Here is a 144,179-nt window from a genome sequence, read left to right as displayed (position 1 = left end):
GGAAGGGTCTGAAAAATTCCCAATGATGCTAGAACTGTCAAATTTGCGCAAATATTTAGTCGTTCCCTCCGCAGGACTCGAATTCGTACCGCTGTGACATATATGGCAACACTGCCTGCACTCTGGGAATTTTTCAGAGCCCCTACATATATATAAAAAGAGGACAAAAATACATTTCGATCACAACTCTCTCTTTCTTTTAAATTTGGTCAGTGTGGAAAAAATACTACACAACATAATGAAACCATCCAATATGTCCAAAAATGTTTGTGTCCCTTGTTTAAAGAAACTAAAGAAACTAATGACACTAATGCATAAATAGAGGACTATTAGCAGTTAACTGACATGATAGGTCTTGACCAGTTTAAACCTACAAAAGGTTAGGACCACCATACGCAATATTAATAGCAATTCTTCCCATGAGGGATTGAGAATCGCGGCACATCATAAAGCATACAATAAGGACATAAATAAGGAAGCTATTTCAAATTCAGAATTGATCTTTCAGAATTAAAAGTTCAGAGTTCAAAATTAAAATTCAAAATTCAGAACTTTAGAAATTAAAGACTTGTGACTTTCCCGCGCTCTCTTTATACTAAATGTGGAATTCTTAACTCGGAACTTGAGAAAACTGGTATTTTCCCCGCGTGTTTCAACGTGAATAAACATTCAACATGGAATCCTGATCCTCAATATATAACTGACACAACAGTTGATCATGTTCATAATAATCAGTCTTGGGTTTTCTATATTTTTATCAAGGGTATTAAGGATAAAATACACATTCAGTAATCAAAATTTCCTTGTTTGCAGAGTGCTAGAGTGCTATTTTGTTTAAAATTTAGCCGAAAGTTTGCTGCAAAATGTTAAATATCACATTGTTAGCAGCTTTTTCTCTTGACAGCTTTCCAACCTGAAAAGAAAGACTAAGATTAATCATTGTTTATTGGTTTGTTTATAGGGGTAAAAGGAAATAAATTATGAACATAGTAAGGAGTGAAGTTGTTAGCCTTCCATTAATTAGTCAAGGGACTAATATCCACGTTTTATAGAATATAGATGATATCGTCTATTTTTTTTTGTACTAAATAAAGTAAGAACAAAAATATATTTGATTCAGAAATTTTATTACACATTTTTTTTAAAATAACCTTGTAGACAAGGAAGGACACTATGTATACATATTTTATATGTAGCATAATGGTTGTACGTATTTGAAATTGATATCAAAGAAACTGGGAAATATTACAATCACTATCAATTTTTGATTCAACATATATACTTTCATATTTACAATTTAGATTTGTATGCAAGGAAGGAAGTATCAAGCTACATGTATATACCTTATACCGAACCAAAGTGACCTATTTGGCTGTCTTGCCAGAATGGGGAATATTTTTATCGAAAACCTTGTTGTAGCGATATCGCGGTTATATATTGATTTCATATGTGGAAATCCGAAACACTGTTACGGACAAATCGAACCAATATTATATTGATACCACTCCTGGAGTAACAAGTATATTGTAACTACTGGAGGCCTTTTAGTAAACAGTTTCGATGTAGGCTTGGTACTGAACTTTGCAGATCCAGCTATGACATGTTGTTTAATATATAGATTATTGTGGAATTTTGAAATCCAATACATGGACGGAGAGGGTGGTACATGAATCAGTATAGGGCTTATTACTGCAATTATTTTTTACGTTTACCTCTAATGTAAAATCCTTGAATGCAATGCATCTTGCAGTGTTGTTTTGCCTAACTGTAGTTTGATTTCATTATTGGTAGCACCACAGATCTTGCCAAGTATCGGTTCTAGAGTCGAATCAAGGTTTTCTTTCTAATATTCATTAATTCGTTTTGTGCTTACCAATGACTGCAGATAAATCAATAGATCTGCACTATTCATTCTCGTGTCAAAACATTTTTTTTTAAATTCGTTAGTGTGGGTATATAGTAGGTATCTTTCATCTTGCTCAGCGCTACATGCCCCTGACCAAAGCCACAAAGCCGAAATTAATTACCCCCATCTGTTGTATTTATAAATCATTTGTATTTTATTCCCTTTTACCGTTTCAAATAACGCTAGTTTTCATGTTTGTATTACTCATATTAATAAAGCTGATGATGTTTATTTAATCAAAATCTACAATTTTTAACTAAAAAAGTAGTGAATAAACATCTTTTGTTTAATATGCATCCTTTTTGTATGTCGTCTCCATCATTATGCTTTTAACCTTGTGAAAAAGTAATATCAATACAAACGACGAAACGAGAAAAGCAATCACGGAAACCAGACTTCTAATATATAAATAATGAACATGTTTATGATGCAGTCGACGAAAAATAATTGATTTTCCAGGAAGCTATATTTCGGAAGAAGACAAGACCTGGCGACAGAATACAGATGCTGACCATTTTGAACCTGTGTTAGCACAATCTATTTCAGAATAATCTAAGTCAAAAATATCGAAGGGTTCCTGTATTCTTGTAATAGTGGTATTACTCTCATTTCATTTCCTATTATTCCAAAAAGCAGTTATCTGCAAAAAAAGGCGTGTAGGTTAGATGTAAGTCGTTTATATAGACCAAATATGACAGTGGTCCCAGATTTGTTCTCTGCGATTCTCTTGATGATATTTGAGCTTGAGAACTGCTACAAACCACTTGTTTTGTCTACAAGGAAGATTCTGATTGGTTGCAGAGTATTGGCTATGACTCCGTTGTGTTCAAGCTTCATTGCAAATCTGTCGTGAAGAACTTACTGAAGTCCAGTAGAATTGCATCAATTTGCTTTTTGTGTAAGGTCATTTTGATAGGTCATTTATTGTGTTAATAGTTTAATTTTTACCAGGGCGAAGCTTCCTGATTCATTTTGTTGAAAAGGAAAAGCTGGGATGTTATTGGCGACAAAGTGAGAGGAGACTTGGCTGTACATAATGGTCACTATACAGTTACATTAAGAAGCACTGTTTCGCACACCAAGTTACCCCCATCAAGTTTTGTAAAACTTAAAAATAAAAGTTTGGTGGAAATATTGTTTAAATGTATTTAAGCATTTATAAATAGACAGATGTAATATATGTAATGGCAAATAGGTGTAACTTAAATGAAAAATAGTATCCGGAACGTTTCAGTTCCCTGCCATATTAGGTTCTCTCCACAGCATCAGTTGGCTGATTTTCAAAATACCTTATTTCGCTTGAACTTTTGGAACATAAAATTGTGAGAGAATGAACCAAAAAGGGTCTTATTATTTTTACACTTTTTCCACCTACTCCATGCATACTTTCATCATGTGGTAGTGTCTTTAGTGCCTGATATTTTATAAAAACATAGTATTTGGCTAGTAGTTTTGGAAAAACACCTCCGATTTGTACTAAAACTCAGAAGCAGTTTTTTTTTTCAGTATGTTACCATGGCTACTTGATTTTATAACTATAATCACTAAATAACTTATAAGTGACTTGAACCTCCACACACAAAGAATTTAAAAACTATGCAGTTTTTTTATGACAAAACACTAGAAAGTTCTGTCAAAACAGATTTATTTCAACTACATGAGACCAAATTTTCAGAAATGACCTAACTGTATTGTGCTACCTAATATGTACCTTGCAGTTTACCTATGCAAGAAACAGAGAGTATGTTGGATTTATTTAATAGCTGGGTCACATATGGTAGCTTCCAGTCATCTTGACCATCCATTGGTCGTTTAATGCCTGGAATATCACCGTTATTATTGGCGAGACCGCTTCTACCATGATATTCAATTATCTGGTTAGGATCCGGTTGGACTTGCGTGCCTGAAAGGGTTAACTAAGCAGTTAAATCGAGTGTTGGGTTGAGCCATTTGGCTTCTCTCTGCTTTCGTTTTCTTGAAGCCCTTATTCATATTATAAGTACATATTCCTGACAATACTTAATATGAAGGAGCTGTGAACGCCATTCTTTAAAAGATGTTTTTTTTAACAAATTTCTTACATGTATATCAGTCAAAAGTCATTTGATCAACACCATTTATAAATCTAACCTAAAATCTATATCAGATACATAATATACCGTTATGAAATATAAGACGTTAGTATTGATTGTAGTTCTCTACGAACTTTTTTTCAAACTTTATTTTAAAAAATAGGATATTTTTCCCTTTTACCACATTTTCCTTAATTATACCAGATAACATGCATTTTATAACGTTTCATAGTTATGAACTCATTTATCTTAAACAAGATGTTGCATAGCATTTGCAAAATCTAGAAATTTCACAACCTTTAAATATGATATGGATGCAAAAACTAAATACTAAGATGCATTTATGACCAATCCCTTTAATGATTTGGGAGAACGAAAGTTGTTAGAATTTGTAAAAAATCAGTTCATTAAACATTGACATTCAATAAAAACAATCATAAAAATCCCCATGCATCGTACTTGTATGCTAAGGATGACATTCAGTGTATAAGAAATGGGATTTTTCAGAAAATCATTGAAATCTACAAGTACATGTTTATTCTCGTAAAAACCAAAATATGCATAGTATCGTAAAACAAGAATCGTTTGAAATTTTAATGAAAGCATAAATACAAAAATTATAATAACTTATTCAATTTATAAAACGTCACGTTATCAGATGGAGATTAATATGTAAAATTAAAAAATACCTGAAACATTAATTTTACTTGTCACAATGCTTTTTTAGAACAAACATGGAAACAACCAACAAGTCATCGTGATATCTCCTGTATACATGTTTTTGGCGGGGTTTAAGTTCGTTACATATTCAAGTCTTCGCGAGTAAACCTTAGAACTCCCGATTGAAAACAAGGTTCATACAGTCTTCTTAAAGACATGTTACACATAGGCAATGTTAGAAACAAACACAAATCAACGTATATATCTACAGGATATCTATGGGAAATTGCATCGCAATTTCAGATAAAAGAAACTAATATTATATCGATGAACAAAAAAAAATGTTTTTTATCAAATTGTTTGTCTTAAATCTGAGTTTCTCATTTAGTTTTGTTCTTTTTTGTACGTATTTTTTCCGGTTATTTTATGTTCATGGTGTTGTGTGTGTTTTTCCATATCTGGTCTTTGTACTCTAAATTTCTGCTAAAATCTTTGTTCCCTTGATTACTTTTTCAACATATACACAAAAGTAAGCTCAAAGTTTTGCATTTTTTTTAAAGTCATCTATGTGTGTTTCCTTGACATTTCCTGAAATCAAAAAAGTTAATATTTGATCAATTGAACATGAACTACTTTATATCAGACCGACGTTTTTTAGGAAGAAGCTTAACAATCGCAACATCCAACTAGAAGAGTTGTTTTCCGACTTCGCCATATTCTGCTCTTATTTCCAAGAACCACCATGCACCTTATATTTGTCGAAGTAAATATCATTTTTAATTTATTTGAATTATCTAAATGAATCTCTGTAGCACAAAACACCCTAATATAGCAAATTTGGCAACTTAAACTAAGTTAGTCATAACTATTAGCATTTACAAAGGATATGAGATCATGCTTGCATTTCACCACTCCCTTGCTTATTTTAAAGCGTGTTTATTAACACACCATGGCACATTTTATTATCAAATATCTTATGCCAGTCAAAGATTCACTATCTCAGTTTGTTGTTGATTAATTACATGGATGCTATGCTGATGTTTTCACATTATTGAAATAATGTGTGTACACCGTCTTAAAATATAAAGGTTTATATTTTGCCAATTACAATTTCTGAAAAGTTGTTTAATGAAAGGACGAGATGCAGTACTTCATACTCATTACAAATGATAATCATTTTGACATATATACATGATTTGCTTGCAAGGATTACAGATTTTCTGAAACTATCGAAAAATAGCAATGATGTTGTACCCTCCTTCTTCGTAACGGTCCCGTTTTGACATCCGTTATCGATCTGTTTAGGAACATTTCTCCCGCTTCACAGGGAAAAGAGGGAGATTGTTATAATTTCATCCTCTTACAAGTTTGTTTAATCAGTCATATAATCAGGTAATGTACTTTGGTTTTAACTTTCATTTAAAATATTAAATCGAATAAAAATCGCTCATGTTTTCCTTTTTCACCATAGCATCTTTATAAAGATATATGAAATACGATTTAACCGTGTCATAGGTTTTTTTATGATAAAAATAGATACGACAGCAAACGTTATCTGACTTGACATGAATCAGATTGTTATTGGCAATTATAAATGCTTGTTATAGCAGGAGAAGGTGAGTTTAATATGTATTATTGTTGCTTGCTTATTTAAATAGTAACATTCTTTTTTCAAGTTCTTTTCCTTTGGAGAAAATCCAAAACAAAAAGATATTTTTCCTTCGTTTTTTTGTAAGCCCTGTCTATTTAAACTTCAAATATTAACATTTAATATTATACCACTTTTTATCCGAATCCTATCAAGCATGTACCGCTGGTCTTAAAACAAAACCTACGGTTGGTTGAAGTGACGATGAAGATCCCGAATTTTTTTCCGTCTGAATCCGGTCGTCTGTCATTTGTCTATACTCTTACAGGCGCAAATGTATAGGGGGCGAACCCGGCGTACACTTCGCCTAAAATTTGCAATTGATTTGCATGAAATTGTGCTGTTTCAGTTTTTTACCCGAAAAGGGGTCTTGCTTTTCCGATCCTTAGTTCTACTTACCTTCTCTAACCATATATCCTACATTCGCCTCTGTTTTATGTTCTCCTTCCCTAACCTTAAATCCTGCATCGTCCCTGTTTTATTATTTGATTTTGCTAAATGCAACTTAGATTGTATATTAAATTGGATATGATTATTGATTGTAAAAGCATACAAACAAAAGTCAATGAATTATAACGGATGGTATAGAAGATTGACAGTGGAGGCTGCGAACCAAGTCCTTATATTTTATCGATATTGTGTAGCAATTCCATACGATTATAGCTAAAGACAATGCTATTAACGATATCGAATAAAACCCATGCTTGCGACAAAATTCACATTTGCTCAGTGCATGTTTTAATCAGTGTATGAAGATAATTTCTCCATATTCTGCCAATAAACTGGCGTTTAATCTACACTATATGGAGTTGTACGGAATTTTTATTATTAACCTGACAGTAGGTTGGGTTGTTTATAAGTCAAGTTTAAGGAATTTACTGGTATCATTCAGATAATCTTTAATGTCACAGAGGACGAAAATTTGTTATCTATTTAGCAGTGATTTGACTATTATAATGTAGGATAACTCGCCCCATTCACAAGTCGGCCGAAAATATTCGGACCGTGTTAAAATAAACACATTTTATTTTTGTTTTATTTTGTTTTTTCTGTTTCTATTACCGAAAGAGTAAGCAAATTTTATAGAAATACCGAGAGAGTAAGCAAATTAAAAAAAGCGTTTTCTATAAGAAAAATTCAGCAGCGATTGAAAAATCATCAAGTAAATGGAAGAATGTTTCATCCACTCTTTTTTTCGACGATCTTCAGACTGAGTCAATTATCTTGAAAATTTTAAAAACAATACTACAAACAATGAATTCAGGCTCATGTCGTGACCTACACTTACAGCACTTAGAGATCGAAGGTAAGGGAAAACTATTGACCAAACTATTCGACAAATACGATAACTTTCCATTCCGTATTGTCAACTTTCCTTCCATCTGTTGCAACTTCCCGTCGTCGCCTGGGTATGGAGGTTTCATATTATAACTCATACGTTATGGCATAACTGGACGTAATTGCGCAGATTCTTTGTATTGCGTTAACGTTCTTACAATAGGCTTCTGTAAGATGATAATGTTGCTACAAGTCATCACATCAGAAATTTTATGGTCGTCATCTTGAATTCGTGGATCGTAACGGTGTATCCCTTTGCACCATGATAACTGATTTGTTCAACGTGTTATAGGTTTACTTTTTTCATTCGTCTATCCTGGAATTGACTTTTTATAGGCAAGTCGGCGGGTGTCTTTAGAAAAGCAGAGGACGCTTCCTCTACCGGTGCACCTGGTCCATGCCCCCAGTTTTTAGTACAGTCCGCGTTTTTCTTCTATATTAGTTACTTTGTATTATTTTGGTTATTCATGTTCCTTTGTTATGTGTGTCAGTTTTCCATATCTGGTTTTGTCCCTGAATTACATTCTTTTGATTTCTGCTAGAATCTTGGTTCCCTTGATTTTTTTTAAATGATTTCCAAGAGTAATCAAGGGAACCAATGTTATAGCGGTAATCGAAGGAATGCTATCCAGTGACAAACACCCGACATGGAAAACAGACACACACTACAAAGAACACAAAGCAGCCAAAATCATACACACAAAGCAACAAAAGCAAATGAGCAACTAAAAACTGGGGACTATAGATATGCTAAGGACAAAACTGTTACTTTGAAAAAACAATATGCCTTTTAGGATCATTTCGAGAACATTTTGTACATTTGCAAAATAAAAAATATGGTTCGAACGAAAATGCTTCCATATCATTTCATTCAATGTCAAAATTTGTGATGAACTTTGGATATCAGTTGCATAGCTTACTCAAAAGAACAAAACTAAAATTATTCATATGTACTCGTTGTCCTAATTATGAAAAAGGACTATCTTTGTTTGTTAAGATATTGGAACAAGATATCAGTTTGCAAAAGACAATCTCAATAATAAAATGAGATGGAATTACAGAAAAAGGCATACGCGACAATATTTGTTTTTGGCCAAAGAGTCGCCTTTTGTCTAAACAAATAACCAATTAATATAACAGCGCATTAATCTACTAGTATTTTAAATGATTTTCCCTTGGTTCTAATCAGTCAAAATCGCTGGTTTTCTAATTAGATATGCAAATCATTTTGTGGACCTTGAACTTTCTCATACTTTTTGTCAATGCTTGTTAAAAAAAACAATATATTGATGTTGGTCAATCTTGCATCAACATCGACTTATCAGACGTTCTCGTTTTTTTTAATTGTACCATTAAGACAGTGGTTTTGTACATGTCTTTTTTTGCAAATATTTTTAGTCTTTGATGGAATGTTATAAATGTACAGAGACGTGTATCATTGTTTTTTTTTTCGATTTAAATTACACCACGTCATATACACAATATTTTTTCTTTAAATTTCTTTTGTATATTGAGCAGTTAATCATAAGGTGCAATCAAGCAATGCAGGAGTTCCGGTGGGATAGCGTCCTCAACTGTCTTGTAGAAACACCCGCCGAGTTGCTCATGAAATGTCACGCCCCCGTTAGACGAAAGAGAAAAGGGGCGGTATGGCACAGTGAACAAATCGGTTCTCATGGAGAGGAATACACCATAACGATCCACAAGCTCATGATGACGATCATATAACATCTGCTGTGCTCACTTTATTTTTGAAGTAACATAACCCTTTTTCGGCAGACTTATTATAGAAAGTCCAGCACAGTTAAAACAGTCTACATCTTTTCGACAAGCTCTGGCGTAATATTATACACAGCTGCTCTAAGGAAATGTTGAAAGGATGAAAGGAAAGTTGACAATACGGAATGAGAAGTCATCGCATTTGTCGTTTAGTTTTGTCATGAGTTTTCCTTTTCCATCGACATATTATTCAAAATCAAGACATGAGACTGACTTAATAGTGCCTGTAGTATCCCGAATCTCATGTTCTTTGATATGATGGAATACCCTTACCATATTTCCACACCATTAACATTGTTTACTGCATGATATTTTTTGAAGCTATATATATATCGTCCAAGTGTGAATTGTATTTGGCGTTATCTCTTCTGTGACTTGTGTCGGAGTGCTACAGGTTCGCATTACATTTTATATACTTTTACCGAATTAAATCACAATATAATCCTGTGAGGGTCTTGGAATTACACAGATACAATTCAAATTCCTTAATTTTTTGTCACAACTTTATTTATTACTTTGTTGTATCAAGTTCAAGATCAACTCTTCCGTCTTCAAATAAATAAGGTGCCACTATTTTTATGTATATTGTATTTAATAAATTTATTTGTGTATTTCGTATATCTTCTGTCATTTCCACATCTAAAACTTTATTTACAGCATGCTGTTTTGTTGAAATAATAGAAATGACCAAAGTGTCAATTGTATTTGGCAGTATCCCTTTTTGCACGTGACTCGTGTCCGCGAGCTATACTAAGGTTGGTAGGCTCAATTATAACAGATGCCTCTGGCAGAGCAGGATATGTGCACCCTAACGTCACTTCTGTTTTTTGTTGTTTTTTTTTTTTGTTTTGCAGTTCATATTGCAAGTGCTTTATTGCTTTTTGTATTATGCCTTGTTGTACTTGTCCTCAGATTTTATGCGTAATCTGTTTTGTTAAGTTCACTACATTGGGTATGTATATCTTCTCTCTTGTTTTCACATTCATGCCATGTTTTTTTTGTTTTTGACATATTTGAATTGTCCAAAATCTCACACCTTGGTAAATTAAAAACAAAACATCAGATGTACAGCAAAAACGGAGATCAAAGGATCTGACAAGAATCTGAACAAGGGAACCAATGCTCTAGAAGTAATCAAAAGAATGTAATACAGGGACAAAGACCAGACATGGAAAAAAGAATACACAACAAAGAACATAAAGTAACTGAAATAATGCATACAAAGTAACAACAGCAAATGGGCAACTCGGACTCCAGTAAAAAAACTGGGTGCAGGGTAGGTTTCTTTTTTTGGGGGATTAGGTCAGCTCTAAAGCCAGTCTTACAGAATTTGCTATAAATATGGAATGTACATGTGTATATTTATGGCAAAATTGGTAAACGTAGAAATCCAAAAGCAGGACAAACAGGTCATAGTGGTATTCATCTTCAAAAGCTCTCATATTACAACATAAACACAAACCTCTGTTAATATATATATATATATATATATATATATATAAACGACCAATTTCCATATTTCCATATTTGAATTTAATTTGCCACTTCGTAAAAACTATGATGGAAATTTAAGTAACTTTCAGACAAAATGAATACTTCAAATTACAATATACACGTAGCTTTCTACTTTATTAGATGCGTGAAAAACCAATGCTGTTGAAATTTATTATTGATACGATTATCTATTAATTCAAATGAGACACTATTTGTCACTTGATGCAGCCATACATGATTTAAACCAAGATCGCGTAAGAAGTCACTCACATTTGAAATTGCAAAACAAAACAAAACAAAACAAAATAAAACAAAAAACAAAAAACAAAAACAAACGTACACACTGAAAGTTAGGTATGTCAATTCCAAATCATGAACTTTTAAATTTTATTGACAGAAATGTTATTTGTTTATAATACACTTCATACAGGAAATACAAATTTCTATATGATAAGTATTATGTGCTATTTTGGTCATTTTCTTTTTTTTTTCTTAGTTTTGACCATTAAAATTCATTGGTTATTACGATAAATCACCCAGATAGATCACCAACATCACGATACATCTCCCACTTGACAAGGCAATGCCTGTCCTTGTCCGTATGCGTATCTTTCTGATTTGCATTTACAATAATAACATAAAACGAAAAGTACAAGAGTTTCGTATGCGCATCCTTCTATTTCAATTTATGATAATAAATTATATCGAATAATGCAAGTGTTCATTTCTGATTTGTTTTGTTTTGTTTTTGTTTTTGTTTTTTGTTTTTTTTTTTTTTTTTCGTTTTGTTTTGTTGTGTTAAATTCCATTCCATTTTGAGATTCACTATATCTCAGGAACTTCAACAATTACACCACACCTAAGCTTAATTTAACGTGAATTTCCCAATTACACCACAGCTTAATTTCACGTACAATGTAAGTTTATGCGCATATACATAAAAGTTAGATGTATTGAGGAGGGTATTCAGTATAATATTACTGTCTGCATCAAATGGTTATACACACAGAAACACACTCAGAATACATATCAGCTTCGACCACGTTTGGTGTGATAAATCTACCTCATGTGTTACATTGGCGTGTCACCCTATACAGCAGACATTGAACATTTGGTAGGCCAATAGTTAATGTATAATTTAACGCTTACTTATTAACTCTATTAGAACAAAGCATGTGGAACTGATAAATGCCGCCTTATAGATTTGTGAAAAGTTCTAATATGGAATAGACAGTTCAATTTTGAAAAGGGTGAAATAATAATGCACTCTTATTTTAACAAATCACATCAGTTTTTCATGGCTGCACATTGTATACCTTTCAAATTATTAATTGGCATACCAATCCTCCTTATTAAAGCCTTTTATTATGTCGTAATTGTAATTATAGATCTAGGTGCCTGAACACCAGAATTAAGGGTATAAATTACACATACAAACCAGAAAAGAATGCAATGCAATAGCTATGATAATTTGCATTTTTATCAATTTAATTCACGTTTATGTCCCATGAGAATATCAGTTATCAATTACAAAGTGCACGGTTTGTTTGATCAACAGTTACATATAAGATAAAATAAGTACATAGGTGTTTTGATGTATTGCGTGTATAAATACTCCGAACACTTAAACTGGTAAAGGACTCAAATACAAGTTATAACATCAAACAAACTATGCTTTTATTATATGTTCATGATGTAAATGTACCTAAAAGCCATAACAATGTTATATATCATAGTCATATCAGTTTTGAACAATTATTTTAAAATTAAACAATAATATGTATGCAAAAAACATAAAAGCAAAATATGGTTGAATTACATTTAGCTCAACAAGGTTTTAAATAGTGTATACATTTTGTTATTAAGAACGATAATGTTGCATGCATTGTGAGATACTGGACATTTGACTTGTCAGATGTCAATCAATTTGAGACTTTGATGCAGTCAATGCCATACCTTTAACGACTATCCTATTACCGAGACACGTTTAGTCTAAAATCACAACTCTTGCTCGATTTATATGGAGCATAAAGGACAATGAAAAAAAATACCGAACCGATTTTACGTTTTCTGAAGTGTACTACTTTTGTTTTGATTTCGATTATCTTAAGAATTAATTTAAATTTATTAATAGTTCAGAAAACATGAATGTCAAAACTATCAGTTTTCTAACTGATTTTAATTGGTTACATTGACATTTTCGTTTTGTATTGTTTGTTACCATTTCAAAATTAGCCCGATAAAGCAGAAGTATGATCTGCCCGAGTGGTTGCTGGTTTACAAAGTATTTTGGATGAGGTAATTTTTTGTCCTTCGGGTTTTACTTGGTTTAACTGACTTGCAAATTAATGGCTGCCACTGTTTGTGAAAACACACTAACATTTCGTAAAGTGGAAGACCGTGTAATATTTTCGTTCCGCAAGTTTCTCTCAAATATAACCCTGGGTCACCAGTGACAGTTATTTCTGTTGATTGGCTGACTGGATATGACGTTATCCTATTTGTTTTATACGTTCAAATATTCAAATTTCTAAAAGCAACGTTTAAATAATTCTTTCAAATTACTTAGATTAACTTTCAATACAAATGCGCAATAAATAAGTTAATTTAAATAATCTCATCTTTGTTTTCATTTTATTTCATAGGTGGCAATTTACTCATATTTTGTGCATATCCGTTGCTGGTGACCTGGGTCTATATTGTGCGATCCTAGGGTTGCTTATGATATTGACCAGGGAACAAGATTATAACCCTTCAGAAACACCAGAGGTCATTCGCAATCCTCTTTGGGAGTTCAATTTGACCATTGTTTTAGTTTTTTCTTAGGTGGCTAGTTTTTCTTATCTTCAGTTGATGTATGTTGTTACAGTGACTTCCCTACAACCATGACACTCTTTTGTTTTCAATCTGCTGAACAATACATGGGACTAACAAGCTACATATTGGGACATTCAAACTGACCAGTTGCTATTGAAAGAGTTGATGACTACTCACCTATGAATCTTTTCATAGTCAGCTCTTGGTTATTAAAATCTGAAGCAGCTACCTGTGTTATGCTATTTTTATTGGTGATGGAAGTTCAAATTTAACGAATTAGATTTTATTTTGTATTTTGTCGACAATATTGAAAACCTTGATTTAGAATTGTATTTTAAAATATTTATTTTTATCTTTACATCACTGAATAGAAGTCGTAAATATCATTATAAAAATGAGACGTCAATTAATGTTTATACTCTCCTTCATAAAACTGGAAGAGTCCTACTATGGTCCCTTTTTAATTAAAACTATGTGAAGGAACAAGCGTTATACAAAATTCAAAGTTTTAGGTTCATGTGAATTACAATTTTTGAAATAGTACTGACTTTATTTAGTGAATTAAGTTCTTTATAAAGCGTGAAATATTTCCACTGGAATTATATTGTTCTGGATTTCCTGCACTGGTATTCATAGCTAAAGATTAAGTGTCATGTTAATAATAATTTTCATTTGTGATATAGTTTGGTATTCAGTGCATTGAGTTTTATTGGAATTATTATTTGAGATTATAAATGCAATGCTTTTCAATGAAATTTTAGATTTGAATAATAAGTGTTATTTACATTGAAACTTCTTTGGATTAAGTGTAATTCATATGTAGTTTGGGATTTACGTGTAGTGCAATATTTTCGATGTATTTTGGATTTAAATGCTTTTTCCCAAAAACTTTTGTGGATAATTAAAAAGAAATGATTTTCATTAACATAATATGTAGTTTTGGTATGAAGTACAATGGTTATTTTTAAATTAAAAATCTTGATCAAGTGCTATTTTCATTGGCATTTGAAAAAAAAACAAAGATTTTCATTGGATTTATATTTATGGATTAAGTCCATTAAATTTCATCAGAACTATGATATATACATGCACAAGTATACTTTGAATAATACAAAAACATGTGCAAGGAATTTATAAGAATCTGAACTAAAGTTTAAGTAGATACGTCGAAGGAGTTTATATCAATGCATATATTTTTAATGAATAAAGGCAATATTAAATGGATTCAGATTTGAGATGGGACAATTAAAAAAAATAGCAGCATAACATTGTAACATACGTACATTGATTTTCTTTAACTTGCTATTTCAAAATTGCTGTCAACTTGGTGGCCTGTGAGTTTAAAGTTTTCTTTTTGGAAAAATGCTCAACCATTAGTTTTCTACATTAATATTTTCCATATGTTAGCATGAGCAAAGAATGTATTTAACAGGCTTTTGTCAACTTCTAAATACGATACCTAAACAACAGAAAAAAACATAAATTAAAAAATCACAAAGTTCCTTCAAAACACATTGTGGGTAATAGTCATAACTGAGAAAATTCCATATGATGTGAAACATAAAGGGTATTGGCTATCTTACACATGTCCAGGTAAATTCATGGGTGAGAGGCTACATACTCATCAACTCTTTCAATAGCAACTGTTCAGTTTAAATGCCCCAATAGCTTTTTCAATCCTTTGTATTGTTCAGCAGATTGGTAACAAAAGAGTGTCATGGTTGTAGAAAATTTACTGTAAAATCTTTCCACGACTCATACCTTTTTGAATTGATTTTTAGGTGTGATTAGATTAATTGTCCAATACTTTCATCCACAGTGGCCAGATTTACAAGAGGGGAATTGTGGTAACACAATAACTTTAACTTTAACTTTAACGCCGTTACAGTTTTTTTTTTTTTTTTTTTTTTCGTGCTACTTTTCCTAGTCAAGAATTTCAGGCCTCTTGTTTCTTTTTGTTCATTATCGGTTTTTTTACGTTGTTTTAGTTTGTAGGAGCAACTATTTCGTTGTATCTATGTATAATGCTGTTTTGGGCCATTGCAGCCTGTCCTTTGGTATTAGGGTTTCCTGGTCGTTCATAAGTTCCAAGGATTGCCTTGAGCTAACATTTTTTATCCTGGTGGGATTGTTGTCTATTTGGCATATTGACTATTCTCGCCCTAAGGTTACAGATTAACAATTGCATCATCGATTTGGATCATACGCAAAACAGTACAAAGTAATCCCTTTAGCATGCCATTATAAAAGATAGTTAAAAATATTTTTACTTGAATGAATTTTTATTTACCCCAGGCTATTTTAAGGGTAGATGAGTTCCGAGTGTCAGTGTCAGTAAAGTACTGAGTATCCTGAAAATGAGTAAATTAACATAGAGAGTAATTGGAATCTGGATTAGTTGTTTGTAGCCTTAATACAAATGAAATCTCCACAATTGCGTTTGACAATACATATATCACAAAGTGTAAAAAAGAAGTACTAGTAGAAAGTTAGCATGTAATATGTTGCAGGAAATGTCTTACCGTGGTCGTAATAAGGAGAAAGATTTCAGAGAAATAAAATTTTAATTGTTTTCCAAAAATACACACATTATTACTTTTTTATTTTGTTTTTTACATTGCTTGTGTGTATTTACTCTATTTTGGCCATGGTTTTTGAAGTTTTTACATTATCTTTTATGCTTCGATATGTTTTTGTAGCTATTTACTCCCGAAAAATTAATTCTTTGTCTTTATTTTAGCTAAACATTTTTATATAAATACATAATTTGAATGTCTCTAAAATTTAAAGACAATTATCACGTCATATGTTAAAATATATATTGCAATGATCTCTCTTAGTTTTTTTTTTACTTTTTTTGTTGATGGCCATCTAACCCTTTTAATCTCTGCTAAGATGTACGTTCATCCCATCGATTTGATACATTGCATCTAACCCCAAAGAACTCGAGATAAAGAATACTACAGACACTGTGAAGTCAGCCTAATATATTGACCTACAATGAGAGATCGATAGTCGAAAGAAAACTTTTGACCGAACTTTATGACATTGATGATTTTTCATTCCTTATTGTCAATTTTCCTTTCATCCCTTCAGTACCTGCGTATGGAGTGTCTGTAGTATCCTTAATCTCAAGTTCTTTAGGATAAATGTGATGTATCAAGTCCTCGAAATTAGGAGAATAATACATACAAAGTAACAAAGTAAATGACCAATTCGAGCTCCATTAAAAACTAACAATATGGACAAGGTGCACCGATAGGGTAAGCGTCCCCTGCTTTTCTAGACACACCCCGGAATCTAGAAAAGCAGAGGACGCTTACCATACCGGTGCACCTGGCCCATGCTCCCAGTTTTTAGTGGAGTACGAGTTGTCAATTTGCTTTTGTTGCTTTGTATGAATGATTTTGGTTACTTCGTTTTTGTTGTGTATGTTTGTTTACCATGTCTGGTCTTTGCCCCTGGACTACATTCTTTTGATTACCGCCATAACTTGGTTCCCTTGATTTTTCTCTCATAAACAGTAAAGTATTGGGTAGACGAAAGAGGAAAGAAAAACTATGACACGTTGAACAAATACGGTTTTATGGTGTAGATGGATACACCGTAACGATCCACGATCCAAACTTCTATAGTGATTACTCTATCTTGTAACAACATGACCAGGTTTCAGAAGCCTAACTGTAAACATACAAAAAGCCTGCGAAAAATCATTTTAACTTAATAACAATTGAAATGCATAATTCCGTAGGAAACCAACATAATTTGAACAGAAAATATCAAGAATTGATAGAAATAGACTTAATTCTTCTTTATTTTGATTAAGATGTAAATACGAAGGGCGATCCAGCGGTAATGCTACATATATTTAAATGTCCTATCACTTGATAAATAAGTTTATATGCATATAGTTCATTCTTTTCACACGTGTCAAGCACCAGTAGCATTAGGGAGTAATCTTTTTTTTTAACTAGGTATTGTGTTATTAATGTAGAATATCACTTGAATATAGTTAACAATTTCCAAAATTTACCATTCGATAGGTATTGAAAAAGTAATCACCTCAAGACAAACGCCACTATGAATCATTTTTAAATCTGACAATTTAATATTCAACGTGATATTACAAAGCAAAAATCATGAAAATTGCAAAGGAAATATAGAAACGTACTCTCTCAAAAGAGAGCACGTGTCCAAATAAAAGATATAACTAATTGTAAATCCTTCTTTTAAGGTCATCGGTTGTTTTGATTAAAACTACACATCGTGAAAATTCTTTTCAACATAAGAAAATGTTTTCGAACGTACAATTGATTTTGTAATATTTAAGATTTAAAATCGATGATTGTTTTACATTAAAGATATGCTGAATATTCAATCTTACAGACAAAAATGGCATTGATCAGGTTATTCTGTCTGATGTATTTTCCTTATTTGGTAAGTATATTGACACTAAGTTCCGTGTCTTACTTATGAAATATGTTATATTTGTTATATGTTTAAGGAATTAAAGTATTGGTTTGAATTATGTAACTATGATAAAATCATTTCAGTTTTGCTAAACAGATATCATTTTGTTATTAACGAACATTGTATATAGTGTACCATTCATAGCAATTTTGTTTTTTTTTCAAAACCTCATAATGTGCAATTTTGGAAACATTTCATAGATAACTTTCCGAACATTTTAACGTAAACACTTATGATTGTTAATGGTGTTGTTCTCCTATAATTCAAAATCAGGTTATAAGTATTCCTTGGTTTGAATGTCCAAGCCTGCCACTCTGGAATTTCCATGCAGGAGTTGTATGCAATAAGACTACTGATTACTGGTGCATGTGGGACACAAATAAAAAAGCCTACAAAGAAAATTGTGGTGGAACCGAGTTTCAAATGAAAGGTATGGTAAAATCAGTTGCGAATATAATTTCATCAATTCCGATTGTATTGTTTTCTATTGATGGTTTCGATGGAAAACTTTGATTCAATTCAAGTTTTTTATGGCTTATTCATATATGAAGAAATATTTATAAAAGAGCGCTCATATAAATGTTTAATTATACTTATTAATATGATATATTACTATACCAACATACAGTAGTTGAAAACAGTACAGAAGATATTATAATTATCCATCATCTACATAATATTTTAGTATGGGATAGATCATTTCTTACAAAAGATTGGATAGCAAGAATACATTGTACAATCAGCGGATGAAATTTGTTTTATGACTTATGACTGAAAGCTGTCCCTTAGACAACGGTTGCCTATTAATAAGTCATAATACTGCCTAATCAGACGATATCAGAATTAAAGTCACCATATAGAGTTTGGCTGCTATATTACAACGCATGAAAAGGGAAATTGTGTAAATCATATTGTCTCGCTTGTCATATATTTTGTGCCTACTGTCATCAATTTCGAGATTAAATCATAGACTCACAAGGACGAAATTGCGTCATGAGTTTCTCTATTTTCTACGGCAGCTGGATAAAAAGATGGGAGCCATCCAATTTACAAATTTATGATGATGAAAAAAGAAATCTCGTCAAAGTATCGATATGTTAAAAGAAAGGGTGCAAATTATTTCACCTTCTTTGCGGTCAAACGATTTTGAAGGTTTATTTATATGAATGAAGGGACGCAATTGATGTCCATTGAAATCTCTATAGTTTGCTAAAAGAAGTCGCATCATAAATGACGAATATGGTGTCCGAAAGAAACATTACCACACGGATATATTTGCTCGCTGTAGTAGATCATGTCTTTATGTTCCGTTGGGGAAAACTAATTAGAGTCGTAACTATAAATAACAAACTTGACAACAGCCATTAGTGCATTTGAATGATATATATATTCAGACGATTTCTTTTACTTTTCCAAGTTATCTTGGGGAAGGTAACATTTAATGTTGAAAACGCGTAATTTCAATTATCGTAAAGATTTTATAGTTTTTAGACTCCATATACGTATGGATATTTATGATTTTTTTATCAAGTACAAGTCTTCAAAATTGTCAAAAAGATCATAAAGTATGAAAATAGGGTATGTGGTATGGTTGCCAACGAGACAGTCACCTATCCAAATTCAAGTGACATACAATTAAACTGTTACAGGTCATCACACTGTCGTCAGTGATGGGCAAAAAGACAATAAGTTCTATCTACCTCAAAGCAGTACTCGCTTTTTCTATAAGCTAGTTCAAACACCAACGGTAATTGATAAGCACACCTCGTCTACGCATACAAAAGTATAAATACAATCATGTCCAACAGGATTAAGTGAAAATATATCACAAAATGTCTAAGTAAAACAATGTCTTCTTACAAATACAGAGATAATAAAAACAATGACATTCAAATGGCACATTAACATCATAATGTTACATGGGAGTCATTAATCTTGAAATTTGAACTATTAAAACCCACCGGCATACTAGAAACACATGGAGTAGAGTATCTTTGTAAAGAATTCATCGACCCCAGAAAGTCAATCTTAGAAACAATAAAAACACAATTTGAATATTTGATACAGATTTGATGGGAATAATCCTTACGTATAAGTTTATTTAATTATTTTTCCAGACTATAAAAATTATGTTCAAACTTTCGAGCTATGCATATTACATTACCATGAAATATCATTTTTGATTAAGGTATGATTAGGTTAATAAGATCTGGAGGTTAGCTCACAAAAAGATAACATTATTTATTTTGCAAATTGTATATCGTTCAACGGATTGTCATATACAATCAATCTCAATCAATGATGTACATTGAATGTATTTACTGTTTTGAGATAAACAGTTCTGCTATCTCTTATAGAACTTATGGTTATGCTTATTCGTTCCACCCTGTTCGGAAATGCTAGATAACAGTATATCCCGTCCTGTTTTGTCTCTTTCCTATGTTATTTTATAATACAAAAGAGGTATGCTTTGTAGGTTACAGAAGAGTTTTTTCTGGAGGTACTACAAGATTCCCGTGTTCACCTGATAAATTCCAACCGTTCATGTACTCAACCAATGGAAACTATGAGTGTGTCTATAAAAAGTCAACCTGCAATGAGATTGGTCAAATTATATATGATGATGGAACGACTACGTCTGATAGGAGATGTCGCTGTAATTACACTGCTGGTTACGTCTTTCTACAGGAACCTGAACACTTATGTTACTGTGAACCTGTTAAAGAGGATTGTTCTTGTGTAAAGAAGACTTGCCCTGTTAACCATATACTTGATCCAGGTAATTATTCGGCATTTTATTTTAGACTTTTCAACTTCCTTCATAACTTTAAAAACAAATTCCTCATGCCTCCTCATTGAAATAAGAAGTGACGGCATTTTGTATATGAATGTCACATCGGACTCCAAGTTCTATTCATTTAGATATATTATTGAGAATTCACAGATAAAATTTCCATTTCAATTTTGATTCCATTAAAGAGTTATGAAATTCACACCTACTTACATCGTTTAACTTAAGTATTAACAATTAACCAAAATTAACAAAATAAACGAGTTATGCAAATTAATTGTGAAACTGTCGATATTCTTTCGCGTTGGCATTTGTTTTAATTCTCGAAAATGTTTTGCGTTAATTATGTCTACTTTATCATGATAAATTAACAATATATTGTCTAATAAGGTGAATGTTGTATGATCTATTCATTTATTTTGTAGAATACAAATGCCGATCTATTTCAAAATTGAAAGTATCTTACAATTGTGAAAGTAGTATTCTTAAGTAAGTGATTATTCGTTTAATGATATTACTTAGTTTCTGGTTTGCTGACAATTATCTGAAAATGTTTTTTTTAATAAATACGAAACAACTAGAAACAGATACTTTCTTTTTGAAAGAGTATTTTTACTTTGTAAAATAGCATTTCAAAACACATAAAAAAGATGTTTTCAAAAGTCTGAAATTTTCGGTTTAAACATATTTTACTTCAAATTTATACACGAATTATAATTAATACAACAGAAATACATCATAAGGATTCGACATCAAGCATAAGCATATGTTGAGCCGTTCCCTATCATATGACAGAAATTATCACATTGAATCAGCATGCTCTAATACGTTAGTTTTATTATAATAATGCAATAGTGAATATACAGAAAAATAGTGTGTGAAAAGAAGGATAGACATGCATGTAAAAGCAGAAGGAATGTGATGAAATGCATTAGAAAAAAAAACGTACAATAGTAGTGTTAATCTACAAATCGCTTAATTTTTAAAATATAAGATTGCATCTTAAAGATAATTCAGTATTTTGTTCTGTTGTACAAGCATTAGATTTGATAGTGTTAAGCCGGATTTCTGAGTACTTTTTGCATTCAAGTAAAAAATGGTTGCTTGTCTTACATGACTTTAGGAACAGTTCGGAATGGCTACCAAATTACGCCTGAACAGATGCTCGTTGAAAGAGCTGTTGTTCATGTGCAGCCTGGCATGTAGGTTCTGCCCAAATGCACACTTGTCATTTTCATTTTGAATTTCTTCGGAAATAAACTCCGATGATGGGAATCCTTTTCTTCACAATGAACACAAATTTAATCTTTTTTACAATCACCAGATAGGTGATCTAATCTCAAGCACCTAAAACAGTTTCCTTTTAGCTGGCGCTTTCTTTCTTCAATACTTTTAAACTTTTAGCATTCATCACTTCAATGTTATTTATATATTTACTCTTTAAATATCTACATTTGTCAAAGTAGTTTGTATTGCGTTCCGGTGAAGCCACTAAAGCTTCATCAGAATTAATTTGTTTATTTGATGTTCCACCTTTACTCGAACTGAATTTTTCATTTCTTTTCTGCCATGATTTGTTAGAATTAAGGGATCCGTTTGCATTACCTCTACGATTTGAACACTCCTTTTCAGGTTAAAATTATCAAATTTCTCTTTTGCTACGATATAAACCCGCGATCTTTCACATGCTTTAAGAACTGTCCATTTTTCTGTAGATCCCTTTTGAATCTCTAATTGAAGTAGAATTTGCTCTGGTAATTTTGACTTCACCATTGACAAAAATACATCATGGTTAACGTTCTGTTTCAGAACTTCCAAACTACGCAAATGCCTGTTTATTTTATCTAAGAAAATTCTAAGCGATGACGTCTTATTTTAAGCCGGTTGTAATTTTATCATTTCGCCCACATTTCGCTATAATGCAGATCTACAAGTTCCTGAATATTCCCAAATCTTTCTTTAAGTATTCCAACAGCAATGTCGTAAGTTCCTCTGATGATGAAAGACCAGAAACAGCATATTTAGCATCTCCAAATAATGTACTCTTCAAATGGTTGAATTTTGCAATTTTGGAAAGTCGTTTGTTCTTGTTGATGGAACTTTCGAAAGAATCCCAAAATTCATTCCACTTAGTTAAATGAAATGATAATCTATTTTAGGCAGTTTCACAGAAGATCCATTTTTTTCTTAAATTTTCTGGTTTTGAATAAAATCATTTTGTTGTTTCAGTTGGGTTGCAACAGTTTCTTTCATTTCACGTTGAAGTTCAGCATTTTGTAAAGAACTGGACAGTTCACTACTTTGACTTCTATTAATAAAGACTAACCTTTTCCTTGTACTGATCCAATTCCAAGTAACAATCTGTAGCATCTGAACAGTCGAATAAAAAGACGCCCTTGTACTGCACATATCTCGAATAAGTTCTGTGACTGTCACGTAAAATGGTTGTAAAGATCTGACCGCGCATTTTGGTACAAGGGTACATTAATATCCTGGGGTATTACCGTTTATAATCTTATTCATCATCACAAGTTTATATTCTTTCCTGCTTTCAAAGAGTTTTACCCACCCGGTTTCTCGATATAAATTTTCTAGTGATATTTATTTCGTTCAATATCCGTTACGATACGATTCAATCTGGATTATTCCATCTTTTTAATTAAAACTGTATATCTTCATACGACTTCCCCGCATTTGTGAATTGGTATAATACACGAAATATACATTTTTTATGTGATATCAGCATCGAATAAGCCATCACGTAGTCATTGGTGGACTATTTTCGATGTCTCTATTCAACGCAAATGGTGCAATATCTAGGGTAAACAACGCGTTGGAATCTGTTAGCCATTGAACCGACACAAGAAGCACCTGGTTATACCATAGTAGTGTAACTTAAACAATAAACCGTCATATCAGACACGATCAAAGGCTTTGGAAATGTCACAGAAGGCCACGAATTTTTTTACTTTTTTTCCGACTGAACAACTTCCGACTTTTTTGACTGAACAAATTTGTAAAATCGATTATTTGTAGTTCATTTATAGATGAATCTCCGTAAATAAATAAAGACAGGTCGGTCTTGAGTAACAATTCAAGTAACTGTTCATGTGTATGTAAACACAACCTTCTTTACTTTTTAAAGTTATACTGAGAAAAGAAATATAGATCTTGACTTTGCGTGCTTTAACGTTTATAAATACGTGCGTCACATTACCTGTTTTCAACATAGAAGAACAAAACGACTTCGAAAGTTATAAATTGAAAACTTACACAACGGACCCTCACTTAGGGATATGCGACTTTCAAGAGTCAAAACGTTAAGATTCGTGGAGTTCGAGTTGCTCATTTACTTTTGTTACTTTGTATGTATTATTATAGTTACTTTGTGTTCTTTGTAGTGCACGTCTGGTCTTTGTTCCTGGATTACATTCTTTTGATTACCGCTAGAATCTTGATTCCCTGGATTACTCTTACATATTCTATTTTGGATTCTGTAATTGCAAGCTGATCGATCTCATTCCTTCTCACGGAAGGACTAGGAAGATGATTATTCCAGTCATCTAATTTGATTTGCAGAACGAAGAAGTCTTGGAATTCGTCTGCTTTGAGAGTTTCCTTTGTGTTTAAGTAACCATTTTAACAACGATGATATACCTACTTGAAGTTGTTTCATTGTTTCATTTTATTGCATATATGCCACCATGATTTCGTCGATGGGTGGTTATCTTTTAATTTACCTATAAAATGATCTTTGTAACTCTTTTTGCACTTATAAATTTACCAAGTTATCGGTCGCCGGCTGCATCAAAGATATCTTTTGAAAATTCCTAAACAATTTTGTCAGTGTTGTCAGACATGACCACTCATTGCCAGTCTGTATCTAGTAATATATGTGCGTATTTATTGTCATCACTTCAGTCAAACATCCTAATCTTACGCTTGGAAGAACTACGGGTAGTTTTTTGAGAAAATGATATTCTAATAAAATGGCAGTGATATCTGATCCAGTCTAGTAAGGGGGAGCTTTGAATTGACAACATACTGCTCTTTAATGGCATAAAATTCCCACCTATACCAAATACCGTACCAAATTCTCCACTCCAAATTGCCCAACATTCTCATTGATAATTCCCCCTTCCCATAGAAAAATTCATATTCCTTCATACAATCCCAACTCGATATTTCAATTCAAATACTACATTATCAGAATGTATGTTTTTAAATTCTTTTAAATTTTAGCTGTAATTTTTTATTAAATTTTATAAATATTTTCATATCAATTAGAACTTATTTCCCAATCCTTCCCATTCAAAATCCCTACCCAACAAATACCATACCCAGCCCCATTTTCGATTTACAATCCCCAATATAAGATAGTATGGAAAGCTTTCCCCCATGCAAGTACTGTATCTACCGTTTAGGGACGTATACAAATGGGATCAATTGTGCTTATCCAAACCAATCATTGCTTATTGTCAATAGATTTTTTCCATTTGATTTTGAAAAAAGCTAATATTTGCCATTGTGATATTTTACAGTATCCATTGTAAATGCGAGTAAATAGGAAAAAATCCTTGAAAGCATCATAAGTGTCAGAACCAACTTGATGACTTCTAAATCTCTTTTCAGGCCTTTTCAAACAGAGCCAGCAATTGTTCTAGTTACGGATACATCAAGAGGTATTTCTGGTCTTCTTTTTTGTTAAATAATTCTCTGTATTTTCGAAAACATTTTTGAATCCTTTTTTGTAGCGTCTATCATACAAGGAAAAAGTGTCATTAAGTTATAGTCAATGGGCTGGGACAGTCCCTCAGTGCAACTCCTAACCCCACTCTTCACCTTCACGGGTACCTTTCCACCTCCCGTTATAGAATCAAACAACGCAAATAAGTATGGTGAATATGTAAAGTAGAAAACAACCCCGCCGGGGTCTGACTACTGGGTTGATGAATACCCTCGGGGACTTTGGGTCCACCAGCAGTGGTATCGACCCAGTGGTTCTTAAATATAAAAAATACTCCAAAACCCTAGGTGTTACGGCAAGTTTGTTGTACTATTTAAAAGCTGAGATGTTTGGCTACCTGACGTTGCCTAAATATGTCTGTTGACTTCGTTTTGGAGAACATAGACGTTCAAAGAATAAACAAAACAACATAAAAAATGGATGTTTGCCTCATCGAAGTATAAAAAGTGGCAAAAATACATGAGTGCTTCTGTTTATTTTTAGGTGACAAAGTAACTAGGCGAGGTATAATGAGAGGTATAATGGTCCTTGCAAATCATAGTTTGGCTGATAAGAGGGGAGGGATGGTTATCTCAACCCCTGTACTAGTATAAGTAACATTTGGTAACAATTTGGAACAAAATGAATAAAAACCACCATATGCTCGTTTTGTATCTCCAATTAGGTAAATTTCGTACAGACATTGAAATCTTAAAATGTCTTCTAAGGTTATGAATTCATGTGCTGAATATACGTGTATATTGGTTATACATTTGTATATGTTGACTATATCAATCAACAATATGTTTTGTGCATAGTTTTATTGTAGTAAGTACAGACCGATAATTTACAGTTAAAAAACTCAAATCTATCTAGCTGGAAGAGTAATCAAGGGAACCAAGGTTATAACGGTAATCGAAAGAATGTAATCCAGGGACAAAGACCAGACTTTGAAAATAGACACACATAACAAAAACATACAATCACCAAAACCATACACACGTAGTGAAAGAAGCAAATGAGCAACTCGGACTACACTAAAAACTGGGAGAATGGACCAGGTGCACCTGTAGGGTAAGCGTCCTCTGTTTTTTTTCTAGAAATACCTACCGAGTTGCTCATAAAAAGTCAAGTCCGGGGTAGACGAAAGGGGGATAGAAAACTATGACACGTTGAACAAATCAGTTTTCATGGCGCAGATGGATACACCGGAGCGATCCACGAGTTCATGATGACGACCATAAAACTTCTGCAGTGATGACTTCAATCTTGTAGCAACATAACCCTGGTCCAGAAACCTATTTGTTAGAGTTCTAGCACGATACAAAAAGTCTGCGTAGTTTCGGCAAGCTCTGGTATAACGTATGACCTGTGATACGAACAATTCATACCCAGGTGCTGACGTTATGTTGGCACAGATGAAAGGAAAGTGAAAAAAAATGGAAAGCTCAGCCGAAAATAAATAGAACAAAATAACTTAGTTTAAAAAAATACATCGTTTCATAATCAAATTTGTTTTTTGAAGGTCCTGAATATTCCATTTCTACCACAGCTGCTGTTATTGTTGTGTTGTTAGGCGTATTACTTTGTTTAGGTAAGTCTAATATGTTATTCACACAACTGAAACAGCAATCAAGGTTATTTTCAAAACCTCTTATTACTGATGACTTTTAAATTAAAATTTGACGCATAGATATCTTCAAAATATGCTTCAATTCGATAATGTTGAGTGGCAATTTTAATTGGCGCTGCGAAAGATTCAAACACATAGTTGTTTTTTTTTTTAATTATACTTTTGGCCAGACATGAAATCTCCCGTCGATCACAGATTTTTTTTGGCAGATCAGGTGTTCATATAATTCTCGCCTGGAGTCCTGAACACCTTTCAAGATAATAGATAACACTTCTTGACGCAGATTTTCATTTCATCTTATGGACGTAAATTCTTTTACCTTGTGAGTATAATTGTGATTGACATATTATTTCGGGATTTCTTTTACTGTAGTAAGCATTGATGTTTTAATTAATGCGTATAGTGTTTTCAGGAAAGATTTTCTTTACAATTCTAAAAGAAATTTAACATAATAATTTCCAAGTCTTTTTCAACAAATGATCGTCACTAAAACAAATTTTGCTCAACTACTTCCTGACCTGTTCCTTCGATCATTTAATGCTGAATTAATAGCAGACCTTTCGTAATAAAAAGACGGAACATCGATCCACCATATCCTTTGATTTTGATCTCAAACTCCGCTATAAAGAAGATGTTTTGTCTGTATGCTATATTTTATACAGAAAAAGAACTTAAGATGAAGGAAAACTACAGACAGTGAGAAGTCTGTCTCATATCTTAACTTACTATTAGAGATCGGTGGAAAGGAAAGTCATGATACTACGTTACGATAAACATGATGACTTCTCATTTTGTATTTTCACCTACCCTTAATCTGCAACATCCTTTCACCACTTGCGTATATTTTGTGTCACAACTGAAATGTTGTGGCAAATCTTGTCACAAAATGGACTCCTTGGTCTAGGCTTTACTATTTGTTTTAATTTTAGAATAGGGTTATGTTGCTACAAGATTGCAATCTTCACAATAAAGGTGTTCTGGTCGTAATCAAAATCTCTTGGATCGTTATGGTCTATATATAAGGATAGAATGAGCTTACTATAAGAATAATGAGATTACAAAATGACATATTGAAGCCTTGTTTTCACTTCATTGTCTAAATTTGAGACAACAATTTTGTTCACACCTTTTCTGAGCAACACAGCGGGTGTTTTAGAAAAGCCGAGGATGTGCTCTTGTAATGCATCTGGTTCCAGCTCCCATTTTAGTGAATTCTGAGTTAATTTACTTTGTTTAATATATTCATTTTCCTTGTCTCGTGTATTGTTTTTTATTAATATTTCTTCCCTTATTTCACCAATAATACATTAGCTTTTTTATTATATTTATTCTTGGTATTATACCGTACATTGTTATATCAATGAAATAATATTCAGATCACATAAATCATCCTATTATACATGTACAATAATTAGAAATAATATGATGTCAAAACATTTTGTTAATAAAGAATTACAAAGCGTGTCTGAGAAATGTGCGAACACTATTATTATAATTCATTATCACTTTTGGATAATTGTAATCACTCAAGAGATAGATTATTCATTTAAAGTCGAAATGTCCCTCTGAAAAGGTTCAACTTATCTTTAGAAAAGTACAAATATTCAATATATATCAATTTTCTCTTTAGAAAACTTAAAAAGAAGGAATACAAATTTTCTGAGAGGAATTATTCAGATATAATCAATAAAATATTTTGCAAAGAGAATACAAAGATTAATAACTTTCATGAAGTTTTGTTTAATAATAGCAAATATTACTTTATCTTATGATAGCTTCAATGTATGGTCAAAAATGTTTGTCCACCGTTTTTCAAAAGTGTCCCAAAAAGTTTTAGTTTTACGAATTCAACGTATTTGTGCTCAACTTTCTACTTTGTTACATTGTTCACATTTATTATCGGCGACATATCCGAACTTCTGCAATAGATTTAAAATTATCGATAGGAATACTAAAATAAAAAAAAACGGACATTCTTTGTTATCAATATTAGCTTTATTCAAAGGCAGTCGTACAAGATAAACATGTTCACTACAAATAAAGAACTCATCGCTGTTTAGAGCAAAAAATGTAATCCAAATATCTAAATGTACTATTAAAAGTTCTCGAAAGACATCTTGTATGTTAGTTTAATGATCAAAATGTAATTTTATAACAAAGACACCACTCCATGAAAAAAATGATACGAAGGTTGATTTCGATTTAAAGCGTTCTGCCACAACCATATGAGAAGTAGGGTATAAAATATGAATTTCATGAATAATTACAGAATATAAATCCAGGTAAAATGACTAAATGTCAGTGATATTGCTCCATGATATGGTTTACCACGAAGATGAAACTGGGATTGATTTTCAAGAATAAGACTTTAACTGTTTAGAAAATAAGGGCTCTAAAAGGTGCATAGAAACAGGTGTTTGCTTGATATTTAGTAGGACAGTATTTGTACAATATGAGTAACTTGGTGCATTGAAAATTGTAAATAAGATGTCATGCTATCATTAGACGGCTTCGATTAACCTGCTTTGGAGACCAGTTAAACGTATTTTGAACGTGTGGCAAAGAAAGGCTTGACTTGATACAAGTCCCTCTTTATTATATATATGACCCAGAAAATCTATGTAACTAACCTTTCCGATACCACCACTACTAATTTCTGTGAAAAATGGGTCTTTTCGACAGTGTGCTACAAGGTGTCCTACACCTCCCCCCACCCCCCCCCCCAAAAAAAAAAATAATAATAAAAATAAAAAAAAGGTTGGGATTGATTTCATGGTTCTGATTGAAACCTTTTAAAAACTAGGGACCAAAATTGGAGAACTATCGCTCCGGCAAATTCTTACCGTGATTCAGGAAAAAAGGAAGGGTTCCGAAAGATAATCAAAAGGATAACGACAAGAAAAGGAAATTGGACAGGTACAACAAAAAGACAAGAAAGAATCACAATAACATGTACGAAACACAACAGTAAATGTGCAATTGGGAATACTGTCTAATTGCAATCAAATGTCAAAATATGTATCAAGCTTGAATGGTGTGTCCATCCTTGTCGCAATCAATTGGATAAGACCTATTCACTGGTATTAAGATGAGAAGTTTGTTTTATATTTTTTATAACTTTATAGTTTCTTTTTTACGGTTTTAATTTTTCAGGACTTGCGATTATATTGTATACTTTAGAAAATATTGGAGGTAAGTAAAATTACCACATTCACAGCTGATCTAATTTCTTAAAAGAAAACAAAATGCATATTTGTTTCGTTTTAATATCATTTATACATTAAGTAAGTGCATTGCATAACACCGTATCTCCCTTTTTTGGAAAAAAAGTATTACATGTATGTTTTATTGTAAGTACATTTTTGTACCGATTTGCAACAGAACAAAAATTTATTTTCTAGAAAAATTCGTTAGCATAATGGATTCATAAAAAAGTACGTGTATTAGAAAACCATGAAACTGAAAACAGAAGACCTGTTTAATATATGAGAGAAATTAAAAAAAAGAAAAGAACAATTTCATTTGTGTTAGTCGTTATAAAAATTTTTATTATCGGTAACTAGGAAATAAATCTTATTTTTTTGTACTTTCGAGCAATGAGTCTTCATTGTTTTATAGGTTTATGTGCGCCAAAATATATCTATATGGGAAGGTCTACTGATGAATTGCCACTCATTATCAGAGGTATGAAAACTAAATTATTGCAGAGGGTTTTTGATTTTGACTGTTCTGTCAGGCTGCATATATATATATCATTCATTTTCTGAGTTTTTTTCTAACTTGTAAAAAGTCTTGGTAATTGTTTTGATCGGGCTGATTTTTACTGAAATATATTGAGTGAGACACTTTTGGGATAGGAATTTAAAAGAAAACATTGATGTTTCGCTTGCTCGCTTTATAGAAACTTTAATTTGGTTGTTATGTGGTAATTTAAATGACGGTCACAGAATTGTTTACGGCGACGTTTTAGTAAGACAGATAAAGTCATACATTCACGATTGTCACTGTGATTCACTTGGATAACAATGCCAAAAGCCTCGGTGGTCGAATGGTAAGGTTGTCGGATCGATCACTGATGTAATCATACCAAAGACTTCATTATTAGATGTCATTGCTTCTTTTCCAAGCATGCAGTATTTAAGAGGATAAACTATTGACTGGTCAGCTTTGAAACGATATAATAATGTGTCCGAGTGGGATGATATGCCTATCCTTAACTATAAGCTGTTGCTTCTGTTACCTAGTAAATGAAAATAAGGCACAGCATGTAAGAATAGTACAAACCATTCCCGAATTCCCGACAGTTTATCAACATTTTTATCAACAGGATCTTTCAATCTTCTTTTCTTAAGTTCGTATTATTGAAAAAATATATCATCCAGCGAACAGTCCTGTCCGAAAGGAAAAATAGAATATATAAATACTTGATACGCAGACTAGGCACTGTAAGATCTTACTGGTGTACTGTTCTATCTGATATCATAGAACAGAAATCCTGACAGAATTTAAGAGAGGTTAGAAGTGATCGAAATTGTAACATTAAAGAAACACTATCAGTTTATTCGTCTCCATGTCGATCAATCTCTTATGAGATTAAAATAATATAAGGTAAATTGAGATTTCGCGGATCGTAATAACTCTGCCACAGACCGGGTCGGTTGCACGGTATTTAGTAGCAAATTCAGTCCACCCCCCCCCACCCCCACCACTAGAAAAAATGTTGAAAAAATGTGCCAGTCATATCATGAAAGAAACACTCACTGTTGGTCCTGTCTATTAATTTATATGCCTCCCCACTTACCTGTAATTCTGGATCCGGCACTGGTATATTGTTTAAATAGGTTAATACTCGTATATATTTTTCTAGTATATTGATGAACGTAACATACATGTACATGTACAATGTATCTGCTCAATTGATTGTTTTCATCTAGTTCTGTGTGTACCCAGGACTCCTGAGCTGTGCTTAGATGCACCGAATTGCGATTCAGATCCTTTTTTAAAATGCTTTTCGGGGCGGAACAGGAGTATTTGAAAAAAGGGGCCCAGAGATTACCATTGAAGGGGTGTACAGTTTGTCCGAAAATTATCATGAAATTAGAAGCGTTAAATGTTTTCAGAAGGGAGGCAATAAATGGATGTAATACAGTCGTAATTAAGTTTGGAAGAAATGATACGAAAGACTCGGCATCGTGATTGGACGCGGAGGTACGATGGTCGTACGCTTAAGTGCGTTTACGATCACGACATGGTTAGACATGATTGCTGACTGCCTATAGCAAAGCAGAAATGCGTTGGTCACTACGAGGAGGTGCGTTTTCTTTAAATGGCTGAAATGTTTTGTCTATCATGTAGATGTTCTCCGTTGATACCGTAAATATACGATTATCTTGAAATTCTACATATATGATATTTTTGTACATGCAATCAGAAAAAAACTGCTTTCAGTTCGTTTACACTATTGATGAAATTATAAAAAAAAACAAAATTAATGATTTTTCTTCATTTTTCCTATACCCATTTGAAAATTGAATACTACTGGCACGAGTACTCTTTAAATGAAACAAAATCTTGACTAACTTAGCTATAGACTGGTTGTGGATAGCTTTAAGACTTCTGTATTAGCGTATTAACTACATGTACTACATAAAAACAATTGATCTATAGTAACTGTAGAATTTGTAAATACAAATAAAATGTAGTATAGGACGGCGCTTTTTTCTGCATGTGTATCATCTTATACACCGCTGCTAAGGTTATCATTATGATTGATGCCACAGAGATATAGATCTGATGGATTAAGGGACTATACGTAATATGAAGAAAAACATGCCAGTCTGGTCCGGGACTTAATTTGGGCTTTCGGTATTCTATTACACTCTTTACTCGTATATTGCAGTTTCTATTTCGCCTTTCCACTATCGAATACACTCCATGATTCGTTTTGAAAGCATGTCTTACTTTTAAAAGATAAAGATCCGTGATATCAAATATATATATATATATATATATATATATATATATATATATATATAAGGGTCTGAAAAATTCCCTACGATGTTAGAACTGTCAAATATGCAATTTATTTTTGTCGTTCCCTCCGCGGGACTCGAACTCGTACCGCTGTGACATCTATGGCAACACCGCCTGCACTAAGTCCAGCACCCTAGACCACTCAGTCAGCTAGGCTATATTAAAATATAGCTTTCGCTGGCCGGGCCATTCCTCCTCGTAGGATTAATCTAGGGCTGTAACTTAGTACACGATGTATGGAATTGTTCAGACCCTTCTATAAGTTTACGTTATCTTCCCTGTATCAATTTGATCCGATGGAGCAGTGTAGTGAATAGAGTCGTCACATTCTGAGACGTTGTATAATATTGATTTGTTATGACATGCAATTTTAATTTGATCCACTATCCCACATAATAACATCTACATGAACTGTCCCGTACTACCATACATTGTGTACTAAGTTACAGCCCTAAATTATTCCTACATGGAGGAATGATCCGGCCAGCGAAAGCTATATTTTAATATAGCCTAGCTGGCCGAGTGGTCTAGGGTGCTGGACTTAATGCAGGCGGTGTTGCCATAGATGTCACAGCGGTATGAGTTTGAGTCCCGCGGAGGGAACGACAAAAAAAATGCAAATTTGACAGTTCTAACATCGTTGGGAATTTTTCAGACCCTCCTATAAGTTTACATTATCTTCCCTGTATCAATTTGATCCGATGGAGCAGTGTAGTGAATAGAGTCGTCACATTCTGAGACGTTGTATAATATTGATTTGTTATGACATGCAATTTTAATTTGATCCACTATCCCACATAATAACATCTACATGAACTGTCCCGTATTACCATACATTGTGTACTAAGTTACAGCCCTAAATTATTCCTACATGGAGGAATGATCCGGCCAGCGAAAGCTATATTTTAATATAGCCTAGCTGGCCGAGTGGTCTAGGGTGCTGGACTTAATGCAGGCGGTGTTGCCATAGATGTCACAGCGGTATGAGTTTGAGTCCCGCGGAGGGAACGACAAAAAAAATGCAAATTTGACAGTTCTAACATCGTTGGGAATTTTTCAGACCCTCCTATAAGTTTACATTATCTTCCCTGTATCAATTTGATCCGATGGAGCAGTGTAGTGAATAGAGTCGTCACATTCTGAGACGTTGTATAATATTGATTTGTTATGACATGCAATTTTAATTTGATCCACTATCCCACATAATAACATCTACATGAACTGTCCCGTATTACCATACATTGTGTACTAAGTTACAGCCCTAAATTATTCCTACGAGGAGGAATGACCCGGCCAGCGAAAGCTATATTTTAATATAGCCTAGCTGGCCGAGTGGTCTAGGGTGCTGGACTTTATGCAGGCGGTGTTGCCATAGATGTCACAGCGGTACGAGTTTGAGTCCCGCGGAGGGAACGACAAAAAAAATTGCAAATTTGACAGTTCTGACATCGTTGGGAATTTTTCAGACCCTCCTATAAGTTTACATTATCTTCCCTGTATCAATTTGATCCGATGGAGCAGTGTAGTAAATAGAGTCGTCACATTCTGAGACGTTGTATATATATATACAATTTTCCGATTTTTCATACGACAACAAAGTTGTCCCGTTCCGCTTTTTTTGTAACCTATAACTACAGTTTATGTTTCTCGTATGACCTCGACTGTCGTAACGTATCTTTTAAGTTTTGATACTGCATAAAGTACGTGTACTTTTAACACTCAAAATTAGTAATGATGTATGCCACGTTTTTTTTTATACAGGCAACAATAAACTAGCTAATAATATGACTTTCCTCTAGTTTGTTTGTTTTCTCTATAACATTGTACGCGCTTACGCACATAAAATTTCGTGGCGACGTTGAATGGGGTATTATACTAACGCACTTCCGCGCATTTGCGTTTGACATCCAACGTACTTCAGCGTTGACCATCGCAGGTCAACGCGACCTCTTCGCCCTTTGGCGTCCCCATCGCACTTCTGAGGCCTTTCAAATATACTAGACGCCTTTTCCTTGGACTTGACTTGATTATGGATCGGATTAGTGTTCGGTAATTTTTTTTGCTACCCTTATATTAAGACCTTTTTGCTAACTCACTACCCTGAAGTCCAAGAGAGTGCCCCACAACACAGTTAAATCTGCAAGAATAATGAAATAATAATTGATTTAGTATTATCTAATGGAAGTTTTACATTTTGAGAGTATATTTTCGTTTGCAAAATGAAACACAACTTCACACTCAGACTTGACTGGGGAAATGTATTTGGGTAATTTGGGTAATTGGTGAATGCCTTCACTCTTTCATTTTTAAGTAGATGAAATATTCGTAAGTAATCTAGAGTTTTATTACTACATTGTACCTCACTTTGTATCTAATCAGGATCTAAGAAAAAAATGATTCACGAAGAAAACAATTTGTTTGATGTTTTTTTTTTTTTTTTTTTTTTCAAAAAAAGGAAGATGTTTCTATATATTTAGTGTCATCGTCAGACTAATTATCAGGATTGTGATTTAATTTAAAGCGAGTTGAAATAATTGTTTATTATACCACCTGTCTCCTATATACGCGAAAGTTTACTATAATTATTAATACAGGTAATGAATCGCGTTTTGAAAAAAAAAAAAACTTCTAAATAACACATTTTCCCTGACATAACTATCCATGACAGAAATGATTATGGATGAGTTTCTCACACATTTTTTTCACATTCTATTGAGACAAGCAGATTTTTTCAGAACTATTTGACATTTTTATTTTGTATTAAGTTAATATTTATGCAAGGAGGTCGATAACAACCACATTAATGTAACCTTATTATCCTTATGATTTTCTTTTATAACTATTCATTTCATATATATTGATATTTATGCCCCTTTCATTTAAAATAATAAACTTCCGGTGTTACGTTTTAAAATGATTTTTTTTCCATCCGCCTACGCTTCTGTTGGCACTTTCAAATTTATCTCAATTGTATTTTTTTTTTCTCATAAATATTCTATATTTATCCCTTAATTAGAATTTTAATTATTTTATTACCAGTAAATAATAATAAGTTTTTCTTCATTAATTAATCAGTGTATTTATTTATTTATTTATTTATTTATTTATTTATTTATTTATTTACTTATCATACTATGATAAAGAAAATAAGAAAAAATAATTATGATTTACCCGTACTTTCGAGACCCGAAATGGGCTGGGATATTTTTGAAAACTAAAATGGATATCATCAATATCCAGAGACTTTCGTTTTATTTTAATCTAGTATGTTTAACAAAGTATTAGAAAAATGCACAAAAATACACGAACTACCACTAAACATTATAAGAGAGAAGATATAAGAATACCAGGTGGTCCGATTACAGAAGACTATGCTATACATTTGAGCAATGAGAACTTACTTCTAACATTAGAAATAGTTCTTAATATGATAATGCAATGGGGGGCTACAACCTTATTATCTTAGGGCGAAGTTAGACGGAAATCATATGGAGCGGTCATACTATCTTCAGGGCAAATTCTACTGTACCCTGGACCACCAAAGAGGATAGTAACCATCAACATGGAATCTTACTCAATACAATGACCAAATAATCGAATGGAATCTTGTTAGTGGAAGAATTATCATGGCAAGATTTATTTTTAAAGATACAGAAAGTAACAGTTATTCAATGCAACGCTCCTACCAACGTAGCAGAGTAAAGAGACAAACGTGAGTTTTACAACCAGCCCCAAGCTACCCAAGATTGAACAACACTCGGGTCATCTTGATTGTAATGGGTGATGTGAATGCCAATGTTTGAATAAGATAACACAGGGAGAGAACTTATCACGGGGAAAAAAGGAATTTGTACCATCAACGAAAAATGGACAACTTTTTGCAGATATTTTGCTCCCAGAAAGATATGGTCATAGGAGGTACGATATTCCCATTCCCTAACAAGGATATACACAAAACAACCTGGGAATTTCCGGAAAATGATGCAATGGTCAAAAATGACATCAAACCTGCGTACAACATCACACGCCAACTGGCAAGTAGAAAGACCAACACATCCAAACTAGGGAAAGACAAAGATGGTAATGATATAACAAACCTAGATCGACCACTTTTAAATGGAGAAAATATATCAGACGCTCCAGGGATCCCGATCTAAAACCCGCAGAAGACCTTGATGCGCATACTGACCCAATCAAAAATCATAAAAGCCCTACAGAGAACCAAGATTTTAAAAGCCACAGGACCGGACGAAATTCCACCTATTGTCTTGAAGATAAACCCAGAAAACTCCTAAAAAATCTTGATTGATTAATTGAGCAGAAATATTTCAGCTATATGCCGGTTACAAACATGAAACAGATGATAAAATGAACATGACATAATGATGAAATGGAAAATTGGATGGGACACAAGGATAATTTTGATTACCACTGGATATTAGGTGAGTTGGGAAGGGTCAGGTAATTTAACCTTCTGTTGCGGATCACAATTGTTCCTACTCCTGTAGCATAACCAAAGATTGGTAATTTAACGTGCAAGGAACATGACATCTTTCCCAACACGTTGCATCACTGTGGTTTGTGGTCAGGTTTTTCGTATTATGGCCTGACAACCCTAGCGTGTGAAATGTTTGGGTTATCCCATTCTACCACCTGGGACATACAACCCAGTTGCTCTGTGAGCAGAGAGACCTAGCCGCCCGCCAGCCTTCTGGGCACTATTTCGTCGCCTTTTACGACAAGATCATCGCTGTTACGGGCATATTCTTGTACAGCATATCGAAATTTACAATATATAAAACTGGCCATATTTATAATCAACACACTTTGACCCACAAGGGGCCCTACAACTTCTGGCATAAACTGTTCGAACACATCTGGGAAACAGTGGAAATTCCTGATGAGTGGAGTTTAGGTTGCATCATTGAGCTTCCAAAGTAGGGTGACCTGAGCAACTGCCAAAAACTGATAAGGAACTCAGCTACTCTCCCTACCAAGTAAAATCCTAGCAAGAGTCATTCTGGAAAGAAACAATAAATACAAACATCTGTGATGAGCAAGCAGAATTCCGATGCGGCCGATCATGTATTTGACCAAATTGCCACATTACGGGTTATCATCGAGAAGTCGATAGAATGGAAATCAACTCTCTACATCAACTTTGTGTAATTCAAGAAAGCCTTCGACAAATTTAACAGAAATACTCTTTGGAAGGAACTAAGACACTATAGAATCCCTGTCAAATCGTAAAGAACACTATAGAATCCCTGTCAAATAGCAAAGATTATTCATGGATTCTACGAAAACACCAAGTCATCTAAAATTCAACACTCTCAACATCCTTCAATGTGCCAAGGTTATCTCCTGTCGCCCATAGTTTTCATTATAAGTGTGCAAGAATTTGTATTAGACATAATATACAATAATCATGAATTACATCATGGATTGCTCTTTGATTATTGATATATTTTGGGGTGCTATACAAGGTGATCACTATAGATTGGCCATGCATAATTGATTGTGACATGGGTTGCTTCCCTGCATAAGTCCCAGACTTTCTCGTGCTATTGCAGATTTGCAGGGAAGCTACCGGTCTGAATGAGTCCCGGATTTTCTTGTGCTATTGCAGGGGAAGCTTCCCATTCTGCATGAGTCCTATATATTCTCATGCTGGGTTATTGTTTAGAAAGAAAAAGCAGAACTTTATTCAATCCCTGGCTACAGGCAAAGCCATGTCTTGTTTAGGCCAAGTAAATTTCATCCAACCCTCACCAAAAATGTGGGATGGTTGGCAAGGATTTGGTTTTGGTTTTTAATCCTGACCTAATATTTCCTAGCCTAATTGTAGCTATTTGACATGTTCTTAATCCATACCCACATCAGTTTTAGAGAGGAAACATTATTTTGGTCACCAAAAAAATGGAAGATTTGTATATTATAGTGCCTAAAAACAAGAAAATAACGGAAAAAAATCTTGATTTTGAAAGTTTCATCCCCTTTGAGATGTTAATCTGCTAATTAATTTTATTTAGTCATAACAAGAATGAAATATCTGATTGATCTTAATATCTATACTCCCTTGATAGTTTTTTTTTTGTTTACCATAAATTTGACTTGCAAAAAAAAAATCTGCAATATTCTTGAAAAAAATATTAATTCTTGTGTTATTGGAAAAAAAAATTAAGAGGAGCAGAAAAATAATATTTAGCAATATTGAAAATCCCAGCCTCCAAGAGTTTTCAGTAGATATTAAATAGGAAATGGCCGATTCAGTAAACAAATTCGGCTACTAGTGATAGCAGTAATAAGACCTACACTGCTATCACACATTCCAAAGAAGGGATAGTGGAAACGAGGACTTTGTGCTCTCCTCTTTTAGTCTCTCTGCCAACCCGTGCAGGTCCGGGTGTCAAAAGAATAGGCCTGCAGCAGCGCTAAGCTTGTTGTAAAAGGCAACTAAATAGTGCTCAGAACCCTAGCCGGTAGCTAGGTTACTGTGCTGACAGAGCAACTGCGGGCGTTAAACCCCAACAAACAAACAAACAAACAAACTTTAGTCTCTCTGCCAGAGATTGTGATCTACCGTCTATATTCTGGATTCCTAAACTCAACAACAATCCTTACAAAGAAGGCTACATAGCTGGATCTGCAAGATGCACAGCTATTAAAGAGGGTTTCCAGTCCTATTACGACACTTGTTACTCCCGTGGTGGGATTAATTCAGTGTGGATCCTGAAAATTCGACAGATTTTCCGCAAACACTCAATTCAAATTATTATTAGAAAACAATAGCATAAAAACCTATGATTTTTCAACTTTTTATATTTCCTTCCCCATACTTATTTTAAATAGCCACTCATAAAACATCATATATCGTTGTTTCTCTGAAAAAAAGACGGTACATCTATATACAAATATGTAGTTCTTGGAAGAGATCCCTCACACTTGTAAAGAACGATTAATCATTTTCCAAATACATCGAAGAAGATACTTTCAAAATGATAATACACATTTGTACAGTGAGGTGGACCCATTTATCTGATCCAAAAAAGTAACATCGTTTAGCTAGATCCATTAATCTGATTGTTCCCTATATAGATGACTAATTATCGTTAAACAATCGTAGTTTCGGGGCTCGCTTCCGTATATCGCATTTACCCCAAAGAACTTGAGATAAAGGATACTAGAGACACTATGAAGTCAGCCGTATATTTTGACTTTCACTAAGACATCGATGGTAAAAGAAAACTATTGACCAAACTATACGACAAACATGATTTCGTTCCGTATTGTCAACATGCATGTAATCTGTGTCAACATCCTTTTATCACCTGTGTATGGAGTTTTCATATCACAACCCATACGTTATGCCAGAGCTTGCCATAACTGCACAGACGTTTTCTACCGCGCTAGGCCTCTTACAATAAGGCTTCTGGAACAGGGTTACAGGATTGAGGACATCACTACAGAAGTGCAAAGTAAGCTCGTGGATTGTTACGATGTATCCAGCTGTACAATGAGATATGATTTGTTCAACGTGTCATAGTTTCTCTTCCCTCTTTCCTTTAGTCTGTATTTTACTTATTATGGGCCGGTGGGTGTTTCTAGAAAACCAGACGACGCTATCCCTATCGGTGCACCTGGTTAATTTTCCCAGATTTTAGTCCGAGTTGCCTATTTATTCTTGTTACTTTGTATGTATTATTTTATGTTCTTTGCTATGTGGGTCTGTTTGGTTTCCGGTAAAATCTTGGTTCCCTTGATTACACGAAGTGTTGTTTAGCATTATCCCTAAGTGAGTTTTTAGAAATAAACAGATATAGTTTGGTAAACAAAACATACAGGGACAATGTCCTCTGCAGCATTTCCCTTAAACAGGTTCATTCCTAAAAGTTTCACTTCTATATTTTTGGTATTGTTTCTTAATTCCTTGTACCAGTAATTATAGTTTCAATATTCATTTGAGTTTAAAAACTAGCTTTCCCAATGTGTGTTGTGAAAACAGACTGTGATATTCCATACTGTCTTAAGTCAGGCAGGATCTAAATTTTTATTACTGATGCTAAAACAAAACTTAACAGAGCCCAGTGTCATAAACAATCTCAAACTGAGATTTTCCTCAAATCTTTCCTCAACTCAAATTGCGACCAATCAGATCACTTGAGATTTGTATTTGAGGAAAAACTCAAAGATTTGAGGACAGAAAGTAATACAAAAACCATGCATATAGTTGTCTGATTCAGAATAATGCTGTGGGTGATTAAGGGGTCAGAAGATGTTTTTATTTTTTAATACATTGTTTAGATTGTTTCAGAGTTCAGAAATTTCACCAAAGGTTTCATAAATTCTGTCTTCTAGTAGTGGAAAATCAAAGTTCTATTGGACCTTTTATTTAAAAAGGGTTTCAAGGATTGAACCTGGGCAATATACTAACGGAGGATAGAGCATTGGTGATGGAGGCCATAGAATGCACCATTATTCTACCTACAAGGAAAATAACTTTAATTTTTTCCAAAACTATTATCATAGAACCAAGGCTGTACAAAATATTTCTAGGTTTTCAGACCACTTTAAAAAAAAAAAAACAAGTTGATGTGGGAGGGTGGCCTTTATTTTGTCAGAAACAAATAGATCTCTTCTGTGAAACATTTCATGATATATACTGCTCAAGCTGATAAATATGTATTATAGAGTTCATAAAACAATGCATGTGGAGGTACAATTGTGTATCATACTCCATGGCATCAAAGCAATTTGGCATGATTTTAATAGGCATGTTTTAATCTGTCAAACTACTGCATCTAAAGCATTTTAAACCTTCCCTTCAAGCATGCAAACAATCCTGATGACAAATTTATCAAATGGAAACAGGAAAAATATCCAGCTTTTTTATTTTTGATTTTTTTTCCAGCAGAATAAAAATCTCTAATGCAGGAGTGATTTAGGGATGAGGTGGTGCATGAGAACCTATACCATTTTTTACAGCCAAATCAGATTATGTTACTTGATATCCACTGAAGCACTAAATTGAAATTTTCCATGAATCTTAAAAAGACAGCTTCTTAAAAATATTGGTATGTTCATGTTTACCTGACCCTTCCTTTAACCAACAGGCCCCAGTGACACAAACCTTGAAAAATATGCCTAAGAATATTCTTAACATCCACAGTAACTCAAATAATCAAAGTCGTCGAAAATGATGTTAAAATTTTGTTTTCAGAATTAAGCATTTTTTTTTAGTTTTGTGATACTGGGGCCAGGTATTTGAGGTTTACCTGTTTTCTCTTTCATACATCTCCCTAGTACTGGTTCTCAGTCTGTCTATTTCTGAGTTGGTTTTAGTTCTGATCTGTTCCAGTTCCTCTTTCAATTTGTTCTCATACTCAGTTTTGTACTGGTCCCTGTGAAATTATAATACACAATTATATCAAATGATATCATTTAAGATTTTTGAAGGCAAAAAATCATGAAGACAATCATCTCAGGATGTCTCATACAATTGTCATTCATTTATGTTAGTTTAGTTATTTCAAAATACGGATTTTTTACTTTAAATCACAATCAGAGCGGTATTGAAAAGCAAAATTTTGATAATGGCAATTTTTTTTTGTTTTTTGTTTTTTTGTTTGTTTGTTTGTTTGTTTGTTTTTTTTTTTTTTTTGTTTTTTTTTTTTTTTTGCATTAATCTTTCGACGGGGAACATATTCTTGGAATTGATTTTTGTAAATGAAAATTAAGATTTATAAATTATGTCGCTTTATTTGCCAAGCGTACTTACTTTGTGTAATCTGTAACTCAAAAGTTGAAAAAAATATATATATATAAGCACAGTGTGTATATGCACACTGAACATGTGCAGCTACATATTTATCAATTAGAAATAAAGGAATTTTTATGGTGCTTCATTTGGTCCTTTGTTCCTTGTTGATATGATAAATGGCATTTACTGAAATTATCCTTACTGGTATATTACTCATGCTATGTTAAAATTATATGCTCGCCAAAGTTTGTGTTCATTAGCTTGAACAAAACTACCATGTTAAACTATATTTTTTTACCAACAAGAAGCACAACATGCTCCTCAATCGAATAAGTATATTACAAGTTAAATAATTTTAATGGTGCTAGATATCAGGTATTATAATCATGTTAACATTGTAAAAGAAATTGATATTATAAATGGCACTTTTAAGGTTTTTGCATGGATGTTGAATATGCTTGTTTTCTTCTCCAGGGTTACAGCAAAAAGAAGTTGACAATTGGAAACACGCTTTAAAAACGTTTGTACCGACCAGAGCATCAGCTGCTGTAAAGGAATCTATTAGGACAAATCAGTGTGTTGTTATAACAGGACCTCCTGGTTGTGGTAAAACTGTAACTGCTAACTATGTTATCCTCTATATGACTGAGTCAGAGGGATATGATTTGATGCTTGTGTGTGACATAAATGACACAATAAGATATTCAAAGCCAAAAGGAAAACAATTGCTTTTCATCGATGATATTTTTGGAAAACATTTTATTGAAGAGCATAACAGAGATTGGTGGGGAAAACAAAACCAGCGAGTTCAAATCTTATTGTCTAGAAATAAGGATTTAAAACTTATAGCCACATGTAGATCATATGTATATAATCTAATTGATGATAGGTGTCTATTGCCTTTTATTGAAATATGTTTTCTGTCTGAAGGTATTTGTCTTAACATAAGTGAAAGGCGAAGTATTGGACATTCTTATATCGGTGATGAAATTAATGGGCTAGGTGATAAGGTACTTATGGAATTCGATTTTTTTCCACAACTATGTTATTATTGTAGTGTAAAAACAGCAGGTGGATTTGAAGAGGTTGTAAATCCTCGCATGTATATAAAGTATGAAATAGACCAATTGTTCAAACACTTAGATATCAATTTCATAATATTTTCATTGATAGTTATTTTAGGCAATTCAATCAAAATTGACCTACTCACAAACGAAAATCATAAGGATAATGATAAGCTAAATTTTTTGTTTCGTGAAGTTGGTCTTAAATCAGCTCCTAGTAAACAATTACTTTTAAAGTACTTGGTGTCATTGAAAGGTTCTTTTGTAGTTGAAAAAAACACAATGTATAAATTCAAAAGTGAAAAACTATTCAATGGTATAACATTTTGTATTAGTAAATATATTATGAAATCATTACTTAAGTATGGGAAATGGTCAGTTTTAAAGGACAGATTTACACTTGATCAATTTAGTAAATATAGAGCAACAAATCAATGTGTATCAATTCCACCACGTTTAGATCAACTCTACTTCGATCGTTTGTTAATGGATATAAAGTCAGGATTATTTTGGGATGTATTCTTGGACACCAACAATAATCTCCCAGAATTTAGAAACCTATTTCTAGACTATCTACGTGACAATTTTACTTGTAAAGATTTTAAAGAGGACACAAACAAGTCCACTGTATTACATGCTGTGGCTGATCAAGGATATGACGATTATGTTAAGTTTTTTGCTGATTTGGACCGGTCGAGGGTAAACATGAAGGATAATAATGAAAATACCCCTCTTCATCTTGCAGCAATTAAAGGACACAAAGCTGTGGTTGAAGTATTGTTAAAAAGGAAGGGATTTTTTGATGCAACGAATAAAAAAGGAAATACACCGTTACATCTTGCATGTGCAGGAGGTTATGTTGAAACAGTTGTATCTCTCTTGTCAAAGAAAGCCGCAATCAAACAAAACCCTTTTACTTTAGATACAGCGCTGCATTTGGTTTGTAATAATGGACACATAAATTTAGCTTTAATATTATTGCAAAAAAATGCGAAAGTAAATGTTTCTGATCAGAAAGGTCTAAAACCATTACATTTAGCATGTCGGAAAGGACATATTGAAATATGTAAGTTACTTCTGTCCCATGATGCAAATATCGATTGTGTAGATAACAAAAGAAGAACTGCATTACATCATGCATGTGAATTGAACAAATTAGATGTTGTTAAACTTCTTCTCGAACAAAAAGCAAATCTTAATATAGATACATTAGATGGAAAAAAAAATCCTATTCACATTGTATGTGAAAAGGGTTATTTAGAAATCACAACGGAACTGTTAAAAGAAAATGTTCAGGTTGACAAAGGTGATGAGAAAGGCAATACTCCGTTATATCTTGCAGCAATGAACGGACATTCAGAAATAGTGAACCTTTTGCTTTTGAAACATGCTGATATTAACTTTTGTAATAATGGGATGAATTCACCTCTTCATGCTGCAACTAGTCATGGACATACTGGTGTCGTAGAGTGTTTGCTTGAATACAACGCAGACAAAAACTGTGTAAACAAGGAAACACATACCCCGCTTCATATTGCATGTCAAAAAAGACATACAGATATTGTTGAACTTTTGTTAAAATGCAAAGATGTAGAAGGGGAAACTGTAAGTACCTCACAAAAAGTTACTGCTTTGAATATGAAAGATAAATACGGTAGAACACCGCTACATATTGCATGTGAGAACGGACGCATTCCTATACTGAAGTTACTTTTAGATCAAGGTGTAAACACGGAGTGCCTTGACAGTGGTGGTTTGAATGCAATTTACATTGCATGTCGGGAAGGGTTCTCCGACATATTACGGCTGTTATTAAAACATACCACTAATGTGAACACTACAGACAGGGATTTATGGACTCCACTATACGTTGCATGCTATGAGAACAGAACCGACATTGCGAAAATACTAATAGAGAATAATGCTGATGTAAAGAAGGCCAATAAAGATGGCGATACACCACTCCATCAAATTGCCACTTCTGGGAATGATTCACTTACCAAATTATTGGTTACTTATGGTGCCAATATTAATCAGAAGAATAATTTAGGAGAAACACCTCTGTGGAAAAGTGCCATAAATGGACATAAATCCGTAACACAATATTTAGTTCAACATGGTGCTGAAACTGACATCAGTGATAGTTTTGGAAACAGCCTAGAAACTGTGGTTAGAAGAATTAATAACGACGACCACGTTGAAATAGTTGATATATTGTTAGGGGAAAATGAAACTGCTCTTTGATATATGGGCGCTATGCTCTTTTGTATTGAAAGGACGTGTTAGTCAACTGCCACTATTTTTAGGGGATTCCACCATGAGAGCTCCTAAGCTAAAGTTTCTTGAGAGCAATTTATACCTGCACTTAGAGATCGGCGGTAAAGGAAAAATATTGACCAAACATTAAGACAAACGTGATGACTTTTCAGTTAGAATTCTCAACTTTCCTTTAACCTGTGGCAACATCGCTACAGCACCTGCGTATGGAGTTTTCATATCACAACTCATACGTTATGCCAGAGCTTACTGTAACTATGCAGGCTTTTTGTATCGCGCTAGACTTCATACAACTAGGCTTCTGGATCAGGGTTATGTTGCTACAAAGTTGAAGTCATCCCTACAGAAGTTTTATGGCCGTCATCATAAACTCGTGGATCGTGGCGACGCATCCATCTGCACCTTGATTTATTGAACGTGTCAAAGTTTTCGTTTCCTCTTTCGTATACCCCGGACTTTTTGTGAGCAACTCGATGAGTGTTTCTAGAAAAGCTGAGGACGCTTACCCTGCCGGTCCACCTGTTCCATGTTCCTAGTTTTTAATGGAGTTCTAGTTGCTTATTTACTTCTGTTACTTCATTATGTCAGTTACTTCATGTTCTTTGTTGTGTTTGTCTGTTGTCCATGTCTGTCTTTGTCCCTGGATTACATTCGTTTGATTTCCGCTAGAATTTTGGTTACATTGATTGTAAACTCTTCCATTTATAACTTAACTTCATTGTATCTTACCTTTAAAATACCCCAAAAAATCGAGATAAATTTGAAAACCCATTAAAAGGATTTATAGAATTGTTATGCCTACGTAATCTTTAAAAAAAAACACGAGCATTTTGAAAAGTTGGCATGTATCAAAACAGACGTGCATTTATTACAATTTTAAACTAGAAGCACTTTGAAGCAAGTGTAAACATTTTTTTTTTTTTTTTTTTTTTGGGGGGGGGGGATCTATCGGTTTATGCCTGGAACTTCCCTACTGATTTTGAACACTACACAAAAATATAGTCCAAATGAAATTACTTTTATATAACTCAGTACATCTTTAATGACCTTATAATATGTTTCTGACAATTTTTCAGCTTAATAATATTCTATTATTTCTGGGAAAAAATGAAGACCTAGTTTTTAAATAAACTGAAAATTTGAGGGACTCCTTTTTGGATGTTAGTAATAAATTAGCAAATTTTTTACTCCTAAAGGTATTCATATAAATATGAAAAAAAAGTGTTTACTTCCTTTGATGATATTTTTAAAAATAATAAGGAATAATTCAGAAGGCAAGTAAAACAAAGCTATATGTAGCATTGATAGAAGAACAGAAGAAATTGACCAAATACTCAACTCCGACCGTTTGATGTTATGGTAGTCCCAAAATACACTGTTATATAAGTGTTGTGTAATGACAATGTACAATGTAATGATGTGCAACCTCTTTTGTTCAAAATGTTATAAGATTGTTTTGTAAGAGTAATCAAGGGAACCAAGGTTATAGCGGTAGTCAAAAGAATGCTATCCAGGGACAAAGACCTGACATGGAAAACAGACATGCAGACGTACTCTTTGCTCTATTGTGAATGGAGAACTTGGCAAGTATCCTATTGATGTGCTAATCAAATATAGCATTATTGGTTTTTGGTGTAAGAATTATTTTGTTCGAGTCAAGATACAGTTTTTTTGTTTGATATATTGTATAATGTGCTATAATTTTTTCATCATTTATAGAGGATTCTCAATCTTGAAACTATTTTAAATGAATGTGGGTTATATGAATGTTACTTATAATTTGGCCGTGTTTAATTCAGTGAATAAAGATCGTGTGATCAGTAAAGACATAATAATCTGTTGATCCATGTTGTAGTAATTACCCTTTTGGTGTTTTTGATGTTATCACTTTCAAAAATCGTCTCCTCAGAAACTTCTGTGCTGTAATCAATTAAAGAAAGTTGGTATGTCCACCATCAGATGGATTAATGTCGACATTTTCAAAATGATTAGAAACATATTTTTATATCGTTTTTCACCTGTACAACTTTGAAGATCTTCTCTGAAATCATGGGACAAAATTTAAAGAAAGTATGACAGTTTGCATAATTGTTTTAAGGGTATTTCGCACTAATGATCATTTGAATTTTATATTTTTCATTGGTTAAACAAAAAAAAAAAACATGGCCGCCGTTACTAGAAATAGAATATAGAGGGTCAAAATTTACTTTTTTGCAATAATTCAAAAACTTGAATATAGCAAAATTCTGATAGAGAGTAACATTGTTCACCACCAAAAGAAGGACTTGTGCCGAAATTTTCAAAGTGATTCGTCGTCCGATGTAAGGATAATGACCTCTGAAATATATTTTTTCTATCGTTTTTCACCCTTTCAAATTTAAAAATCTTTTCTGAAACCGTGGAACAAAATTTATTAAAAGTTGGCATAATTGTTTTCTAGGATTTTCAGCACAAACTGATTATATAATTCTTTTTTCATCGGCCAAAATTCATGACTGTTGTTACTAAAAATAGAACATTGGGATCAAAATGCTTTTTTTTTGCTTTTTTTCCCTCAGCTTAAAAATTATATAAACAGGACATTTTGAGTTGTCTGCCAGTTTTGATTTTTTTTAGGCCATTTACGGACCATTTTCGCCAGTTGATCGAATTTCAGTGATTCTTGGATTCTTCAAGTAAAATTGTGATTTCAATTGGATGGTTACGACGATAGTTTGTTCTGGATGGTCATTTTCTCGATATCTTTTGTTCTTGCTTTGATTTCAATGATACTTGGTTAAGTTAGTAAACATTGTCTCCTGAATTGAAAGATGGTGACGGAAATGTTGTAAAGCCAAGGTTTAACTTTATTTTATGTTCCTTCTAAGCAAATGTATAGTGTGCAAATGACCTCTCAGACCCAGTGGAATAAAACGGCATAGCGGTAGTCCTGCCCAATTTTTTTCAGAGGTTCTTAAATACTTAAAAGGCAGTTCCAACATTTTTCAGTGCCTAGGTACTCGTTTTAACTGACAGCATTCATTAACATACCTACTAAGATAATAGGAAATGGTTTGCCAGGTGAGCAATTCAGGCCTTTTGAGAGCCTTTTGTTTACTGTAACTTGTTTTGAAACAGGGACATTTTAGTCTTTATCTGGATGATGTTGCAACTAATCCAAATACATTGAAATTTCGTCAATGTGAATGTGTAACCGTGGAAAATATGAATTTGACTATTTGCACCATCGGATTTGAGGTAAAAGACAAGATTTTCAATATCACTTTGGTAAATTGAGTTATAATTTCATTAAAATTCACTGATATTGAACTTTTCAAGAGAAAATAACTGCCGAAATCTTCATTTGTCTTGCATTCTTTTTTAGTATATTAGAGCAAATTTTAGTATCAAATAATTGTCTTTTCAAGTAGAGAAGGTATCCATGAAATAAATTGTATTGTCATATCGGTGGTTTTTTTTTTTACACGCATGTTTCCGATGTTTCCCTTTTTGCTTGATTTGTACAAAAACTTGCGTTTAAAGTTGCAAGGTTTGGTAAAAAGTAGTTTTTCAATCGTCCCAGGACTGTCTTTGTTCATACGCCATTATTTCTTGCCAAGCTGATTTCAATGACTCACAATATTGTCTATTTATTTTTTCTTGTGTATACATTATATTATTGCTTATGTTCACATACTTTTCCCTTAAGAAATAAAACTTCGAAGTGCAAGACTTTTTTCTTGATCTTAATTCAGCAAACAAACTTAAAAAAATAAGCTAGAATGTGGAAAACGAACTGCCGAAATAAACTTATCAACTAAGACAACATCCGAAAAATGGCAATATTAATATCACAGGTCATTATTGAATTTGAAAGAAAAAATATCAGTATGCAAAATTCAATTTTCAGCCTTTTGTTATCCTAATACCGGTAATGCATATTTGAAAATTAAAAATACGGATCGCCAACGAATTCCAGAAGATAAATCACTTTCAAAGACAACATTTATGTAAATAATTAGATTGTTCAGTAGCTTTACATTACATATGAATAACACTCCCTTCATCTAATTATCTAATTACCTTTTTTCCACCTACTCCATGCATGTTTTCATCCTGTGGTAGTGTCTAAGTGCCTGATATTTTATAAAACATAGCATTTGGCTGTTAGTTTTGGAAAGGCACCCATGATTTGTACTAAAACTCAGTAATATTTTTTCAGTATGTTACCATGCCTACTGGATTTTATAAGAATAATCACTAAATTACTTATAAATGACTTGAACCTCCACACACCAGGGATTTAAAAAAATATGTACTTTTTTCTGACAAAACACTAGAAATTTCTGTGTGGACTGCCTCAAAACAGCTTTATTTCAACAAAATGAGACCAAATTTTCAGAAATGACCTAATTACATTGTACTACCTTATTCGTAGATTAGTAATTGCCAAGGTCTTGTACGGTTACTTACGAATAAGTGCGTGCTAGCACGGTTACATTACGATTTTGCTAAGGATAGAGCACGATGTTCTACGATTGGGTAACGGAAAGGTACTACCCCATTACGTTGAATTTCTGATTGATAAGGATCAGACAAGTTTCCCAAGAATTTTTACGGTTTACTACTTGTGTAGAACGATAAATTCCGATAAAATACGGATTATAACGGTCCAGTGTAAGCTCGATGGAGCACTGTCATAAGAATATGACAACACTTGCAGGCATCAAACTGTCACCAAAATGACATCAAAATGACACCAGAATTTTGTATAAATATCCTGCACATGTAGTGCCAAAGGTATTTATTTGTCTGGTCGTAGATGCATTAGGTCATCAGTCCTACATAAACGATTAACAACTCATATTTGCAGTTAGTTGGCTTGGTCTTGATATTGATAAGACTCGAAATGCAAGAACAGTGATTGAGCTTCTTGATGACACATGTAGGGAGGGACGGAGGCAGAGGAGATGGTGGACTAGAGACTGGCCTCTCGGAAGACCTATCAATGAGCAGTATGAGACCCTAATGGCTGAAATTATATCAGAAAATCCAGGGCATTTAAGAACTTTGTGCAGATAGACCCACACATATTTCAGGAACTTCTTCAGGTTATTGGTCCTAGGATTACTAAGAATAACACCTGCAATAGGCAGTCCATCGATCCTGGATTTAGACTAGCGGTCACATTGAGATATTTGGCTACAAGGAACAGTTACCGAACATTGATGTATGGTTTTTTAATTGATCACAACACAATAAGTGGTATTGTTCGAGATATTTGCGAGGCAATTGATTCAATGGATTCCGAGGAGTATAACCAGACCCCTACTGAGCCTGAACAATGGCTGCCTATAGCTGAGCAGTTTCAAGCGAGATGGCAGTTTCCCCATATACTTGGTACTCTGAATGGCAAACATGTAGCCATGTGGTGTCTTCCGAAGTGAGGTTCCCTTTACTACAATTACAAAGGATATCATTCAGTAGTAGTTCTGATGGCCCTCGTCGACGCCGATTACAAATTTCGATAGGTGAATATTGGTGCATAAGGTGGGTGCTCTGACGCTCATATTTAGAATCAATGTGATTTGAAGAAAGTTATTGAGAAGGGATTAATTGGCATGCCAGCTGCATCACCTCTGCCGTGTTTTCCGTACTTAATCGTATCAGAACGTGGTTTTCCGTAGTGGCCCTTACCTATATCGTAACAAAAAATTGTGTCACCCTAGCGAATACGTCCTGGCACCTATCCATCCGTATTTAACCGTGTTATGACCCTATTGTACCGTGTCAGTCCGTATCAATTATAGCCATTTTCCCGGAATGTCGTTGATGAGTCCGTCCAAATCCGTAGTCCCACCGTCCTTCAATCGTATTGGATCCGTTTCGAATGACGCAGCACTATGGAACATCACGAGGCACTACGACAAACCCGAGAAATATGTAGCAATCATCAGCAATGCACATCAAAGCATGAAAAGTTTCCAGTCATGACATGAGTATGTCTCCGTATGTCTAATACTATTGACATCTCTACTTTCGATTGTTGCATTATTAACTTCAACTTGATAAATTCATTTTTATTCTTAATTTAATCTATATCAAAACGATTTGCCACACATAAGAGAACTTCATATAAAACCAGTTCGACATTTTTTTTCATATAAATCTTTTATTAATTGTATCTGTTGAAGAACTACCTCGGTTACAGGCGGGTCGTTAAGGTTATGGAATTGACTGCATCAAAGTGTCAAAACCATCGACATCCTACTAAGTTCAGTAATCAGTATTTCACAATGTGGGTGACCTTAACGTTCTTATAAAGATAAACTCTACAAATGTCTACAAAACCTAATTTAGCTAAAATTATTAAATTATATATATATATTTTTTTCATACAGATTACTGGTTCATTTAATTCATTTTTTTAAACTATATTATGATGTATTTCATTGTTATGGCTTTTATTTATATTTACGACATGTTCATGAAATGTAGGCATAATTTATTTTATTTTATAACTTTGAGTCAGATACAAGTTTAAGTGATTATTTATACGCACATCATATCAACTTATTTATTACTAATTTTATCCTATATGCAACTGTTGATCAAACTAATCATGCACTTTGTAATTAATAATTGATATTCACATGGGAAATAAACGTGATTTATAATGATAAAAAATATATGCAAAATTTCATATTTTTTTTCCAATGTGTAATTCATTCACATCTAATATTCAGGCGTCTCAATGTAGAATTGAAAATACGACATCATAAAAGGCTTTAAATGTAACTAGAAGTTCTTCATTGGATTTGTATGGCAATATATAAAGTAAAGGTATTCAATGTGCAGCAATGGCAAGGTGCTGTGATTTGTTCAAATTAGAGTGCATTATTACTTCATCCTTTGCAAAGTTGTACTGTCTATTCAATATTATAACTTTTCATAAATCTAATAGGCGGCATTTATCAGGCTTACAAATTTTATTTTAACAAAGTTATTAAGCATACGTTAAGTCATACATTAACTATTGACCTGTCAAATGTCTAGTGACAAAGATTATACACATATTGCCTGCACTAGAGGATAATACGCCAGAGAAGTGTTCACATGAGGTAGATATATATTCCGAGTAAATTTCTTTGTGTAAAACTCCCTGCCGCAGGCAATATGTGTTATATTATACTGAAAACCCTTCTTAAAACATTCTTCAAACTTTTATGTGCATATGTTAATGGAATTATGTGAAATTAAACCCTGGTGTAAATGTTGAAAATTCTCAGATATGATGAATGTCAAAAAACATTTTAATAAATTATTTTAAACCAGGCCTTTCTTTCCTTCTCCATTAGGTTACTTTTTGTTTTGATGAATTCAAAGTACCATTGTAGTTTAATGTAATGCCCAGGTAGCAGTAAAATTTTACTGTTTCTAGCATATTTTTATCAATACTGAAGTGGTTGAGAAAACTTTTACCATTTGAATTGAATATTATCATTTTTGATTTTTTTGTGTTTACTTCGAGTTTCCATTATATGCAAAAATCATTAAGAATGTTAAGTGCATTTTGCAGGCCTTTTTCTGTTTCTGACAGCAGAATTATATCATCTGCATACATCAGTGATGTAATTTTTAAATTACCAATTAATATTGGTTCAGTGTTCCCAATTTAAGCTGATCAAAGATACCATTTATAAACAGATTAGAAAAGGTCGGACGTAGGACATCACATTGTTTAACTCCACAACTGGAGAGAAAAGATGGACTTAAACCGTTTGGTAATTTAATTCCGCATTTTGTGTTTTGATACATAGAATAAATTATATTAAAATTTTATTCGAAACTTTTTGTTTGATAATATATAGAAAAGGACCTCTCGCCAAACCGTATCAAACGCCTTTTTAAAGTCTATAAAGGTGACACTTTCTTTTTCTTTCTTTTGTAGTTATCTATTATTGATTTTAAGGTAAAAATGTGATTAGTAGTTCTTGATTTTGATTTGAATCCAATTTGATTTTTTATCAACTGTTTATTGGATTCAATAAATTGAAACAATCTTCCATGAATAATTTTATTAAAAAGTTTACCCAGATTAGAGGTAATTGATATCCCTCTTCAGTTTGATGGGCCTGATTTATCTCCTTTTTAGCTCGCCTGGCCAAAGGCCATGTGAGCTATTACAATCACCTGGCGTCCGTCGTTGTCGTCAACAATTATACAAAACTCTTCTCCGCTGAAACTACTCGACTAATTAAAACCAAACTTGGTAAGAATGTACCTTGGGGTATCCTGTATAGAACTGATGTGGGGATTTTTTATGATTGCCCTTGAAAGGGGAAAAATGACCTTTTTTAAATAGTTTTCAGTCAATATCTTGAAAACTATGATAGATTAAAAGAAACTTTCAATTGTTGGAAAGATCTTTTAATAGTCCTACCAAAGACTTCTTGAGTCAAAATTGTTGGACAATTTCTTGTTTAATTTATTGCCTTTGAAAAGTAAAATTCAAGAAGGTGAGCGATGCAGGCTCCTGGGAGCCTCTTGTTTAAATATTAAAGAAATGTAACTCTCGTTCCATATTTTAGGGAATGATCCTGTATTGAATATTAGGTTAAAGAGTTTACATAGTGGTTTCAGTAAGACATTTGTACCACAATTGATCATTTCATTTGAAATTAAATCATCTCCTGCTGATTTGCCATATTTTAGTGTCTTTATTGCCTTTTAATATTTCATTTGAGTCTATTCTGTTGTTGAGAGTGTGTTCATTATTGAGGTTATTTTCTGCATGATTATTCTTAAGGTTTGAAATTAACATTTTATGAAAATTGTTATTTTTTTAATGACCAGAATTCATGTCTTTAAACAAATTTATAAATTCTTCATAATTTTTTTTCATCTTTACTGCTTTCTGATAACCTGTTTAGTTTATTCATAAGGTTCCAAAAAGATTTAAAATCCTGATTGAAGTTGTTTGATATCTTATTGTATATTTGTGCTTTGTATTTTTCTCTTCTTCTTTACACCGCCTTCTATATTTAGAACGGAGAGAGTAAAAGGTTTTCCTGTACTCACCATTATTAAGATTTTTATTTACAAGCTAACAATATTTGTGTACAGTTACACAAAGGTCATGGCAAGATTCTGTGCACCATGGTTTGGGGGAATTCCTTTTATTTTTATTTTTTGGGAAGCTTTTAATAAGTTGAGTAGAGTTTTAAGGCTGTATCATATAAAATTGTATTTATGTTCTCAATGGCTGTTTCACAGTCAGTGTGTAAATTTGTCATGAAATCGTTTAACTGTTGTTTTACATGAGGGCTTTGAATATTATTTAAGTATTTAACCAGTGTTTATTCATTCCATATGAACTTGCCCGGAAGGGGTTCAAGATTACCTTTTTGTGATTTTTTTAAGTTATTAAAGCAAATGAACAGTGAGTAACTAGTTGCTCAATGATCAGAAATAGTTACATTAAAAGTTCCAATATTATTGAAGAGGTCATGAGATGTTATTGAATAATCAATAACACTACACCCCTTATATATTTTACAAGTGTAATTACCAAGTAAATCACCTGGTTTTCTTCGATTAAGTATTCATATACCTCCTTCTCTACATAAATCTAACAAGAGTTTACCACTTCTATTTGTTTTTTTTTTATTGAGATAGTTTTATAAAGCTTAGAATGAATCACAAACATATTTTGGATCATTCATTTTTGGGAATTGTGTATCATCAGTTAAAACAAAATCATAAATATTACTGGTGTATGCATTTAATTGTCCCCTTGGATAAGAATATCTCCTAGTTGGCTATAATATTCAATATTTCTAAGTAAATGAGAATATCTTTCATTCAAGTCATCTATTTTATTAAGAGAGGTTTCTGGAGAAAAATAGGCTATTCCAAGATATATGTCTTTCTTCAAATTAAAGAACGTTTTGTCTACCTTGGCCCATACAATATCTTTATATTTTTCTGCAGTGCTGTTATGCCTTTACATAGATTATGATCAACATATATGGAAATACCACCAGAGTTTGGTCTGGCCTTTTTATGTTTATGTCTATTGCTATTACAAATACACACAAATCCAGTGATATCTTTTAGTGGGTTACCACTGTCACACTATGTTTCATGACCATGACCACTCTTTTGATCTCTCTACCAAACACGATGATTGTGATTTACTGTCTATGTACTGGATTCCTAAACTCCACAAAAATCCATACAAACAATGTTTCATAGCCGGATGTGCAAAATGTACCACCAAACCTCTTTCAAAACTTTTAACTTCTATACTCACAACTGTCAAAGAGGGTATACACTCCTACCACAATATCCCTTACTCCCGTAGTGGTATTAATTCAATGTGGATCCAGAAAAATTCGAATGATCTTTTTGAGACAATCAGTTCAAGACTATTATCTGAATATAATAGCATTAAAACCTATGATTTTTCAACACTGTATACTTCTATTCCCCATACTCAGTTAAAATCCCAACTTCAAAACATTATACATCGTTGTTTTTCCAAAAAGGATGGTAGACCTAGATACAAATATATAGTTCTTGATAGAGATTCCTCATACTTTGTAAGAAATAATTCCAAATCATCTTCCAAATATACAGAGGAAGATGTTTACAAAATGCTGGGATTTTTAATCGACAACATATTTGTCCAGTGTGGTGGACGTGTTTTTCAACAAACGGTTGGCATTCCAATGGGAACAAATTGTGCTCCTTGACTTGCTGACCTATTCCTTCACTCTTATGAGGCTGACTTTATAGCTGATCTGATCAGAAAGATAGAATAGATCCTTCAATTTCAGTTTCCGCTATATAGATGACGTATTATCTTTAAACAATCCTAATTTCGGGGATTTGATACATCGCATCTCCCCAAAAGAACTTGCGATAAAGGATACTACAGACACTGTGAAGTCAGCCTCATGACTTGACCTACACTTAGAAATCGATGGTAAAGGAAAACTATTGACCAACCTTTACGACAAACGTGATGACTTTTCATTCAGAAAAGTTCAACTTTCCTTTCATCTGTGGCAACATCCCTTCAGCACCTGCGTATGGAGTGTTCATATCACAACTCATACGTTATGCCAGAGCTTGCCGAAACTACGCAGGCTTTTTGTATCACGCTAGAACTCTAACAAATAGGCTTCTTGAACAGGGTTATGTTGGCTACAAGATTGAAGTTATCACTACAGCAGTTTTATGGTCGTCATCATGAACTCATGGATGGTTATGGTGTATCCATCTGCACCATGAAAACTGATTTATTCAACAGGTCATATTTTTCCTTTCCTCGTTTGTCCACCCTGGACTTGACTTTTTATGAGCAACTCGGCAGGTGTTTCCAGAAAAGCAGAGGATGCCTACCCTACCGGTGCACCTGGTCCATGCTCCCAGTTTTTAGTGGAGTGTGAGTTGCTTTTTTGCTTTTGTTGCTTTGTATGTATGATTTTAGTTACTTTATGTTCTTTGTTGTGTATGTCTGTTTTCCATATCTAGTATTTGTCCATGGATTACATTCTTTTGATTATCGCTGTGGCCTTGGTTCCCTTGATTACTCTTTCAAATAAACTATTTGAATTTTAGAAACAAAATTTACAAATACTTGATCTTGACTGCTTATCTTTCCATTTGATAAGCCTTGTATGTTCCACATTCCAATGTTTAGGTTAGAATTACATGTTCATTTTTCCAAATTATAGTTAAAAGGATTATATGTATACATTTGTATATCGTTTCTAATGACATTGAAACACAATAGCAAAGGTTATTTTATATTGAAATTTGAAAGTATTTTGTTTTCCATTATGACAATTGTAAATTGTAATTCAATAATTAAAGAGTCAACAAATAAAAAAAATATCCGAGATTACATAAACAGACTTTACATGTAAAGAGAGATAACTCTATCACATTTGGATAGTGAAGATAACTCCGTACAAAATATCATATTATTGTCAGATTTTGTTCTATTTTTATTGATTTCAGGTAAAATATGTTACGTTTGCGGAACTTTCCTTCTTAATGACTATCATACCTATCCTGACCATGATATGTAACACACTTAATTATATTGGGGATATTAAAGTTTTTGGGTAATTTTTAATTTAAAAAAAAAATCATATTTCCTTGCCCTTCAATCATTTTGAATTGTTTTTAATAGTTTTCATTGTTTACATTTGCCAACTATTTATAAACATTTTTTGTCTTTGTTAAAATAATCTTTTAACCACAAAAAGAAGAATATTTATTCTCGATTGCTACCCTTTATTTATCAGATGCAGTATAATTAGGAAATTTAAACTGCTTATTTTAAGGTTTCCCCACCTTAGATTTTGGTAGACTTTTTTCTGTGTTTATTTGGGTTATAATGCTGTACATTAGAATTTAAATACTTTCTGTTGCAATTTGTTTAGATTAAGGGTAAAATTTTACTAGATTGCCTGGACTTTTTTAGCTCACCTGGCCAAAAGAGAGCTATAACCTATTATTTGGCATCCGTCATTGTCATCGTTAACAATTAATCAAAACTCTTCTCCTCTTATCTGTGGTCAAATTTCGTTTTTATCTGTTAAGCCATGTTGGAGTTATTGTCCTTTTTTGATATTTATGGAACCATTAATTTGGCTTAGGGTATTCTGCACTGTTCTATGGTGGGAATTTTTTATCTGTCAAAAGAAAAAAAAACACGACAGCAGTTACTAAAAATAGAACAGAGGGTTAAGAAGTTTTTTTTCATACTTCTCCAAAACTGCCAGGTTTAGCCGATTTTTTTTCAAAATTATCCTTATTATAAGACCTACGATAATCTGCAAAGGATCAAAGTTGTTGGATGGCCCATTGTTTAAGTTATTGCACTTGAAAGGCAAAAAATGATGATTTTTACAGTTTTCAGCCAATATCTTGGAAACTTTAATAGATAGAAAGAAACTTTCAATTGTTGAAATGATCCTTATAATAAGTCATACTGAATAAAGTCTCCATTTGAGTCAAAATTGTCTGGCAACTCCTTGTTAGAGCTATTGCCTTCCAAAGGCAAACATTTAACCAGGTATGCCTCTTGTTGAAATTACAACATGTTGAAAAAGAAATTTGTGTAACTATTGGCAAGGGTTTCTAGAAAAGCAGAGGACGCGTGCCCTAACGGTGCAATTGTCCATGCTCCCAGTTTTTAATGGTGTCTGGGTTGTTCATTTACTTTTGTTACTTTGTATTTAAGTTATTTGTTTTTCTTTGTTGTATGTGTATGTTTTCCATGTGTCTGTTTTCCATGTCTGATCTCTGTCCCTGAGTTACTTTTTATTTTTTCAGCTATAATCTTGGTTCCCTTGATTACCCTTTCTAAGGGGTTTAGTCATGTCTGCAAGCTTATGGGTAAGGTTAGTTGGAAAAAAAGGGAAGAAATGTAACTAACTCCTTTAGTCATGACTGCACGACTAATCCCCTAAGTTGTGGTTAGTTTTTTTTTCAAATTCAAGATATGTAATAATACTATGCCATAATTTGTGAAAAAGACCAACATTTAAAAGTTGAAGGTAGCCAGCTCACCACGAAAAGATAAATAACTCTTAATAGGTGATAGAAAGAGAATGTCTTTATGCAGCTTTCTGTAATGCAAAAATGTTATTATTTACTGTAAAATAAAGCTCAGGTTTGATTTTGATGGAATTTGCTTTTGCTGTTCAAAAGTTATTTTCTCTTGATTGTTAAAAAATAACACCATCCATTGTTAGTTCACATATATAAAAAAAAATCTCATAATGGCAATGAGTTCAATGGCTGAAAGGGGACTCTGTATTGTATCAGCATTACTGTCAGAATGCTTGTTTTTTAAATAAATTTGTATTACTTAGTAATAAAAAATATCGTTTCTATTTTGAGGTTTTCATTTCCTAGGAGTAGCAGTTATCCTGTACATATTTGCAAAAGGTGATTTTGGAGGTGAGTAAAACTATTCCATTCACCAACTTTATTTGTTAAAACAGAACATTGCAATTGACGACTTTCACATTTGCCATTTACGTGAAATCTGGGGAAAACTGGTTTACAGATTTATACCAGACAATGAAAGGATATCTGATTTGAAGGCTGCCCGAACATGAATACATTGATTATGTAGAAAAAGGTCTCTGACCGTTCAAATATTGGAAATGCTTCTATTATAAATGTATCTTTTAAAAATTTCTGACAGTAATCAAATCAAGTTTTGTTCCATTGGCTCCCATTGCAATGTCACTCGATGGCATGCCTGCTTACCATTTTAGATCTCGAGAACTTTTCTGGAATGGAAGTGAAAGTGAAAGTCATCTCTTTCATTTTAACGTGATTAATATCAGTATCTAGCATGAACCGAACAAACACTGAAAATGTATTGCATGTATGTGTGTTTCATTATAAATATCAATTTCAAACAGAACAATAAAATCTTTAACTAAAATAATTGTATAGAATGATGTATTCATAAGAAAAGCATGTGTAATAAAAAAAAAATATGAAACTTGATACCAGTGGCATGTTTGACATAAGAAAAAACCTCTCAAAAATTAATTTGATTAATGTCAGTCTTTACAACACTTTTAAAAATTTGGCAAGTAGGAAATAAATCTTAAGGTCATTTCATGCAATAACAGTCTACGTATATTCTTTTTTAGATTTAAGTGAACCAACATATATCTACTTGGATTCTCCTTGTGACGAAATCCCAGTTAATATCAAAGGTAAGGACACTCTATTAATGTAGATGGTGTAACGGTTTTGACAGTTCAGTTTGTGTCTGTTATTTCATGCACATTATTGATGCCTATATTGATACAGCTTCGTTTACTTTGGGCCCTTTGCGGGTCCGGGTGTCAAAAGAATTGGCCCGCAACAGTGCTAAGCTTGTTTTAAAAGGCAACTTAATAGTACTGAGAACCCTGGCCAGGGGTTAGGGCACTCTGGCTTCAGAGCAACTGGGTTGTGTACCCCTGTTGATGGAATGGGATCGCCAGGCCATAATACGGAAAACTTTACCACAAACCATAGTGGTGCAATTCGTCTAGAAATATGCCATGTTCCTCACACACATGAACCTTAAAGAACCTGCTTGGTAATAGGTACCTTTGCCCTCCGCCACAGGAGGTTAAATTGACCTACCCTACCCCACCTCTCCCCATTTCCAGTGGCAATCAAAATTTGTAAAACATATTGTCCTTGTGTCCTATCCAATTTTCATTTCATCATCATAGAAATGGTCTTCATTGCTTCTCAACAAAGCATGCATTATTTAAATGGATAGAGTATGGACTGATTAGCTTTGAGTCAGAATAATGTGACCAAGTGGAGTTGCATGACTATCTTTGGGCTGTTACTTCTGAAAGGTAGCTAATAAAAAATCTTGCTCAACATTTCACTCTTGTAAGGCAGGTTATGTTGAATTAGTCAATTTTTCTTGTCATGAAATGCATAAAATAAATCTCCATTGGACATATCTAGAAATAGCTCAAGCCAAGGCCTTCGGGATGCAGTAAAAATTTTCTGGAAAAAAATTACCCACAGCATATAGGGTTACCATAGAAACCATGCAAAAAGATGCGAAAATTTGCAAACAAATTCATAAAATCAGGTTTAAAAATATCAAATTTCCTGCAAAATATCTGAAATTTTTATTTCAATCCCTAAAACTGTTCAAACTTTTTCCTTCTAAAACACCTTCTTCATATGGGCATAGCCGGTTAGATTTTGAGCTATTCACTTTGTAATCCACTTATTAAATTTAGCATGGTAAAAAATTGACTTACTTTCACTTTCACAATGAAGTCAAATTGTCATTCAAAAAAAGCCCCTTCAACATTGAATATATATAAAACATTATAACAATTTTGAAAACAAGAAACACAATCTGTCCTAAAATCTAGTAAGTATATTAGAGGTGAAAGAATTTTAATGGTGCCAGATTTATGGGCATTAGACATGTTAGAGTCATGTTACCATTGTAATAGTCATTATGAATGACATTTTTGGATCCTAAATGTTGAATGTGCTTTTTTACATTTCCAGTGTTACAGCAACATGAAGTTGACAAATGGAAACAGGTTTTGCAAAAGTTTGTACCAACCAGAGCATCGGCTGCTGTAAAGAAATCTATAATGACGAATCAATGTGTTGTTATAACAGGACCTCCTGGGTGTGGTAAAACTGTAACTGCTAACTATGTTATCCTCTATATGACTGAGTCAGAGGGATATGATTTGATGCTTGTGTGCGACATAAATGACACAATAAAATATTCAAAGCCAAAAGGAAAACAATTGATTTTCATCGATGATATATTTGGAAAACATTTTATTGAAGAGCATAACAGAGATTGGTGGGGAAAACAAAACCAGCGAGTTCAAATCTTATTGTCTAGAAATAAGGATTTAAAACTTATAGCCACATGTAGGTCATATGTATATAATCTAATTGATGATAGGTGTCTATTGCCTTTTACTAAAATATGTTTTCTGTCTGAAGATATTTGTCTTAACTTAAGTGAAAGGCGAAGTATTGGACATTCTGATATCGGTGATGAAATTAATGGGCTAGGTGATAAGGTACTTATGGAATTCGATTTTTTTTCCAGAATTATGTTATTATTGTAGTGTAAATAGAGCAGATGGTTCTGAAAACGTTCTGAATTCTTGTAGTGTGATAAATGAACATTGGTTAGAGGAGCCACTAAATCCTCGCATGTACATAAAGTATGAAATAGACAATTTGTTCAAACACTTGGATATCAAGTTCATACTTTTTTCATTGATGGTGATTTCGGGCAATTCTATCAAAACTGACCTGCTCACTAATGAAAACCATACGGATAATAATAAACTAAATTTTTTGTATGGTGAAGTTGGTCTTAAACCAGCCCCTAGTAAGCAATCACTTTTAAAGTACTTGTTGTCATTGAGAGGTTCTTTTGTAGTTGAAGAAAACACAATTTTTGAATTTCAAAAGTGAAAAAATGTTCTGTGTTGTTACTTTGTGTATCAGTAAATATATCATAAAATCATTGCTTAAGTATGGAAAATGGTCAGGTTTAAAGGACAGATTTACACTTGAGCAGTTTAGTATGTATAGAGCAACACAACAGTGTGTATTAATTCCAATGGGTTATGAACACCTCTACTTCGACCGTCTGTTAATAGACATTAAGTCAGGATTATTTTGGGAAGTATTCTTGGACACTAACAACAGTCTTCTAGACTTTAGAAATATGTTCCTTGACTATCTACGTAATCATTTTACTTGTAAAGATTTTAAAGACGATACAAACAGGTCCACTGTATTACATGCTGTGGCTGATCAAGGATATGATGATTATGTTAAGTTCTTTGCTGATTTGGATAGGTCAAGAGTAAACATAAAGGATAAATTTGAAAATACCCCTCTTCATCTTGCAGCAAATAAAGGACACAAAGCTGTTGTTGAGGCATTGATAAAGAGGAAAGCATTTTTTGATGCAACCAATGAGAAAGGAAATACACCATTGCATATTGCATGTGAAGGAGGTCATGTTGAAACTGTTGGAAAACTCTTGTTGATGAAAGCTGCAATCAAACAAAACCCCTTAACTTTAAATACAGCATTACACTTGGTTTGTAAAAATGGACACAAATAATAAGCTTCGTTACTACTAGAAAAAAATGCTAAGGTAAATGTTTCTGATCAGAAAGGTTTTACACCATTACATTTTACATGTAGAAAGGGACATATCGAAGTATGCAAGTTACTTCTGTCTTATGATGCAAATATCAATTCTGTTGATGGCAAAATAAGATCTCCATTGTATCATGCATGTGAAATGAATAGATTAGATATTGTCGAGCTACTTCTTAAACATAATGCCACTGTTAATATAGAGACAAAAGATAAAAAAAGTCTTATTCACATTGCATGTGAGAAAGGACATATAAAGATCACAAAACAACTGTTAGAACTAGATTTGAAAGTTGATGATAAAGATTTGAATGGCAATACACCGTTGTATCTTGCTTCTATGAATGGACACGAAGAAATAGTGGGGTCACTGCTAATAAAACATGCTAATATTAACATTTGTAATAATGGAAAGAATTTACCTATTCATGCAGCATCCAATCGTGGACACACTAAAGTTGTTGAATGTTTACTTGACTATAATACAGAAATAAACTGTGTGAACAAAGAAAAACTAACACCACTTCATAATGCATGCATTTCTGGACATACTGATATTGTTAAACATTTGTTAAAGAAACAAAAGAATCTAGAGTCTACTGGAACAATACCAATAAGCAGTGCTTTGAATATGAAAGACAAGTATGGAAGAACACCACTACATATTGCATGTGAGAATGGACACATAAATACAGTGGAATTACTATTAGACCAGGGAGCAGATACTGAGTGTCTTGAAACAGATGGTTTCACTATAATTCACATTGCATGCCGGGAAGGGTTCTTTGAAATACTACGGTTGTTATTAGAACATAACACTAACGTGAACAGTACAGACCATGATTTATGGACTCCATTATACGCTGCATGTTATGAAAACAAGTACGACATTGCTAAAATACTAATAGAGAGACATGCTAATGTAAATCAGGCCAATAAAGATGGCGATACACCACTCCATCAAACTGCGGCGTGTGGGAATGATTCATTTACAAAATTACTGGTGATTTCTGGTGCTAATATAAATCAGAAAAATAAATTGGGAGAAACACCTCTTTGGAAAAGTGCCATAAATGGACATGTATCTGTAACGCGGTATTTAGTTCAACATGGTGCTGAAATTGACATCAGTGATCGTTTTGGAAACAGCCTGGAAACTTTGGTTAGAAGAAATAATGACCATGTTGAAATAGTTGATATATTGTCAGGGGAAAATGAAACTGCTCTTTGATATATTTGAGCTATTGTCTTTTGTAATGAAAGCACATGTCAGTCAACAACCATTATTTTTTGAGGATTTCCATCATGAGAATCCTAAGGTAATGTTTCCTAAGAGCAGTTTTGTTTTCCAGTTATAACTTTACTTTATTATATTTGATTTTGCATTGTAAAAATGCAAAAAACAAATTGGGATGAATTTGAAGGCCCATTAAAAGGTATTATTAATATGATGATGCCTAACTAATGTTTAAAAAAAACATGAGTATTTTGACTTTTTAACATGTATCAAAACAGAATTGTATTTCAGTTATAAACAAGAAAACTGTGAAACAAGTGTCAATATATATATTTTTTTAGATATGTAAAAAGTACCACCATTGCTAATGCTATAGACCTGAAGTTAATGCGTCATAACTTTTAAAAAAATATATATACTTGAAATGCATACCTTATCTCCGAAAGGTAATTTCATCAGCATTTGAAAAAAAGAACTCTTGCTTTGATGTTATTTTTAAAAACAATAGGGATAAATTCATCAGGCAAGCAAGAAAAGCTATATTTAGCATTGATAGAAAACAAATAAATATACTCAACTCCGACCGTTTGATGTTAAGTTAGTCCAAAAATATACTGTTGTATAGTTTTGAAGTGTTGGATATTGACAGTAATGATGTGCAACCTTTTTTCAAAATGTTGAAAAAAAATTAACAAGTACTGTTTGCTGTATTGTGAACGGAGAACTTAGCCTGTTGATATGCTAATCAAATATAGCATTATTATGTATAGCACTTTTGGTTTATGTACTGTGCATTACTTTTTTTCAACACTTATAGCGGATTGTTAATGAAGAAATTATATGCACGTGGGTCGTATATGAATTTTGGAGTTTACAGAATGTTACTTAGAATTTGGCCGTGTCTAATTCAGTATGATCAGTAAACGTTTGCTTGACTGTTAAATGTCTTTTGTTACACCTAAATAATATACTACAAAACTTTCAAAAATCTTCCAGAAAGTACTGCACTCTTTTATGGTCATAGAAAATCTCATTGTAACTGAAGATATCTAAATCATATAATTTCACTTTCAGGGTATAGATAGAGATGATACAATGTTAAATATTTGTAACTTGTCTGTAATTAGTGATGAGTTTTGCATTTTTTGCTGTAACTTTTTGAAATAGGGAAACTTGAGTCTTTAGCTGAGTGATGTTAAAACTTATCCAAATACATTGAGATTTTGTCAATAAGTAACTGTAAAAACTATAATGTGTTACTTAAGTGTCAGTCTCCCTAAGAATCAGATATTTGAGAAAAAAACACAGAATTTTAATATCAATTAAGTTATTATTTCATTGAAATGCACTGAAATTGAACATTTCAAGGGCAGATAACTCTGTCCAGATCTTCATTTTCTAGCATTTCATCGATATTTTTTTAGCAAATCCATTAATGCAGAGATCAGATAATGGTCTTTTCATATAGAGAAGGCATCCATGAGAGAAATTATATTATCAGTTTGGTTTTTTTTTTTTTTTTTTTTTTTTTTTTTTGACATGCATGTTTCTGATTTCCCCTTTTTGCTTGATTCTTAGACAAATTTGCACTTAAGATTGCAAGGTTGTGTAAAAGTATTTGTTCAATCATACCAGTAGTGTTTTCTTATATACACTATTATTTCTTGCCAGGCTGATGCATTGTACATTTCTGTCTTACTATATGTTTTGTATATATGTTTACATTATTTGTTTGCTTATGATCACATTCCCTAGAATATCGTTTGCCTAGATTCTTTAATCTCAGTTCGGCTATATAGATGACGTATTATCTTTAAACAATCCTAATTTCGGGGATTTGATAAATCGCATTTACCCCTAAGAACTTGGGATAAAGGATACTTCAGACACTGTGATGTCAGCCTCATTTCTTGACCTACACTTAGAAATCGATGGTAAAGGAAAACTATTGACCAACCTTTACGACAAACGTGATGACTTTTCATTCAAATTTGTCAACTTTCCTTTCAATTGTGGCAACATCCCTTCAGCACCTGCGTATGGAGTGTTCATATCACAACTCAAACGTTATGCCAGAGCTAGCCATAGCTACGCAGACTTTTTGTATCGCGCTAGAACTCTTACAAATAGGCTTCTGGAACAGGGTTATCTTGCCACAAGATTGAAGTCATCACTACAGAAGTTTTATGGTCGTCATCTCGAACTCGTGTATCGCTTTGGTGTATCCATCTGCACCATGAAAACTGATTTATTCAACGGGTCATTGTTTTCCTTTCCTCGTTTGTTTACCCCGGACTTGACTTTTTATAAGCAACTCGGCGGGTGTTTCTAGAAAAGCAGAGGACGCTTACCCTACCGGTGCACCTGGTCCATGCTCCCAGTTTTTAGTGGAGTCCGAGTTGCTCATTTGCATTTGTTATTTTGTATGTATGGTTTTAGTTACTTTATGTTCTTTGTTGTGTATGTCTGTTTTCCATGTCTGATCTTTGTCCCTGGATTGCATTCTTTTGATTCCCGCTATAACCTTGGTTCCCTTGGTTACTCCTTGACTCGAGAAATAAAACTTCAGACTATTTTCTTGTTGTTTATTCAGTAACAAATTTTAAAAAATTAACAAAAAATTGAGGATAATATTGAAAACCAAACTTTTCAACTAAGACACCATCCCGAAAACGAGATGACCATAATTAATGCAAGAAATGGCAGCGAATGCTCCAATTCTACTCTGACGATGGTTTTACTGAGAGAAGCTTATTTGAAGTCGGAAATAAAACCGTAGTGTGTCTATAATGTCCGTCTTATTATCATCACCATTTTACTGTGCCTGTGAAGCAATTTATATTGGAATTGGCGATAAATTGTCTCTTCATACTGGTAAAGCATATGTAAATAATAAAGAACGTGGATCACAAACAAAATTCCAGGTGATGGTAATTAAAAGTAAACAACATATTTTTATTAGCTTTACTCTCATATTAAAAATCACTATCAAAGACTAACCCGATTAATCCAGTCCCCGTCAGTTTACACTGTAACGAGAGGCAGGCGACTAACGCATTGTCATAAAAATGGCGAACAGAGCATAGTGATACATACAAAATAAAAGTACATGTAACTTATATAAACATGAGTCGACCTGTGGCAGGTGACCTCGATGATTACATATGTATGTACATGTGGATATTATTAACTTTGTGACATACATGTACATATATTGGATTATAACCTTATAAATGAAGTACTATCTTTATTATATTAAGTATATTAAGTATATTCAAAGATACTTAACGAGTTTTTTTACGTAATTGGCCTTATTGTTCAGTAGCTTGTACTTGCATATAGCAATCTATTTACTTAATCATCTCTTTGATTTGATCGATAATAATTTGTTTTACATTTGCTTCTAGGTTGTACAAAGTTCATAATAGTACACACACTACCACAAGTGGAATCTGATCTTTTAAACAGAATAGAATATCTTTGCTTGAATTGTAAAGCACTTGAGTATTTCCCTTAGAAAGTTGTCAAGCTTACAGCCGGAAGATTTGCGCGTTAAATTTGTTTGGTGATTATTCTGCTGAACTCAGTTTACATTTTGAATTTAAAAAAACATTAATTGAAATGTATCTTTATGAAAATTTAAAATACAATCGCTACAGTTTTACACTATCAGAAATTACTGACTAGTTCTTTCAAGCAAAAACACCTTTTCATTTATATATATTTGCATTTTTTCCCATCGTTGCTACTGTTCAATTTATAGCAAAATTAAGTAAAGTTTTTATTCATTGAAAGTCATTAATAATAACATAGGAAAGGGTGACATCAATTTTATCAACTAGTAAAGTACACGTGAATATTTTCGGTTGTAAAGTTTTGTCCGATGAGATAGTAATGTATTTCTGTTTTGTCACCTCCTTGGAGGACAAAATATATCGTTTCCATTTAAAATATTATACCCCTCTCAACGAGTGGGTGGTATATTGAAATCATTTGGCCCATCCGTCATTCCGCCAATCCGTCCGTCCACAATTTCGTTGCAATTATCCCGGCTCCCAATGAATGGATTGATTTTGAAATTTGTGTGTTTTTATATGGGAGGGCATATGTTGTTAGCAATTTTGGTTGCTCTACAATAACAACTTCCTCTACGAGTGTGGTATGCATAGCACGACGACGGGTGCATCGTGTAGACTTAGCGAGGTAAGACTTACGACACATAAAGGAATAAAATGACAAGAAGAGACATAAAACAAGCATTACCCTCATCTCTAAACTATTTTCACAATAAGTACGTAAATATCTTTGAAAATGTGCCAAAATAAGTCGTATCCATACTTGTCCCAACCATAAGTATTTGACTTTTACTGTGCTATTGTATCCAGGCTGCGCCCTGCGAAACATTTTATCCTAGATGTAATACGCAAATGTGCCAAACCATTGTTTAGAATGTATCAAATCATTCCACCGTTACTGGAGTTTAGAAATAAAACTTTAACGTTTGTGTTATTCTTATTTTTTTACACAAGAAAAAAGGGAAAAAATTTAGTAAAGAAGTATCAGTGCAAAATAGAAAAAGTATATAATAATACGATGAAAATTTTTCCCCAAAAAAGTGAATATGTATAACCACAAAGTGAAAAAGTATAACCACAAAGCTAAAGAGTAGAACTACAAAGTGCAAAATGACTAGACATATCACATAAAAAAAAGGTCAACATTAGACCGCTTTGTCGTTTCATATCAGCGATCATCATCGTAATAAGTGTTAAGATGTTAAATATGGGTAGTATATTTCCGAAATGTCAGATTTTGGACAATTCAAATATGTCAAAATCCTAAAACAGAAAGAAAACGAATAATATACACAATGAAGCGAACTGAACAAAACAGATTGCACATACAAATAAATGTTAAGGAAAACGATAAATCACAAATAAAACTGAAGTACCTGCAATATGTTGTGGTTAAAGGGCAGGCCATTGAAAAAATCGGGAGAGACATCAGATGCTCCGGGGGGGTAAACATGTCTTGCTTCGCCAACTGAATCCGTCATGATTTTATACACGATGTACCATGTATTGACTAGGTCAATATTTAACAACCGTTATTGACCATGCTTAGTGCATGTTCAATTTGCAAACGTATAAGAAAATCCACTAGAATTAGTACAAAGAAAAAAGTGTAGTACGAATAAGGAAGTTTAAAAAGTGGAACAGCAAATGTAGGCGAATTTGCTTTTAAATATTACTCATTAGAACAGATGGACTTACATCCATTGTAAGCAATATTACTAATACAACTTTACAAGAGGAAAGACTTTGAAGTCAACAATTTTCTGACTGACCGCTTTATCGACACTGTTAGGCCATTTGTCAAGTAGCAAAAGAAACGATTCATTGGGCACACGAGGCAATGTGGCGAGCGCTTGTTTAATACAAAATCTTGTGAGCTGTATGCAAGTTATTGCAGGTCTTAAGGAAAATTCAATCGGAACAGCGCGCAACCAAATGCATTAAACAGTTCAAAGAGGTCATCTTAAGTATATATTGGCGAACAAAAAAAAAACACACACACACACGTATTCACGGTAACCTGGTAATTGTCTGTCTAGGTCAAAGCGAGATATTCAAAAACCGTTTCAGTTAAAATTTAGAAAGAGACTAATTGTAATTGTAATTGTCTGCAATGGAGTTATAAAAATCAACTCGATTATCTGATGAGCAAAACCAAACTGATGTGTCTTTTTAATGGGTCAAGTGATAATGATGTGTACTGAATGCACACTTGTTATACTACAGTAATTGTATTTTTGGTGTTAAATTTGTAGAACACTTTGTGTAAAAGTGAAAAACTATACTATCGTTCTGTTGATTTCCTTAAAACATTCGACATTGTGAATCGTATATTTTTGGAAAAATGTTGGAGACAAAGTAAGCGAAGTACTGAATGTTAATTCCATTCAACGTTTTTATCTGACTATATTTTGACAATCTCAGTGTTATGCAAGGTGATGTACTTTCACTTATTTTGTTTTATTTTAATGTGCATGACCTTGAACAAAACGTCTTGTTGAGTTTGAAGTTATTTTTATAGGTTCTAGCGGAAATCAAACTAATATTATTCGGGGACATAGACCAGTTATGGAAAACAGACAAACACAACAAAGAACATAAAATACCTAAAATAGTAACTATGAAACGTTGAACACAGTTTTCATGGTGAAGATGGATACACCATAACGATCCACGAGTTCATGATGACGACCATAACACATCTGTAGTGATGACTTCTAACTTGTAGCAATATAGCCCTGTTCCAGAAGCCTAATTGTGTAAAAAGTCTTGCGCGATACAAAGAGTCCGCGTAGCTACGGCTAGTTCTGGCATAAAGTATGAGTTGTGATATGGAAACTCCATACGCAGGTGCTGAAGTGATGTTGCCACAGATGAAAGGAAAGTTGACAATGTCGAATGAAAAGTCGTCACGTTTGTCGTAAAGTTTTGTCAATAGTTTGCTTTTACCATCGATCTGTAAGTGTAGGTCAAGATGTGAGACTTCACAGTACCTATAGTATCCTTTATCTCAAGTTCTTTGGAATGGATGCGATGTACATGTATCAAATCATCGAAACTAGGATTGTTTAACTTTGTCATCTTATACAAGTAATTGGTGTTTGTCAGTTTATTTGATGGTTTTCTATTTGCGATTTGACTTACGTTCGGTTGTAATTTCCTTTGAACAGAAAAATGTGAATTTTGAAGATATTCACTGGTCTATTCGTGCAAATTTAAAATAATAAACAATTTTAATTTTGTGCACTAATTATTCGGTTTAAAACAAAATATGTACTAATTTGTATACAAGTATTTTACATAATCTTCTAGATTTTAACTTAAATATAATATGGAACAACCAGTTGACACTTGGTATTAGAAATCTCAATCTATGTTTTATATCGTATTGTTTGTACGAATAGGGAAAACAATATCTCCATTTAATACTAAAAATATCGCCTGATTGTTGTTTATATTTGAGTTATGGCAGTACCAAACGTATCAAAACAAAACCAAAACCTCTATAGTTGCATAATCTCCATATTGAAAGTGTCCACTACCATGGTATTGGTCGAAACCACAGACTCACGGACACTGCAGCATTGGATTAAGTGCAATTTGAATGCTAATATAAAGCTTACTTTACTTTTGAAAACATCACGGTTTATTTGAAAGATTATCTGAATTCGAATTTTTACGAAGTATGATGAATCTCTACCAAGAATTACATATCTGTAACTAGGTTTTCGGTCTTTTCTGGAGTAACAACGATGTATGATGTTTTTGAGTCGGTTTTGTAACTGATTATTGGGACTAGAAATATAAAAAGTTGAAAAACATAGGTTTAAATGATATTATATTCTGTTAATAACATTGTATTGCGGGTTTCAATAAGAAATGTTTAATTTTGCAGGATCCAAATTGAATTCATACCAGTACGGGAGAAACACGTGTCGTGGCAGGACACCTGGTGGAGAACCTCTTAGACAGCTTTGAGTGTAGATGTTAAAAGTTCTAAAAGCGGTTTGGTGTTACACTTTACAGATCATGCTTTGTAGCGTTGTGTGTATGGCTTGTTGTGGAGTTAAGGAATCCAATACATAAATGGAAGATCACATTCATAATGTTAAGTAGAAAGACCACGAGAGGTTTAGACGGAGTTATGGTTTTCAACTATCTCTTCCTCTTGGAGAGTGTGGTAGCAGTATGGGTCGTATTACTGCTGTTATTTTCTATGTCTTCCTCTTATCATGAACATAGGATGTAATACGTTTTGCAGACAAAAAAAATATAGTTTTGTGTTATGTCTCCTGGGACGATTTGATTGAGCATGAGCAACTGTTTTAGGCATGTACAACTACTGTCTGTGAAAAAGTGCATGTACACTGATTTGTCATTTAGGCAATTATCCCTTCTATGCTTATATATTTAATGTTTTGTTTGGTGTTGCTGTTGTAGTTTTTGTTCGTTGGTATTTTGCTGTTGTTTTTTTTTTTTTTTTTTTTTTTTTGGGGGGGGGGGTTGGTTTGTTTTGTGTTGTTGTTGTTGTTTTTGTGTTGTATTTTCTGTTTGTTTTAATTTGTTTTGTTTTGTTTGTTTGTTTATTTCTTTGCTTTTTTTTCTGGTTTTGTTTTGTTTTTTTTTAGTTAGTACACAGCTCAACATTATTATGAATACTTTGGTTCTATTTGTCCTGTTAAGCCAATATTGGTGTAACGTTGATTGATAGTAAAGTAAAATGGAAATAGTAATAACCTCAACAAATCTTACTCCCGTAGTGGTATTAATTCAATGTGGATCCTTTAGAGACAATCAGTTCAAGATTACAATCATAATATAATAGCACTAAAACATATGATGTGTCAACACTGTATACTTCTATTCCCCGTACTGAGTTAAAATCCTGACTTAAAAGCATTATACATCGTTGTTTTTTTTTTCAAACAAAGATGGTACACCTAGACACAAACATATAGTTCCTGGTAAAAATTTCTCATACTTTGTAACAAATAATTTAAAATAATCTTCCAAATATACAGAGGAAGATGTTTACAAAATGCTGGAATGTTTAATAGACAACATATTTGTCCAGTGTGGTGGACGCGTTTTCCAACAAACAGTCGGCATTCCAATTGCAAATAATTATGCGCCTTTACTTGCTGACCTATTCCTTCACTCTTATGAAGCTGACTTTATAGCTGATCTAATCCGAAAGAAAGAATATCGTTTAGCTAGCTTTAATCTCTGTTTCCGCTATATAGATGACGTATTACTTTAAACAATCCTAATTTAAGGGATTTGATACATCGCATCTAACCCAAAGAACTTGAGATAAAGGAAACTACAGACTCTTATCCTGACCTACACTTAGAAATCGATGGTAAATGAAAACTATTGATCAAACTTTACGACAAACGTGATGATTTTTCATTCAGAATTGTTAACTTTCCTTTCATCCCTTCAGCACGTGCGTATGGAGTGTTCATATCACAACTCATACGTTATGCCAGAGCTTTCCGAAACTACACAGACTTTTTGTATCGCGCTAGAATTCTAACAGGTAGACTTTTAGAACAGGGTTATGTTGCTTAAGTATTAAATTCATCATTACAGAAGTCTTAAGGTCGTCACGGTGTATCCATTTGCGCCATAAAAACTGGTTTGTTCAACGTGACATAGTTTTCCTTTCCTCTTTCGTCTACCCCGGACTTTACTTGTAATGAGCAGCTTGGTGGGTGTTTCTGGAAAAGAAGAGGATTCTTACCCCACCGGTGCACCTTGTGCATTTTTTTCTGATGGAGGCTCATTTACTCATTTGTTTTTGTTACTTTGTATGTATTAGTATAGTTACTTTATGTTCATTGTCGTGTTTGTCTGTTTTCCATGTCTAGTCTTTGTCCCTGGATTATATTCTTTTGATTTCTGCTAGAATCTTGGTTCCCTTGATTGCTCTTTTATTGATTAATTTATATATTATTCATACATTCTTTATTTTTTGACAAATTTCAATCTAATTTCAATGTTGTCCGTCATTTTTAATTCTATTAAAATTTCACTGCATTTTAAGATACGTAATTTTAATTGACATATTGAAAATATTCTATTCATTTTAAAATATTTTACTTTATATATTTTTGGACTTAAGTATTGATTTTATTGTGTTGTTCTTTGATTATTTTTAATGTGTATCCGCTTAATAGTTTTATCTATGTAATTGTGTTTCAAATTGTTAAATATGCTATTCTTTTTTTTATATTTTGATATATTGTGAATGTATTTTATATGTTTTTGTATAATTAGATAATGCGCTATACAAATACTGTGTAATAAATAATAAAATAAATAAATAATAGATATAAGGTATTTCTATATTACGAATTCTATAAGAATACTAACCACACAAAGGTTTAAAAAAATACTAGCAGGACATGTATCGATTACATTTGAATCGGAACATGAACCAACTAATCGCGTATCCGTTTTGGGCTTAGTGCAAAAGGGTAAAGAATTGGGTCAACAAAGATTGATTTTTCGTTTATCTTATGCAGAAAACCTCTCCGTAAACCGTAAACTGATTCTACTAAATGTTCAGTTGTTTAGACTAGTATCAACTACAAACAATGGTCATTAATGTATCAACTAAGCTGTCTATGAAATTAACGAATTTAATCGATATAATGATTTACATTTTACATAATTCAAAATGCAAAAACTTAATTTTTCATTCTTGCAATTTCATAAAACATTTGAACTAATTGCTACTGTAATAGTAGTCATTTCCAAGTCCGTTCGTTCGGCAATGTAATGGAAATCTCTCGTATATGGGAGCAACGCCGCCGATAACTTTCCAAAATTCCTGGTAGTCACCAAACTTATGAACATTGACATATCTATTCGAGCGACTTCTCTACCTAATAACTTCGTTATACTACATGTAAAACACCTCTCACCTTATTTCCTGTTTGATATCTGAGAAAAAACTAGTAATTCATTTATCATTAATGTTAAAGTCTCTTTATCATTGTTCGGGTATGATGATTTCATAGTACATCATGAGCCATTTCGCTGGCTGAAGATTTAAAATGTTTTTCCTATAGAGGATGCATTCTCACTGGATATGTAATTTAATTTTGATTCTCGTTTGTAACAGATGCTAGTCCCTCTTTTTTGTTTCAAAACCAGTGTTAAGTACTTTAAAATTTATGGTTTGGTTTCGAAAAAATCCACCGAAGAAACAATGAACTGTTGGTTCAACTAACTTATCTTTCTACAAACAATGGTCATTACTGTATGCAGATATATATTTTGTAGAAAACCGTACATTCATTTCCAAAGAGTGCATATTTCATACACAGTTTACATAATATGTTAACCGATTTACAAACAAATAATGATTCAGTAGTCTGAAACTGTCTGAATTAGAAACATAGTCACTTTGGTTGGGTTTTGACATACCATCCATGAAACATAGATCGAAGAATTCATATCATTTAAAGGGTGACAAAATAGGATTGATCTTCCTCTGCATTATTGTAGTGTTAATCTGTACTCTAGTGATGAACTAAAATCCCATTTTGTTACTTACACGTATCACATATCATATAAATATTTGGTTTCATAACGTAAACACTGAAATGTAATCTAAATAGGATAAGTCAATTTAGGAAACGTAAAAGTTACATTATGAAAAATAAATCATTTTTGTTGAGCATACACACAGTTCATTTCGAGCAATATACATCGAAACAATTTTGAAACCTCTAGGTTGCATGTAGCACATACAACTCTAAAAGCTTGCTCTTGCTGATTTGAAAGATTAAAATGTTCTCTAACCAATCTAAGGTTTCTGTTTTGTCATACTTTAAGGCTTACAAACGCGATAACAATTTTCCTGTTTTAATAATTTGACAACACAAAAGACAGGTGATACTGATTATGGCACGATTTTCTGTACATAAACATCAAATCGATGAATGTTAATAACGACATACCCTTGATAATAATACAAAAGCGACCACTTTATTTAAAGTATTGCATAATCATTTTGATTTATGAACAACATGGAAATGGTTGTTTATATTTTTTCTAATTTAAAAAGAAAACAGAAAAAAAACTGGCCATTTCATTCATTAGTCAAAGTATTAAGCACAGCAATTGGCTAGTATGTAAGAATAAATATTTTTAGTATTCATTATTGTTAGCCGGAAGATTTGGATGATCATAATGATGGATATCTACAGTCGTTTTCATAATTGGTTGATACTGGTGTAGATACTCTGATGTCATACCGGTGTCGTTATCCAATTTTCTCTGAAAACTCATTGTTGCATATGGTTGGATATCAGACTTTAAGTCGTCATTTGCTGGTATGGGATCTAAATATCCACCATTAATTACCTTTGTTGATTTCACTGGTTTGCCTCCAGGTACTTGTATGTTACATGTAGCACACACAACTCTAAAAGCTTGCTTTCGATTATTTGAAAGATTATAATGTTCTTTAACCAATCGAATGATTCTGTTTTGTCCTACTTCATAGCATACAAAGGCGATTACAATGGTCGTTAAGACACCAACCCCACCTACTACAACTACGGGAAATACGTTGATATCCACTACTGATTTTCCTTAAAAATAACACTAACATATACTTATATATTAGAATAAAATGACAAGGTTTTTGAACTAAACACTTAAAAATATGAGCTTAAAATTGAAATTTGAAAACAAAACTCAATGTTCTATTTTCTGTTATTCTGTTACTCTTTTTTATATCACGAAAATTCTTTTGAACCGTTGTTCAAAACATTTTAAGTATTATATTGTCTTACTTGTTGTAGATTGATGTGGTGGAACATCTGACATTTCAATTGAAGTACATCCTGTGACGGGATGGCAACTATGAAAAAAACAAACATTAAAAATATAATTTTCTGTATTAACATGCATATGTAGGTAATAATTCGATATCATTCATGGTAATTATAGTTACGGATGATATGATATGATATGATATGATATGATATGATATGATATAAAAATGTGTTGAATAATGCTTAAGGCTGATAATCTTTATAAGACAATTGAGTTTTCAAGAGCAAAAATACGAAAAGTTAATTTGTGTGGAATGATATTTACCATTAACCCTAGTTTAGAGCCAATATACATTAGTAATTACAATGTAAAACATAGTGAAAGTATTCTACATTTATGTGTAATTATATTTTAATAGAATATCTTGTTAATTTAATATGTATTGATATTTAAAAAAAATGTTGTACCTCCGTTTTATTTATTTATTCATTTATTTACATTTTTGTTAATACATTCCTATCATTTGGTTCTAATGCTGCTGAGAGGTTACTATTTGAAACATGTGTATAGCATACCGGAATTTGAATAAAAACATCGTTTAAATTCATTTAAAGTTTTATGTAAATTACGTGCAGTGTTCAAACGTGCGACACAAATAATGAAATAACTGAAAAAAATACAGTGACAATTGTTTGGATAATTTTGAACATTCTAGACTCTCAAAATTACAAACAATTATCTACGTTTACATTTTTAAATCAAAATACAAAGTATGTTCAACACAAACTAAGAGCGATTTCATCTTTGTTGAATAAGAAAAACGGAGAACTATTTTTTATATAAACTTGATGTTTTTTGACAAATGAAAAAATTGTCGAAATTATTACCTTTCATTAAACAAACATCTGCAGGTGAAAACACAATCGTCACCATATTTACCAGGTCCGCAAATGAGACAGTCTGAAAATTCAGGAACGAATCGACTACCAATAGAACAACCTGAAATTGCCACTTAAAAGGTTTTAAAATTGACAACAGTTTGCGCTTTGGTCAGCTCGACAAATAGTTTATAAACTTCATTGTAGTCCATTTTCTTTTCCTTTACCCACATTATCGTAAATAATGACATGACGATATGTCAAATTATCACCCAAAATGTGACTGAAAGGGGTGTTGACACAGATAAAACTAAAGAAAAGTTCAAGATACGAAATGAGAGGTTTTCGTGTTTGTCGTATATTTATGTGAAGAGTTTTGCCTTCCTATCAACAATTAAGATTATGTCACGATACGGGACTAACTTATTGTGTTTGTAGTGTCCTCTATCTCAATTGCATTTGAGGTAGATGCGATGCATGGAAATCACGAATCCAAGTTTGTTTGAAAACAAAACATCATCGCATACAAATACAAAAGAAAAACAAGTGTCGTGGTAAGATTTGAAACCTTTTTTTCATTTTTTTTGATACGGCTTAAAGTATCGAAATTAAAAGTTTCGAAATAGGCTTTGTATTACACTTTAACCACCCGACTCTGAAACATTATTTGTATTGATTCTTAAATGGAGTAATTTGGTCTAATACACAAACAAAAAATCACTTAAGCGACTTTTGTAGAAATACCGAAAGAAGAGGAGTATTATTGGAGAATAAGTCCTGTAACTTCTATTTTCTGCATGAATACATACCATGTATAACAGACGATCGTTTTGTTACAACATGCTTTTTGAACATTGTTGCATTTATACTTATTCTACTTAAAACTCTTATAAGGCCTTATTGCATTAACCCGCTCTAACATGAATGAAGGATTTTTTTCTTCTTGTTTTATTCATTTGCTGACGAAGTCCTACACTTCGTCAATAAGAAATTAATAGTTGTTAAACTTTCAGTAGATGTAGCGTGAAAACTAAACAAGTACTTTACTGATAGGTTCTTTTTTTACGATTTTGTAAATCAACCGTATTGACATTACCAGAAGGACAATATTTGAATAAATAACTTGAGCGATATCAGTAAGATAGTCTAGCTTGAAGTTCTCAATTTTAAAGTCCTGAAATACCTACTGCAGTTGAAAATTGTAAATGCAATTGGTAAGGTATAGGATATGAAAAAAATGGTGTGGATTTGATTTTGAAATACGGCCTATTTTTAGTAACGGTTTTATGATGGAGTTAAATATTAAGTAATGGTATTTAAAACAATTTTGGTAAATGGTAGTAGAAGAAATAAACGCTTCTCTCCGAGTTTTTAACAAAGAGTGGGTAATGGTACGTATTTGTTTACAAATAATAAGAAAAAAGGTCAATAGGCTGTTCAATAATACTGAAATAAGCTTAGAAATTAGAGTGATAAGACTTGCTTTGTAAAGACAGAGCAATGAACTGATAGGTGAGGGGTAAATAGTAAAGTTTCGTGCGAATGTGATGAAGAGCAAGAGGTTTTGTATGAGAGGAAAAAGACTATCTACGAAAAACACCATACATATAAGTTGATGTATATAGTCTCAATGACCATGATTCCTTACCCATATTGGATTTTTTCTCGAACAAAAAATCGTCATTTATGTATTTTTATATAGATTAACGATTTCCTATACATATATATATATATGTACTCTGAAATTGACTTTGCATCCATAAAACACTGCATTGCTAGTCTGGGTATCCAGTATTGCCCTCTTTTCTTGTTGCATTTTTCACTTAAGATACGACTATTTGCTTGGTATTGTGTAATAATATGAACTTTCATAGAGAGGATTGAATGCTGTTATGGATTATGAGGTCGATAAACTGCTGGGTATTGTTTTTATTTAACTTTCGAATGATAACACTATGTTGTTGGTTTTTTTTAAACTTGATTGTGTTTTACTGACATAGACCACACGGGGTACGTTGCATTTTTATCAATTTGTATCATGCCTTGCTTGTTGTGTGATAAGTATTGTTGGTAAGGGCAGTAAAAAAGTGTCGATGATCAGAATATTGCATATTTTGTAATTGTTACGTCTCTTTTGTGATCATCGTTGTAGTCAAGTATATCATTTAAAGAGGTAGAACATGGCCTGGTGTGTTAAACGTTGTCTGAATGTTTTACTTGAAATAAATGGTCACCAGACTTAGTCTGTCCTGTCGGGAAACTATCCATACGAGATGCAAGCTTGACTTGATTCTCATATGGAACACTGTAGACTTTAAGGACAACAGTGCGTACGATTAGTTTTCAGATTTAGACCTTTTGAGACTGGATGACATCACAGAAAGTTTTCCTTTATGAGTACTACAAATATAACTGGTCTGATCCTTTTGGGAATACAACCAACCCACAGAACTATCTGCTTAATTGTATGAAAGGGAAATCAGGAAACCTAGCTAAGAGATTCGAACGTTTATCGTATAAGATTATGTTCAAAGGATATCGACAATACAGGGAATATAGACAGCAAAAACAATGAATATGGCATATACTAACTAACATGCTCATAGAAACAATGAACAATCAAACTTAAAATGTATGTCGTACTTTTGATACTTAAATACAAAAAACAATTCATTTTATATATTGTTAATGTCGATACGCTGTACACGTGTTTCAAGGAGTAACCTCTCATCACAGCATTAAAATCAAATACGTAAGAAGAACATACATAAACAAAATATTAGTTGTATACAAGAAGTACTCAAAACCAAGACTGTCGAAAGAGGAAGCCAAATCCATCACCAAAAGGTACTACCATATTAAATGCAATGAATGAAGACTCAGTGTTTCAAAAAATGTTATGATATTTACAGACTATACTTAAGTTTTAATCTTTAATGTTCATTTTCATTTAAGCGATGTCTCGTTTTTATAGCTAAGTGACATTTCGTGATTATTTGTTTCTATTTTGTCTGTTCACACAGGTGTCACCTTCTCATATGTATTAATTTCAATATTTCCGTTAAACTCGATAATTTACTTACTACATCATCTACAATAATTCCCACGCTTTTGTATAATTTATCATTTTGTTGATTCCTGTATTTTACTGAAATTCCCAGACTTTTAATTTCATATCATATATCGACAGAACAATACTGAAGCGAAAGGACGATATAGGGACATTAAAATCCAAGTGTTTTACATACATGCAAACAGAAAACAAAGACATTCCACATAGGCAATGTAGCATACAGGATAAGATAAAAAAAAGTATAAAAAACTGAATAATCAGGACAACCCACAAAATCATAAGCATTAACAATTTAAACTTCTACCATAACTTGGAGTATCATCAAGTGCTATTGAAAAGCAAGCATATCTTGCTTTGCCAGCGGCACCCGTCACAATACAAGTTGGGAGAAACTTAAACAGAGAAATGCGATTGACATGTAAAGCTGGACGAAAACATTTCATTGAACAGTTTTAAATGATAATATCAATGACCCTCAATATAAAAGCACCCCTCCCACCCTATAAAATTAAATGTAGACGATTTAAATCTTCAGCTTAGGACAAACAAACTCTTGATCGTATGATACTAATCAATAAAGTATGGAAAATTAGCTCACCCAATGTTGGTCGTAATTGATAATATATATTAATAATAATCATAAAATCTCGACTCTTATTTTATAACTATCAATATATTTTGATGTCACAAATAATGCATATTTCAATGATACCTCTCGAATAGACCAGTCAAAAGAAATTTTAGTCAGTTACACACGACACCAATATTTTACTGCATATGCACTAAGGCGTAATAATTTCTGGTGTGACTATGGAAACGCATATACCTGTTTCTTAATCTAGTATGATTGAATATCCAATCTTACCACATTTCCCATTTTTGTCTGTAAATGGCCGACAGCAATGATAGATAGTTGTTTCTGTTCCATCATGTAATCTGTAAAATATGATGCTACACGCTTGTTCGTGCTGAAAATACCCAACCCAATCATTTTTGTCTAAATTGTAAAGGACAGAGACACCTTAAAGGTTATAATAAATAAAAAAAAATCAATATACCAAATATCTAAGTATTCCCTCGACAGAAGCAAAGTAATTGTTACATATAAAAAAAATTAACAAACGGAAGGGGACAAAGTGATTGTAATGTAGGCCCGCGTCTTATGAGTAGCGGTATAATTCATGTGTCAATTATTAAAAATGAACAGTTCTTATACAGTCAGAATAATGAGTTGTGCAAAAAGGTAAATACATGCATGGACTGAATTAGGGTTTAAATTCACTAAGCTCGTCATAAGAAGCGGCCTTTGTTAGAATCATGTAAATTCCGTAATATGGGATACACCCTGATAAAGCTATAATTTTTTATATTTGTTTTCGAGTGGTTTATATTATGAAATGTTTGATTATTTATCTCAATCTATCTGGACTAAGAAGATATTTTAAAGTTACTATTGTATTTTATTGTCTTCTAAGACCAATGGTTTTATGGAAGGCCGCATGTTAATTTCTTATAACCAAAATATGTTAGACAGTATATCAAATCGTGTATCCATTTTTGCAGCTGAAGTGCTATTTTATACCATTTACAATTATTTATTATCACATGATATCGTGTCGATGTGTAGTAATAAAATTATTTTTGTAGAAGGTAAATAAAAAAAACATGGAAATTGATGAAGGAGTCGACATTATCTAAAAAGTTGCTTGACTCCTTATGACCGACAAAACTGTAACTTAAAATACAATTCCTGAAAAATGTAAGCATTTAACCGGGAGGAAATAAGATTTCTATAAAAACAAAAGCAAGCCAGATTGAAGCAAAATATTGACAAAAAATCGTTAACTTTAAATTCAATAGATTAGTAATAATGTCTTGACATCCGATAAAAGACAAAAACTAAAACAAAACAAAAACAAAAAACAAAACAAAACAAAACAAACAAAACAAAACAAAACAAAACAATATTTCTAAATATAAGTATATATAATGCCCATTATAGTCTAGTTGATATCTATAACATGCCGGCATTAACATCATTAAATAAAATTATTCATTGACACTTCAAGTCATAAATTACTTTTTAAGTATACCTTTTCTTTTTGTAACAGATTCTTTGATTCCCACTTGCTAAAGGCAAATTGAAAAGAAGTATGTAAACACATAATAATAACGTGACCATCTTCATGAACTAATTGGTACCACGAAAACGAGGAAATAATGAGTAATGTGTAATTAAATGAAAATAGGATGACCTATAATAGAGTCCGGAAATGAATTGACAACGTTAGGAACTATAACTTTATATAGATTTGAACTTCCCCATTCGTGTACATGTTAGTATTTTAAAGATTTAGAAGCATATCATTTGAAGGAGCATACTATTGGTTTTTCCTATTGAAATAACATAATAATGGTACTACTTCAAAAATATAATTATCAATAATTACCAAAAGTAATAAAACGACACTAACGATAGTCATATATGTATATATATATACAACGTCTCAGAATGTGTTATACTGCTCCATCGGATCAAATTGATACAGGGAAGATAACGTAAACTTATAGAAGGGTCTGAAAAATTCCCAACGATGCTAAAACTGTCAAATTTGCGCAAATTTTTGGTCGTTCCCTCCGCAGGACTCGAACTCGTACCGCTGTGACATATATGGCAACACTGCCTGCACTCTGGGAATTTTTCAGACCCCCCTTACATATATATAAAAAGAGGACAAAAATACATTTCGATCACAACTCTCTCTTTCTTTTAAATTTGGTCAATGTGGAAAAAATACTACACAACGCAATGAAACCATCCAAAAATATGTCCAAAAATAATTGTGTCCCTTCTTCAAAGAAACTAAAGAAACTAATGACACTAATGCATAAATAGAGGACTATTAGCAGTTAACTGACATGATAGGTCTTGACCAGTTTAAACCTACAAAAGGTTAGGACCACCATACGCAATATTAATAGCAATTCTTCTCATGCGGGATTGAGAATCGCGGCACATCATAAAGCATACAATAAGGACATAAATAAGGAAGCTATTTAAAATTCAGAATTGATCTTTCAGAATTCAAAGTTCAGAGTTCAAAATTAAAATTCAAAATTCAGAACTTTAGAAATTAAAGACTTGTGACTTTCCCGTGCTCTCTTTATACTAAATTTGGAATTCTTAACTCGGAACTTGAGAAAACTGGTATTTTCCCCGCGTGTTTCAACATGAATAAACATTCAACATGGAATCCTGATACACAATTTATAACTGACACAACAGTTGATCATGTTCATAATAATCAGTCTTGGGTTTTCTATATTTTTATCAAGGGTATTAAGAACATTCAGTAATCAAAATTTCCTTATTTGCAGAGTGCTAGAGTGCTATTTTGTTTAAAATTTAGCCGAAAGTTTGCTGCAAAATGTTAAATATCACATTGTTAGCAGCTTTTTCTCTTGACAGCTTTCCAACCTGAAAAGAAAGACTAAGATTAATCATTGTTTATTGGTTTGTTTATAGGGGTAAAAGGAAATAAATTATGAACATAGTAAGGAGTGAAGTTGTTAGCCTTCCATTAATAAGTCAAGGGACTAATATCCACGTTTTATAGAATATAGATGATATCGTCTAGTTTTTTGTACTAAATAAAGTAAGAACAAAAATATATTTGATTCAGAAATTTTATTACACATTTTTTTTTAAAATAACCTTGTAGACAAGGAAGGACACTATGTATACATATTTTATATGTAGCATAATGGTTGTACGTATTTGAAATTGATATCAAAGAAACTGGGAAATATTACAATCACTATCAATTTTTGATTCAACATATATACTTTCATATTTACAATTTAGATTTGTATGCGAGGAAGGAAGTATCAAGCTACATGTATATACCTTATACCGAACCAAAGTGACCTATTTGGCTGTCATGCCAGAATGGGGAATATTTTTATCGAAAACCTTGTTGTAGCGATATCGCGGTTATATATTGATTTCATATGTGGAAATCCGAAACACTGTTACGGACAAATCGAACCAATATCATATTGATACCACTCCTGGAGTAACAAGTATATTGTAACTAATGGAGGCCTTTTTGTAAACAGTTTTGATGTAGGCTTGGTACTGAACTTTGCAGATCCAGCTATGACACGTTGTTTAATATATAGATTATTGTGGAATTTTGAAATCCAATACATGGACGGAGAGGGTGGTACATGAAGCAGTATAGGGCTTATTACTGCAATTATTTTTCACGTCTACCTCTAATGTAAAATCCTTGAATGCAATGCATCTTGCAGTGTTGTTTTGCCTAACTGTAGTTTGATTTCATTATTGGTAGCACCACAGATCTTGCCAAGTATCGGTTCTAGAGTCGAATCAAGGTTTTCTTTCTAATATTCATTAATTCGTTTTGTGCTTACTAATGACTGCAGATAAATCAATAGATCTGCACTATTCATTCTCGTGTCAAAACATTTTTTTTTAAATTCGTTAGTGTGGGTATATAGTAGGTATCTTTCATCTTGCTCAGCGCTACATGCCCCTGACCAAAGCCACAAAGCCGAAATTAATTACCCCATCTGTTGTATTTATAAATCATTTGTATTTTATTTCCTTTTACCGTTTCAAATAACGCTAGTTTTCATGTTTGTATTACTCATATTAATAAAGCTGATGATGTTTATTTAATCAAAATCTACAATTTTTAACTAAAAAAGTAGTGAATAAACATCTTCTGTTTAATATGCATCCGTTTTGTATGTCGTCTCCATCATTATGCTTTTAACCTTGTGAAAAAGTAATATCAATACAAACGACGAAACGAGAAAAGCAATCATGGAAACCAGACTTCTAATATATAAATAATGAACATGTATATGATGCAGTGGACGAAAAATAATTGATTTTCCAGGAAGCTATATTTCGGAAGAAGACAAGACCTGACAACAGAGTACAGATGCTGACCATTTTGAACCTGTGTTAGCACAATCTATTTCAGAATAATCTAAGTAAAAAATATCGAAGGGTTCCAGTATTCCTGTGATAGTGGTATTTTTCTCATTTCATTTCCTATTATTCCAAAAAGCAGTTATCTGCAAAAAAGGCGTGTAGGTTAGATGTAAGTCGTTTATATAGACCAAATATGACAGTGGTCCCAGAATTGTTCTCTGCGATTCTCTTAATGATATTTGAGCTTGAGAACTGCTACAAACCACTTGTTTTGTCTACAAGGAAGATTCTGATTGGTTGCTGAGTATTGGCTATGACTCCGTTGTGTTCAAGCTTCATTGCAAATCTGTCGTGAAGAACTTACTGAAGTCCAGTAGAATTGCTTCAATTTGCTTTTTGTGTAAGGTCATTTTGATAGGTCATTTATTGTGTTAATAGTTTAATTTTTACCAGGGCGAAGCTTCCTGATTCATTTTGTTGAAAAGCTGGGATGTTATTGGCGACAAAGTGAGAGGAGACTTGGCTGTACATAATGGTCACTATACAGTTACATTAAGAAGCACTGTTTCGCACACCAAGTTACCCCCATCAAGTTTTGTAAAACTTAAAAATAAAAGTTTGGTGGATATATTGTTTAAATGTAGTTAAGCATTTATAAATAGACAGATGTAATATATGTAATGGCAAATAGGTGTTACTTAAATGAAAAATAGTATCCGGAACGTTTCAGTTCCCTGCCATATTAGGTTCTCTCCACAGCATCAGTTGGCTGATTTTCAAAATACCTTATTTCGCTTGAACTTTTGGAACATAAAATTGTGAGAGAATGAACCAAAAAGGGTCTTATTATTTTTACACTTTTTCCACCTACTCCATGCATACTTTCATCATGTGGTAGTGTCTTTAGTGCCTGATATTTTATAAAAAACATAGTATTTGGCTAGTCGTTTTGGAAAAACACCTCCGATTTGTACTAAAACTCAGAAGCAGTTTTTTTTTTCAGTATTTTACCATGGCTACTTGATTTTATAACTATAATCACTAAATAACTTATAAGTGACTTGAACCTCCACACACAAAGAATTTAAAAACTATGCAGTTTTTTTATGACAAAACACTAGAAAGTTCTGTCAAAACAGATTTATTTCAACAACATGAGACCAAATTTTCAGAAATGACCTAACTGTATTGTGCTACCTAATATGTACCTTGCAGTTTACCTATGCAAGAAACAGAGAGTATGTTGGATTTATGTAATAGCTGAGTCACATATGGTAGCTTCCAGTCATCTTGACCATCCATTGGTCGTTTAATGCCTGGAATATCACCGTTATTATTGGCGAGACCGCTTCTACCATGATATTCAATTATCTGGTTAGGATCCGGTTGGACTTGCGTGCCTGAAAGGGTTAACTAAGCAGTTAAATCAAGTGTTGGGTTGAGCCATTTGGCTTCTCTCTGCTTTCGTTTTCTTGAAGCCCTTATTCATATTATAAGTACATATTCCTGACAATACTTAATATGAAGGAGCTGTGAACGCCATTCTTTAAAAGATGTTTTTTTTAAACAAATTTCTTACATGTATATCAGTCAAAAGTCATTTGATCAACACCATTTATAAATCTAACCTAAAATCTATATCAGATACATAATATACCGTTATGAAATATAAGACGTAAGTATTGATTGTAGTTCTCTACGAACTTTTTTTCAAACTTTATTTTAAAAAATAGGATATTGTTCCCTTTTACCACATTTTCCTTAATTATACCAGATAACATGCATTTTATAACGTTTCATAGTTATGAACTCAATTATCTTAAACAAGATGTTGCATAGCATTTGCAAAATCTAGAAATTTCACAACCTTTAAATATGATATGGGTGCAAAAACTAAATACTAAGATGCATTTATGACCAATCCCTTTAATGATTTGGGAGAACGAAAGTTGTTAGAATTTGTAAAAAATCAGTTCATTAAACATTGACATTCAATAAAAACAATCATAAAAATCCCCATGCAGCGTACTTGTATGCTAAGGATGACATTCAGTGTATAAGAAATGGGATTTTTCAGAAAATCATTGAAATCTACAAGTACATGTTTATTCTCGTAAAAACCAAAATATACATAGTATCGTAAAACAAGAATCGTTTGAAATTTTAATGAAAGCATAAATACAAAAATTATAATAACTTATTCAATTTATAAAACGTCACGTTATCAGATGGAGATTAATATGTAAAATTAAAAAATACCTGAAACATTAATTTTACTTGTCACAATGCTTTTTTAGAACAAACATGGAAACAACCAACAAGTCATCGTGATATCTCCTGAATACATGTTTTTGGCGGGGTTAAAGTTCGTTACATATTCAAGTCTTTGTGAGTAAACCTTAGAACTCCCTATTGAAAACAAGGTTCATACAGTCTTCTTAAAGACATGTTACACATAGGCAATGTTAGAAACAAACACAAATCAACGTATATATCTACAGGATATCTATAGGAAATTGCATCGCAATTTCAGATAAAAGAAACTAATATCATATTGATGAACAAAAAAAAATGTTTTTTATCAAATTGTTTGTCTTAAATCTGAGTTTCTCATTTAGTTTTGTTCTTTTTTCTACGTATTTTTCCGGTTATTTTATGTTCATGGTGTTGTGTGTGTTTTTCCATATCTGGTCTTTGTACTCAAATTTCTGCTAAAATCTTTGTTCCCTTGATTACTTTTTCAACATATACACAAAAGTAAGCTCAAAGTTTTGCATTTTTTTAAAAGTCATCTACGTGTGTTTCCTTGACATTTCCTGAAATCAAAAAAGTTAATATTTGATCAATTGAACATGAACTACTTTATATCAGACCGACGTTTTTTAGGAAGAAGCTTATCAATCGCAACATCCAACTAGAAGAGTTGTTTTCTGATTTCGCCATATTCTGCTCTTATTTCCAAGAACCACCATGCACCTTATATTTGTCGAAGTAAATATCATTTTTAATTTATTTGAATTATCTAAATGAATCTCTGTAGCACAAAACACCCTAATATAGCAAATTTGGCAACTTAAACTAAGTTAGTCATAACTATTAGCATTTACAAAGGATATGAGATCATGCTTGCATTTCACCACGCCCTTGCTTATTTTAAAGCATGTTTATTAACACACTATGGCACATTTTATTTTCAAACATCTTATGCCAGTCAAAGATTCACTATCTCAGTTTGTTGTTGATTAATTACATGGATGCTATGCTGATGTTTTCACATTATTGACATAATGTGTGTACACTGTCTTAAAATATAAAGGTTTATATTTTGCCATTTACAATTTCTGAAAAGTTGTTTAATGAAAGGACGAGATGCAGTACTTCATACTCATTACAAATGATAATCATTTTGACATATATATATATATCTTTGATTTGCTTGCAAGGATTACAGATTTTCTGAAACTATCGAAAAATAGCAATGATGTTGTACCCTCCTTCGTAACGGTCCCGTTTTGACATCCGTTATCGATCTGTTTAGGAACATTTCTCCCGCTTCACAGGAAAAAGAGGTATATTGTTATAATTTCATCCTCTTACAAGTTTGTTTAATCAGTCATATAATCAGGTAATGTACTTTGGTTTTAACTTTCATTTCAAATATTAAATCGAATAAAAATCGCTCATGTTTTCCTTTTTCACCATAGCATCTTTATAAAGATATATGAAATACGATTTAACCGTGTCATAGGTTTTTTTATGATAACAATAGATACGACAGCAAACGTTATCTGACTTGACATGAATCAGATTGTTATTGGCAATTATAAATGCTTGTTACAGCAGGAGAAGGTGAGTTTAATATGTATTATTGTTGCTTGCTTATTTAAATAGTAACATTCTTTTTTCAAGTTCTTTTCCTTTGGAGAAAATCCAAAACAAAAAGATATTTTTCCTTCGTTTTTTTTTTTTGTAAGCCCTGTCTATTTAAACTTCAAATATTAACATTTAATATTATACCACTTTTTATCCGAATCCTATCAAGCATGTACCGCTGGTCTTAAAACAAAACGTACGGTTGGTTGAAGTGACGATGAAGATCCCGAATTTTTTTCCGTCTGAATCCGGTCGTCTGTCATTTGTCTATACTCTTACAGGCGCAAATGTATAGGGGGCGAACCGGGCGTACACTTCGCCTAAAATTTGCAATTGATTTGCATGAAATCGTGCTGTTTCAGTTTTTACCCGAAAAGGGGTCTTGCTTTTCCGATCCTTAGTTCTACTTACCTTCTCTAACCATATATCCTACATTCGCCTCTGTTTTATGTTCTCCTTCCCTAACCTTAAATCCTGCATCGTCCCTGTTTTATTATTTGATTTTGCTAAATGCAACTTAGATTGTATATTAAATTGGATATGATTATTGATTGTAAAAGCATACAAACAAAAGTCAATGAATTATAACGGATGGTATAGAAGATTGACAGTGGAGGCTGCGAACCAAGTCCTTATATTTTATCGATATTGTGTAGCAATTCTATACGATTATAGTTAAAGACAATGCTATTAACGATATCGAATAAAACCCATGCTTGCGACAAAATTCACATTTGCTCAGTGCATGTTTTAATCAGTGTATGAAGATAATTTCTCCATATTCTGCGAATAAACTGGCGTTTAATCTACACTATATGGAGTTGTACGGACAGTAGGTTGGGTTGTTTATAAGTCAAGTTTAAGGAATTTACTGGTATCACTCAGATAATCTTTAATGTCACAGAGGACGTTTGTTATCTATTTAGCACTGATTTGACTATTATAATGTAGGATAACTCGCCCCATTCACAAGTCGGCCGAAAATATTCGGACCGTGTTAAAATAAACACATTTTATTTTTGTTTTATTTTGTTTTTTTTCTGTTTCTATTACCGAAAGTGTAAGCAAATTTAATAGAAATACCGAGAGAGTAAGCAAATTAAAAAAAAGCGTTTTCTATAAGAAAAATTCAGAAGTAAATGGAAGAATGTTTCATCCACTCATTTTTTTCGACGATCTTCAGACTGGGTCAATTATCTTGAAAATTTTAAAAACAATACTACAAACAATGAATTCAGCCTCATGTCGTGACCTACACTTAGAGCACTTAGAGATCGAAGGTAAGGGAAAACTATTGAACAAATTATTCGACAAATACGATAACTTTTCATTCCGTATTGTCAACTTTCCTTTCATCTGTTGCAACTTCCCGTCGTCGCCTTGGTATGGAGGTTTCATATTATAACTCATACGTTATGGCATAACTGGACGTAATTGCGCAGATTTTGTGTATTGCGTTAACGTTCTTACAATAGGCTTCTGTAAGAGGATAATGTTGCTACAAGTCATCACAGCAGAAATTTTATGGTCGTCATCTTGAATTCGTGGATCGTAACGGTGTATCCCTTTGCACCATGATAACTGATTTGTTCAACGTGTTATAGGTTTACTTTTTTCATTCGTCTATCCTGGAATTGACTTTTTATAGGCAATTTGGCGGGTGTCTTTAGAAAAGCAGAGGACGCTTCCTCTACCGGTGCACCTGGTCCATGCCCCCAGTTTTTAGTAAAGTCCGCGTTTTTCTTCTATATTAGTTACTTTGTATTATTTTGGTTATTCGTGTTCCTTTGTTATGTGTGTCAGTTTTCCATATCTGGTTTTGTCCCTGAATTACATTCTTTTGATTTCTGCTAGAATCTTGGTTCCCTTGATTTTTTTAAATGATTTCCAAAGAGTAATCAAGGGAACCAATGTTATAGCGGTAATCGAAGGAATGCTATCCAGTGACAAACACCAGACATGGAAAACAGACACACACTACAAAGAACACAAAGCAGCCAAAATCAAACACACAAAGCAACAAAAGCAAATGAGCAACTAAAAACTGGGGACTATAGATATGCTTAGGAAAAAACTGCTATTTTGTGAAAAAAATATGCCTTTTAGGATCATTTCGAGAACATTTTGTACATTTGCAAAATAAAAAATATGGTTCGAACGAAAATGCTTCCATATCATTTCATTCAATGTCAAAATTTGTGATGAACTTTGGATATCAGTTGCATAGCTTACTCAAAAGAACAACACTAAAATTATTCATATGTACTCGTTGTCCTAACTATGAAAAAGGACTATCTTTGTTTGTTAAGATATTGGAACCAGATATCAGTTTGCAAAAGACAATCTCAATAATAAAATGAGATGAAATTACAGAAAAAGGCATACGCGACAATATTTGTTTTTTTTGCCAAAGAGTCGCCTTTCGTCTAAAGAAATAACCAATTAATATAACAGCGCATTATTCTACTAGTATTTTAAATGATTTTCCCTTGGTTCTAATCAGTCAAAATCGCTGGTTTTCTAATTAGATATGCAAATCATTTTGTGGACCTTGAACTTTCTTATACTTTTTGTCAATGCTTGTAAAAAAAAACAATATATTGATGTTGGTCAATCCTGCATCAACATCGACTTATCAGACGCTCTCGTTTTTTTAATTGTACCATTAAGACAGTGGTTTTGTACATGTCTTTTTTTGCAAATATTTTTAGTTTTTGATGGAATGTTATAAATGTACAGAGACGTGTATCATTGTTTTTTTTTTTCGATTTAAATTACACCATGCCATATACACAATATTTTTTCTTTAAATTTGTTTTGTATATTGAGCAGTTAATCATAAGGTGCAATCAAGCAATGCAGGAGTTCCGGTGGGATAGCGTCCTCTACTGTCTTAAGAAACACCCGCCGAGTTGCTCATGAAATGTCACGCCCCCGTTAGACGAAAGAGAAAAGGGGCAGTATGGCACAGTGAACAAATCGGTTCTCATGGAGAGGAATACACCATAACGATCCACAAGATCATGATGATGATCATATAACATCTGCTGTGCTCACTTTATTTTTGAAGTAACATAACCCTTTTTCGGCAGACTTATTATAGAAAATCCAGCACAGTTAAAAAAAGTCTACATCTTTGCGACAAGCTCTGGCATAATATTATACACTGCTGCTCTAAGGAAATGTTGAAAGGACGAAAGGAAAGTTGACAATACGGAATGAGAAGTCATCGCATTTGTCGTTTAGTTTTGTCATGAGTTTTCCTTTTCCATCGACATATTATTCAAAGTCAAGACATGAGACTGACTTAATAGTGCCTGTAGTATCCCGAATCTTATGTTTTTTTATATGATGGAATACCCTTACCATATTTCCACACCATTAACATTATTTACTGCATGATATTTTTTGAAGCTATATATATATCATCCAAGTGTGAATTGTATTTGGCGTTATATCTTCTGTGACTTGTGTCGGAGTGCTACAGGTTTGCATTACATTTGATATACTTTTACCGAATTAAATCACAATATAATCCTGTGAGGGTCTTGGAATTACACAGATACAATTCAAATTCCTTAATTTTTTGTCACAACTTTATTTATTACTTTGTAGTATCAAGTTCAAGATCAACTCTTCCGTCTTCAAATAAATAAGGTGCAACTATTTTTTATGTATATTGTATTTAATAAATTTATTTGTGTATTTCGTATATCTTCTGTCATTTCCACATCTAAAACTTTCTTTACAGCATGCTGTTTTGTTGAAATAATAGAAATGACCCAAGTGTCAATTGTATTTGGCGGTATCCCTTTTTGCACGTGACTCGTGTCCGCGAGCTATACTAAGGTTGGTAGGCTCTATTATGACAGATGCCTCTGGCAGAGCAGGATATGTGCACCCTAACGTCACTTTTGTTTTTTGTTTTTTTTTTGTTGTTTTTTTGGGTTTTTTTGGCAGTTCATATTGCAAATGCTTTATTGCTTTTTGTATTATGCTTTGTTGTACTTGTCTTCAGATTTCATGCGTAATCTGTTTTGTTTAGTTCACTACATTGGGTATGTATATCTTCTCTCTTGTTTTCACATTCATGCCATGTTTTTTGTTTTTGACATATTTGAATTGTCCAAAATCTCACACCTTGGTAAATTAAAAACAAAACATCAGATGTACAGCGAAAACTGAGATCAAAGGATATGGCAAGAATCTGAACAAGGGAACCAATGCTCTAGAGGTAATCAAAAGAATGTAATACAGGGACAAAGACCAGACATGGAAAAAAGAATACACAACAAAGAACATAAAGTAACTGAACTAATGCATACAAAGTAACAACAGCAAATGGGCAACTCGGACTCAAGTAAAAAAACTGGGTGCAGGGTAGGTTTCTTTTTTGGGGGGGGATTAGGTCAGCTCTAAAGCCAGTCTTACAGAATTCGCTATAAATATTGAATGTACATGTGTATATTTATGGCAAAAATTGGTAAACGTAGAAATCCAAAAGCAGGACAAACAGGTCATAGTGGTATTCATCTTCGAAAGCTCTCATATTACAACATAAACACAAACTACTACCTCTATTAATATATATATATAAACGACCAATTTCCATATTTGAGTTTAACTTGCCACTTCGTAAAAACTATAATGGAAATTTAAGTAACTTTCAGACAAAATGAATACTTCAAATTACAATATACACGTAGCTTTCTACTTTATTAGATGCGTGAAAAACCAATGCTGTTGAAATTTATTATTAATACGATTATCTATTAATTCAAATGAGACACTATTTGTCACTTGAAGCAGCCATACATGATTTAAACCAAGATCGCGTAAGAAGTCACTCACATTTGAAATTGCGAAACAAAACAAAACAAAATAAAACAAAAAACAAAAAACAAAAACAAACGTACACACTGAAAGTTAGGTATGTCAATTCCAAATCATGAACTTTTAAATTTTATTGACCAAAATGTTATTTGTTTATAATACACTTCATACAGGAAATACAAATTTCTATATGATAAGTATTATGTGCTATTTTGGTCATTTTCTTTTTTTTTCTTAGTTTTGACCATTAAAATTCATTGGTTATTACGATAAATCACTCAGACAGATCACCAACATCACGACACATCTATGTTAGATGTATTGAGGAGGGTATTCAGTATAATATAACTGCCTGCATCAAATGGTTATACACAAAGAAACACACTCAGAATACATATCAGCTTCGACTACGTTTGGTGTGATAAATCTACCTCATGTGTTACATTGGCGTGTCACCCTATACAGCAGACATTGAACATTTGGTAGGCCAATAGTTAATGTATAATTTAACGCTTGCTTATTAACTCTATTAGAATAAAGCATGTGGAACTGATAAATGCCGCCTTATAGATTTGTGAACAGTTCTAATATGGAATAGACAGTTAAATTTTGAAAAGGGTGAAATAATAATGCACTCTTATTTTAACAAATCACATCAGCTTTTCATGGCTGCACATTGTATACCTTTCAAATTATTAATTGGCATACCAATCCTCCTTATTAAAGCCTTTTATTATGTCGTAATTGTAATTATAGATCTAGGTGCCTGAACACCAGAATTAAGGGTATAAATTACACATACAAACCAGAAAAGAATGCAATGCAATAGCTATGATAATTTGCATTTTTATCAATTTAATTCACGTTTATGTCCCATGAGAATATCAGTTATACATTACAAAGTGCACGGTTTGTTTGATCAACAGTTACATATAAGATAAAATAAGTACATAGGTGTTTTGATGTATTGCGTGTATAAATACTCCGAACACTTAAACTGGTAAAGGACTCAAATACAAGTTATAACATCAAACAAACTATGCTTTTATTATATGTTCATGATGTAAATGTACCTAAAAGCCATAACAATGTTATATATCATAGTCATATCAGTTTTGAACAATTATTTTAAAATTAAACAATAATATTTATGCAAAAAACATAAAAGCAAAATATGGTTGAATTACATTTAGCTCAACAAGGTTTTAAATATTGTATACATTTTGTTATTAAGAACGATAATGTTGCATGCATTGTGAGATACTGGACATTTGACTTGTCAGGTGTCAATCAATTTGAGACTTTGATGCAGTCAATGCCATACCTTTAACGACTATCCTATTACCGAGACACGTTTAGTCTAAAATCACAACTCTTGCTCGATTTATATGGAGCATAAAGGACAATGAAAAAAAATACCGAACCGATTTTACGTTTTCTGAAGTGTACTACTTTTGTTTTGATTTAGATTATCTTAAGAATTAATTTAAATTTATTAATAGTTCAGAAAACATGAATGTCAAAACTATCAGTTTTCTAACTGATTTTAATTGGTTACATTGACATTTTCGTTTTGTATTGTTTGTTACCATTTCAAAATTAGCCCGATAAAGCAGAAGTATGATCTGCCCGAGTGGTTGCTGGTTTACAAAGTATTTTGGATGAGGTAATTTTTTGTCCTTCGGGTTTTACTTGGTTTAACTGACTTGCAAATTAATGGCTGCCGCTGTTTGTGAAAACACACTAACATTTCGTAAAGTGGAAGACCGGGTAATATTTTCGTTCCGCAAGTTTCTCTCAAATATAACCCTGGGTCACCAGTGACAGTTATTTCTGTTGATTGGCTGACTGGATATGACGTTATCCTATTTGTTTTATACGTTCAAATATTCAAATTTCTAAAAGCAACGTTTAAATAATTCTTTCAAATTACTTAGATTAACTTTCAATACAAATGCGCAATAAATAAGTTAATTTAGATAATCTCATCTTTGTTTTCATTTTATTTCATAGGTGGCAATTTACTCATATTTTGTGCATATCCGTTGCTGGTGACCTGGGTCTATATTGTGCGATCCTAGGGTTGCTTATGATATTGACCAGGGAACAAGATTATAACCCTTCAGAAACACCAGAGGTCATTCGCAATCCTCTTTGGGAGTTCAATTTGACCATTGTTTTAGTTTTTTCTTAGGTGGCTAGTTTTTCTTATCTTCAGTTGATGTATGTTGTTACAGTGACTTCCCTACAACCATGACACTCTTTTGTTTTCAATCTGCTGAACAATACATGGGACTAACAAGCTACATATTGGGACATTCAAACTGACCAGTTGCTATTGAAAGAGTTGATGACTACTCACCTATGAATCTTTTCATAGTCAGCTCTTGGTTATTAAAATCTGAAGCAGCTACCTGTGTTATGCTATTTTTATTGGTGATGGAAGTTCAAATTTAACGAATTAGATTTTATTTTGTATTTTGTCGACAATATTAAAAACCTTGATTTAGAATTGTATTTTAAAATATTTATTTTTATCTTTACATCACTGAATAGAAGTCGTAAATATCATTATAAAAATGAGACGTCAATTAATGTTTATACTCTCCTTCATAAAACTGGAAGAGTCCTACTATGGTCCCTTTTTAATTAAAACTATGTGAAGGAACAAGCGTTATACAAAATTCAAAGTTTTAGGTTCATGTGAATTACAATTTTTGAAATAGTACTGACTTTATTTAGTGAATTAAGTTCTTTATAAAGCGTGAAATATTTCCACTGGAATTATATTGTTCTGGATTTACTGCACTGGTATTCATAGCTAAAGATTAAGTGTCATGTTAATAATAATTTTCATTTGTGATATAGTTTGGTATTCAGTGCATTGAGTTTTATTGAAATTATTATTTGAGATTATAAATGCAATGCTTTTCAATGAAGTTTTAGATTTGAATAATAAGTGTTATTTACATTGAAATTTCTTTGGATTAAGTGTAATTCATATGTAGTTTGGGATTTACGTGTAGTGCAATATTTTCGATGTATTTTGGATTTAAATGCTTTTTCCCAAAAACTTTTGTGGATAATTAAAAAGAAATGATTTTCATTAACATAATATGTAGTTTTGGTATGAAGTACAATGGTTATTTTTAAATTAAAAATCTTGATCAAGTGCTATTTTCATTGGCATTTGAAAAAAAAACTAAGATTTTCATTGGATTTATATTTATGGATTAAGTCCATTAAATTTCATCAGAACTATGATATATACATGCACAAGTATATTTTGAATAATACAAAAACATGTGCAAGGAATTTATAAGAATCTGAACTAAAGTTTAAGTAGATACGTCGAAGGAGTATATATCAATGCATATATTTTTAATGAATAAAGGCAATATTAAATGGATTCAGATTTGAGATGGGACAATTAAAAAAAATAGCAGCATAACATTGTAACATACGTACATTGATTTTCTTTAACTTGCTATTTCATAATTGCTGTCAACTTGGTGGCCTGTGAGTTTAAAGTTTTCTTTTTGGAAAAATGCTCAACCATTAGTTTTCTACATTAATATTTTCCATATGTTAGCATGAGCAAAGGATGTATTTAACAGGCTTTTGTCAACTTCTAAATACGATACCTAAACAACAGAAAAAAACATGAATTAAAAAATCACAAAGTTCCTTCAAAACACATTGTGGGTAATAGTCATAACTGAGAAAATTCCATATGATGTGAAACATAAAGGGTATTGGCTATCTTACACATGTCCAGGTAAATTCATGGGTGAGTGGCTACATACTCATCAACTCTTTCAATAGCAACTGTTCAGTTTAAATGCCCCAATAGCTTTTTCAATCCTTTGTATTGTTCAGCAGATTGGTAACAAAAGAGTGTCATGGTTGTAGAAAATTTACTGTAAAATCTTTCCACGACTCATACCTTTTTGAATTGATTTTTAGGTGTGATTAGATTAATTGTCCAATACTTTCATCCACAGTGGCCAGATTTACAAGAGGGGAATTGTGGTAACACAATAACTTTAACTTTAACTTTAACGCCGTTGCATTTTTTTTTTTTTTTTTTTTTTTTTTTTCGTGCTACTTTTCCTAGTCATGAATTTCAGGCCTCTTGTTTCTTTTTGTTCATTATCGGTTTTTTTACGTTGCTTTAGTTTGTAGGAGCAACTATTTCGTTGTATCTATGTATAATGCTGTTTTGGGCCATTTGCAGCCTGTCCTTTGGTATTAGGGTTTCCTGGTCGTTCATAAGTTCCAAGGATTGCCTTGAGCTAACATTTTTTATCCTGGTGGGATTGTTGTCTATTTGGCATATTGACTATTCTCGCCCTAAGGTTACAGATTAACAATTGCATCATCGATTTGGATCATACGCAAAACAGTACAAAGTAATCCCTTTAGCATGCCATTATAAAAGATAGTTAAAAATATTTTTAATTGAATGAATTTTTATTTACCCCAGGCTATTTTAAGGGTAGATGAGTTCCGAGTGTCAGTGTCAGTAAACTACTGAGTATCCTGAAAATGAGTAAATTAACATAGAGAGTAATTGGAATCTGGATTAGTTGTTTGTAGCCTTAATACAAATGAAATCTCCACAATGCGTTTGACAATACATATATCACAAAGTGTAAAAAAGAACTACTAGTAGAAAGTTAGCATGTAATATGTTGCAGGAAATGTCTTACCGTGGTCGTAATAAGGAGAAAGATTTCAGAGAAATAACAATTTAATTGTTTTCCAAAAATACACACATTATTACTTTTTTATTTTGTTTTTTACATTGCTTGTGTGTATTTACTCTATTTTGAAGTTTTTGAAGTTTTTGCATTATCTTTTATGCTTCGATATGTTTTTGTAGCTATTTACTGCCGAAAAATTAATTCTTTGTCTTTATTTTAGCTAAACATTTTTATATAAATACATAATTTGAATGTCTCTAAAATTTAAAGACAATTATCACCTCATATGTTAAAATATATATTGCAATGATCTCTCTTAGTTTTTTTTTACTTTTTTTGTTGATGGCCATCTAACCCTTTTAATCTCTGCTAAGATGTACGTTCATCCCATCGATTTGATACATTGCATCTAAACCCAAAGAACTCGAGATAAAGAATACTACAGACACTGTGAAGTCAGCCTAATATAATGACCTACAATTAGAGATCGATAGTCGAAAGAAAACTTTTGACCGAACTTTATGACATTGATGATTTTTCATTCCTTATTGTCAATTTTCCTTTCATCCCTTCAGTACCTGCGTATGGAGTGTCTGTAGTATCCTTAATCTCAAGTTCTTTAGAATAAATGTGATGTATCAAGTCCTCGAAATTAGGAGAATAATACATACAAAGTAACAAAGTAAATGACCAATTCGAGCTCCATTAAAAACTAACAATATGGACAAGGTGCACCGATAGGGTAAGCGTCCCCTACTTTTCTAGACACACCCCGGAATCTAGAAAAGCAGAGGACGCTTACCATACCGGTGCACCTGGCCCATGCTCCCAGTTTTTAGTGGAGTACGAGTTGTCAATTTGCTTTTGTTGCTTTGTATGAATGATTTTGGTTACTTCGTTTTTGTTGTGTATGTTTGTTTACCATGTCTGGTCTTTGCCCCTGGACTACATTCTTTTGATTACCGCCATAACTTGGTTCCCTTGATTTTTCTCTCATAAACAGTAAAGTATTGGGTAGACGAAAGAGGAAAGAAAAACTATGACACGTTGAACAAATACGGTTTTATGGTGTAGATGGATACACCGTAACGATCCACGATCCAAACTTCTATAGTGATTACTCTATCTTGTAACAACATGACCAGGTTTCAGAAGCCTAACTGTAAACATACAAAAAGCCTGCGAAAAATCATTTTAACTTAATAACAATTGAAATGCATAATTCCGTAGGAAACCAACATAATTTGAACAGAAAATATCAAGAATTGATAGAAATAGACTTAATTCTTCTTTACTTTGATTAAGATGTAAATACGAAGGGCGATCCAGCGGTAATGCTACATATATTTAAATGTCCTATCACTTGATAAATAAGTTTATATGCATATAGTTCATTCTTTTCACACGTGTCAAGCACCAGTAGCATTAGGGAGTAATCTTTTTTTTAACTAGGTATTGTGTTATTAGAATATCACTTGAATATAGTTAACAATTTCCAAAATTTACCATTCGATAGGTATTGAAAAAGTAATCACCTCAAGACAAACGCCACTATGAATCATTTTTAAATCTGACAATTTAATATTCAACGTGATATTACAAAGCAAAAAATCATGAAAATTGCAAAGGAAATATAGAAACGTACTCTCTCAAAAGAGAGTACGTGTCCAAATAAAAGATATAACTAATTGTAAATCCTTCTTTTAAGGTCATCGGTTGTTTTGATTAAAACTACACATCGTGAAAATTCTTTTCAACATAAGAAAATGTTTTCGAACGTAAAATTGATTTTGTAATATTTAAGATTTAAAATCGATGATTGTTTTACATTTAAGATATGCTGAATATTCAATCTTACAGACAAAAATGGCATTGATCATGGTTATTCTGTCTGATGTATTTTCCTTATTTGGTAAGTATATTGACACTAAGTTCCGTGTCTTATTTATGAAATATGTTATATTTGTTATATGTTTAAGGAATTAAAGTATTGGTTTGAATTATGTAACTATGATAAAATCATTTCAGTTTTGCTAAACAGATATCATTTTGTTATTAACGAACATTGTATATAGTGTACCATTCATAGCAATTTTGTTTTTTTTTTCAAAACCTCATAATGTGCAATTTTGGAAACATTTCATAGATAACTTTCCGAACATTTTAACGTAAACACTTATGATTGTTAATGGTGTTGGTCTCCTATAATTCAAAATCAGGTTATTAGTATTTCTTGGTTTGAATGTCCAAGCCTGCCACTCTGGAATTTCCATGCAGGAGTTGTATTCAATAAGACTACTAATTACTGGTGCATGTGGGACACAAATAAAAAAGCCTACAAAGAAAATTGTGGTGGAACCGAGTTTCAAATGAAAGGTATGGTAAAATCAGTTGCGAATATAATTTCATCAATTCCGATTGTATTGTTTTCTATTGATGCTTTCGATGGAAAACTTTGATGCAATTCAAGTTTTTTATGGCTTATTCATATATGAAGAAATATTTATAAAAGAGCGCTCATATAAATGTTTAATTATACTTATTAATATGATATATTACTATACCAATATACAGTAGTTGAAAACAGTACAGAAGATATTATAATTATCCATCATCTACATAATATTTTAGTATGGGATAGATCATTTCTTACAAAAGATTGGATAGCAAGAATACATTGTACAATCAGCGGATGAAATTTGTTTTATGACTTATGACTGAAAGCTGTCCCTTAGACAACGGTTGCCTATTAATAAGTCATAATACTGCCTAATCAGACGATATCAGAATTAAAGTCACCATATAGAGTTTGGCTGCTATATTACAACGCATGAAAAGGGAAATTGTTTAAATCATATTGTCTCACTTGTCATATATTTTGTGCCTACTGTCATCAATTTCGAGATTAAATCATAGACTCACAAGGACGAAATTGTGTCATGAGTTTCTCTATTTTCTACGGCAGCTGGATAAAAAGATGGGAGCCATCCATTTTACAAATTTATGATGATGAAAAAAGAAATCTCGTCAAAGTATCGATATGTTAAAAGAAAGGGTGCAAATTATTTCACCTTCTTTGCGGTCAAACGATTTTGAAGGTTTATTTATATGAATGAAGGGACGCAATTGATGACCATTGAAATCTCTATAGTTTGCTAAAAGAAGTCGCATCATAAATGACGAATATGGTGTCCGAAAGAAACATTACCACACGAATATATTTGCTCGCTGTAGTAGATCATGTCTTTATGTTCCGTTGGGGAAAACTAATTAGAGTCGTAACTATAAATAACAAACTTGACAACAGCCATTAGTGCATTTGAATGATATATATATATATATATATTCAGACGATTTCTTTTACTTTTCCAAGTTATCTTGGGGAAGGTAACATTTAATGTTGAAAACGCGTAATTTCAATTATCGTAAAGATTTTATAGTTTTTAGACTCCATATACGTATGGATATTTATGATTTTTTTATCAAGTACAAGTCTTCAAAATTGTCAAAAAGATCATAAAGTATAAAAATAGGGTATGTGGTATGGTTGCCAACGAGACAGTCACCTATCCAAATTCCAGCGACATACAATTAAACTGTTACAGGTCATCACACTGTCGTCAGTGATGGGCAAAAAGACAATAAGTTCTATCTACCTCAAAGCAGTACTCGCTTTTTCTATAAGCTAGTTCAAACACCAACGGTAATTGATAAGCACACCTCGTCTACGCATACAAAAGTATAAATACAATCATGTCCAACAGGATTAAGTGAAAATATATCACAAAATGTCTAAGTAAAACAATGTCTTCTTACAAATACAGAGATAATAAAAACAATGACATTCAAATGGCACATTAACATCATAATGTTACATGGGAGTCATTAATCTTGAAATTTGAACTATTAAAACCCACCGGCATACTAGAAACACATGGAGTAGAGTATCTTTGTAAAGAATTCATCGACCCCAGAAAGTCAATCTTAGAAACAATAAAAACACAATTTGAATATTTGATACAGATTTGATGGGAATAATCCTTACGTATAAGTTTATTTAATTATTTTTCCAGACTATAAAAATTATGTTCAAACTTTCGAGCTATGCATATTACATTACCATGAAATATCATTTTTGATTAAGGTATGATTAGGTTAATAAGATCTGGAGGTTAGCTCACAAAAAGATAACATTATTTATTTTGCAAATTGTATATCGTTCAACGGATTGTCATATACAATCAATCTCATTCAATGATGTACATTGAATGTATTTACTGTTTTGAGATAAACAGTTCTGCTATCTCTTATCGAACTTATGGTTATGCTTATTCGTTCCACCCTGTTCGGAAATGCTAGATAACAGTATATCCCGTCCCGTTTTGTCTCTTTCCTATGTTATTTTATAATACAAAAGAGGTATGCTTTGTAGGTTACAGAAGAGTCTTTTCTGGAGGTACTACAAGATCCCCGTGTTCACCTGATAAATTCCAACCGTTCATGTACTCAACCAATGGAAACTATGAGTGTGTCTATAAAAAGTCAACCTGCAATGAGATTGGTCAAATTATATATGATGATGGAACGACTACGTCTGATAGGAGATGTCGCTGTAATTACACTGCTGGTTACGTCTTTCTACAGGAACCTGAACACTTATGTTACTGTGAACCTGTTAAAGAGGATTGTTCTTGTGTAAAGAAGACTTGCCCTGTTAACCATATACTTGATCCAGGTAATTATTCGGCATTTTATTTTAGACTTTTCAACTTCCTTCATAACTTTAAAAACAAATTCCTCATGCCTCCTCATTGAAATAAGAAGTGACGGCATTTTGTATATGAATGTCACATCGGACTCCAAGTTCTATTCATTTAGATATATTATTGAGAATTCACAGATAAAATTTCCATTTCAATTTTGATTCCATTAAAGAGTTATGAAATTCACACCTACTTACATCGTTCAACTTAAGTATTAACAATTAACCAAAATTAACAAAATAAACGAGTTATGCAAATTAATTGTGAAACTGTCGATATTCTTTCGCGTTGTCATTTGTTTTAATTCTCGAAAATGTTTTGCGTTAATTATGTCTACTTTATCATGATAAATTAACAATATATTGTCTAATAAGGTGAATGTTGTATGATCTATTCATTTATTTTGTAGAATACAAATGCCGATCTATTTCAAAATTGAAAGTATCTTACAATTGTGAAAGTAGTATTCTTAAGTAAGTGATTATTCGTTTAATGATATTACTTAGTTTCTGGTTTGCTGACAATTATCTGAAAATGTTTTTTTTTAATAGATACGAAACATCTAGAAACAGATACTTTCTTTTTGAAAGAGTATTTTTACTTTGTAAAATAGCATTTCAAAACACATAAAAAAAGATGTTTTCAAAAGTCTGAAATTTTCAGTTTAAACATATTTTACTTCAAATTTATACACGAATTATAATTAATACAACAGAAATACATCATAAGGATTCGACATCAAGCATAAGCATATGTTGAGCCGTTCCCTATCATATGACGGAAATTATCACGTTGAATCAGCATGCTTTATACGTTAGTTTTATTATAATAATGCAATAGTGAATATACAGAAAAATAGTGTGTGAAAAGAAAGATAGACATGCATGTAAAAGCAGAAGGAATGTGATGAAATGCATTAGAAAAAAAAACGTACAATAGTATTGTTAATCTACAAATCGCTTAATTTTTAAAATATAAGATTGCATCTTAAAGATAATTCAGTATTTTGTTCTGTTGTACAAGCATTAGATTTGATAGTGTTAAGCCGGATTTCTGAGTACTTTTTGCATTCAAGTAAAAAATGGTTGCTTGTCTTACATGACTTTAGGAACAGTTCGGAATGGCTACCAAATTACGCCTGAACAGATGCTCGTTGAGAGAGCTGTTGTTCATGTGCAGCCTGGCATGTAGGTTCTGCCCAAATGCACACTTGTCATTTTCATTTTGAATTTCTTCGGAAATAAACTCCGTTGATGGGAATCCTTTTCTTCACAATGAATACAAATTTAATCTTTTTTACAATCACCAGATAGGTGATCTAATCTCAAGCACCTAAAACAGTTTCCTTTTAGCTGGCGCTTTCTTTCTTCAACACTTTTAAACTTTTAGCATTCATCACTTCAATGTTATTTATATATTTACTCTTTAAATATCTACATTTGTCAAAGTAGTTTATATTGCGTTCCGGTGAAGCCACTAAAGCTTCTGCAGAATTAAATTGTTTATTTGATGTTCCACCTTTACTCGAACTGAATTTTTCATTTCTTTTCTGCCATGGTTTGTTAGAATTAAGGGATCCGTTTGCATTACCTCTACGATTTGAACACTCCTTTTCAGGTTAAAATTATCAAATTTCTCTTTTGCTACGATATAAACCCGCGATCTTTCACATGCTTTAAGAACTGTCCATTTTTCTGTAGATCCCTTTTGAATCTCTAATTGAAGTAGAATTTGCTCTGGTAATTTTGACTTCACCATTGACAAAAATACATCATGGTTAACGTTCTGTTTCAGAACTTCCAAACTACGCAAATGCCTGTTTATTTTATCTAAGAAAATTCTAAGCGATGACGTCTTATTTTAAGCCGGTTGTAATTGTATCATTTCGCCCACATTTCGCTATAATGCAGATCTACAAGTTCCTGAATATTCCCAAATCTTTCTTTAAGTATTCCAACAGCAATGTCGTAAGTTCCTCTGATGATGAAAGACCAGAAACAGCATATTTAGCATCTCCAAATAATGTACTCTTCAAATGGTTGAATTTTGCAATTTTGGAGTCGTTTGTTCTTGTTGATGGAACTTTCGAAAGAATCCCAAAATTCATTCCACTTAGTTTTATCTCCATTAAATGAAATGATAATCTATTTTAGGCAGTTTCACAGAAGATCCATTTTTTTCTTAAATTTTCTGGTTTTGAATAAAATCATTTTGTTGTTTCAGTTGGGTTGCAACAGTTTCTTTCATTTCACGTTGAATTTCAACATTTTGTAAAGAACTGGACAGTTCACTACTTTGACTTCTATTAATAAAGACTAACCTTTTCCTTGTACTGTTCCAATTCCAAGTAACAATCTGTAGCATCTGAACAGTCGAATAAAAAGACGCCCTTGTACTGCACATATCTCGGATAAGTTCTGTGACTGTCACGTAAAATGGTTGTAAAGGTCTGACCGCGCATTTTGGTACAAGGGTACATTAATATCCTGGGGTATTACCGTTTATAATCTTATTCATCATCACAAGTTTATATTCTTTCCTGCTTTCAAAGAGTTGTACCCACCCGGTTTCTCGATATAAATTTTCTAGTGATATTTATTTCGTTAAATATCCGTTACGATACGATTCAATCTGGATTATTCCATCTTTTTAATTAAAACTTTATATCTTCATACGACTTCCCCGCATTTGTGAATTGGTATAATACACGAAATATACATTTTTTATGTGATATCAGCATCGAATAAGCCATCACGTAGTCATTGGTGGACTATTTTCGATGTCTCTATTCAACGCAAATGGTGCGATATCTAGGGTAAACAACGCGTTGGAATCTGTTAGCCATTGAACCGACACAAGAAGAACCTGGTTATACCATAGTAGTGTAACTTAAACAATAAACCGTCATATCAGACACGATCAAAGGCTTTGGAAATGTCACAGAAGGCCACGCAATTTTTTTACTTTTTTTCCGACTGAACAACTTCCGACTTTTTTGACTGAACAAATTTGTAAAATCGATTATTTGTAGTTCATTTATAGATGAATCTCCGTAAATAAATACAGACAGGTCGGTCTTGAGTAACAATTCAAGTAACTGTTCATGTGTATGTAAACACAACCTTCTTTACTTTTTAAAATTATACTGAGAAAAGAAATATAGATCTTGACTTTGCGTGCTTTAACGTTTATAAATACATGCGTCACATCACCTGTTTTCAACATAGAAGAACAAAACGACTTCGAAAGTTATAAATTGAAAACTTACACAACGGACCCTCACTTAGGGATATGCGACTTTCAAGAGTCAAAACGTTAAGATTCGTGGAGTTCGAGTTGCTCATTTACTTTTGTTACTTTGTATGTATTATTATAGTTACTTTGTGTTCTTTGTAGTGCACGTCTGGTCTTTGTTCCTGGATTACATTCTTTTGATTACCGCTAGAATCTTGATTCCCTGGATTACTCTTACATATTCTATTTTGGATTCTGTAATTGCAAGCTGATCGATCTCATTCCTTCTCACGGAAGGACTAGGAAGATGATTATTCCAGTCATCTAATTTGATTTGCAGAACGAAGAAGTCTTGGAATTCGTCTGCTTTGAGAGTTTCCTTTGTGTTTAAGTTACCATTTTAACAACGATGATATACCTACTTGAAGTTGTTTCATTGTTTCATTTTATTGCATATATACCACCATGATTTCGTCGATGGGTGGTTATCTTTTAATTTACGTATAAAATGATCTTTGTAACTCTTTTTGCACTTATAAATTTACCAAGTTATCGGTCGCCGGCTGCATCAAAGATATCTTTTGAAAATTCCTAAACGATTTTGTCAATGTTGTCAGACATGACCACTCATTGCCAGTCTGTATCTAGTAATATATGTGCGTATTTATTGTCACCACTTCAGTCAAACATCCTAATCTTACGCTTGGAAGAACTACGGGTAGTTTTTTGAGACAATGATATTCTAATAAAATGGCAGTGATATCTGATCCAGTCTAGTAAGGGGGGAGCTTTGAATTGACAACATACTGCTCTTTAATGGCATAAAATTCCCACCTATACCAAATACCGTACCAAATTCTCCACTCCAAATTGCCCAACATTCTCATTGATAATTCCCCCTTCCCATAGAAAAATTCATATTCCTTCATACAATCCCAACTCGATATTTCAATTCAAATACTACATTATCAGAATGTATGTTTTTAAATTCTTTTAAATTTTAGCTGTAATTTTTTATTAAATTTTATAAATATTTTCATATCAATTAGAACTTATTTCCCCAATCCTTCCCATTCAAAATCCCTACCCCACAAATACCATACCCAGCCCCATTTTCGATTTACAATCCCCAATATAAGATAGTATGGAAAGCTTTCCCCCATGCAAGTACTGTATCTTCCGTTTAGTGACGTATACAAATGGGATCAATTGTGCTTATCCAAACAAATCATTGCTTATTGTCAATAGATTTTTTCCATTTGATTTTGAAAAAAGCTAATATTTGCCATTGTGATGTTTTACAGTATCCATTGTAAATGCGAGTAAATAGGAAAAAATCCTTGAAAGCATCATAAGTGTCAGAACCAACTTGATGACTTCTAAATCTCTTTTCAGGCCTTTTCAAACAGAGTCAGCAATTGTTCTAGTTACGGATACATCAAGAGGTATTTCTGGTCTTCTTTTTTGTTAAATAATTCTCTGTATTTTTGAAAACATTTTTGAATCCTTTTTTGTAGCGTCTATCATACAAGGAAAAAGTGTCATTAAGTTATAGTCAATGGGCTGGGACAGTCCCTCAGTGCAACTCCTAACCCCACTCTTCATCTTCACGGGTACCTTTCCACCTCCCGTTATAGAATCAAACAACGCAAATAAGTATGGTGAATATGTAAAGTAGAAAACAACCCCGCCGGGGTCTGACTACTGGGTTGATGAATACCCTCGGGGACTTTGGGTCCACCAGCAGTGGTATCGACCCAGTGGTTCTTAAATATAAAAAATACTCCAAAACCCTAGGTGTTACGGCAAGTTTGTTGTACTATTTAAAAGCTGAGATGTTTGGCTACCTGACGTTGCCTACATATGTCTGTTGACTTCGTTTTGGAGAACATAGACGTTCAAAGAATAAACAAAACAACATAAAAAATGGATGTTTGCCTCATCGAAGTATAAAAAGTGGCAAAAATACATGAGTGCTTCTGTTTATTTTTAGGTGACAAAGTAACTAGGCGAGGTATAATGAGAGGTATAATGGTCCTTGCAAATCATAGTTTGGCTGATAAGAGGGGAGGGGTGGTTATCTCAACCCTTGTACTAGTATAAGTAACATTTGGTAACAATTTGGAACAAAATGAATAAAAACCACCATATGCTCGTTTTGTATCTCCAATTAGGTAAATTTCGTACAGACATTGAAATCTTAAAATGTCTTCTAAGGTTATGAATTCATGTGCTGAATATACGTGTATATTGGTTATACATTTGTATATGTTGACTTTATCAGTCAACAATATGTTTTGTGCATAGCTTTGTTGTAGTAAGTACAGACAGATAATTTACAGTTAAAAAACTCAAATCTATCTAGCTGGAAGAGTAATCAAGGGAACCAAGATTATAGCGGTAATGGAAAGAATGTAATCCAGGGACAAAGACCAGACTTTGAAAATAGACACACATAACAAAAACATACAGTCACCAAAACCATACACACGTAGTGAAAGAAGCAAATGAGCAACTCGGACTACACTAAAAACTGGGAGCATGGACCAGGTGCACCTGTAGGGTAAGCGTCCTCTGTTTTTTTCTAGAATTACCTACCGAGTTGCTCATAAAAAGTCAAGTCCGGGGTAGACGAAAGGGGGATAGAAAACTATGACACGTTGAACAAATCAGTTTTCATGGCGCAGATGGATATTCCGGAGCGATCCACGAGTTCATGATGACGACCATAAAACTTCTGCAGTGATGACTTCAATCTTGTAGCAACATAACCCTGGTCCAGAAACCTATTTGTTAGAGTTCTAGCGCGATACAAAAAGTCTGCGTAGTTTCGGCAAGCTCTGGTATAACGTATGACCTGTGATATGAACAATTCATACCCAGGTGCTGACGTTATGTTGCCACAGATGAAAGGAAAGTGAAAAAAAAATGGAAAGATCAGCCGAAAATAAATAGAACAAAATAACTTACTTTAAAACAATACATCGTTCCATAATCAAATTTGTTTTTTGAAGGTCCTGAATATTCCATTTCTACCACAGCTGCTGTTATTGTTGTGTTGTTAGGCGTATTACTTTGTTTAGGTAAGTCTAATATGTTATTCACACGACTGAAACAGCAATCAAGGTTATTTTCAAAACCTCTTATTACTGATGACTTTTAAATCAAAATTTGACGCATAGATATCTTCAAAATATGCTTCAATTCGATAATGTTGAGTGGCAATTTTAATTGGCGCTGCGAAAGATGCAAACACATAGTTGTTTTTTTTTTTAATTATACTTTTGGCCAGATATGAAATCTCCCGTCGATCACAGATTTTGTTTTGGCAGATCAGGTGTTCATATATAATTCTCGCCTGGAGTCCTGAACACCTTTCAAGATAATAGATAACACTTCTTGACGCAGATTTTCATTTCATCTTATGGACGTAAATTCTTTTACCTTGTGAGTATAAATGTGATTGACATATTATTTCGGGATTTCTTTTACTGTAGTAAGCATTGATGTTTTAATTAATGCGTATAGTGTTTTCAGGAAAGATTTTCTTTACAATTCTAAAAGAAATTTAACATAATAATTCCCAAGTCTTTTTCAACAAATGATCGTCACTAAAACAAATTTTGCTCAACTACTTCCTGACCTGTTCCTTCGATCATTTAATGCTGAATTAATAGCAGACCTTTCGTAATAAAAAGACGGAACATCGATCCACCATATCCTTTGATTTTGATCTCAAACTCCGTTATAAAGAAGATGTTTTGTCTTTATGCTATATTTTATACAGAAAAAGAACTTAAGATGAAGGAAAACTACAGACAGTGAGAAGTCTGTCTCATATCTTAACTTACTATTAGAGATCGGTGGAAAGGAAAGTCATGACACTACGTTACGATAAACATGATGACTTCTCATTTCGTATTTTCACCTACCCTTAATCTGCAACATCCTTTCACCACTTGCGTATATTTTGTGTCACAACTGAAACGTTATGGCAAATCTTGTCACAAAATGGATTCCTTGGTCTAGGCTTTACTATTTGTTTTAATTTTAGAATAGGGTTATGTTGCTACAAGATTGCAATCTTCACAATAAAGGTGTTCTGGTCGTAATCAAAATCTCTTGGATCGTTATGGTCTATATATAAGGATAGAATGAGCTTACTATAAGAATAATGAGATTACAAAATGACATATTGAAGCCTTGTTTTCACTTCATGGTCTAAATTTGAGACAACAATTTTGTTCACACCTTTTCTGAGCAACACAGCGGGTGTTTTAGAAAAGCCGAGGATGTGCTCTTGTAATGCATCTGGTTCCAGCTCCCATTTTAGTAAATTCTGAGTTAATTTACTTTGTTTAATATATTCATTTTCCTTGTCTCGTGTATTGTTTTTTATCAATATTTCTCCCCTTATTTCACCAATAATACATTAGCTTTTTTATTATATTTATTCTTTGTATTATACCGTACATTGTTATATCAATGAAATAATATTCAGATCACATAAATCATCCTATTATACATGTACAATAATTAGAAATAATATGATGTCAAAACATTTTGTTAATAAAGAATTACAAAGCGTGTCTGAGAAATGTACGAACACTATTATTATAATTCATTATCACTTTTGGATAATTGTAATCACTCAAGAGATAGATTATTCATTTAAAGTCCAAATGTCCCTCTGAAAAGGTTCAACTTCTCTTTAGAAAAGTACAAATATTCAATATATATATCAATTTTCTCTTTAGAAAACTTAAAAAGAAGGAATACAAATTTTCTGAGAGGAATTATTCAGATATAATCAATAAAATATTTTGCAAAGAGAATACATAGATTAATAACTTTCATGAAGTTTTGTTTAATAATAGCAAATATTACTTTATCTTATGATAGCTTCAATGTATGGTCAAAAATGTTTGTCCACCGTTTTTCAAAAGTGTCCCAAAAAGTTTTAGTTTTATGAATTCAACGTATTTGTGCTCAACTTTCTACTTGTTACATTGTTCACACTTATTATCGGCGACATATCCGAACTTCTGCAATAGATTTAAAATTATCGATAGGAATACTAAAATAAAAAAGAAGGATATTCTTTGTTATCAATATTAGCTTTATTCAAAGGCAGTCGTACAAGATAAACATGTTCACTACAAATATAGAACTCATCGCTGTTTAGAGCAAAAAAATGTAATCCAAATATCTAAATGTACTATTAAAAGTTCTCGAAAGACATCTTGTATGTTAGTTTAATGATCAAAATGTAATTTTATAACAGACACCACTCCATGAAAAAAATGATACGAAGGTTGATTTCGATTTAAAGCGTTCTGCCACAACCATGTCAGAATTAGGGTATAAAATATGAATTTCATGAATAATTACAGAATATAAATCCAGGTAAAATGACTAAATGTCAGTGATATTGCTCCATGATATGGTTTACCACGAAGATGAAACTGGGATTGATTTTCAAGAATAATACTTTAACTGTTTAGAAAATAAGGGCTCTAAAAGGTGCATAGAAACAGGTGTTTGCTTGATACTTAGTAGGATAGTATTTGTACACTATGAGTAACTTGGTGCATTGGAAATTGTAAATAAGATGTCATACTACCATTAGACGGCTTCGATTAACCTGCTTTGGAGATCAGTTAAACGTATTATGAACGTGTGGCAAAGAAAGGCTTGACTTGATACAAGTACCTCGTTATTATATATATGACCCAGAAAATCTATGTAACTAACCTTTCTGATAACACCAATACTAATTTCTGTGAAAAATGGGTCTTTTCGGCAGTGTGCTACAAGGTGTGCTACACCTTCCCCCCCCCAAAAAAAAAATAATAAAAATAAAAAAAAGGTTGGGATTGATTTCATGGTTCTGATTGAAACCTTTTAAAAACTAGGGACCACAATTGGAGATTGCAAATTCTTACCATGATTCAGGAAAAACGGAACGGGTTTCGAAAGGATAACTACTAGAAAAGGAAATTGGACAGGTACAACAAAAAGACAAGAAAGAATCACAATAACATGTACGAAACACAACAGTAAATGTGCAATTGGGAATACTGTCTAATTGCAATCAAATGTCAAAACATGTACCAAGCTTGAATGGTGTGTCCATTCTTGTCGCAATCAATTGGATAAGACCTATTCACTCGTATTAAGTTGAAAAGTTTGTTTTATATTTTTTTATAACTTTATAGCTTCTTTTTTACGGTTTTCATTTTTCAGGACTTACGATTAGATTGTATACTTGTATAGAAAATATTGAAGATAAGTGAAACTACCACATTCACAGCTGATCTAATTTCTTAAAAGAAAACAAAATGCATATTTGTTTCGTTTTAATATCATTCATACATTAAGTAAGTGCATTGCATAACACCGTATCTCCCTTTTTTGGAAAAAAAGTATTACATGTATGTTTTATTGTAAGTACATTTTTGTACCGATTTGCAACAGAACAAAAATTAATTTTCTAAAAAAATTCGTTAGCATAATGGATTCATAAAAAAGTATGTGTATTAGAAAACCATGAAAATGAAAACAGAAGACCTGTTTAATATATGAGAGAAATTAAAAAAAAAAGAACAATTTCATTTGTGTTAGTCGTTATAAAAATTTTTATTATCGGTAACTAGGAAATAAATCTTCTTTTTTTGTACTTTCGAGCAATGAGTCTTCATTCTTTTATAGGTTTATATGCGCTAAAATATATCTATATGGGAAGGTCTACTGATGAATTGCCACTCAATATCAGAGGTATGAAAGCTAAATTATTGCAGAGGGTTTTTTATTTTGACTGTTCTGTCAGGCTGCAAATATATATATATATATATATATCATTCATTTTCTGAGTTTTTTTTCTAACTTGTAAAAAGTCTTGGTAATTGATTTGATCGGGCTGATTTTTACTGAAATATATTGAGTGAGACACTTTTGGGATAGGAATTTAAAAGAAAACATTGATGTTTCGCTTGCTGGCTTTATAGAAACTTTAATTTGGTTGTTATGTGGTAATTTAAATGACGGTCACAGAATTGTTTATGGCGACTTTTTAGTAAGACAGATAAAGTCATACATTCATGATTGTCACTTTGATTTACTTGGATAACAATGCCAAAAGCCTCGGTGGTCGAATGGTAAGGTTGTCGGATCGATCACTGATGTAATCATACCAAAGACTTCATTATTAGATGTCATTGCTTCTTTTCCAAGCATGCAGTATTTAAGAGGATAGACTATTGACTGGTCACGTTTGAAACGATATAATAATGTGTCCGAGCGGGATGATATGACTATCCTTAACTGTAAGCTGTTGCTTCTGTTACCTAGTAAATGAAAATAAAGCACAGCATGTAAGAATAGTACAAACCATTCCCGAATTCCCGACAGTTTATCAACATTTTTATCAACAGGATCTTTCAATCTTCTTTTCTTAAGTTCGTATTATTGAAAAAATATATCATCCAGCGAACAGTCCTGTCCGAAAGGAAAAATAGAATATATAAATACTTGATACGCAGACTAGGCACTGTAAGATCCTACTGGTGTACTGTTCTATCTGATATCATAGAACAGAAATCCTGACAGAATTTAAGAGAGGTTAGAAGTGATCGAAACTGTAACATTAAAGAAACACTATCAGTTTATACGTCACCATGTCGATTAACTCTTATGAGATTAAAATAATATAAGATAAATTGAGATTTCGCGGATCGTAATAACTCTGCCACAGACCGGGTCGGTTGCACGGTATTCAGTAGCAAATTCAGTGGGGATGGGGGCGGACCCGTCAACCCCCCCCCCCACCCCCACCCCTAGAAAAAATGTTGAAAAATTGTGCCAGTCATATCATGAAAGAAACACTCACTGTTGGTCCTGTCTATTATTTTATGTGCCTCCCCACTTACCTGTAATTCTGGATCCGGCACTGGTATATCGTTTAAATAGGTTAATACTCGTATATATTTTTCTAGTATATTGATGAACGTAACAGACAGGTACAATGTATCTGCTCAATTGATTGTTTTCATCTAGTTCTGTGTGTACCCAGGACTCCTGAGCTGTGCTTAGATGCACCGAATTGCGATTCAGATCCTTTTTAAAATGCTTTTCGGGGCGGAACAGGAGTATTTGAAAAAAGGGGCCCATTGAAGGGTGTACAGTTTGTCCGAAAATTATCATGAAATTAGAAGCGTTAAATGTTTTCAGAAGGGAGGCAATAATGGATGTAGTACAGTCGTAATTAAGTTTGGAAGAAATGATACGAAAGACTCGGCATCGCGATTGGACGCGGAGGTACGATCGTCGTACGCTTTAGTGCGTTTACGATCACGACATGGTTAGACATGATTGCTGACTGCCTATAGCAAAGCAGAAATGCGTTGGTCACTACGAGGAGGTGCGTTTTCTTTAAATGGCTGAAATGTTTTGTCTATCATGTAGATGTTCTCCGTTGATACCGTAAATATACGATTATCTTGAAATTCTACATATATGGTATTTGTGTACATGTAATCAGAAAAAAAACTGCTTTCAGTTCGTTTATACTATTGATGAAATTATAAAAAAAAAACAAAATTAATGATTTTTCTACATATTTCCTATACCCATTTGAAAATTGAACAAAACTGGCAGTCTCTTAAAAGGACGAGTACTCTTTAAATGAAACAAAATCTTGACTAACTTAGCTATAGACTGGTTGTGGATAGCTTTAAGACTTCTGTATTAGCGTATTAACTACATGTACTACATAAAAACAATTGATCTATAGTAACTGTAGAATTTGTAAATACAAATAAAATGTAGTATAGGACGGCGCTTTTCTCTGCATGTGTATCATCTTATACACCGCTGCTAAGGTTATCATTATGATTGATGCCACAGAGATCTAGATTTGATGGATTAAGGGACTATACGTAATATGAAGAAAAACATGCCAGTCTGGTCCGGGACTAAATTTGGGCTTTCGGTATTCTATTACTACACTCTTTACTCGTATATTGCAGTTTCTATTTCGCCTTTCCACTATCGAATACACTCCATGATTCGTTTTGAAAGCATGTCTTACTTTTAAAAGATAAAGATCCGTGATATCAAATATATATATATATATATATATATATATATATATATATATATATATATATATTATATATAAGGGTCTGAAAAATTCCCATCGATGTTAGAACTGTCAAATTTCCAATTTATTTTTGTCGTTCCCTCCGCGGGACTCGAACTCGTACCGCTGTGACATCTATGGCAACACCGCCTGCACTAAGTCCAGCACCCTAGACACCTCGGCCAGCTAGGCTATATTAAAATATGGCTTTCGCTGACCGGGTCATTCCTCCTCGTAGGATTAATCTAGGGCTGTAACTTAGTACACGATGTATGGAATTTTTCAGACCCTTCTATAAGTTTACGTTATCTTCCCTGTATCAATTTGATCCGATGGAGCAGTGTAGTGAATAGAGTCGTCACATTCTGAGACGTTGTATAATATTGATTTGTTGTGACATGCATCATTAATTTGATCCACTATCCTACATAATAACATGTACATGAACTGTCCCGTACTACCATACATTGTGTACTAAGTTACAGCCCTAAATTATTCCTACGAGGAGGAATGATCCGGCCAGCGAAAGCTATATTTTAATATAGCCTAGCTGGCCGAGTGGACTTGGGCGCTGGACTTTGTGCAGGCGGTGTTGCCATAGATGTCACAGCGGTACGAGTTCGAGTCCCGCGGAGGGAACGACAAAAAAAAATGCAAATTTGACAGTTCTAACATCGTTGGGAATTTTTCAGACCCTTCTATAAATTTACATTATCTTCCCTGTATCAATTTGATCCGATGGAGCAGTGTAGTGAATAGAGTCGTCACATTCTGAGACGTTATATATATATATATATACATATATATAACAATTTTCCGATTTTTCATACGACAACAAAGTTGTCCCGTTCCGCTTTTTTTTTACCTCGAGTGTCTTAACGTATATTTTAAGTTTTGATACTGCATTACGTACGTGTACTTTTAACACTCAAAATTAGTAATGATGTATGCTACGTTTTTTATACAGGCAACAATAAACTAGCTAATAATATGACTTTCCTCTAGTTTGTTTGTTTTCTCTATAACATTGTACGCGCTTACGCACATAAAATTTCATGGCGACGTTGAATGGGGTATTATACTAACGCACTTCCGCGCATTTGCATTTGACATCCAACGTACTTCAGCGTTGACCATCGCCGGTCAACGCGACCTCTTCGCCCTTTGGCGTCCCCATCGCACTTCCAAGGCCTTTCAAATGTACTAGACGCCTTTTCCTTGGATTTGACTTGATTATGGATCGGATTAGTTTTCGGTAATTCTTTTTGCTACCCTTATATTAAGACCTTTTTGCTAACTCACTACCCTGAAGTCCAAGAGAGTGCCCCACAACATAGTTAAATCTCCGAGAATATTGAAATAATAATTGATTTAGTTTTATCTAATGGAAGTTTTACATTTTGAGAGTATATTTTCGTTTGCAAAATGAAACACAACTTCACACTCAGACTTGACTGGGGAAATGTATTTGGGTAATTTGGGTAAATGATGAATGCCTTCACTCCTTCATTTTGAAGTAGATGAAACATTCGTAAGTAATCCAGAGTTTTATTACTACATTGTACATGACTTTGTATCTAATCAGGATCTAAGAAAAACTGATCCACGAAGAAAACAATATGTTTGATGTTTTTGTTTTTTTTTTTTTTTTTCTTTTTCATTTAAAAAAGGAAGATGTTTCTATATATTTAGTGTCATCGTCAGACTAATTATCAGGGTTGTGATTTAATTTAAAGCGAGTTGAAATAATTGTTTATTATACCACCTGTCTCCTATATACGCGAAAGTTTCCCAGGGCGTGTTCACTATAATTATTAATACAGGTAATGAATCGCGTTTTGGAAAAAAAGAACTTCTAAATAACACATTTTCCCTGACATAACTATCTATGACAAAAATGATTGTCTAATTATGGATGAGTTTCTCACACATTTTTTTCTCATTTTATTGAGACAAGCAGATTTTTTTCAGAACTATTTGACATTTTTTTTATTTTGTATTAAGTTAATATTTATGCAAGGAGGTCGATAACAACCACATTAATGTAACCTTATTTTCCTTATAATTTTCTTTTATAATAATTCATTTCATATATATTGATAAATGCCCCTTTCATTTAAAATAATAAACTTCCGGTGTTACGTTTTAAAATGATTTTTTTTCCATCCGCCTACGCTTTTGTTGGCATTTTCAAATTTATCTTAATTGTTTTTTTTTCTCATAAATATTCTATATGTATCCCTTAATTAGAATTTTAATTATTTTATTACCAGTAAATAATAATAAGTTTTTCTTCATTAATTAATCAGTGTATTTATTTATTTATTTATTTATTTATTTACTTATCATACTATGATAAAGAAAATAAGAGAAAATAATTATGATGTACCCGTACTTTCGAGACCCGAAATGGGTAGTCAAGGACATTAAAAAAGTCTTAGTAAGGCACCGCCCATTTTTATATTGGGGGGGGGGGGCTGGGATATTTGAAAACTAAAATGGATATCATCAATATCCAGAGACTTTCGTTTTATTTTAATCTAGTATGTTTAACAAAGTATTAGAAAAATGCACAAAAATACACGAACTACCACTAAACATTATAAGAGAGAAGATATAAGAATACCAGGTGGTCCGATTACAGAAGACTATGCTATACATTTGAGTAATGAGAACTTACTTCTAACATTAGAAATAGTTCTTAATATGATAATGCAATGGGGTGCTACAACCTTGTTATCTTAGGGTGAAGTTACACGGAAATCATGTGGAGCGGTCATACTATCTTCAGGGCAAACTCTACTGTACCCTGAACCACCAAAGAGGATAGTAACCATTAACATGGAATCTTACTCAATACAATGACCAAATAATCGAATGGAATCTTGTTAGTGGAAGAATTATCATGGCAAGATTTATTTTTAAAGATACAGAAAGTAACAGTTATTCAATGCAACGCTCCTACGTATCAGAGTAAAAAGACAAACGTAAGTTTTACAACCAGCCCCAAGCTACCCAAGATTGAACAACACTCGGGTCATCTTGATTGTAATGGGTGATGTGAATGCCAATGTTTGAATAAGATAACACAGGGAGAGGACTTGTCACGGGGAAAAAAGGAATTTGTACCATCAACGAAAAATGGACAACTTTTTGCAGATATTTTGCTCCCAGAAAGATATGGTCATAGGAGGTACGATATTCCCATTCCCTAACAAGGATATACACAAAACAACCAGGGAATCTCCAGAAAAGAGAACAAGAAACCTGATTTTATCAATTTACAGTCACTGGGAGATGGAGAAAGAGCGTTACAGCTTATGGAGGTGCTGATATAGCATCCGATCATCAACTTGTGGTGTCTAAATTTAAGATCAAGATAGCTAGGGCAACTAGACAAGATCAGATTAGAAGCAGAAAGTATAACATAAGAAAGAGGTCCAGTGGAAAAGCAATTGAGAGAGTAAAATCCACAAAGAACACCACATGCGTAGAAGAGTTTGGATTCTCAAAGGAATACAAGCCACGTTTATCTGATGATACAATCGAGACAACTGAGAAATGTCTGTTAAGATATAACCTGACCAGATCAAGACAAGATTGTTGTTGTTGACGAGGTATTTCATAAGCATCAGGAAAGGAGTAAAGAAAAACATCAACAAGCTCACTTCAAAAGCAAATAATGCAATGGTCAAAAATGACATCAAACCTGCGTACAACATCACACGCCAACAGGCAAGTAGAAAGACCAACACATCCAAACTAGGGAAAGACAAAGATGGTAGTGATATAACAAACCTAGATCGACCACTTTTAAATGGAGAAAATATATCAGACGCTCCGGGGATCCCGATCTAAAACCCGAAAAAGACCTTGATGCGCATACTGACCCAATCAAAAATCATAAAAGCCCTACAGAGAACAAAGATTTTAAAAGCCCCAGGACCGGACGAAATTCCACCTATGGTCTTGAAGATAAACCCAGAAAACACCTAAAAAATATTGATTGATTAATTGATTTTTGGGGTTTTACGCCCGAGCAGAAATATTCCAGCTATATGCCGGCTACAAACATGAAACAGATGATAAAATGAAGACGGCATAATGATGAAATGGAAAATTGGATGGGACACAAGGATAATTTTGATTACCACTGGATATTAGGAGAGTTGGGAAGGGTCAGGTAATTTACCCTTCTGTTGCGGATCATAATGGTTCCTACTCCTGTAGCATAACCACAGATCGGTAATTTAACGTGCAAGGAACAAGACATCTTTCCCAACACGTTGCATCACTGTTGTTTTGTGGTCAGGTTTTTCGTATTATGGCCTGACAACCCTAGCGTGTGAAATGTTTGGGTTATCTCACTCTACCACCTGGGACACACAACCCAGTTGCTCTGTAGGCAGAGAGACTTAGCCGCCCGCCAGCGTTCTGGGCACTATTTCGTCGCCTTTTACGACAAGATTATCGCTGTTACGGGCATGTTCTTGTACAGCATATCGAAATTTACAATATATAAAACTGGTCATATTTATAATCACACTTTGACCCACAAGGGGCCCTACAACTTCTGGCATAAGCTGTTCGAACACATCTGGGAAACAGTGATAATCCCTGATGAATGGAGTTTAGGTTGCATCATTGAGCCTCCAAAGTAGGGTGACCTGAGCAACTGCCAAAAACTGATAAGGAACTCAGCTACTCTCCCTACCAAGTAAAATCCTAGCAAGAGTCATTCTGGAAAGAAACAATATATACAAACATCTGTGATGAGCAAGCAGAATTCCGATGCGGCCGATCATGTATTTGACCAAATTGCCACATTACGGGTTATCATCGAGAAGTCGATAGAATGGAAATCAACTCTCTACATCAACTTTGTGTAATTCAAGAAAGCCTTCGAACAATTTGACAGAAATACTCTTTGGAAGGAACTAAGACACTATAGAATCCCTGTCAAATCGTAAAGAACACTATAGAATCCCTGTCAAATAGCAAAGATTATTCATGGATTCTACGAAAACACCAAATGCCAAGTCATCTAAAATTCAACACTCTCAACATCCTTCAATGTGCCAAGGTTATCTCCTGTCGCCCATAATTTTCATTATAAGTGTGCAAGAATTTTTATTAGACATAATGTACAATAATCATGAATTACATCATGGATTGCTCTTTGTCTAATTGATATATTTTGGGGTACTATACAATGTGATCACTATAGATTGGACATGCATAATTGATTGTGACATGGGTTGCTTCCCTGCATAAGTCCCAGACTTTCTCGTGCTATTGCAGATTTGCAGGGAAGCTACCGGTCTCAATGAGTCCCAGACTTTCTTGTGCTATTGCAGGGAAAGCTTTCCATTCTGCATAAGTCCTATATATTCTCATGCTGGGTTATAGTTTAGAAAGAAAAAGCAGAACTTTATCCAATCCCTGGCTACAGGCAAAGCCATGTCTTGTTTAGGCGAAGTAAATTTCATCCAACCCTCACCAAAAATGTGGGATGGTTGGCAAGGATTTGGTTTTGGTTTTTACTCCTGAACTAATATTTGCTAGCCTAATTGTAACTGTTTGACATGTTCTTAATCCATACCCACATCAGTTTTAGAGAGGAAACATTATTTTGGTCACCAAAAAATGGAAGATTTGTATATTATAGTGCCTAAATACAAGAAAATGACGGAAAAAAATCTTTATTTTGAAATTTTCATCCCCTTTGAGATGTTAATCTACTAATTAATTTTATTTAGTCATAACAAGAATGAAATATCTGATTGATCTTAATATCTATACTCCCTTGATAGTTATATAATATTTCCATTTTTTTTTTTGTTTATCATAAATTTGACTTGCAAAAAAAAATCTGCAATATTCTTGAAAAAAAATTAATTCTTCTGTTATTGGAAAAAAAATAATTTTAAGAGGAGCAGAAAAATAATATTTAGCAACATTGAAAATCCCAGCCTCCAAGAGTTTTCAGTAGATGTTAAATAGGAAATGGCCGATTCAGTAAACGCATTCGGCTACTAGTGATAGCAGTAATAAGACCTACACTGCTATCACACTCTCCAATGAAGGGATAGTGGAAACGAAGACTTTCTGCTCTCCTCTTTTAGTCTCTCTGCCAACCCGTGCAGGTCCGGGTGTCAAAAGAATAGGCCTGCAGCAGCGCTAAGCTTGTCGTAAAAGGCGACTAAATAGTGCTCAGAACCCTAGCCGGTAGCTAGGTTACTCTGCTGACAGAGCAACTGCGTTGTGTGCCCCAAATGGGGAATGGAGTACCCCTGGCGTGTTACATGCTGGGGTTGTCAGGCTATAATACGGAAAACCTGACCGCAAACTATAGTGGTGCACCGTGTTGGGAAATATGTCCCGTTCCTTGCACGTTAAAAAACATACTATGGTATTCTCCCGGAGTAGGAACCATAGGGCTCCCCCACAGGAGGCTAAATTGCCCGACCCTACCCACCTCCCTATTTCCAGTTGCAATCAAAATTTCTCGACCCCATTATCCTTGTGTCCCATCCCATTTTTCATTTCATCATCATTTCATGTTCATTTTATCATCCACCTCATGTTCACCTCCTGAATATAGCTGAAATATTGCTGCTCGGGCGTTAAACCCCAACAAACAAACAAACAAACAAACTTTAGTCTCTCTGCCAAAGATTGTGATCTACCGTCTATATTCTGGATCCCTAAACTCAACAACAATCCTTACAAAGAAGGCTACATAGCTGGATCTGCAAGATGCACAGCTATTAAAGAGGGTTTCCAGTCCTATTACGACACTTGTTACTCCCGTAGTGAGATTTATTCAGTGTGGATCCTGAAAATTCGACAGATTTTCCGAAAACACTCAATTCAAATTATTATTAGAAAACAATAGCATAAAAACCTATGATTTTTCAACTTTTTATATTTCCTTCCCCATACTTATTTTAAATAGCCACTCATAAAACATCATATATCGTTGTTTCTCTGAAAAAAAGACGGTACACCTATATACAAATATGTAGTTCTTGGAAGAGATCCCTCACACTTGTAAAGAACGATTCCAAATCATTTTCCAAATACATCGAAGAAGATACTTTCAAAATGATAATACACATTTGTACAGTGAGGTGGACCCATTTATCTGATCCAAAAAAGTAACATCGTTTAGCTAGATCCATTAATCTGATTGTTCCCTATATAGATGACTAATTATCGTTAAACAATCGTAGTTTCGGGGCTCGCTTCCGTATATCGCATTTACCCCAAAGAACTTGAGATAAAGGATACTAGAGACACTATGAAGTCAGCCGTATATTTTGACTTTCACTAAGACATCGATGGTAAAAGAAAACTATTGACCAAACTATACGACAAACATGATTTCGTTCCGCATTGTCAACATGCATGTAATCTGTGTCAACATCCTTTTATCACCTGTGTATGGAGTTTTCATATCACAACTCATACGTTATGCCAGAGCTTGCCATAACTGCACAGACGTTTTGTACCGCGCTAGGCCTCTTACAATAAGGCTTCTGGAACAGGGTTACAGGATTGAGGACATCACTACAGAAGTGCAAAGTAAGCTCGTGGATTGTTACGATGTATCCAGCTGTACAATGAGATATGATTTGTTCAACGTGTCATAGTTTCTCTTCCCTCTTTCCTTTAGTCTGTACTTTACTTATTATGGGCCGGTGGGTGTTTCTAGAAAACCAGACGACGCTATCCCTATCGGTGCACCTGGTTAATTTTCCCAGATTTTAGTCCGAGTTGCCCATTTATTCTTGTTACTTTGTATGTATTATTTTATGTTCTTTGCTATGTGGGTCTGTTTGGTTTCCGGTAAAATCTTGGTTCCCTTGATTACACGAAGTGTTGTTTAGCATTATCCCTAAGTGAGTTTTTAGAAATAAACAGATATAGTTTGGTAAACAAAACATACAGGGACAATGTCCTCTGCAGCATTTCCCTTAAACAGGTTCATTCCTAAAAGTTTCACTTCTATATTTTTGGTATTGTTTTTTAATTCCTTGTACCAGTAATTATAGTTTCAATATTCATTTGAGTTTAAAAACTAGCTTTCCCAATGTGTGTTGTGAAAACAGACTGTGATATTCCATACTGTCTTTAGTCAGGCAGGATCTAAATTTTTATTACTGATGCTAAAACAAAACTTAACAGAGCCCAGTGTCATAAACAATCTCAAACTGAGATTTTCCTCAAATCTTTCCTCAACTCAAATTGCGACCAATCAGATCACTTGAGATTTGTATTTAAGGAAAAACTCAAAGATTTGAGGACAGAAAGTAATACAAAAACCATGCATATAGTTGTCTGACTCAGAATAATGCTGTGGGTGATTAAGGGGTCAGAAGATGTTTTTATTTTTTAATACATTGTTTAGATTGTTTCAGAGTTCAGAAATTTCACCAAAGGTTTCATAAATTCTGTCTTCTAGTAGTGGAAAATCAAAGTTCTATTGGACCTTTTATTTAAAAAGGGTTTCAAGGATTGAACCTGGGCAATATACTAACGGAGGATAGAGCATTGGTGATGGAGGCCATAGAATGCACCATTATTCTACCTACAAGGAAAATAACTTTAATTTTTCCAAAACTATTATCATAGAACCAAGGCTGTACAAAATATTTCTAGGTTTTCAGACCACTTTAAAAAAAAAACAAGTTGATGTGGGAGGGTGGCCTTTATTTTGTCAGAAACAAATAGATCTCTTCTGTGAAACATTTCATGATATATACTGCTCAAGCTGATAAATATGTATTATAGAGTTCATAAAACAATGCATGTGGAGGTAAAATTGTGTATCATACTCCATGGCATCAAAGCAATTTGGCATGATTTTAATCTGTCAAACTACTGCATCTAAAGCATTTTAAACCTTTCCTTCAAGCATGCAAACAATCCTGATGACAAATTTATCAAATGGAAACAGGAAAAATATCCAGCTTTTTTTATTTTTGATTTTTTTTCCAGCAGAATAAAAATCTCTAATGCAGGAGTGATTTAGGGATGAGGTGGTGCATGAGAACCTATACCATTTTTTACAGCCAAATCAGATTATGTTACTTGATATCCACTGAAGCACTAAATTGAAATTTTCCATGAATCTTAAAAAGACAGCTTCTTAAAAATATTGGTATGTTCATGTTTACCTGACCCTTCTTTTAACCAACAGGCCCCAGTGACACAAAACTTGAAAAATATGCCTAAGAATATTCTTAACATCAACAGTAACTCAAATAATCAAAGTCGTCGAAAATGATGTTAAAATTTTTTTTTCAGAATTAAGCATTTTTTTTTAGTTTTGTGATACTGGGGCCAGGTATTTGAGGTTTACCTGTTTTCTCTTTCATACATCTCCCTAGTACTGGTTCTCAGTCTGTCTATTTCTGAGTTGGTTTTAGTTCTGATCTGTTCCAGTTCCTCTTTCAGTTTGTTCTCATACTCAGTTTTGTACTGGTCCCTGTGAAATTATAATACACAATTATATCAAATGATATCATTTAAGATTTTTGAAGGCAAAAAATCATAAAGACAATCATCTCAGGATGTCTCATACAATTGTCATTCATTTATGTTAGTTTAGTTATTTCAAAATACGGATTTTTTACTTTAAATCACAATCAGAGTGGTATTGAAAAGCATAATTTTGATAATGGCAATTTTTTTTTGTTTTTTGTTTTTTTTTTTTTTTTGGTTTTTTTTTTTGTTTGTTTTTTTTTTGCATAAATCTTTCGACGGGGAACATATTCTTGGAATTGATTTTTGTAAATGAAATTTAAGATTTATAAATTATGTCGCTTTATTTGCCAAGCGTACTTACTTTGTGTAATCTGTAACTCAAGAGTTAATATATATATATATATATATATATATATATATATATATATATATATATATATATATATATATATATATATATATATATATAAGCACAGTGTGTATATGCACACTGAACATGTGCAGCTACATATTTATCAATTAGAAATAAAGGAATTTTTATGGTGCTTCATTTGGGCCTTTGTTCCTTGTTGATATGATAAATGGCATGTACTGAAATTATCCTTACTGGTATATTACTCATGCTATGTTAAAATTATATGCTCGCCAAAGTTTGTGTTCATTAGCTTAAACAAAACTACCATGTTGAACTATATTTTTTTACCAACAAGAAGCACAACATGCTCCTCAATCGAATAAGTATATTACAAGTTAAATAATTTTAATGGTGCTAGATATCGGGTATTAGAATCATGTTAACATTGTAAAAGAAATTGATATTATAAATGGCACTTTTAAGGTTTTTGCATGGATGTTGAATATGCTTGTTTTCTTCTCCAGAGTTACAGCAACATGAAGTTGACAATTGGAAACACGCTTTAAAAACGTTTGTACCGACCAGAGCATCAGCTGCTGTAAAGGAATCTATTAGGACAAATCAGTGTGTTGTTATAACAGGACCTCCTGGTTGTGGTAAAACTGTAACTGCTATCCATGTTATCCTCTATATGACTGAGTCAGAGGGATATGATTTGATGCTTGTGTGTGACATAAATGACACAATAAGATATTCAAAACCAAAAGGAAAAAAATTGCTTTTCATCGATGATATTTTTGGAAAACATTTTATTGAAGAGCATAACAGAGATTGGTGGGGAAAACAAAACCAGCGAGTTCAAATCTTATTGTCTAGAAATAAGGATTTAAAACTTATAGCCACATGTAGGTCATATGTATATAATCTAATTGATGATAGGTGTCTATTGCCTTTTATTGAAATATGTTTTCTGTCTGAAGGTATTTGTCTTAACATAAGTGAAAGGCGAAGTATTGGACATTCTTATATCGGTGATGAAATTAATGGGCTAGGTGATAAGGTACTTATGGAATTCGATTTTTTTCCAGAACTATGTTATTATTGTAGTGTAAAAACAGCAGGTGGATTTGAAGAGGTTGTAAATCCTCGCATGTATATAAAGTATGAAATAGACCAATTGTTCAAACACTTGGATATCAATTTCATAATATTTTCAATGATAGTTATTTTAGGCAATTCAATCAAAATTGACCTACTCACAAACGAAAATCATAAGGATAATGATAAGCTAAATTTTTTGTTTCGTGAAGTTGGTCTTAAATCAGCTCCTAGTAAACAATTACTTTTAAAGTACTTGGTGTCATTGAAAGGTTCCTTTGTAGTTGAAAAAAACACAATGTATAAATTCAAAAGTGAAAAATTATTCAATGGTATAACATTTTGTATTAGTAAATATATTATGAAATCATTACTTAAGTATGGGAAATGGTCAGTTTTAAAGGACAGATTTACACTTGATCAATTTAGTAAATATAGAGCAACAAATCAATGTGTATCAATTCCACCACGTTTTGATCAACTCTACTTCGATCGTTTGTTAATGGATATAAAGTCAGGATTATTTTGGGATGTATTCTTGGACACCAACAATAATCTCCCAGAATTTAGAAACCTATTTCTAGACTATCTACGTGACAATTTTACTTGTAAAGATTTTAAAGAGGACACAAACAAGTCCACTGTATTACATGCTGTGGCTGATCAAGGATATGACGATTATGTTAAGTTTTTTGCTGATTTGGACCGGTCGAGGGTAAACATGAAGGATAATAATGAAAATACCCCTCTTCATCTTGCAGCAATTAAAGGACACAAAGCTGTGGTTGAAGTATTGTTAAAAAGGAATGGATTTTTTGATGCAACGAATAAAAAAGGAAATACACCGTTACATCTTGCATGTGCAGGAGGTTATGTTGAAACAGTTGTATCTCTCTTGTCAAAGAAAGCCGCAATTAAACAAAACCCTTTTACTTTAGATACAGCGCTGCACTTGGTTTGTAATAATGGACACATAAATTTAGCTTTAATATTATTGCAAAAAAATGCGAAAGTAAATGTTTCTGATCAGAAAGGTCTAAAACCATTACATTTAGCATGTCGGAAAGGACATATTGAAATATGTAAGTTACTTCTGTCCCATGATGCAAATATCGATTGTGTAGATAACAAAAGAAGAACTGCATTATATCATGCATGTGAATTGAACAAATTAGATGTTGTTAAACTTCTTCTCGAACAAAAAGCAAATCCTAATATAGATACATTAGATGGGAAAAAAAATCCTATTCACATTGTATGTGAAAAGGGTTATTTAGAAATCACAACGGAACTGTTGAAAAAAAATGTTATGGTTGACAAAGGTGATGAGAAAGGCAATACTCCGTTATATCTTGCAGCAATGAACGGACATTCAGAAATAGTGAACCTTTTGCTTTTGAAACATGCTGATATTAACTTTTGTAATAATGGGATGAATTCACCTCTTCATGCTGCAACTAGTCGTGGACACACTGATGTCGTAAAATGTTTGCTTGAATACAACGCAGACAAAAACTGTGTAAACAAGGAAACACATACCCCGCTTCATATTGCATGTCAAAAAAGACATACAGATATTGTTGAACTTTTGTTAAAACGCAAAGATGTAGAAGGGGAAAATGTAAATACCTCACAAAAAGTTACTGCTTTGAATATGAAAGATAAATACGGAAGAACACCGCTACATATTGCATGTGAGAACGGACACATTCCTATACTGAAGTTACTTTTAGATCAAGGTGTAAACACGGAGTGCCTTGACAGTGATGGTTTGAATGCAATTTACATTGCATGTCGGGAAGGATTCTCCGACATATTACGGCTGTTATTAAAACATACCACTAATGTGAACACTACAGACAGGGATTTATGGACTCCACTATACGTTGCATGCTATGAGAACAGAACCGACATTGTTAAAATACTAATAGAGAATAATGCTGATGTAAAGAAGGCCAATAAAGATGGCGAGACACCACTCCATCAAATTGCCACTTCTGGGAATGATTCACTTACCAAATTATTGGTTACTTGTGGTGCCAATATTAATCAGAAGAATAATTTAGTAGAAACACCTCTGTGGAAAAGTGCCATAAATTGACATAAATCCGTAACGCAATATTTAGTTCAACATGGTGCTGAAACTGACGTCAGTGATTGTTTTGGAAACAGCCTTGAAACTGTGGTTAGAAGAATTAATAACGACGACCATGTTGAAATAGTTGATATATTGTTAGGGGAAAATGAAAGTGCTCTTTGATATATGTGCGCTATGCTTTTTTGTATTGAAAGGACGTGTTAGTCAACTGCCACTATTTTTAGGGGATTCCACCATGAGAGCTTCTAAGGTAACGTTTCTTGAGAGCAATTTCTACCTGCACTTAGAGATCGGCGGTAAAGGAAAAATATTGACCAAACATTAAGACAAACGTGATGACTTTTCATTTAGAATTCTCCACTTTCCTTTAACCTGTGGCAACATCGCTACAGCACCTGCGTATGGAGTTTTCATATCACAACTCATACGTTATGCCAGAGCTTACCGTAACTATGCAGGCTTTTTGTATCGCGCTAGACTTCATACAACTAGGCTTCTGGAACAGGGTTATGTTGCTACAAGATTGAAGTCATCACTACAGAAGTTTTATGGCCGTCATCATAAACTCGTGGATCGTGGCGACGCATCCATCTGCACCTTGAAGACTGATTTATTGAACGGGTCTTAGTTTTCGTTTCCTCTTTCGTATACCCCAGACTTTTTGTGAGCAACTCGGTGAGTGTTTCTAGAAAAGCTGAGGACGATTACCCTGCCGGTAAACCTGTTCCATGTTCCTAGTTTTTAATGGAGTCCTAGTTGCTCATTTACTTCTGTTACTTCATTATTTCAGTTACTTCATGTTCTTTGTTGTGTTTGTCTGTTGTCCATGTCTGTCTTTGTCCCTGGATTACATTCGTTTGATTTCCGCTAGAATTTTGGTTCCATTGATTGTAAACTCTTCCATTTATAACTTAACTTCATTGTATCTTACCTTTAAAATACCAAAAAAATCGAGATAAATTTGAAAACCCATTAAAAGGCTTTATAGAATTGTTATGCCTAAGTAATCTTTAAAAAAACCTCGAGCATTTTAAAATGTTGGCATGTATCAAAACAGACTTGCATTTATTACAATTTTAAACTAGAAAACTTTGAAGCAAGTGTAAACATATTTTTTTTTTTTTTTTTTTTTTGGGGGGGGGGGGGATCTATCGGTTTATGCCTGGAACTTCTCTACTGCTTTTGAACACTACACAAAAATATAGTCCAAATGAAATTACTTTTATATAACTCAGTACGTCTTTAATGACCTTTTTAATATGTTTCTGACAATTATTCAGCTTGATAATATTCTATTACTTCTGGGGAAAAAATGAAGACCTGGTCTTTAAATAAACTGAAAATTTGAGGGACTCCTTTTTCGATGTTTAGTAATAAATTAGCATTAAGGGAATGAAATTCCTGTAGTAATGTGTCGGAAGTATTAAATGTGCTAAGCATTTTCCACTGCATACAATATCAGTAAAAAAAAACGCTTATCAAGGAGTTATCAAGGTTATCAAAGTTTTGTAACTCCTTGATCTTATCTTTTATGTTTAATAAACAGAAAGTTAAAAAAGCAGTAAAATTTGCGGGAAAATTCAAATTGCTGAAAGTGTCTATTTTTGAAAGTCTTATATTGATGAAGAAAATTATATTTTAAAGCTGAACTATATGTAAGTTCTGTTTGAGTGTAATTACACTGTAGGATAATACTGTTTTGTAGAACGTCTGAATTTGATTGTAAATAAATTGTTGGACAGTTTTTTTAAGAATTGGGAAAAAGGTGATACAAAACAAAATTTGCAAATGTTTGTGAAGTTCGACACTGTTTAAATGTCGATTACAGTTTATACTTGGAACATCAGAAATAAATTTTATTGATTGACATTCAGTTTAGACATGTTATAATATATCATAATAATATGGGAAATGCCCATGTATGATTATATTATATTATATTATATTATATTATATTATATTATAGTTTTATTTTACGTCATGTAATCTTTGAATTTTGTTCATGCTACAATTTGCACAAGAATCCAAAAGCCCCACTGCTAACAGCACTTTGATTTTGAATACGTGAAAAGTACCGCCATTGTTATAAACTTGAAATTAATGCAAAATAGCTTTGTAGAGAAAAATTAAAAATGAAATGCATATTTTTACTCCTAAAGGTAATCATATAAATACAATAAAAGTTTTTACTTCCTTTGATGATATTTTAAAAAATAATAAGGAATAATTCAGAAGGCAAGTAAAACAGCTATATGTAGCATTGATAGAAGAACAGAAGAAATTGATCAAATACTCAACTCCGACCGTTTGATGTTAAGGTAGTCCCAAAATACACTGTTATATAAGTGTTGTGTAATGACAATGTACAATGTAATGATGTGCAACCTCTTTTGTTCAATATGTTATAAGATTGTTTTGCAAGAGTAATCAAGGGAACCAAGGTTATAGCGGTAGTCAAAAGAATGCTATCCAGGGACAAAGACCAGACATGGAAAACAGACATGCAGACGTACTCTTTGCTCTATTGTTAATGGAGAACTTGGCAAGTATCCTATTGATATGCTGTTGATCCATGTTGTAGTAATTACCCTTTTGGTGTTTTTGATGTTATCACTTTCAAAAATCGTCTCCTCAGAATCTTCTGTGCTGTAATCAATTAACGAAAGTTGGTATGTTCACCATCAGATGGATTAATGTCGACATTTTCAAAATAATAAGAAACAGATTTTTATATGGTTTTTCACCTGTACAACTTTGAAAGTCTTCTCTGAAATCATGAGACAAAATTTAAAGAAAGTATGACAGTTTGCATAATTTTTTAAGGGTATTTTGCACAAACTGATCATTTGAATTTTATATTTTTCATTGGTTAAACAAAAAAAACATGGCCGCCGTTACTAGAAATAGAATATAGAGGGTCAATATATATTTTTTTGCAATAATTCAAAAACTGTTAAATATAGCAAAATTCTGATGGAGAGTAGCATTGTTCACCACCAAAAGAAGGACTTGTGCCGAAATTTTCAAAGTGATTCGTCGTCCGATGTAAGGATAATGACCTCTGAAATAGATTTTTTCTATCGTTCTTCACCCTTACAAATTCAAAAATCTTTTCTGAAACCGTGGGACAAAATTTATAAAAAGTTGGCATAATTGTTTTTTAGGAAATTCAGCACAAACTGATCATATAATTCTTTTTTCATCGGCCAAAAATCATGACTGTTGTTACTAAAAATAGAACATTGGGATCAAAATGCTTTTTTTGCTTTTTTTCCCTCAACTTCAGAATTATATAAACATAACAATTGAGTTGTCTACCAGTTTTGATTTTTTAGGCCATTTTCGGACCATTTTCGCCAGTTGATCGAATTTCAGTGATTCTTGGATTCTTCAAGTAACATTGTGATTTCAATTGGATGGTTACGACGATAGTTTGTTCTGGTTGGTCATTTTCTCGCTATCTTTTGTTCTTGCTTTGATTTCAATGATACTTGGTTTAGTTAGTAAACATTGTCTCCTGAATTGAAAGATGGTGACGGAAATGTTGTATAGCCAAGGTTTAACTTTATTTTATGTTTTTTTTAAGCAAATGCATTCTGGGCAAATGACCTCTCAGAGCCAGTGGAATAAAACGGCATAGCGGTAGTCCTGCTCAATTTTTTCAGAGGTTCTTAAACACTTAAAAGGCAGTTCCAACATTTTACAGTGCCTTAGGTACTCGTTTGAACTGACAGCATTCATTAATATACTAAGATAATTGGAAATGGTTTGCTAGGTGCGCAATTCAGATTTTGAGAGCCTTTTGTTTACTGTAACTTGTTCTGAACCAGGGACATTTTAGTCTTTATCTGAATGATGTTGCAACTAATCCAAATACATTGAAATTTCGTCAATGTGAATGTGTAACCGTGGAAAATATGAATTTGACCATTTGCACCATCGGATTTGGGTAAAAGACAAGATTTTCAATATCACATTGGTAAATTGAGTTATAATGTCATTAAAATTCACTGATATTGAACTTTTCAAGAGAAAATAACTGCCGAAATCTTCATTTGTCTTACATTCTTTTTTAGTGTATTAGAGCAAATTTTAGTATCAAATAATTGTCTTTTCCAGTAGAGAAGGTATCCATGAATTAAATTTTATTGTCATATCGGTGGTTTTTTTTTTAACACGCATGTTTCCGATGTTTCCCTTTTTGCTTGATTTGTACAAAAACTTGCGTTTAAAGTTGCAAGGTTTGGTAAAAAAGTAGTTTTTCAATCGTCCCAGTACTGTCTTTGTTCATACGCCATTATTTTTTGCCAAGCTGATTTCAATGACTCACAATATTGTCTATTTATTTTTTCTTGTGTATACATTATATTATTGCTTATGTTCACATACTTTTACCTTAAGAAATAAAACTTCAAAGTGCAAGACTTTTTTCTTGATCTTAATTCAGCAAACAAACTTAAAAAATTAAGCTAGAATGTGGAAAACGAACTGCCGAAATAAACTTCTCAACTAAGACAACATCCGAAAAATGGCAATATTAATATCACAGGTCATTATGGAATTTGAAAGAAAATATATCAGTATGCAAAATTCAATTTTCAGCCCTATGTTATCCTATTACCGGTAATGCATGTTTGAAATTTAAAAATACGGATCGCCAACGACTTCCAGAAGATAAATCACTTTCAAAGACAACATTTATGTAAATAATTAGATTGTTCAGTAGCTTTACATTACATATAGATAACACTCCCTTCATCTAATTATCTAATTACCTTTTTTCCACCTACTCCATGCATGTTTTCATCCTGTGGTAGTGTCTAAGTGCCTGATATTTTATAAAACATAGTATTTGGCTGTTAGTTTTGGAAAGGCACCTATGATATTTACTAAAACTCAGTAATATTTTTTTCAGTATGTTACCATGCCTACTGGATTTTATAAGAATAATCACTAAATTAATTATAAATGACTTAAACCTCCACACACCAAGGATTTAAAAAATATGTACTTTTTTATGACGAAACACTAGTAATTTCTGTGTGGACTGCCTCAAAACAGCTTTATTTCAACAAAATGAAACCAAATTTTCAGAAATGACCTAACTGCATTGTACTACCTTATTCGTAGATTAGTAATTGTCAGGTTTGTTTGTTTGTTTGTTGGGGTTTAACGTCCGAGCGAACGTCCTATATTCAGACAATGAACATGAAATGGATGATAAAATGAACATGAAATGAAAAAAAAAGGATGGGTCACAAGGATAATAGGGTCGACATATTTTGATTGCCACTGGAAAAAGGGGAATGGGTAAGGTCGGGGATTTAGCCTCCTGTGGCGGAGCGCAAAGGTTCCTACTCCTATCGAATACCACAGCAGGGTTCTTTAACGTGCAAGGAACGTAGCATCTTTCCCAACACGGTGCACCACTATGGTTTGCAGTCAGGGTCTTGTACGGTTACTTCCGAATAAGTGCGTACTTACACGGTTACATTACGATTTTGCTAAGGATAGAGCACGATGTTCTACGAATGGGTAACGGAAAGGTACGACCCAATTACGTTGAATTTCTGATTGATAAGGATCAGACAAGTTTCCCAAGAAGTTTTACGGTTTACTACTTGTGTAGTACGTTAAATCCCGATAAAAGACGGATTATAACGGTCCAGTGTAAGCTCAATGGAGCACTGTCATAAGAACATGACAACACTTGCAGGCATCAAACTGTCACCAAAATGACATCAAAATGACACCAGAATTTTGTATAAATATCCTGCACATGTAGTGCCAAAGGTATTTATTTGTCTTGTCGTAGATACATTAGGTCATCAGTCCTAACTAAACGATTAACAACTCATATTTGCAGTTAGTTGGCTTGGTCTTGATATTGATAAGACTCGAAATGCAAGAACAGTGATTGAGCTTCTTGATGACACATGTAGGGAGGGACGGAGGCAGAGGAGATGGTGGACTAGGGACTGGCCTCTCCGAAGACCTATCAATGGGCAGTACGAGACCCTAATGGCTGAAATTATATTAGAAAATCCAGGGCATTTAAGAACTTTGTGCAGATAGACCCATACATGTTTCAGGAACTTCTTCATGTTATTGGTCCTAGGATTACTAAGAATAACACCTGCAATAGGCAGTCCATCGATCCTGGATTTAGACTATCGATCACATTGAGATATTTGGCTACAAGGAACAGTTACCGAACATTGATGTATGGTTTTTTAATTGATCACAACACAATAAGTGGTATTGTTCGAGATATTTGCGAGGCAATTGTTTCAATGGGTGCCGAGGAGTATAACCAGACCCCTACTGACCCTGAACAATGGCTGCCTATAGCTGAGCAGTTTCAAGCGAGATGTCAGTTTCTCCATACACTTGGTGCTCTGTATGGCAAACATGTAGCCATATGGTGTCTTCCGAAGTGAGGTTCCCTTTACTACAATTACAAAGGATATCATTCAGTAGTAGTTCTGATGGCCCTCGTCGACGTCGATTACAAATTTCGATGGGTGAATATTGGTGCTTAAGGTGGATGCTCTGACGCTCAGATTTAGAATCAATGTGATTTGAAGAAAGTTATTGAAAAGGGATTAATTGGCATGCCAGCTGCATCACCTCTGCTGGATTTTCCGTACTTAATCGTATCAGAACGTGGTTTTCCGTAATGGCCCTTACCTATATCGTAACAACAAATTGTGTCACCCTAGCGAATACGTCCTGGCACCTATCCATCCGTATTTAACCGTGTTATGACCCTATTGTAGTACGTCAGTCCGTATCAATTATAGCCATTTTCCCGGAATGTTGTTTATGGGTCCGTCCAAATCCGTAGTCCCACCGTCCTTCAATCGTATTGGATCCGTTTCGAACGACGCAGCACTTTGGAACATCACGAGGCACTACGACAAACCCAAGAAATATGTAGAAATCATCAGCAATACACATCAAAGCATGAAAAGTTTCCAGTCATGACATGAGTATGTCTCCGTTGTATCCGTTCACTTTGTTTGTTCTTGTAAGCAATTGATTGGATCATGAAAGAAAGTATTAACAACAGAAGGAACGGAATCCAGTGAACCCTCTTGGACCAGCTCGACGATATAGTCTTTGCCGACGATTTTGCCATACTTTTACACAAGCAATGCCACATACAGAAAAAAAACATCAATACTGGAAGAAACAGCTGACAATTGCAAAATTGGCCTAAAAATAAACAAGGACAAAAAGGTAATGAAGATTTAGATCCAATAAAGCTAGATGGTGGACATATAGAAGAATTAGAATGGTTCACTTAACTTGGCAATTAAGTCAACACCATTTGCGTCACAGATAAAGACATCAAAGTAAGAGTATGCGAAACAAGAACGGTATTTAAGCTCTTGAAAAAAGTATGGAACGACAGTGAGATTAGCAAAAACACCAAATTCAAGATCTTCAACTCCAATGTAAAAGCCGTTCTCTTATACGGGACATAAACCTGGCGAACAACAGTAGCATCAGGCAATACCTTCCAGTCATTCATCAGCAGATACCTTCGTAGGACTTTTAACATCTACTGGCTAAATTGACAAGGATCTCTGGGAAATAACATACCAACTATCCCTCCGTTGCAGATCAAGAGGCGGAAGTGAACCTGGATAGGACACCAACTCCAACATGATCCAGGAAACATAACGAGACAGGCACTTCGTTGTAATCCATAGAGGAAAAGAAAACAAGGACGATCAAGAAACAGTTGGAAAAAATCTGTCGAAGATGAGACAACATCAGCAGGCTACAGTTGGCCGTCCATCCTGCAGCAAGCCCAGAACAGAGTGAGATAGAGGCAGATTGTCAGTAGCCTATGCTACGTGCAAGAGTAAACAGGCATAATTCAAGTAAGTCAAAACATGCATTATAACAAATCGATAACGACAAAAATAGATCGACAAATATTTTATTTTCTCATTAAGTTAAAATCATTGTCAATGAGAATAAATAAGCATCAAAGTATGAAGCACTGACATAAATCGTTAACTTATTTATTTCATTCTTTTTTCTAACTATCAAAAGATTAAAAAAGGCCGTCAAAATGGGCTCACTTTAGTTTACACATATTCAACTTCACATAAGAAAGTACAGAAAAATACTCTTCAATATCATTATAATAATGGACACACTTTTTTAATGTTTTTTTTTTCTAAAATTCCATAGATCTTCAACGATACAAAATATCTTAAATGTGTAAGCTATATTTAACAAACGGACAACATATGCGTGATTTAAATGTTCATTTTGACACAATCAGTAATTTAAATATGATGCGATTCCAATACGACAATCGTAGAGACACGGGGCTACCGCATCTCAACTAAGGATCTTTGAACTTGTAGCAAGTTACAAATCAAGTCATATAATCATGTCAAGTGTCACACAATTTACTCTTTGAAACAAATATATTGCCATTCCTTTTGCAACGTTACAACATTTACAACATAAGGTCAGAATATCTTGAAAATGAAGGACGAGGAACCAATTTGAAAATCGTTAATAAAACAGTAATTACTTTTTTTTCGTAAGCAGCCTCATCGATAACTTAATATCATAGCAGACGGAAGAGAAAAACAAAAACAATCCTATGTTGGAGAGATCTTAATAAGATACATCAAGATATAAAAAAAACAAGACACCAGACAATGTTACTTGTCAACTTGAACTTCCAAATAAGGTTCTGATGGGTAAGCGTGTTTTCAAAACCAGCGGCAGCAAATGCATTGCCAGTGTGTTAAATCCAGTCAAACTTTAGCGAAATTATTTTTAAAACTCAGCAACCACTGGTGCAAATCATACTTTTGCGTTTTCTAGCTAATTTTGGATTAGTAAAATACAGTTTAAAATTGGAACATTCAATATAACAGATACAAAATCAATAAGAAATCTAATACAATTGACATCTCTACTTTCGATTGTTGCATTATTAACTTCAACTTGATAAATTCATTTTTATTCTTAATTTAATCTATATCAAAACGATTTGCCACACATAAGAGTACTTCATATAAAACCAGTTCGGCATTTTTTTTCATATAAATCTTTTATTAATTGTATCTGTTGAAGAACTACCTCGGTTACAGGAAGGTCGTTAAGGTTATGTAATTAACTGCATCAAAGTGTCAAAACCATCGACATCCTACTAAGTTCAGTAATCAGTATTTCACAATGTGGGTGACCTTAACGTTCTTATAAAGATAAACTCTACAAATGTCTACAAAACCTAATTTAGCTAAAATTATTAAATTATATATATATTTTTTTTCATACAGATTACTGGTTCATTTAATTCATTTTTTTAAACTATATTACGATGTATTTTATTGTTATGGCCCTTATTTATATTTACGACATGATCATGAAATGTAGGCATAATTTGTTTTGTTTTATAACTTGTATTTGAGTCAGATACAAGTTTAAGTGTTCGGATTATTTATACGCACAACATATCAACACATCTATTTACTAATTGTATCCTATATGCAACTGTTGATCAAACAAATCATGCACTTTGTAATTAATAAATGATATTCACATGGGAAATAAACGTGATTTATAATGATAAAAAATATATGCAAAATTTCAAATTTTTTTTCAATGTGTAATTCATTCACATCTAATATTCAGGCGTCTCAATGTAGAATTGAAAATACGACATCATAAAAGGCTTTACATGTCTCTAGAAGTTCTCCATTGGATTTGTATGACAATATATAAAGTAAAGGTATTCAATGTGCAGCAATGGCAAGGTGCTGTGATTTGTTCAAATTAGAGTAAATTATTATTTCATCCTTTGCAAAGTTGTACTGTCTATTCAATATTATAACTTTTCATAAATCTAATAGGTTTATCAGGCTTACACATTTTATTTGAACAAAGTTGTTAAGTATACGTTAAGTCATACATTAACTATTGACCTGTCAAATGTCTAGTGACAAATATTATACACATATTGCCTGCACTAGAGGATAATTCACCAGAGAAGTGTTCACATGAGGTAGATATATATTCCGAGTGAGTTTCTTTGTGTAAAACTCCCTGCCGCAGGCAATATGTGTTATATTATACTGAAAACCCTTCTTAAAACATTCTTCAAACTTTTATGTGCATATGTTAATGGAATTATGTGAAATTAAACCCTGGTGTAAATGTTGAAGATTCTCAGATATGATGAATATCTTGTTATATATTATGAACAGCTCACGCAAAAGCTTTATCTACCGATTTAAGATCAAATACCTACATGTAAGGGTTAACAAGCTTACCTTGATGTTTTTTAGCTACAGAAGTATATTTATACCCCAATTCACAATACAAGACATAAACAGTGAATCCTGACATACCTGAGCAGATAGCGGAATCGTGATCAGCCTAAAGTGAAATCTAACATTAGTAAGCTTTCATGTGGTTTTTAGAAATAAATTTGGAGGATTATATTTATCTACATTTTCACAGATTCATAGGGCAGAACCAGCCTAAGTCCCCATCTTTTGCTCGAAACTTTGATTTGACATAAAGAAACCTCGGTACGTTTGGTCGTTTACCTTAAATCCTAGAAACATAATTATTTTTGTTTCGTCTGAAATATACGAAAAAGAAATTAATATTGTTTTAGACTGTCTGATGTTAGTGCATTAAGGTGCAAGGGCATTAGGCTATGATTATTTCCCAAAAATCAACTTCGCAATTATTGCATACAAATTCTTCAAAACAAATGAAATACACAGACATCTTAGTTGTTGCTTTTTTTTTAGTTGTCTTTCTTTTTGCTTCTTTGTTTTTTTTGGTTTTTTTGGTTTTTTTTGTTTTTTGTTTTTTTGTTTTTTTTTTTTTTTTTTTTTTTTTTTTTTTTTTTTTTTTTTTTTTTTTTTTTTTTTGTTTTTTATTATTTTTTTAATTTTGCTTTTTTTTTTGGGGGGGGGGGGGGGGTGGTGGTTTTACACTAAACATACACTGTAAAACGAAGTTCCAATTTAACTTTTTACTAACTATAATAAACAACAATGCCGTTAAATACTTTGTAATATTGTTTTGATATTCAGAACGATTTCCGTTTAAATAAACCAATGGCACCAGATAAGATATAATCAGAGGAAAAGTAAAATAAAAGCAGTTAACACACATATTTGAAAATTTGAATCTTTATTTTGATACATTTTTAAGCAATGTAGAAAGGGAATACGATTTTCCTTAATTTTTCAGATAACACATAATTGATCCAAATAATTGTGCGATACGTGATTGGACTAGTACCATGGGACATTAGGGCGTGCAGAGTTGTTATTTGTAAGGCATGCGTTGTTTCCGAACGAAGCTTTGATTCACGTATAAGTATAAAATTATCATGAAACAATAACGAGAACGTTAGAACATGTATGAACCTTTTGTAATAATTATTACGCTGTGGGTTTACAGTGTTTCCTAACATTATTTTTGTTTTTTTGTTTTTGTTTGTTTCCGTCAGTAGACATAATAGTCAACAATAAGATTATCATACGTCTATTCGACAATTGCACTGAATTGAGTAACTTGTGAAAGAATAATCAAGGAAACAAAGATATTAGCGGAAATTTAAAAAAATGTAATCCAGGGACAATGACCAAACATGATGAACAAACATATACAACAAAGAACATTATATACCAAAAAGTACATACAATGTAACAAAAGTAAATAAGCAACTTGGCAAATACGAAAGTACAAATCATAAATGATACTATTATTGTGTATTTTGTGTATTGTTTGAAAGTTGCATTTACTGATTGAAACACTGCAATAATAACTAGTAATAAAATTAATCCTCAGTCTTTTCTAGCAAAAAAACATGAATGAATAAATGAACATTTTGTAATCGGACGGAAATCTATAAGTACTAAATAAGTGTAATACTTGATATCCACTCAACACTTAATAAACAAAAACCCGTATCATCCCCGCTAAGAAGACAACTTGATTATTTATCAAATATACAGGTCGTGTTATATTGATATATCGAACTGCTGTATCAAAAACCATGTGAACATTTCTACGTAAATATATCAAATAAAAATAGATTAACAAACTACCATGATCATTTGAGTTCCATTTGCGGTTATCAGTAAAAATGAGGAAAAATACAGAAGTTAACCACTGTACAAAGAAAAATGAAAAGTCTTTACATGTAAAAGAAGACATAGGATACCTAAGTTTCAAGAATTAAGAAATGTGCAGACAAAGCACCATCGTAAAAACATTGATGTTAGAAAATTCAACTGATCGATGATCAGTTAAATTTTCTATGACGAATTATCTAAGATTATAATGTATATATTTCAAAAATAGAATCAGGTTTTTATAGATTTTAATATGAAGAAGACTACATTTAAAAAGAAAATATGCCTTGAATAATACAAATTCAGTTTGATAGCTTTAAGTAATATATTGCTACTAATAACTGCGTGTGTTATTTGTTTAAATAAATCAGCTGAAACATACATAAAGTAATTTTCATTGAACGTGTATGTAAAAAACAATTACTCAGCATTAAAAAACAAAACAATACCAATAAAGGCTTAAAAACTCTTATGGAAACATTTGAGTTATATCCTCCAGCTCATAATCCGCATTTAAACCCTTTTACTTGCATATTTAGACATGGAGAGAGAGTACCGCGTGGTGCCGACATTTTATTTATATTGTTTAAAAATTGCTAGTGATAAGACGAAAAGGTCTCACTGAAAAAAGTACAGGCATAATTTTGTTTAAAAAAATGTTAAATAAGCTATTGAAACACGAATAAAAAATTGACATGAAAGTTTATTCACAACCTTATTACCGCTTTATATGGCTCTATGTGGCACAAACTGTGTATAAATTTCATAGGTTTTATTCAAAAATTCTTAAAATTTGAGCATGGGCAGGTCCGTCAGATTGATTTGTAGCGTCAAGTCTTTATTTACGTCAAGAAGTGAACTCACTTACTCTAAGCACGCAAAAGAATGCTAAATAAAGTGAAGGAAGTCCTGAAAAAATGTAGATTCGTACTCACTTGAAAACACGCTTTGGAGAACCTTAATTCTTTTTTTTTCTAATATTGAAAATTTGATCGGGGCCTTGCTTTCTTTGTGTAAATTTTGTCCTTAGATTCGCCAAGTATGGTCTAACGAATAATTTTTTTTTTCTAAACAAAACTACAACAACAACACCAAATGAACATTAAAGATCAGGAAAGAATGAATAGGTTATGTAATTAACTGCATCAAAGTGTCAAAACCATCGACGTCCTACCAAGTTCAGTAATCGGTATTTCACAATGTGGGTGACCTTAACGTTCTTATAAAGATAAACTCTACAAATGTCTACAAAACCTAATTTAGCTAAAATTATTAAATTATATATATATTTTTTTTCATACAGATTACTGGTTCATTTAATTCATTTTTTTTAAACTATATTACGATGTATTTTATTGTTATGGCCCTTATTTATATTTACGACATGATCATGAAATGTAGGCATAATTTGTTTTGTTTTATAACTTGTATTTGAGTCAGATACAAGTTTAAGTGTTCGGATTATTTATACGCACAACATATCAACACATCTATTTACTAATTGTATCCTATATGCAACTGTTGATCAAACAAATCATGCACTTTGTAATTAATAAATGATATTCACATGGGAAATAAACGTGATTTATAATGATAAAAAATATATGCAAAATTTCAAATTTTTTTTCAATGTGTAATTCATTCACATCTAATATTCAAGCGTCTCAATGTAGAATTGAAAATACGACATCATAAAAGGCTTTACATGTATCTAGAAGTTCTCCATTGGATTTGTATGACAATATATAAAGTAAAGGTATT

General features: G+C 32.9%; 3 protein-coding genes across 5 annotated transcripts; 2 read left to right on the top strand and 1 right to left on the bottom strand.

Moving 5' to 3' along the window:
- The first annotated feature begins 6,190 nt into the window (after positions 1-6,190).
- On the top strand, positions 6,191-66,704 carry LOC148604489 (uncharacterized). The gene is given in 15 exon segments (XM_088550162.1): positions 6,191-6,254; positions 18,076-18,151; positions 18,458-18,614; positions 20,661-20,963; positions 21,401-21,464; positions 25,608-25,657; positions 27,227-27,295; positions 30,488-30,526; positions 30,953-31,018; positions 43,602-46,432; positions 51,547-51,890; positions 54,155-54,231; positions 62,528-62,659; positions 63,093-63,454; positions 63,456-66,704. Coding segments are annotated over 14 exon segments (6,480 nt in total). The 5' UTR covers positions 6,191-6,254; positions 18,076-18,106; the 3' UTR covers positions 65,397-66,704.
- Positions 66,705-76,952: 10,248 nt separating this feature from the next.
- On the bottom strand, positions 76,953-83,910 carry LOC148604488 (uncharacterized). Its single transcript, XM_088550975.1, has 5 exons — positions 83,818-83,910; positions 82,590-82,660; positions 78,661-78,772; positions 77,791-77,858; positions 76,953-77,586 (listed from the first exon to the last, which is right to left on the bottom strand). The coding sequence occupies exons 1-5, from the start codon at positions 83,904-83,906 to the stop codon at positions 77,141-77,143; spliced, it is 786 nt and encodes a 261-aa protein (XP_088407101.1). The 5' UTR covers positions 83,907-83,910; the 3' UTR covers positions 76,953-77,140.
- A 6,568-nt stretch (positions 83,911-90,478) lies between these two features.
- On the top strand, positions 90,479-134,703 carry LOC148604487 (uncharacterized). 3 transcript variants are annotated; one of them, XM_088550945.1, is made up of 11 exons: positions 90,479-90,539; positions 95,635-95,878; positions 101,938-102,014; positions 102,322-102,478; positions 104,535-104,837; positions 105,275-105,338; positions 109,495-109,544; positions 110,093-110,125; positions 111,114-111,182; positions 114,811-114,876; positions 127,610-134,703. In XM_088550945.1, the coding sequence occupies exons 3-11, from the start codon at positions 101,997-101,999 to the stop codon at positions 130,282-130,284; spliced, it is 3,435 nt and encodes a 1,144-aa protein (XP_088407071.1). In that variant the 5' UTR covers positions 90,479-90,539; positions 95,635-95,878; positions 101,938-101,996; the 3' UTR covers positions 130,285-134,703. The 3 variants fall into 3 exon arrangements, with proteins under 3 accessions (XP_088407071.1, XP_088407072.1, XP_088407073.1); XM_088550946.1 differs by lacking the exon at positions 110,093-110,125; XM_088550947.1 differs by lacking the exons at positions 110,093-110,125; positions 114,811-114,876.
- The last annotated feature ends 9,476 nt before the right edge of the window (positions 134,704-144,179 follow it).

This window comes from Perna viridis, chromosome 10 (genome assembly GCF_037379345.1).
Source record: "Perna viridis isolate PV_CMFRI_1.1 ecotype Kerala chromosome 10, ASM3737934v1, whole genome shotgun sequence".
NCBI classification, from domain to species: domain Eukaryota; kingdom Metazoa; phylum Mollusca; class Bivalvia; order Mytilida; family Mytilidae; genus Perna; species Perna viridis.
Note: the sequence above shows the minus strand (reverse complement) of the source record. Positions and strands in the feature narration are given on the sequence as shown.

Coding starts and splice junctions, on each gene's coding strand:
- LOC148604488 (XM_088550975.1), bottom strand. CDS start 83,906: ATGGTCACGTTATTATTATGTGTTTACATACTTCTTTTCAATTTGCCT. Junction 77,859..78,660: donor AGATGTTTGTTTAATGAAAG/GTAATAATTTCG, acceptor TTTTTTTCATAG/TTGCCATCCCGTCACAGGAT. Junction 77,587..77,790: donor ACCACATCAATCTACAACAA/GTAAGACAATAT, acceptor GTTATTTTTAAG/GAAAATCAGTAGTGGATATC.
- LOC148604487 (XM_088550945.1), top strand. Junction 102,479..104,534: donor AACCGAGTTTCAAATGAAAG/GTATGGTAAAAT, acceptor TATGCTTTGTAG/GTTACAGAAGAGTCTTTTCT. Junction 114,877..127,609: donor ATTGCCACTCAATATCAGAG/GTATGAAAGCTA, acceptor TTTCTTCTCCAG/AGTTACAGCAACATGAAGTT.